The sequence below is a fragment of the Nilaparvata lugens genome, chromosome 4 (genome assembly GCF_014356525.2).
Source record: "Nilaparvata lugens isolate BPH chromosome 4, ASM1435652v1, whole genome shotgun sequence".
Lineage (NCBI taxonomy): Eukaryota > Metazoa > Arthropoda > Insecta > Hemiptera > Delphacidae > Nilaparvata > Nilaparvata lugens.
The window spans coordinates 57,879,247-58,004,091 of record NC_052507.1 but is presented as its reverse complement, the minus strand read 5'-3'; the positions used below and the strand labels follow the sequence as shown (position 1 = coordinate 58,004,091).

The 124,845-nt window shown below is 35.0% G+C and overlaps 3 protein-coding genes across 5 annotated transcripts; 1 reads left to right on the top strand and 2 right to left on the bottom strand.

Annotated features, from left to right (window-relative positions):
* The first annotated feature begins 9,816 nt into the window (after positions 1-9,816).
* LOC111051408 lies at positions 9,817-107,314 on the top strand. 3 transcript variants are annotated; one of them, XM_039425965.1, is made up of 8 exons: positions 9,817-10,283; positions 13,331-13,505; positions 80,072-80,242; positions 88,491-88,589; positions 89,628-89,761; positions 91,330-91,506; positions 100,209-100,295; positions 104,737-107,314. In XM_039425965.1, exons 1-7 carry the CDS (start codon positions 10,281-10,283, stop codon positions 100,293-100,295), a joined length of 846 nt encoding a protein of 281 aa, XP_039281899.1. In that variant the 5' UTR covers positions 9,817-10,280; the 3' UTR covers positions 104,737-107,314. The 3 variants fall into 3 exon arrangements, with proteins under 3 accessions (XP_039281899.1, XP_039281901.1, XP_039281900.1); XM_039425967.1 differs by lacking the exons at positions 9,817-10,283; positions 13,331-13,505 and adding an exon at positions 48,833-49,146; XM_039425966.1 differs by lacking the exons at positions 9,817-10,283; positions 13,331-13,505 and adding an exon at positions 73,101-73,287.
* LOC111051406 lies at positions 81,606-87,828 on the bottom strand. The gene is made up of 4 exons (XM_022337920.2): positions 87,510-87,828; positions 84,195-86,462; positions 82,782-82,829; positions 81,606-81,979 (listed from the first exon to the last, which is right to left on the bottom strand). The coding sequence occupies exons 1-4, from the start codon at positions 87,647-87,649 to the stop codon at positions 81,751-81,753; spliced, it is 2,685 nt and encodes an 894-aa protein (XP_022193612.2). The 5' UTR covers positions 87,650-87,828; the 3' UTR covers positions 81,606-81,750.
* On the bottom strand, positions 100,957-103,726 carry LOC111051407 (serine/threonine-protein kinase PLK1). The gene has a single exon (XM_022337922.2). The coding sequence runs from the start codon at positions 102,919-102,921 to the stop codon at positions 101,281-101,283; it is 1,641 nt and encodes a 546-aa protein (XP_022193614.2). The 5' UTR covers positions 102,922-103,726; the 3' UTR covers positions 100,957-101,280.
* Positions 107,315-124,845: the final 17,531 nt, after the last annotated feature.

Here is a 124,845-nt window from a genome sequence, read left to right as displayed (position 1 = left end):
TAGTTGGCAGATAGCAGAATTAAAATGTTATTTTATGTTTTGGAATTCAACTGTGACTGACACTATTTTTATATTCTACAAAAAGTATCGTTACAAAAAGCCCCCAAAATATGAAAAGTTGTATTTGCAGGTTTTTAAATTTTCCCTAGGAGATACATTTTCGTTATGCCACATTCATGATAATTTCCAAAAATATTATAACATAAAATTCACGAAAAACATTAAACATTATTTTACCATTCAAAATTTATTACAGATATACCTTAATGGCTATCTATAGTTTACAATCATTTTCGTATTTTTTTGTATTATTGCATTTCAATGAATCACAGATATTATTATTGTGTTATTGTATGAGCCTTTATATTCCATTTATTTCTTCCTTTTTTATTTTCTTTTTCTTGTAATTTTCCTTTTTTAATTTGTTTCTTTTTTGTTTTGTTTTTTTTGTAATTTCTTCCTATTTTTTTTTTGCTCAATCTCATCATGACAATATGATTTTTATAATACATTTGCTTGAGTAGAGAATATAAATTAGAATTTCTTTGAATCACATCATACATAACAATATTTCTTTTTCAATATAATCTAATATAATTCCATTATACAATTTATAACACATTCTGATCATATCACATGTATTTATATTTGTTGAATGGTATTACAGAAATTTCTATATATTCTCACATTCATCTATTCGATTCATAATAATATTATTTTAGTGAGACTTTCAATTGATAATATACTAGGCCTCTACAAATTCTATAATAAATCACCTTCATTCAATAATATATAAATCTTATCCAATTTCATCGTAGACTTCAACATAATAATAATAATAATAACAAATTTCCATAGAATATTCTTTTCAGTGAATTTTAACAAAATATTTAACATTTTATAATATATAATTCCTCTTAAATATTTTTTTGAATCTGATTCTCAGCATTATAATAATTCAACATTGATCCATAACATAATAACATTTGGCTTATTGAGTCTTTGAGATTATTTATAATAATCACAGATAACATACACTTAGAACATAATAATTGGGATTTTGGCTGTTTTCAACTTTCACTTAATGGCCCTACTGCATCATGGTTCACAGTTTCCATGGCAGACATGAGAGTCTCATCTGACAAAACTCAATTATTCAATGGAAATAAAGGCAATCTCTTCTTCAATATCATACTTATTTCCATTCTCATCTTGGTCAATTTTCTTTTTGATAATAAAGTGCAATGCTTTTCTTCTTCTTTCATTAATTGTTCTCCAAATCTGGGATGATCTATGAGACATTTATTTCTATAAGGTCAAGTGGAGTGGAATTTTCTCTGTCATGTGAGCCATTGCTTATGCCTTCCTGGCTTGATCACATGAAATTTCTTCACACTCATCCTAATCGGTTGGAGTGGGTAGGTCAATTGAAAATTCTTCAATCTGAATCTGGAATGTCAAAATCATTTAGACTTAGGTGGTGACAGCCCCCATCCAAGTTGACTCCGGTTTGTAGCCTTATTTTTTGCAACCTTGACAGGATGAAGCAGTGTTGAATGATGATTGCCAAGATGGTGATGATTGCCCTTTGCCAAGGTGGGTCACCTCGTCGTTGGTCCACTTGTTTGGTCCCAATCTGGTGGCTGATTCATGTCATACATTGGTGTCATCTTTAAGTTTTTGTCATTGCAGGGATCTTCAAACATGAGTATTGGCTGTGAGAGTGTCAGTGATTGGAATTGGGTTTTCCAGGACTGGCGAAGAGATGGTAATGAAGTATACTGCTGGCCTTTATGATACAAGTTGATTGATTGCTAGTCTGGTAGTTGTGAAGAAAGACAATTGCTGTGTGTAGTACCCTCATTTGATGAAAGAGAGGATAATTCACCTGTTGGTGAAGGAATAACATGAAAGTTGGTGGGATATAGCTGTTTCTCTCCACCCACATCTGGTATAGATATGATGTCATAGGTTATAGCAATTTCCATCTCCTCAACTGATAAGTCCTTGTGGTGGCATGGAAAAGGCAACATCACAATCACATGACCATCTATTATCCCTCTCAGGTGGGCTGACATCTTCCCTCTCTCTGTAGTTGCAGTCAGTTGAGACCTCAACTCCAATTTTTATATATTTGTTGTAAACTAGCCCTCTTATTCTACCTGGCTCAGGTCTGGTCAAATCCAAGGTTGAAGTTCCATGTGGGATGAAGATCTTTGCCTCTGGTCGAAGTCGAGAGTCTGCATAGTCTGAACTAAGTGAGATAGCTGCGGTAGTCGAGATTTCAGTTGAATATGGTAATTCACTTGCGGGTTGTATACGTTGTTCATAATTATGCTGTTGTTGGCAAATGCTGTCCGTTGCTGTTGGATATTGTACCCCAGTTTCGGATAGATGAACAGTCGGTCACTCGGCAATTCGAGCGATCGCTGAGTGCGAGCACTGGTTGCCTAGATTCAGGGTATGCTGCGACTGCGCCCAAATGATTGGTGACGACGTAGCTGGATGGTACTGCGTCGGCGCGTCTTGATCTGATTCTGTCAGGTAGTGATGTTTTGTGACTGACACTATTTTTATATTCTACGAAAATGGATCTTTACACTACCTAGGCTACCTCATGCACGAGAAGGAGGTTACAAAGTTCACTTCTCAAGGATTGGGTGGACCCTCTGTTAGTTTCTCAGGAAGGAGACTCATATCAAGTCATTTTTTGAGAAAATCGTGATAGAAATTCAACAAGATCCATTTTTCTCAAGAATATTACGGAGCTCCTGCAATTTTCCCAGAAATGAGACTTATTCAAGTTGATAGGGTTTATAAATGGCTATCCAGGGTGGAAATTTGAGGAAAAACATAGTTTTTAGTCATTTTCCACCATTTTCTCCGCCATTTTTCGGGAATGGAGTAATCGTGTTCACAGACATAAACACACACACATACACACACACACACACACACACCCAATAATCATGTTTTTGGACTCAGGGGACCTTGAAATGTATAGAAAACTTGAAATTGGGAAAACTTAATTTTTTTGGAAAGTAATACTTTCCTTACCTATGGTATAGGGCAAGGAAAGTACAAAATACAAACAGTGATAATGTCATGAATTAACCACAAGACTGATAGTGGCTAAACTAGTGTTTTAAATAATCTTTTATTGGAACAATATTGTAAAACTTGACTGTTAACCATTGGCGTAACGTTTTCAAACCGGCCCCCCCGCAAAAAAAAATCCGGGCCCCTCTTCTAAAATCGTACCCCCTTTCTCCAGCCCCTTCTCCCTTAATCCCAAGCATTAAACTCTAATGTGAACGTACATCTTTCATGTGTGAATTACATAGCTTAGTTGAAAAAATAAAACTTCTTCTCGATTGAATTCTACAATTTAAGTCAAGAATTATGTTTTAAGCTACAAATATAGAATCCAACCTTTAGAGCTAGAACTAGAGTTAGTAAGTAGTATCTAGTCTTATGATTCATGAACTATTAAAATAATGAAGATAATAGTTTATAAAAATCATTTGATTTGATGTCTCCTACATGCCTCCAAGTTCTGCAACATTCCTAATTTTTCAATAAGCTCGATCACTACCAGCACACAATTATTGAAGCTCTGTCAATGGAACTATAATTCTTATTACGATTACGAGTAGATTTGAACAATTATTGTTTTTCTTTCTTGCCTTATTCATTATTCTCTACTTGTATTCTCTTGATATTAATTTAAAACCAGACTGATAGCATTGTTCTATTGCATATTTCTTCTTACACAATCAATGAAACCATAGCCTCCTCTAATACATTAGAGGAGGCTATGATGAAACCTGTCATTTTCCACAATAAAACTTCTGATTTTTTATCAAAAGTTACTTCGATGATTATTTAATTTTTCTTTTTAAAGTATGCAATATTTAATTATCATATCGGGCCCTTACCCGGGCCCCCTAGACCGGGTAATTTTATTTTTTCAGAAAACCTATATTAGTAGCCTACATATTATCCGGGCCCTAGCCCGGGCCCCCTAGGGACCCGGAACCCCCCCCCCACCCGTGCCACGGGGTCAGCGGGGGTGTACGTTACGCCACTGCTGTTAACCGCTTCAACACTTCACAGGAACAAAGGAAGGAAGAGAGAGCAGACGAAGAAACTGTGAGGAAGAGAAAGTGAGTGAGAGAGTGGAAGAGAGTGATGGTGAGCAAATGGAATAGTTCATCAACCTTTATTATTTAATGGTGTTTTCTGAATATCAGTATGAACTAAGAATAAAATTGAGAATTTCGATTGAGAAAATTGTGAATTGGGAATTCACAATTTTTGGTTAATTGCAAAAGCTCTCGAGATTTTATTATGAACACTTCAAATAATTTATTCAGTGAAACAATACAACACTGCATTCGTTCTTCATTCATTCGAAGAGATAATGGAATAATAATAATACTCAGGCCGGAAGCGCGTTTTTATAAATGACTAAAGTTGCATAATCTTCTTCATGATAGAATCTATTCTGATGGATAGAATAACCGAACATGAATAATTATAATATATGTCACATAATTTTTTGAAAAATATATTTAGAAAAATTAATTCAAACAAATTAATTGAGAAGGAAAACTCAACATCAATAAATTCTCACGTGACATTATTTGTTGAAAATTTATATTTGAGAAATTATTGTATAATATAATATTGTTGATCATAATACAGAATATTATCAATGAAACAAGCAGTACTTACAGAATCCAAAACCAATTAGTTCAACATCAATATGAGAAGAAACTGCTCAATATACCACCATAGTATGACAGAATGTTCTATTCCAAGCGGGAAATCAGCCTTCGAACAATTATTGTCCATTTAGAGAATAAAGAGCAGTGCCATTAACATTGAACTGATGTGTTAGTCATAGACCAGTTAGCTGTAGTAAGATTCACTATATTTTGTCAGTATTTCTCTTAAATAACGTCAATCCTTCCCATTCAATCATTGTTGACAGTTTGAAGTGAATTGTAGTCAACCAGTTACATGATTAACTGGTTATCACACCGATTATCCAGACATTAGATTGATGCTCCTTCTTTGAAAGGCTCTCTCACATCATTCTTTGTAACGCGTGAGAACAAAAATTTTACTCATTTATTTGATCATTCAAAATTACAAATCTCCCAGGAAAGTTATTTCAAGATAATTGATCATCTTAAGATAATTTAGGAAGAAGAAACCCTGAAATAATGTGTGAGGAAGCATGAAGAAGGATAACGCGTTGGATAAAGCAGAGTGAAAAGTAAGAAACTTCGTAGGGTGATTCATGTCAAACAGTCAACATTTTTCATAGAAATTGATTATTAGTAATTGAAGTAAATATGATAAGGAACTAGATAACTATTACAATTTGAACTGAATATCTCTACACAAATTTTCAGATAAGGATGAATGAAGCTTTAAAGGATTTTTGTTCGGAAGGTTTTCATTGATTTCCTCTTGTAACATACATACAAAGAAGTTGGAGCAAAGAAATATGAAGAAGAAGAGGTTGTAGAGAAATCGATATAGCAATGATGAATCAATCCACACGTGCTTCCAGTGAAGTTCATTTTCTCGTGTCCAGTTAAGGAAACTTGTTCCATCTAGTAGTTGACACAAATATTTTCCCATTTCCTTTGACCTACACTAGATATTTTTATCCACTTTTTATGTACTCTATTTTCTAGTTTTTCATCTACTTCATTCAAAATCCTCGCTCACCATTCAACCACTTCTTTCATTTATGCTGTACTACAGAATTTACTGTTCAATGACTTCATTAGTGTATTCACTCCGCACCTCATTGATAAGTTCAAAATTATTCATCGATATTATATTCATCTCATTATTATTATCATGTGAGGTTCATTGAAGCTTTGGAGTTCTGGTTATTAGGCAGCTTCTGGTTATTTACTAGAATTTAATCCACAAAGTAGGCATATACTTTGTAAATAATAGTACATTGCATATAATATAGATTGATCTCATCTTTACTTCTTATACTTTTCCATATTGTTTTTGTATTATTACAATCTTTTCGACTGTATCTTGCTACACCCGTAGCACCGGGTATAGCAAGGGTGATTATTTTTCAATCTCCCGTTGTCTCATGTCTCTCTTATTCATTCTATATTATCTGTTTCTTTTTCTCTCTTTCTGCTAATCCTCTTCTCTCCACTTCGTACACACTGGTTTTATAACACTGAACTTGTAGTATTTTTCATTTTATCTTCTTATTTCTCGTTTTTCTTTCTAATATCAATATTGCCAACACGTGAATTTCTCCTTTTTGTATTATTGACTATTTAGCTTACATTTCCACTCAGTCTATCTCTCTCTGACTCACTCTCTTTTTTCATTCTTCAATTTGTAACCATCACCATTTCAAACTCTCTACCACTCTTTCTGTTTCTCACTTATTCTTTTAATTCCCTTACTTCATTTCTTTATCAGTTTTCTCCCCTCCCTCCCTTTCATACGATTTACTAACTCTCACAGGCTCTCTCTCACTCTCTCTCTCTCTCTCTCTCTCTCTCTCTCTCTCTTAGTCTCTCATAATCATAAATAAGGAAGATTAGCACTGCTTAGTGCTCATCAAGAACTGGATCCATTGCCAAGTTGATCAATTCTCCAATTCATTTGCGTTTGTCTCGTCATGAGCTATGGCTCGAATTTGCTACTGTAACAGTATTCGCATTGATCAATTTTAATTGATTGTGACACATTATTCATTGAGCTTATCATAAGATAACTCTTTATACAAGGAGTTTTCACAATTTCAAATTGCTCAAGATGTAATGCAATCTGTCATTACAAAATACATAGTGGACTACATTAGTGATCTATTTTGGATTATGAGAGGGAGAGAAATGAAGCTAATGGGAGAAAATAGATAATAAATGTGCATATTGAGAGAGAAAGAAGAAGATGGAGAGTACGTAACAGAGGAAGATAGCAACAATGTAAAACCTAAGGGAACAATAAGATTGAAGTTGTGAAGGATAAAAATAAATACAGAGGATATATAGAATAATAATTGTTCAGTGATATATATTCAGGAAGATAGATAAATATATATTGAAGATCAAAAAGAAGAAAAAAATGGATAGAGGAAAATATAGGCACCCTCACTCACCACCCCTACTACACACATTAAAAGTCTTCTAAGAAGATTTTGTATTGTATTATTGCATTCAGCCATATATACAAGTGGACAAATTTTGCACTTTTCCCTTTTCCACTCTTATTCACACTTCATTCCTTATGTTCATCCTGTATCAGCCAATTACAAGGGAAACTCCAGTTGGTAAGGAATGTTTTCCTCGTCCCATTTTACCCTACACACCATGAAGCCTATTTTTTGTTTTTTATTCGAAATTTGTATTTTTATTGTATCGTTTCTATCGTGTATTTTTCATGAATTTTAAAAATTCCAATTGAGTTGCAGAAAATATTATTACTTTCTTCTAATAAATTTGAATTTGAAGATGAATAAGATAGTGAAAATCATGGATTCTGAGGGAGGAGAATGAAGTGAGATAGAGATTTGTTAAATGAACATGATCAAGAGAAATGAAAAAGAGTGAGAAGAGCACATAATAGAGAGTGCACAATGAAGCAACAGTGTAAGTAGAGAATTGAGTAAAGGGAGTAAAACAATCCATAATAAATTGAATAGAGTTGGAATATTGAAGAAGAGGATGATGATAACTATGAAGTGATTATGAGAATGCTAGTGAAATGAAGAATAGAGTGAGTGGAAGGCTTATTAACTGTTCTGGATAAATGATAATAAGAGAAAAGAGTGAAATAGTGAGAGAGAGAGAGAGAGAGAGAGAGAGAGAGAGAGAGAGAGAGAGAGAGAGAGAGAGAGAGAGAGAGAGAGAGAGAGAGAGAGAGAGAGAGAGAGAGAGTGTGTGTGTGTGTGTGTGTGTGTGTGTGTGTGTGTGTGTGTGTGTGTGTGTGTGTGTGTGTGTGTGTGTGTGTGTGTGTGTGTGTGTGTGTGTGTGTGTGTGTGTGTGTGTGTGTGTGTGTGTGTGTGTGTGTGTGTGTGTGTGTGTGTGTGTGTGTGTGTGTGTGTGTGTGTGTGTGTGTGTGTGTGTGTGTGTGTGTGTGTGTGTGTGTGTGTGTGTGTGTGTGTGTGTGTGTGTGTGTGTGTGTGTGTGTGTGTGTGTGTGTGTGTGTGTGTGTGTGTGTGTGTGTGTGTGTGTGTGTGTGTGTGTGTGTGTGTGTGTGTGTGTGTGTGTGTGTGTGTGCCTCTCTCTCTCTCTTAGTCTCTCATAATCATAAATAAGGAAGATTAGCACTGCTTAGTGCTCATCAAGAACTGGATCCATTGCCAAGTTGATCAATTCTCCAATTCATTTGCGTTTGTCTCGTCATGAGCTATCATGGCTCGACTTTGCTACTGTAACAGTATTCGCATTGATCAATTTTAATTGATTGTGACACATCATTCATTGAGCTCATCATAAGACTACTACTCTTATACAAGGAGTTTTCACAATTTCAAATTGCTCAAGATGTAATGCAATCTGTTATTACAAAATAAATAGTGGACTACATTAGTGATCTATTTTGGATTATGAGAGGGAGAGAAATGAAGCTAATGGGAGGAAAATAGATAATGAATGTGGATAATGAGAGAGAAAGAAGAAGATGGAGAGTACGAAACAAAGGAAGATAGCAACAATGTAAAACTTGAGGGAAAAATAAGATTGAAGTTGTGAAGGATAAAAATAAATACTGAGGATATATAGAATAATAATTGTTCAGTGATATATATTCAGGAAGATAGATAAATATATATTGAAGATCAAAAAGAAGAGAAAAATGGATAGAGGAAAATATAGGCACCCTCACTCACCACCCCTACTACACACATTAAAAGTCTTCTAAGAAGATTTTGTATTGTATTATTGCATTCAGCCATATATACAAGTGGACATATTAGAAGTGGACTCTGATACACTTGTATATATGGCATTCAGCCATATATACAAGTGGACATATTAGAAGTGGACTCGCTTACAAATTTTGCACTTTTCCCTTTTCCATTCTTATTCACACTTCATTCCTTATGTTCATCCTGTATCAGCCAATTACAAGGGAAACTCCAGTTGGTAAGAAATGTTTTCCTCGTCCCATTTTACTCTACACACCATGAAGCCTATTTTTTGTTTTTTATTCGAAATTTGTATTTCTATTGTATCGTTTCTATCGTGTATTTTTCATGAATTTTAAAAATTCCAATTGAGTTGCAGAAAATATTATTACTTTTTTCTAATAAATTTGAATTTGAAGATGAATAAGATAGTGAAAATCATGGATTCTGAGGGAGGAGAATGAAGTGAGATTTGTTAAATGAACATGATCAAGAGAAATGAAAAAGAGTGAGAAGAGCACATAATAGAGAGTGCACAATGAAGCAACAGTGTAAGTAGAGAATTGAGTAAAGGGAGTAAAACAATCCATAATAAATTGAATAGAGTTGGAATATTGAAGAAGAGGAGGATGATAACTATGAAGTGATTATGAGAATGCTAGTGAAATGAAGAATAGAGTGAGTGGAAGGCTTATCAACTGTTCTGGATAAATGATAATAAGAGAAAAGAGTGAAATAGTGAGAGAGAGAGAGAGAGAGTGTGTGTGTGTGTAAAACTGAGTCGTAGAAAGAGAGTGAGACAATGAGTACGAGAGGCGGAAAGTGAGGGAGAGAGAAGATAATCAAGAGAGTGAGGAATGATTAAGAGTGAGAGACATTGAGAGAGAATTGATGAAATTAATGAAAGAAGTATGAGTATGTTTGATACAGCTAACAGCTAGATGAGGAACTGAGTATATTATATGGAGCCAACACACATCATTCGCCCACAGAGACAAGTTAGCTCAATGGAAACAAAACTTGTTCTTTGACAATTGCCAACACTTTTAAAAGTTGCAAAGCTCAGTATTCCGTCAAGTTCGCTCAAGTTGGGATCGGTGTCGTGCTGGAAGTGGTGGTCAATTTAAGAGTAGTTGGTGCAATTGAAGTTCTGTTCATTATAATTAGTAACTTATTCGTTTTTAATTAATTTCTTTCAATTTTCATATTATCGGTTTCCTACGAATTCTTTGGGTCGAGCCCAGTTTCATTTTTTATAAAACTTCATATCTGTTTTTATAATTGAGCCGACATTCAACTTTTCATCTTGTCAGTGTTGTTGACATTACCTTTCAAGTTTTGTTTTTGATTGGACATCAACTAGGATTGAACAATGGTAAGTGATTAATTCGAATCACTATTAATTTCAAAAGTTTTGTTGATAATAAATCGCACTGTATTATTTCTATTTCTTTACATTCCAGCCTATATTAGAGCACTTTGAAAGAGGGAGCTGTTCGACTCAGTGGTCCTGCTGATAAGCTATCACTTAGGTAAATAGATTCATGCGCCGGAAATCCTCTGATTCATGAGTGTTGTTGAAACGCTTCCCGGTGGTTCGGAACCCACCTGAAACTATAGGTCCATTCATCTCCCATTATCATCTGCTTCAATACCCCGGCACAAGCCTAGAGCTCATGTGGACTTCACTCTCAGCTAAAAAAATGAATTCCTTATTAGAGTCATCTATTTATAATTGCAATGATAAGTTCCTTCATAACTCCAGATAGGAAAGTTTTCAAAAACAAGCTTATCATTGTTAGTTATTTTGCAATTGTACATTACTCACATCAATTCCCCATTGTGAACTATTTTAAACATGAAATAGCTTTGAAAGAAGTTATTTATCTCTATATAATATAAGAATGAATGTCTGTTTGTGTGTTTGTTTGTTCCCTATAGACTAGAAAACTACTTGACAGAACGGCATGAAACTTTGGGAATATGTTGTGTGAATGTTGGGGGATGCTTTCTGACCAGAAATTTTAAATTTCTACTCTAAACCACCGTTTTAATACCAGTACCAATTGATCGCAGGGTGACGTGTTTATTATACAGCTGGTAACTTCAGATGCTAAATAATAAGTATTAATCCATTTTACCAATACCTACCAATAGTAATTGTAGGTATTGCTACTATAGATAGAGTAAGCCTATCTAAAGTAAGCTATGGTACTGGTATTAAAACGGTGGTTTGGAGTTGAAGTTAGTGTACCGTAGTTGATTGGTACCAGCTGTGGATAATCGTTCCTTAGAAGACATATACAAATAATTATCACTCCCCTATCATTGAGAAACTGGAAAATAATTACTTATCTCATAAAAGAGAGTTGTTGATATTGCAATCATTAATTACTAAAGAATGAAAGACTAAATTGATTTTTTCACTTTCCTTGCCCTATTACCATAGGTAAGGAAAGTATTGCTTTCCAAAAAAATTAAGGTACCCCAATTTCTAAATTTATATACGTTTCGAGGTCCCCTGAGTCCAAATAAGGGTTTTTGGGTATTAGTCTGTATGTGTGTGTGTGTGTGTGTGTGTGTGTGTGTGTGTGTGTGTGTGTGTGTGTGTGTGTGTGTGTGTGTAGGAGTGTATGTGTACACGATATCTCATCTCCCAATTAACGGAATGACTTGAAATTTGTAACTTAAGGTCTTTACAATATAAAGATCCGACACGAACAATTTCGATCAAATGCAATTCAAGATGGCGGCTAAAATGAAGAAAATGTTGTCAAAAACAGGGTTTTTCGCGATTTTCTTAAAAACGGCTCCAACGATTTTGATTAAATTCATACATAGAATAGTCATTGATAAGCTCTATCAATTGACACAAGTCCCATATCTGTAAAAATTTCTAGAGCTCCGCCCCATCTATGCAAAGTTTAATTTTAGATTCCCAATTATCAGGCTTCAGATACAATTTAAACAAGAAAATTCTAGTGGAAAAGATTGAGCATAAAAATCTCTACAATTAATGTTCAGTAACATTATCACCTAAAATTGAAAATAAGCTCGAAATTCGATAAAATGTGATTATCCAATTGCAAACTGTTGGCAACTGTTGATTCTATCAAATGATTCACTATGAAGAGATAGCAGACCTCATGTGTGTCTCCAGCGTTATAGCCCTGTCACCAGCTGGCTCAAATCTTTGAATAGTAGACTTGAGATGCGCGTGAACACTAGCGTCAGATGATCAATTTTCATAACGGCAAGGAAAGTTGTGTGAGTGCGCCACACCAGATTTTTTCAATTCAGCTTAGCTTATATTCATTCTAAAATTGAAGATGGAAAGAATATGTAATTCTGTGTAATCCATCGTACACTGCATATTTCCGGGTCCATCTATTGACAATCAACAACTATGAAAACATTAGATTCATCTTTCAAACACTGATTTAACCTACCTATGTCTATTTTTATTATTCAACACTTTACTGATAGATATTTCTACCAATTGATCGAGAATATGTTGCAATGTCGGAATAATAAATGCTGCATGACTGAGCACATAGGAAGTCCGTATTGAGATGTGAATGAAAATATTGATGAATTACATATAGATACAGATAAATTTCATGATTCACCAAATAATGAAGTCAAGTGTGACATGAGAAACATTGACTTTTTGGCGGTACGAAGTTCGCCGGGTAAGCTAGTAAAGAATAATTGAAATTGTGTACTAACTTCCAAAATCGAATTGTAAAGAGCATCGTTTGATGATATAGATGATTGCTTATAATATGAAATCCCTACAATCACCATACATATTTGAATCGTTTTTATTTATTCCATCGAGAAATCTGGTGAAATATTATATTACCTAATCTGAAATATACAGGATACCTACTTACAAATCGTAATGCCTCTCTTCAATACGCATATATTGATGCCATTCTGAACTACTACGTCACAGCACTTCTACCAATCACGTTCAAGTACATTCCTCCTTTACAAAATTTACACGTTCATAACGCCTTCCTATTGGTTAATGCAAACCCGATAGAAGCCATTCTCTTGAGAAAGTTTTCGACCAATAAGAAGCCGTTAATATGTAACGTTTTGGCTATATTAGTTGATAATACTGAGTTAAACTAGAATTATTATGAACTCCATGGGAATGACAAAGCAATCTATCCATGTTGACTATAAGTAGTCTAACTTCAATAATTCATTCCTATTAAAGACATCATAAAGCTTTATTCCATCAAACTTCACCAATCAATACAGTTTAGATTATACTGTTTCAAACACACGTTAATTTGTTTTAGAATTCTCTTATTTTTATGTGTGCGTTTTGTACGTATCCTTTATTCATTCCGCAATCTTATGAACAGCATCCAATTTCAATTTCATAAAATTCAATTCCTATTCTTACAGATTGAGGTAGACACAACTGAACTGGACTTATTCAACTCACAGGATCAAATGCAAAATGGCATAGTCACTGATAATGGACTTCGTTCAGTGAAAGGCATCAAGTTCAAAGAGGAAATTATCTCCGATGTTGTCAATTATACAACTAAGAGACACTTTGGAGTCCAGCCTTGCTCGAGTAAGTCATAGGAACAATATTCATAATAATTTAACTTAACATTTTATTATTGTTAACACGTCGATTGACGAGGTAATGCAAAGATCTGCAATTCTAAAAACATCTTTTTGAAGCTTCAACTCTAAGCCACATTTTCTAATGGACTACCAAGTTTAGGCCTACGTATGTCACTTATTTTTTCATAGAGATTGAAGATCATGTTCCTCATAACTATATCGTCACATTCAGGTTTTGAGTCAGCATCTGATTGAAATTGCTTTGCAATCATTGACAGTCGTTAGACAAAGCCGATAGCTCTCTCTTTTTCAGATTGCCTTTGCCATATTCATTGATTCATTTATTCGTGGATACAATAATTATAAATCATAGAAATATGATTAGGAAGGAACAACATCATTGGCGCAAAACTATTCCCAAATTTTGATAGATCAATGAAATGTTCAAAAAATAGGTTATGTTTCTACTGTAAAACGTTCAAGTTCAATTTTCGTTCAAAAATATATATATGCTAGAAATTTTGAATTTAGAAAAATTAAAACACCAAACTACATTCAAACGTAACACTTAATTATCACTTCATATTGAATTAATCAAGTTATTTTATAAAATTTTGAACCCAAAAATACACACAACTTCTCTCACTAAGCTATGGTATATTGTTTGTAGACTATGTAGAAGTTTTTATAATCTGATTACAAGAATTAAATCTTAATTATCATTATTTATATTGACGAATAAAACATATATTCCAGATAGAATTGATCATCATCAAAAAGAATCAAAAATTGATATCAGATCAGATTTATCGAGGTAATTTGAATCTCATGTACCGTACAGGTTTCTCCCATAGAAGGCGGTGGAAATGTAAAAGTGACAACAATATGCTTCCTATAATATTGCAATGCATCTCACCGCATTCATACAGTGAAACCCAATAGGCCTATAGACTATAGGTTCATTACTTCGTATTTATTTATCTATACGATCAAACACAACATTGAGGCTTTTCGGTACACTTTTTTTAAATTGGATAATCTTTTCCAATATAATTATTAAGATGAAATTTTTAAGTGGTCTAATAAGCGAGTTATGGGTTGTTGAAAGTGCTAACTCCGTTTTCTTCCCATATCATAAACGGTTTCGACAATATTAACAGAATTTCTATCAAAAATTCAAAAAATCTGGTGTGATGCACTCACACAACTTTCCTTGCCGTTATGAAAATTGATCACCTGACGCTAGTGTTCCCGCGCATACTAGTTTACTATTCAAAGATATGAGCCAGCTGGTGACAGGACAATAACGCTGGATACACACGACTGCTATCTCTTCATAGTGTATGATTAAATAGGATCAACAGTTGTCAACAGTTATCAATTTGAAATAATCACATTTTCTCAAATTTCAAGCTTATTTTAAATTCTACGTGGAAATATTATTGGACAATAATTGAAGAGATTTTCATGCTCAATCTTTTCCACCCGAAATTTTTCATTTAAATTATATCTGAGACCTGATAATTGGAAATCTAAAATCAAACTTTGCATAGATGGGGCGGAGCTCCTGAAATTTTTACAGATATGGGACTTATGGCAGTTGATAAAGCTTATTATTGACTATTTCGTGTATGAATTTGATCAAAATCGTTGGAGCCGTTTTCGAGGAGAATTGCGAAAAACCCTGTTTTTGACAACATTTTCGCCATTTTAGCCGCCATCTTGGATTGCATTTGATCGAAATTGTTTGTGTCGGATCCTTATAGTGTAAGGACATTACGTTCCGAATTTCAACTGGGAGATGATATATCGTGTACACAGACGAAGGACCTCAAGTTCCAAATTTCAAGTCATTCCGTTCATTGGGACATGAGATATCGTGTACACAGACGCACATACACTCATACACACACACACACACACACACACACACACACACACACACACACACACATACAGGCCAATACCCAAAAACCACTTTTTTGGTCTCAGGGGACCTTGAAACGTATAGAAATTTAGAAATTAGGGTACCTTAATTTTTTCGGAAAGCAATACTTTCCTTACCTATGGTAATAGGGCAAGGAAAGTAAACATGTATCTTTCCAAACTGAAACATCTTATTCCCCATATCGTTCATAAATAAAAAAGTCACATTTTTTGTAAATTCGATAACTTGAATATTTTGGCATGAATCGCGAAAAAACGCATATTAGAACAAAGCCAATGATACTGAATGTATTAAAAAAAACTCCAATGGAAAATTCGAAACCGTTTATGATCTGAAAAGAAAACGGAGTTTAGCACTTCCAACAATCCATAACTCGCTTATTAGACCACTTAAAAATTTCATTCAGTTGCCACTTTTTCTCACTCTTATAATGAATGATCTTAACAGTTATATTGAAAAAGATTATCCAATTTAAATAGAAAAAAGTGTACCGAACAGCCTTGAAATAGATAACGATATTGAAAAGAAAATACGCAGGTGCTAGCCCAAAAATTCTTCTCTACCTAAATTTAGTTCAAACTATTTTGTTATACAAGAGCAAAATTAGTTTAAACTAAACAATCTTCCAACTTGGAATTGTTAGTAACTTGTATTAGCCTATAAAGGATAATTTTTCTCCAACAACATCCTATCTCAAAAATGTAATAATATTATTATTATTATCAACTCCAAAATAAGATATCTCACTAACTGTTGATAAAATCACTTTGCCAAACTGAATGGATGTGGGTGGCATAATGTTATAACTCATACGCTGTTCATAGTACAGTATATTATATTATAGTAGCCTCTCTCTATAATTATATTAATCATATAATTTAAATGATAAGAGCATACATACTATATTCGTTTTGCATGAAGGCTCTCAAGTTTCACGATGCAAAATAATAGAGTCAAAACCATAACATAATATGAATCGGAGTTGGGATTTTCATTTTCTAGACATCATTCTCGTTATGGATGAGAATGTAAATAAGGTCATTTTATTTCGTGCTTCAATCAGAACAGCTGAAACAATAGATCCCTTTTTTCTCCGACAAAGTTTGCAAGTAGTTCTATCTCCATCTGCAACGGTGTCCTTTAAAGGCGTTGTGCAACCTTTTTTTCAACTTATTTAGACCGTTTCGACAGTCGTGGGCTAAGCGGAGATCGAAGAGTCTAGGTTAGTAACTCGCACATGCGCATAACTCTGTCAATTTGATTTTTCAATCTGAGTATCACAAGAGAGAAGGAGAGAGAGAAAAATTGAGAATGAGATAGTGTGGGGGAAAGACTCAGAAACAGGTGGGTTTCGAGGCGAGGCCTCTCTCTAATTTGTAACGTACGCATGGGAATTGACCTTGATGAGTTGCGTGAGTATCATGATCTTTATGATAGTCTATAGCAGAAAACTTCAACAAAAAATGGGCTAATTAACAAATATTATTGATATTGGTCAATTGGTTGATTATTGACACTGTTGAGTGGAACCACAATATGAAGTATCCTCTGGGAGTTTCTAGATAACAATGGTTCTTTTATCATTCAAATTTAATCTCAATTCATTAGAAAAGATTCAAGTATTATCAATTTTAAGTTTAGCGTAGCTATTGTAAATAATCGTAGATAAGAATGATGATAAGGTTGATGCTGTGTTACAGTTTTAGTGGAGGACAATTCACTGCAGTAAAATTTGCGTCTTATGTACTAGTAAATTCAAAATTTTGTAAAATGTATTACAAAAAAAGCAATTCACAGTTGTACAGCATCAAGATTATTTTCTTCATAAATTTGATTTTTTTGCAAACTCAGTTGAGTAGGTATTCACAATCTTCAATGAAGAATCTATCCGGATCCATTACTGGGTTCCTCTATTTTCTGATTCCTACTCACTCATAGATGACTTCGACTGATATCCTCTCATAGAAGACTTACCTTCAGTCCATGTTCATTTTTATCAGATGCCTGTCGTTTGTATGCGTGACCGTTACAGGAATAACCGTTATCTGCATTAGGTATCCTAATGTCGATTCAGAACTTCTCAATGATATTTTAAGAATCATATTTATTGATTCATTGATTGAAGAGAAAGTTGCATATCATGATTATATGTTTTAATAAAATGAATTATGGATGACGGCAGATTCAAACTACAAACGAGAATAATAGACTATAATTCTAATATAGACGATTAGAAGAAGAAATGGTTTAGAAGAATGGTAAAGAAACGATGAGAAGAGTCCAAATAACAAAAAGAGGACGATAGACGATAGCCTTAAGCACGATAATATTCACGGTTAATTTAATTATCCAACAAGAATTCGAAGGAGTGGTGATTGAAGTAGTAAATTTGAAAACTTATAATGTCTCACATCTATGAAAAAATTATAATGGATAATAAAGTTGAGCGAACAAAAAGTTTAGCTCAAATTTGCCGCAAGAAACCACGACAAAATAACAGAAACTCAATGATTTTTGTGATGTCTAACAGGCTATTCAGATATAACTGACCTGTCCGATCTGCTGGCTCGCTTCACACTAACATAATTTAACTTAGAATATTGATTAACGATCGAAAAATAATGAACGGGTAAGAAGAACACGGAGAAAAAGGAGGAGAAAAAGAAGAAAAAGAAGAAGAAGAAGAAGAAGAAAAAGAGAAAAAAAAGAAGAAGAAGAAGAAGAAGAAGAAGAAAAAAGAAAAAAAAGAAGAAGAAGAAGATTGTAATGGCGCCGACAAAGTGTTGCTGTGGGTGTGTCAAGGCTACAGGTGATAATCGCATGGTGCAAGGTTCTTGATATTGGAAAAGATGGACCGTTTAAGCAGAATAAAACTAAACTTGAGGAATTTCACTCACTACTGATCATGCGAATTATTAAAAATTCAAACATGTAGTTGAGAACTCATTATTATTGTTATGGAATGCTTGTTAAAGTTAGTTCATTCAGTATCTTTTCTCATTTGGAATTGAAGTATTTTTTGACGAATTTCGGTTGTTGAACCTTCTGTTCACTCTTATTTATCACAATAATTTCTGATTGATAGGATGAATAATAACTATATCTTCCAATCATAATATATCAATAATTCCTGATTGAAATATATCAACACAAAAATTCCTTATTGATAGGATGAATAATAAATATATTTTCTGATCATAATATATGTAGAGACTATCAGTCTCTTGACAATTTATAATCAATAGATGACATTAACTGACTAAAACTATTCAGAGAAACTGGGAAACTGGAACGATTCCTGACGACTGGAAAACTTCCCTTATACACCCACTCCATAAGAAGGGAGATCCGTCTGATATGAATAACTACAGGGGAATTTCCCTCCTTCCTGTGGCCTATAAAATTCTTTCCTCATAACTGTTGAAAGAGTACAGAAACTATTGGATTATCAAATCGAATAAGTCTGCTCCCTGGAAAATGAAGGAGATTGAATTAAAAATGATCTCAGCTTAGCGAGAATTCCTCAAGAAAGTATAACTGACTGGGAAAAGTATCGGAAATTCGTTGAAAATTGGGAGGTCAGGCCAGTGGAAGGTTGTAAAAGGAGCGGGACTAGATGGACTGAATTTAGAAAAAAGGAATTTTCAGAGAGAATAAAGGCATACTGGGAGAATAAAAAACGGAGAGTACCCAGAAATGTATTTCATAGACGTACTTAGCGACTTCCACTATGGGAGCAAGACGCAAATTATAATAATAATATATGACATTCATTATCGCTGGAAAATTCAATCCAGTCCATCAAATCATCAATTCATAGTCACATCCAGTGCACAACAATACATAGATGAAAATTTTTCAGGCCATAAGATCATTTACATAGTAATAAGAATCAAAATTCACAAAAATATATTATATCATAAACCGAGAATTGCTAGGTCATACAACTAAGAGCTAATAAAGATACAGTAATAACATACAATACAGTCATCAACCTAAGGCTCAAAACAATCATGCAAAATGAACTCATAAATACACAGATAAGACAAGTTGACCTTAACCACATTCATGGAGTACAATAGATGAAAGAATACATCTCGATATCAAGAATCTCAATGTTGAATTTTTATAACTGTCAGAGGAACCCTTTATTGGCGCATTCTAGTGTTCAAAACAATGTTGTACATCCTGAGAGGATTTTAAAATACTCAGAAGACTCTAGAACGTGTTAAACACATCAGGAATCAGGTCACAAGTCCTCCCAGCTCGTTGTTTTCTCTTCTACTGTCTTCCAGGTTATTTATCAATCCTGAACAAGAAACAGGAGAAGAAGGAATAAATTAAGAAGAACTCCACAAAAGAGACCGTTAGAAGAGAGGACAAAAGCTAAACACGTTTGCATATCTAATTGATAATTATGTATGCGAAAATGTTAATGCAGTTTCATTACATAGGATGTAACTGTAAGGACGGAATACCAAATACGCAGGAGAATGGTCAGTGCGTGCGAGATGGTGACTAATATGGTCGAAGAACTTTACTTTCAACTTGAAAAATAAGTAGAGCTTAGACAGTTATTGTTGCTTCTAAACGAAGCCGCTTATCTGTAGTGAGACTCACCTCAGGCTGCCTAGGCAGTCCTTATAACATTAATGATTTCCCATTCAACCAATGCTGAACGTTTAGAGTGAAGAATCTCACTCTAGAATCGTTAACACCCATTGCTTGGTAATTTCAAGTGAAGGCGGTATCTTTATGCAAAAAGGGTTTGAATGAGAATACTCACTTGTCCTCAAATCTAAGTTTGTGGTCACAATATATGGATTGTTTTACTACGAAAATGACTATTTTTGGTTCCTCTCTTAGCATTATTACTTCTCTTCTGGTGAGAACCATTTGACTCTCAATCAAGTTCATACAAGTAACATTATTGTTCTCGTCAATTCGATTACTCCTATAGTCTACTGCACTGTAATGTATTCTTTCGAGAGTATAGAATTTAAATGGAAATATAGTATGTTCAGTTTTATTCCATACTGGAAGATTATAGTTCATAAGAATATGGTCACAATGGAAATATAGTATGTTCAGTTTTATTCCATACTGGAAGAATATAGTTCATAAGAATATGGTCACATTTGATAATTCCTGATTCTACTGGCAGACAAGTTCCACTCATATCATTGGTCATTTAATTATAATATCATTAAACGGCTCTAAATCGTTAAGAATATAAATTCATCTATCTATTCGCTCTTTGTGTTTCAAAGATTTGAAATTTAATGTGTGATTTTGTTTAGAAAAATACAGATAATTTCAACAAAGACTACACCAGGTTCAAGCAACAGAGCCAAGCTTTCCCAGAACTGTGCGATTCCAAAACAATTATTACAGTGTCGTGACCAAGGTGTGTACGTTTACAATTATTTTAAGCACAAATATTCCGTGAGTCGAGTAAAGGCTACTTTTATATCTTCTATCAGTAGTAGCCTTAAGCTAACAAATAGTTGGCTACAGATATATATCTCCTATAAATACATGTTGAAGCTGTGATTGGCTACAACAATTTCTGGCCTTGAGCTAGCAAATAGTATAGATAATTATATTTTCAATACATTTCTGATGCATTTTGTTGTAAGTTTTCTGAATGATCATGTTGCAGCTGTAGAAGGTAATGACTTGTAGAGTTGTGAAAAAGGAGATGGAATGTTTTGAAAATGTCTTCAAGATAAGTTAAGAGGGATTACTGGATTAATAGTTGAAGTTATGGAGGAATATACATGACACACCTTTAACAGGCTTTATGTCTTCATTTCATCTCTTTAAATTAAAAGGCACATAAACATTCATCATGAGTTAAATAAATGGACAACTACAAAAAATAATCTATTGATTTAATATTATGTTAGAAATAGGATAGTGTGTATTTTATATAAAGGGTGTTAATAATTGTATTAGAGGTATAAGGAGGTGGTGCACTCTGGTGGAAGATTGTATGTACCACGAGTAAGAGTGTAAGCATCAAGACCAGTTGGCTTTGCAACTCAATGTTGAGAACAAGTGTAATGTTTTGTGTGTGTACAATAAATGTTTGTCGATTTCAAATATTGTTATCACAAGTTATTTAATTATCGAATACCAGTCCATGTACTTATAATACCACTTGCGAACAGAGGGCATGAGAATAGCATTTTATAAATGTTCTTGGATTTCGATTTAATTGTGTTTTATTGAGTAATTGATAAATTGAGAAACTTTACTGCTCAGACAAGTTCTCTATTGCATTGTCAAGGAGTCAAATTCTTGAAGATGGAATTCGATAACTCAAAGAATCAACGAAGATCAAGGAATTAACGTGTTAAGCTGCGTACACATATTCGCGCTTCCAACCAGCACCGAGAACGCTCCTCCCTTGTACCGCCCTCGTACCGCCCTCGTTCCACCATCGAACCACAGTCGCACCGCCCACGCACCCATCATGAACGTTATGGAAGATGTTAGATCTTCTTGCGTTCCCCGGTCGAACCACTGTTGCACCCCGGTCGATCATCAATCGCTCTGCTGGAGTGACGTTCGGTTGCGGAGCAGAGCGAAAGTCTGTACGCACCTTTATAAAGCATATAATATTGCTCCGCACACGGTGCCTTGTTTCGACGAATGATGGCCTTTCATTTTGATTTGTCAACCAACTACCAATCCTATTGCTCCATTCATAGTATATGATCCTGCTGCTTCATGATCAAGTTATCAGATCTGTTGTGGCAAATGGGTCATTGTATATTAACCATGAATTCATGAATTCGATTTCTGAATAACAGTGGAAATAGTAGTTCACTACAAGAAAATAATGAGACATAATTATGTAAATATGATGATCCAATGAAAGTGGAATCCAGTAGTACCAATGAATTCACGACAATCTGATTTTTAGTGAATATTTTTGATGAAATTCAAGAAATGAACTGTTACAGTTTTCAGACATGCCAGTTTTTTAATCATTCCTATAATTTGCTCAATTGGCTAATGAATGTAAATATACTAATAATTCGTACAATTTCAATACAATTATTGCACTATTCATTACTATAGTGAGATTCACATCATACTGTCAGCATTACTCGAATGGGGAGCATTGATGTAATTTTCAAAGGAATTCCGACAGTTTCAAATGAATCGCATCATAGCTAAGAAGCACTTCACTCTTTGAAGAAATTATGCATCAAAAATTCCATCACAAAAACCAGAGCAATAACCATTTAAAGGAAGCTTTGCAGATAACACATTCATCCCACACTTAGCACTCATGTGGGCGCTGAAGTATGTGGAAGCTATATATCCCACACATAATTCGACTACCATAATATTCCACTAAAAGCAAAAATCACATCACATGAAATAATTACTTCAATTACGAGCTTGATATCTATACTTTCTGTGATTTGAATCTGTAATCATTATTGAAATTGAACTGCTTCAGGTGATATAAGTTGGGACATTTCCTTATTAATATCACAACCAGAGCATAATGCTTTCTTAAATTATTATGAATTATTTATTAAATCGGTTAATGTAAGTAGCTGTTGCATATTCTGATACTATAATGATCGTATAAATTTGCACAATCTCAGTTGCCTTATAAGAATGGCGTACTTTATTCTACACTTTCCTCGCTCGGTTTCGAATTGTAATATTGTCAATGCTTATTTTCTTTTATTATTTTTTTTTATATATGAGATCGTATATGAGAGATTTTGACCAACATTAAGTTGGCTCTCCACTAAAATATTTTCGAAATTTCTCAACGCCATCGTTTTGAGCTCGTTTTGAGCTGGTTTGAGCAACTTTTATCTCGTTTTGAGCAACCACCGTTTTCGAGATATGACGTCTCAAAAATTGAAGAGCCAACTTCATGCAAGCTCTCCACTATTCGAAATCGGAATAACAAACAAGCCATCGTTATGAGCTTGTTTTGAGCTGTTTTGAGCAACTTTTATTTCCTTTTGAGCAACCACCGTTTTCGAGAAATTCACACTCATAGAATGCTCCATGTACTATATGAGAAAACAAAAATTAATTATTAGTCCTAAACCAGAGGTGCTCAAAACGAGTAATCCTGCTCGAGAGAAGAGGTCTATGAGGAGCTACTCTCAACAGAAATTGACGTTTTGAGCCATCACAGTTCTCAAGTAATTCCCACTCATAGTATGTCCCATGTACTATACGATGAATCAAAAAATCAATCATAACTCCTAAACTAGAGGTGCTCAAAACGTGGAAACCTGCACAAGAGTAGATGTCTTTGAGAAGCTACTCTCAGCAGGAATTGACGTTTCGAGCCATCATAGTTCTCAAGTAATTCCAACTCATAGTATGTCCCATGTACTATATGATGAATCAAAAATCAATTAGAACTCCTGAACTGGAGGTGCTCAAAACGTGGAAACCTGCACAAGAGTAGAGGTCTATGAGAAGCTACTCTCAGCGAGAGTTGACGATTTGAGCCATCACAGTTCTCAATTAATTCCCACTCATAGTATGTTCCATGTACTATATGATAAATCAAAAATCAATCATAACTCCTGAACTAAAAGTGCTCAAAACGTGGAAACATGCACAAGAGTAGAGGTCTATGAGAAGCTACTCTCAGCAGAAATTGACGTTTTGAGCCATCACAGTTCTCAAGTAATTCCCACTCATATTATGTCCCATGTACATGAGTGGGAATTACTTGAGAACTGTGATGGCTCAAACCGTCAATTTCTGCTGAGTGTAGCTTTTCATAGACCTCTATTCTTGTGCAGGTTTCCACGTTTTGAGCACCTCTTGTTTAGGAGTTATAATTGATTTTTTGATTCACCATATATAGTACATGTAACATACTGAGTGGGAATTACTCGGAAACTGTGATGGCTCAAAACGCCACTACTGCTGAGAGTAGCTTCTCATAGACATCCACTTTCGTGCAGGTTTCCACATTTCGAGCACCTCTAGTTTAGGAGTTACAATTGATTTATCGATTTACCATAGAGTACATTGGACATACTATGAGTGGGAATTACTTGAGAACTGTGATGGCTCAAAACGTCAATTTCTGTTGAGAGTAGCTCCTCATAGACCTCTACTCTCGAGCAGGATTATTCGTTTCGAGCACCTCTGGTTAAGGACTAATAATTAATTTTTGTTTTCTCATATAGTACATGTAGCATTCTATGAGTGTGAATTTCTCGAAAACGGTGGTTGCTAAAAATGAAATAAAAGTTGCTCAAAACAGCTCAAAACAAGCTTAAAACGATGGCGTGTTTGTTATTCCGATTTCGAATAGTGGAGAGCTGGCATTAAGTTGGCTCTCCAATTTTTGAGACGTCATATCTCGAAAACGGTGGGTGCTCAAAACGAAATAAAAGTTGCTCAAATCAGCTTAAAACGAGCTCAAAACGAAGGCGTTGAGAAATTTCAAAAATATTCTAGTGGAGAGCCAACTTAATGTTGGTGAGATTTTGCCCGATAATACTTGAATGGTAATATGCAGTGGTATTTAAATGATAATGGCTGTGTTCATATCATTTGACTCCAAAGTAAAATCTCCAGGAATGTTTGTAAAAACTGAAAAAGGGATTTTGTCTTAGGGACTAAAACTTGGATGGTTATCTAGAATTGGAATCTTTATCGTTATGATCATATTATTTGACTCCGAAGTGAATACTATTCTAATTACCAGTCGAAATCAACTCAATAAATGAATCTCAATCCAAACACGATGCTTCAATCAATTCTACAAGAATACTATAATAACAGTGGATAGTGGAGATTTTGAAGATGATATTATAGAATACTCGTATGTGAGATCAAGATTAAAGTATATCATTTTTTCACGAAATTCATGATGGATGTCTTGATTAGCTTCCAAAATCTATAAATGTTCGTTGTCCAAATAGGCATCACTCTATAGTCTAGAATATTTGAAACTACCTTTTCAATACATGAAATATTATTTCTATTTGAAATAATAAATATTATACTTCTGATCTAGTATTTAATCAATCCTGACGTAATCCTAAGCTTACCCAAAACAACTCTCCATTTGAGTGACACTTGACATCAGAAAACATGAGTACATTTTTGTCATGTCAGAGTACATTTTCCTTTGTTTGAATTATGAAATTTGAGGATTTTTCAAAAGTTGTCAAAAAACAGCTGTTCTACAAATAAAAATTTATTTTTTGATCATATGTTTTGATGTTTACATGAGTTTGTGGATTTGAGTAAAATTTTCAATATTTTTTTGCAATTGTGAAGGAAGAGTTTTGTTTGGATTCGTATTTGGAAATTGATCAATCTAATAAATTCAAAAATTGTAGTAGATACATTTTTTGGACTCAAAATTGTGTACGAATTATCATTTAAGTTACGTAAGTAGCATAACCTTTAGACCGTGTATTCCAAATTAAGGTTTAAAGCAGTTTTGGGCAAATGCCTGTTGTTTTTACCTGAATTGTATTTGCATATGAATAAATAAATAAATAAATAAATAAATAAATAAATAAATAAATAATAAATAAATAAATAAATAAATAAATAAATAAATAATAAATAAATAAATAAATAAATAATAAATAAATAAATAAATAAATAAACATGGATTTTTTCTTAATAAGTGTGTCCAAGTATAATATTGAGTAATACATGTTTGAGACAATAGAACTAGACTATTTTTATTATTTTCAATCCTTGATACTTCAAAAACCAGCTTTCTCAAATCACAATAGTGTGTCGAACAATCGAATTTTAATTCACATGACAAAACAAACTTGAATTTATTTTTTCTGAGATTCTATAAATAACAGTGAAACACGTTTTTTTTAACTAGTTACTGTGACATTTTTTCTGTCAAATGGAACAATATTTGACGTGAATTGTTATCATTGTCAACTTGAGACATAAATCATCAGATTTACCTGATAAGTGACTCACTTCAAACTGTTAACATTCCATATTATGAATAACATGAATACTTTCCATAAAACGAATGCTGACAGTATGAAATGAATATTTGAAAGGTTTACATGATATATTCGTATTCCTTAACCAATGAAATCAATGCTCTCCATGCAAACAATGCTGACAACTTGAAGTGGAGTTACAGTACAGGAATCCTTGAAAAAGTGTGACATTTTTGTAGAAATAGCCCTGATCCCGACAGCCTTCAGTATAAGAAATCATTCTAACTTTCTTAACACTCAAATTAATAGAGTTCAAGATTTATTATGTCATAGATGTTGTTTCTTTTGTTATTGTTTCTAGATCAGTCAGTCAGTTAGTCAGGCATTTCTGTTTCACCTGGAAGGCAGGAATGCAATATAAAATATTGGACTATTGTCGAATGTTTCATTGTAATCAAGAATGGAATGACAAAAGAAATGGAATGAGATTTTATTACTAACATTGGTAGTTGAAATTAAATGTATGAGGCGTAAAAATAACCAATATTTGAATATTCAGATCGTGCTTTTGATTCATGTGAACTAGTGAACTAGTTCATAATATATGGCCAGTTCATGCGTGAACTGGTGAACTAGTAGGCTACCTAACAAAAAGCGGAGAGCTATCTAACAAAAAGCGGATAATAATCTATGCATAGATTATTAAATAATATCATGTTATTCAGATGCTTGGTATCACCATGAATAAAGGATAAGCATATGAATATATATTTCCATATTTCTTGTCTCTGGTATCACTAATTTGCATTCACACGATCATTGTAAATGTGTGTGATTCAACTTCAACTTTGTGATCCAAATTCAAAATTCTAATGAAAGCAGCAAATCTTAAGATGCAAAAAATACGAAATGATAGTACATAATAGAACAATAAATCGTTTTGAAAGGGTAAGGATTTTTATAAATTATGTTAACATAATTTATTGTCTCATTCAGTGGAACAATGAGCATAATTGAAAACAAATTTCTCCCTTCTGATTTCAATTTAATTATCGTACATGGAGAACATAATAATATATTATAGATTTTGAAATTTGGAAATTGTTATAGAAGCTTAAAGTAACCAGATTGGAGGAGATATATAGAAATATAGCACATATAGTGAGCTCGTTTCCCTATACTTAGTATTAGTAGGCCAATATAATTGATTGGCGGAAACAGAGTAAAATCTATGCAAATACTTACAATGGAATGTAGTTGTAAGTATTACCATAGAGTAAGTACCGTTTAACCTAGATGATTATTGTCTCTGGTACAACTAACTTATAATATCTTTAAAAAACACATAGATGAGGAATACCTATTCTGATGTTTATTGTTTTGAGAGTTGTTTACCTGAGCCTGACCAATATTTTGTGTGTTGTTGACAGTTCAAAAATAATCTCCATGGAGTTTGTTGCCGTGGAGCAGTGTCATATAAAGGCATACAGGGCTGCTAAAAAGTTGACCGGGTGGGCGGAGTATGTTTCTCACTCCCTCTCTTCAACTCACTCATTCTCTCTCTGTTAATGTAATTCATACAACAGGTTAACGAATCCTGGCCTTACGGTCGTGACCTTGAACGGAACATTTATGAATGAAACAAAGTTTTCAAATACACACGATAAGTTGTGGGCGTGGTAGAACTGGAGTCTCTCTCGTTTCAACACTGTCCTCTCTCTCAAGCCCTTTATCAAGCATTTTTCTGTAACATTTGCTGCCTACTTCTCGTCAATCACTCACATTTACTCCCTCTCACACACATACACACTCGAACCATCTCTCTTTCCCGTTATCTCTCTTCTTCTTCTATCTTAATTCCTAATCAGTATTCACATAGAGTCTACATTGCTATTATAATATTTTCAATTTCAATTTCTTTTACTTAATATCTCTGTTTTCTTATTATGATAAATCAATAGCGCTATATTATAAAAAATAATTATAACTGGTAAATAATTTTTCTCTACAATCAGAATTCGATATTACTCTTTTTAGCTTAGGCTAAAATTATTATTTTGTAATCTCACTTTTCATTCTATATTGCTTCTGATCTAACCCAAAAATGGTGAAATAAGTAATAGTTTTCTGCTAGACAGCGTAAAATGCAGTCTTGCTACGTATAGCAATAGTTGCATTTGACATAATATACGCTTTCAAAAAAAGTTTTCATTTCTATCAAAAAGAATAAAAAGTTATCAAAACTAAAAATTTATAAATTGATAAGGTAACAAGGGATTCAGTCAATACAATTATCATTTCTATAATCATTTTATTCCCCTTCATAGCCCCCAATGTCTTACTTGTGATTTCTTTATTTCTCTCCAGTATATACAGTATGTACTATATACAGTATTATAAGGTGTATTCTGAGAGATTTTTGGAGACCGTTAAATGTGGGAGTGGCTCATCTAGCCCAATAACAGACATTGCCAAGATTTGTTATTCATTCACCAATCTTGTAGCTTGGCCATTTCCCCATAGCCATACTCATATTCTGCTGTACTTTACTTTAGTTTTACTTTACTTAAGCTCAATATGGTGTAGAACCGAGAAGCTTCAAAATAAATATTATGTAATTTTGACAACTTCCAGTCTTTAAAAATGTACTTGTGATGAATAGGGATACAATACGAAGATAATATGTACAACACATAGCTTATGTTCAAAAAGGTTCATGAAGGACTAATGTTCATGAAGCAATCTAAAGAACTTCATACTCTCCTAGGCCTATCTGAAAAAGAGTGATAGATAGAAAATCAAGATACTGATTTATTGAAGATTAATGAACGAATTAGAGAAAGGAAGGAGGAAGAGATCTGAGATAAGAACAGAATAAAGTAGAAGAGGTACCAATGTGGGTTCCACTACAATTATTTTGTACCACACATTTTGTAGTTCAAGTGGTACATAAATCATTCTATCTCACTGTATCTACCTCTAATACCTACTATTAACTCAGAAGTGATTGAATCTTCATCCCACTGCCGTTCACATGTTCACAAGTAGTTGTAATAAAAGTTAATTGAAATATGATAGTGCTTCTTCAATGGCCAATTTCATTTTAATCGATTATTTATTCAAATTGGCTAATGACAAACAATGATTGAGAATTATGATGCCAAGATACTCGTTCTAACTTCTCAATATGAACAGTCGACTATTCTGTTATCATTAATTTTTCAGTTCAAAATTTTATGAACATTTGCAGCCATCAAGATGTCAAGAACCTATGCATATTTGTTCAAAAAAACTGAAATTGAAGTAGGCTACTATTCGCAAAACTAATCAACAGTTTTTGTGTAATTCACAATGTTCCAAAAATACGCACATTTCATTAGAGCTGTTTTGAACCTTCTTACAAGGTGTTTTCGACCTACGTAATAAAACAAAGGTCGGTTGATTATAATCATTGGAATCCATTCTCCAATACTTCTATAATAATGGATTCGAAATCAAATTTCGATGTATTTTAGATAAATCGAGGAATGAATAATCGAATAAAATTTGATGGACCTTAATATAAGTTCTATAATTTCAAACAAGAGTCGTCTTCTTCTTCTTACAAACAAGGATTAGGCTTCAACCTGTTTCGACTCACATATAGCCAATTAATCAAATAAACATGGAAAATCTTATTATTGCCATCGCTTGCGTGGTCTGCCAAAATCTCTTTTTCCTACTGGCTGATAATTATAGACTTTGAATGGAATCCTTTCAGCTGACATTCTTTGCTCCCTTCATTGATTCCGATTCTCATCGTAGTCATAGGCTTTTCTCGCCTTCAATTACTAATGTACTTGTGGAAGCGTGTCCCTATACAATGGAGGAATGTTGTGGTGCCTTCATACTTTGAGTTTATACAGATGCATACACTTTGCATAGAAAAATGTTCATGCCACTTGAGCTCTGCTCAGATTTGTGGCTTCACGTTACAAATGACAATAATAATAATAATAATGATAATAATAATAATAATAATAATAATAATAATAATAATAATAATAATTCTACGTAACTCTTTCATTCATGCTGCGGTCAAACGAGAGTTTGAAATAAAAGGGTTCAATTACAAACAAGTAGGAGACAGAGAAAAATTCAAATAAACAAGAGTTAATAATAAGTTCACCATACAAATTCAATCAAAAAGAGTTTTGAATGCTTTATAAATACAGACCAATAATCAACTTATTGGAAAATTATATATATATTTTTAAATCGACTCTCAAATATGGAATGAACAGGCTACCCAAAACAAGTCGTGTCCAAAGAAATTAAGAAACAAGTATTTGAATTCTACTATTATTTTTATTGGAAAGATCTTATTCACTGTTGTCCAATGTATTTTCAGCAGTAAGAATGCTTTTTCGAACTTTACCTGCCAAATTCCCCCAGAACAGAAGTAATTGCTCATTATCACTGATTAGGGAGTGAGACCAATGTTCTTCCGTTTTGGACTCATCTTGAATAAAATTTGGATTAGCACTGGAACCTAAAACCAACACAAACCAACGACTAAAAGCTTTCTGAAATTACTACTGTTCACTTCAGTATCGAGTAGATGAAATACATATAAAAACAGGTCAGTATAATTCATTGAACAGAGGACAGTAGTATCACTTGAATCGGACTTCAAACTATAGAGTATTGGTGATCAAGGTGGTATTCTGAAGCTTAGAATTATCGAGGGGACCTGATTACATTGATTTTCTCTTCTATAGACAGTTTTTTAAGGAACCAGACGAAAAAATTGGAATTATGAAGAGATTAAAATTAGCGAGTGTCAAATTAGTGATAGTCGGAACCAGTTTTATATATAATTGATTCCCTTTTCGATAATATCTACATGCTCTTTCCGAGTATCAAAAATATCATCCATAAATAAAATATTGTTAAGATCAGCAATCTCATACATTTCATAATATAACCTTAGGACACTCCTTACAACTCTCAAATTCCCCAACTTGTCTGCTCAGCTTATTAGTATGCACCACATGACATCGAAATATTCTACAAAACAAACAAAATTAGTTAAAACTACAGGTATTAGTTATCGGCTTCCTTCAATCTGTTAATTTGGATTCTAGAGGATGTTCATAACTGTCCAACATGAGCATGGTTTGATAATAATAATTGATCAAAATAAGCTTGTTCGTTATTGGCTAGCTTATTATGAGGAACCAGTTTTTTTCTAAACAGCTGTGTGCTTGTAACAAAGATGAGCTGAACGAGAGATTTTAATTGGTAGATTAATTTTATGTTGTCCTCTTCTGTAGTTTTAAAGCGTTTTTTAACACGGCTCTCGAATACTGGTCAAAGATCATTCACTTAATTTATCAGACACTGGACGAGGAAAAGAGAGGTTGTGGAAATAGAAGAGGAGTGAAGATAGAATAAGCTTAGGGCATAGGAGGAGAGCATTATAATAGTGAAGGAGAAGTGAAGTCAGAATGATCATGAGAAGGAGGATACTTCATTAAGAAAAGAGTAATGGTCAGAGATAATTTTCTTCTGAACATCACACACGGGGGAAGAATAAAAAGGAATGGATATAACAGTATGAAAATGAAGTGGAAATATTCGGAATATAGACGATGATCATAGAGGAAGGAGTAATTAACAGGAAAACCAAGTATTCAACGAGTAATATAGTGTGTGCGCATCGATGCGTGTTTGAACCATATAAATATAGAAAAAAGCTAATTATCAACTAATCATTGTAAGTGACGAATGAAGAAAATTAGTAGAAGACATTCTTTTATGATAGGATAATGAAAGAAGAATGATGAAAGGGAATAAGTAAGAAAAAGTAGTGTACGAAATGTTCAAGAGTAACAAAGTGGAAAGTGATAAGAGAGTATGAGAAAGATCATTGAGAGTTTATATTAGAAGGACTTTAAAAAAGTCAAATATTAGAGAAAGAAAAAAGTAAAGATGAATAATTGTTCCTAATATCAATAATTAATCAAATTGAAAATTGAAGTAGATTTGAGTATCAAGTGAATATGATTCCAGCATTTCTTAAATATTTTTCAAGTGGGACTCAAAACTGAAACCTATATTTATATTTATTTTCAGAAAAATGGATTACCTATATATTAATATGCTATCCAATGGAAAATAATTTTATAGTACCCTTTTATTTCACATTTTTTGAAATTTAAAACACGAAAATTACTCTTTCAAATAGTTTTTTCACTTTCCACTTTGTTACTCGTTATACATTTCGTACACATTTTTCTATAAATAAGTATTTAAAACGAAAGGATAGTATGAATTATTTTTTATTAATAATTGACAAATCGAGTAGCCTTATTAAAATACTCTTTCATGTACACTGTATGACTATCAATTTTTGTGAGGTCCAAACTCCGGTTTTTAACCCTCTTTGATTCACCCTCTCTGTCATGACTCACATCTCCATTTTCTTCTTGTAGTGAGAGACGACGAAAAATGAAAAAAGGGTTAAAAATAAAAAGTGAACACTAGAAACACAAAAAGCATGAGAAAATATTATAGAAAATAGCTTGGATTTGGAAGGCAGAACAACTGCGGGGAAAAAGAGAACGAATAGTTCGAATAAATAGACAAAGAGATGTTAATGGATAAGACGGAAGAGGCAGGCAGCTGTCTCGCATGTCAAAAACATTTGTAACAAAAAGTGTCAATATTTGTGTCAAATTAACATCTCCTTGGCAAATAGGCAAGTATTTTTCAAGGTGTTCTCACACAAAACATAAACATAAGAATGGAATACATTTTTGTTTCTTGTTGTTCTACTTTCGCCTCTTTCTTATTCTTCTTCTTCTTCTTCTTTTTTTTTCTTCTTCTTCCTCTTTCTTCCTCTCTGCCTTCTTCTTCACCTCCTTCTTCTTTCACTCTTTTTTTCTCTTCTACTTCCCTTCGTCTTCTTTTTCTCAAATTTCTTCTCTCTGCTTGCTTTTTCACTTTTGTCACCATCCTTCTTGAAAAAGTTGAATACCTACATAGTTAAGAAATTGAAGCCCATTGGAACTTTCCAAAATTACATGATAATCATAAGTTCAGATATAAGATTTTATTATTCATCCATAGGTGTAGTATAACATAGAACAAAATCACGTTTCTTATAAAGGAAATAATATACCAGCATCCAGTCCCGAGCTATATATTCTTTTGTTAGCGAGTCTTCTTCAGCTATTTGAATAAATTTGAATAGAATAGATCACTCCAACTCGCTGTTCATTTTCTATTTGGAAAAAATATTGGATATAATTATTATTTGTGCCCCCTGATGGGTGGGGGAACAGAGTCGGTCACCGGACTCATGATTTGAACGATGCCTAGAATACACCCACAGTATCCCTGCTTGTCGTAAGAGGCGACTAAAAGGGACTCCTCTTTCCAAAGCCCTTCTTCCCCCTCCCTCCTATCCTTCTTCTTATTCAGCTTTGGAGCTTTTTAATACTAGAATGGTAATATTTATACTGACTTAGCTTTGTGCCATTCTTTCTTCCTTTTCCTTCTGTCGGCCTCCCTTGGCCACATCCTTGTTTTAATTTCCTTTCAAATCTTTTCTCGGGTAGATAAGACTCTTTAGCTGTGGTGAGAGCAACTTGTCTAGGGGAGTAAACCCTATAAAAATCCTGTGAGTCCAGATGCAGTAAGGTGGCGCTCCCACCTTTGGACTTAACCTGCGCAGCGCTCGTAACGTTGCCAGGGGATCAATCAGATCACTGACAAACTCACAAATAGCCTCGGAAATCGGACCGGAATTAAGGATAATAAAAATAGGATTGCTAAACAAAAACGATTTGGAATTATGGATACGTTGAAATTAGCCACGTGGAATGTTAGAGGAGTGTCAAATAAATTCATTGAATTGAATGATTGTCTGGGAAAGCAAAAGGTTGACATAGCAGTTATAACTGAAACGAAGAAGAAGATGCAGGGTACAATGGATTTGAATGATTACTGGGTGGTATATAAAGGAGTTCCGCAGAACCAAAGAGCGAGTGCAGGAGTTGCCATCATGGTCAATAGCAAATGGAAAGACGCCATTCAAGACTACACATATATAAATGAAAGGATACTATCTGTCAGACTCAAAATTGAAAGAGGATATCTAACTGTGGTTGGGATATATGCTCCAGATGAAGGAAAGAGAGAAGAAACGGAGGTGTTCTATGACAATCTTCAAAAAATAGTGCAAAGGATATGCAAAACAGATCTTGTGGCGATTGTTGGAGATTTTAATGCAAGAGTTGGAAATATCCCTATTCCAGGTGTAGTAGGTACTCTAGGAGAAACAGCAGTGAATCACAATGGGCGAGAATTGAGACAATTTGCTTCTTTTAATGGCCTCAAAATTACAAATACATTTTATAGGAAGAAAGATATTCACAAGTATACCTGGAGTGCTAGAGGCTCGAGATCCATCATTGATTACATCATTGTAAATGATAAGATGAAAAGTTTGGTACAAGATGTGAGGGTATATCGAGGTTGTGATATATATACTGACCACTATCTCCTGATTAGTAAAGTGTTGATCCTCAAGAAATGGAGAACTGTCAGGAGCAACCAAATTCAGAAGAGTGAAGTCTTCAAGATTAATCTTTTACAAGATGACAGTATAAAAGACTTGTACCAGAGGAGGTTGCAGGAGAATCTCTTGTTAGTTCCAACTGCACAGGATATAGAGACAGAATGGAGGAATATCAAGTCATGTATCCAAAAGGCAGCAACTGAAGCACTTGGAAAAAGGTTGAAGAAGAGGAGTAAAAGACGACTCAGAGTTTGGAACCAGGATATAAAAACTGCCATAAACGAGAAACAAAAGGCCTACCTTATATTTTTGCAGAAGAAAACGCAAGAAACTAGAGACTATTATATGCAAAAGAGAAACATTGCAAAACAATTGGTGAGAAAGGCTCAACAGGACTCCTGGGAGAGGTTCATTAGTGTCATAGAAAATGATATACATGGTAGACAGCAATGCGCTTACAAAATAATGAGATCTCTCAATAGGAATGAAAAAGATAATGCTGCATTGAACATGATTTCGGATGATGAATGGAGAGGACATTACAAGGAACTCTGGTACTCTGATAAAGAAGGCATGACCATTCCTCAACATCAAGGCAAGAATAATTCTGTAGATTTGATAACAATGGATGAGCTGCAGCTAGCATTGGAAAACATGAAAAACAGGAAGGCTGCAGGCCTAGATGGAATAAATGGAGAGCTTTTCAAGTACGGTGGATTGTTCTTGGAATTAAGATTCTTGCATCTTTTGAATGAATGTTGGATGAAGTGCATAATTCCAAAAGAGTGGAGCACAGCGGAGGTTATATCTCTGTTTAAAAAAGGAAAACGCAATGACTGCAAAAATTATAGAGGTATAAGCCTTTTGAATGCTGGTTATAAAATATACTCGAGAATACTGAATTGTAGAGTTAAAAATATCGCTGAGGCAGTTTTGAATGAAGAACAATGTGGATTCAGAAAAGGTCGCTCATGTTCAGACAACATTTTCTCCGTAAAAAGAGTGATAGAGAAAAGGAGAGAGTTTAATCTTGAAACGCATATGGCTTTCATTGATTTCGAAAAGGCTTTTGATAGAGTGAATAGAAGTATCATGTGGAAGATTTTGATTAAAAGAGGTTATCCTTTCCATCTCGTAAATGCTATAAGATCACTGTACCATGATACACAAATAATAATCAATACAGGTGATAAACGACTGGACGAAATGGTAGTCAACCAAGGAGTGAGACAAGGGTGTAGTTTATCACCCACTTTATTCAATATATATCTTGACCACATTTTCAAAAAATGGAAATGTAGAGTAGGTTTAGGAATAGAACTTGAAAAGAACGTTCACCTGAATGCATTGTTATTTGCTGATGATTTCTGGATAGTGCAGGACAATGAAAATGACCTCCAAAGATCAGTCCATATCCTCAATGAAATAGGTCAGAAATATAATTTAAAAATATCAAATAAGAAAACAAAAATTATGGCATTCAGAGGCAAATATCCGGTCAGATCAAAAATTGTTATTAATAATACAGTTTTGGAACAAGTTTCTCAATATACATATCTAGGAAGTGACATTAGTTACAAAGATGAATTGGATATTGAGAAGAAAATAGGAAAGTTCCAAATGATATGTGGAAATATCAGCAGGACTTTAGGTAAAAAAGCTAGAACAGATACAATTATGAAATTTTATAAGGTAATGGCCGCTCCAGTCCTCCTCTATGGTAGTGAATCATGGGTTACTACAAAGCCACTTGAAAGTAGAGTGCAGGCAGCCGAGATGAGATTTCTCCGAAGAACCAAGGGATGTGACAGAAGAGATCATTTCAGGAATGAAGATATTAGGAAAGAATTGAAAATCTGCAGCATGAATGAAAGAGTTACGGAGAATCGGCATCAATGGAGGGAGCATGTTCAAAGAATGTCAGCTGAAAGAATACCATTAAAAGTCTATAATTATCAGCCAGTAGGCAAAAGAGATGTTGGCAGACCACGCAAGCATTGGCAATAATAGGATTTTTTATGTTTATTTGAATAATTGGCTAGATGTGAGTCGGAACAGGTTAAAGCCTAATCCTTGTTTTGTAAGAAGAAGAAGAAGATTATTATTTGTGCGCTGAAGGTGAAGCTACAGAATGAAACAACGTCATCTCATTCTAGTTTGAATAGCCTTCGATTTTGAAATTATTATGCACTCGAATAATCTTGGAACTAAATGAATTGAATTCGTCGATTCATCTGTTGTAATCAAATAAAACAAGTTGAGTAAAGCAATTGGCCTAAACAATATTTCCATTCATTGCAGAATTAAGAAATCAATTTTAGTTTCAATCGGTAGGCCTACACCATTATCAATATTATATGACCTTAAAACTGTATACTGTACTGGAAATTTTCACTGAAACTTGCTAATCTGCATGTAGCAGACTAATATTAATGGGAAAAAATATTGATGATTTTGAGCTGGTTTATCTAACAAGATTTTAGTGTCATCAGCCTATATGTGTCTAGAGTGTCATTGGCCAAAACAAGAGATTTTTACAGTGGGTGGATGATTCAGACTATATCCTTCCATTTTCTATTATTTATTATTCATACTTTTTATTTTTTTCTACAGATGAATTTCTCAATGAATAAGACGTTTTGACAATAATATTAGATTTGCTCCATTGAATTTGGATATTTACCATTACATCACTTATACTACAACACAAAAGTCCACTTTTGCACTTCTCCACTTTTGGGCCCAGTGCCCACTGTCTGACTGTGTTGTGTGTGCAACTGTTTTGCAATCGTGGCAATGTATTCGAGCAGAGAGGTACAGACAATGCAACTAGTCACTGGCCAGTCTCAATCCAATCTAAAACCATTCGCATTTAACTGTGGGCCCACGATTCCAGTTGCGTTGTAGACTTTGGTTCCATGAGATAAAATAGAGGAACTGGATGCAACTGATTCTCATCCGGCCTCTTACCGGTACACCCGTGAGCGAACTGAAGTTTTGTTTCATTTGAACATTGGTTTCAGTCGCAACTGGTTTGCAACATTGGCAATGTATTTAAATGGGGAAGCGCAAACGTCGTAACTATAGTGTTCACCTCTGTCTAAAACCAGACGTATACAATCGTGTGGCCGCGGTTGCAGTTGCTTTGCAGACAGAGTTGCACAAAATCAAATGAAAAGATATTGATGCAACTGATTGATTCACAGCATTCTTTTTCAATTACATCCTTGTGCGGACTGGAGTTTTGTTTCAGTTGCAAATTGGTTTCGGACGCAACTGGTTTGTAACTGTTGCTGCAAATCAGTTACACCGTGTGCGCTGGAAATCCATTATAAACATCGTGTTTCAATATTTTACTGTTGTCTCAAGTTGTGTTTCATGACTGAGCCTATATACAGTAGTTGAAATACAGTACTCCATTTTTATGCTCGACGTATATTTATTGACCAATGAAAGACTTCGACCTTGATAGGTTAGCCAATCACAAATCTTATAACTCCATTAAATGTATGATATATACATTCTAGCTCCACTTATGAATTTATTTTTGGAGTTCAAGCTTCTAGTGATGAATGATGGTGTGATAGCTGATACTGGTCTCTCAATTAACATAATAAGAAATTGGGATGATTAATTTACAGTAGTATAATATACAGGAACGGCAAACAATTATAATAAAAAAAAACTCCCTTATCAGTTTTCACAAGCAGCTGATTACATGAAGCAAAGGTTATTTGAAAGGTTGTACTTAAATCTGCACTTTGCCTTTGGATCGCAAATGCAAAATTACAGGCTGAGAGGGCCGCACCCTTCCTGGTTGTGTAGTGTAGCCGTGAACTGAACAAGCTAATCCTGCAATTACTCCCGCAAGCATTCAAGAAGAAGTAAGGAGTAGAAGAAGAACAGAGAATATGATTAGGAAGAGGAAGAGGAGGAGAAGAATGAGAAAATGAAGAAGTTCTAGAAGGGATGGAAGAAGAGGGAAGAGAAAAGGAGAAGGAGAAGGAGAAAAGGGAGAAGAAGGAGAAGAAGGAGAGAAGGAGAAGAAGGAGAAGGAGAAGAAGGAGAAGAAGGAGAAGAAGGAGAAGAAGGAGAAGAAGGAGAAGAAGGCGAAGAAGGAGAAGAAGGAGAAGAAGGAGAAGAAGGAGAAGAAGGAGAAGAAGGAGAAGAGGGAGAAGAAGGAGAAGAAGGAGAAGAAGGAGAAGAAGGAGAAGAAGGAGAAGAAGGAGAAGAAGGAGAAGAAGGAGAAGAAGGAGAAGAAGGAGAAGAAGGAGAAGAAGGAGAAGAAGGAGAAGAAAAAGGAGAAGAAGGAGAACGAGAAGAGGGAGAAAAAGGGAAAAAGCATGAGAAGAAGGAGAATAAAAAGAAGAAGAAGATGAACCGTTCAGACAGAGAATGGAGGAGTGTAGATATGGGAAAATGATGAAGTCTACGAGAAACAAAATGCAATATTCAGGAGGAAGAAGGAGAAGGTGGAAGAGTAGGAAAAGTTTATGATACGATCAAGATGATGGGAATGAGAGATATGAGGGATGGATAAGGAAAAAGAGTAAAAATGAGGAAGAGAAGAAGGTGGAGTAGAAAATAGAAAAAGGAGGTGGGATAATAGTGAGAAATGGAAAATAACAAGCAGATATGCTAGAAGGAAGTGGAGAAGTAGAAGCAGGAGGATGGGTTGGGATAGAATCATGAGAATAAAAGTAAAGAAAAGAGTAAAATAACAAGGTGGAGGTGATGAGAAGGTGGCAAAAGAGGAAGGAATAGGAAACTACAGACAATAATACATGAACGAAGAGGAGTCGAAGCAGGAGGAGGGGATAAGAACGCCTACAAGAGGGAAAAGAACAGGAAGAAATAGAAGGAGAGGGAAAATGAATTCTCGGAAGAAAATGCTGAAGAGAAAAATGAGAATATCGAAGATTTTTTTTGGTCTCGGACAAAATTAAGATTATAAGAAAACAATTTCAGAACCTCATTTAGACTATTTTCATCAAACTTAGGGAAAGAAACAGTTTTGGGTTCATCCTGTTGATTCTTTCTCACAAACATTAACTTGATATTGTGATTGTGGAATGTAATGAATAAATAAATATGGTTAGGGAGGATAGAGGAACTGAGGAAGGATATGGATAAAGAAAGAAGAAGGATAAGGGGAAAGAATGATGAGAAGACGCAGTAGGAGGAGGAGGAGAAGAATAAAGAGAAGAAATGAAGAGAGCAGCAAGTCCTTGGCAATTCCCTTTGAATGTAAAGATCAGCTGCCTTGTCTTCATAGAGCAATTGACCATCAAATCCCAGCCTCTACTGTATTTACATATCATTACTTGGCAGTCACAAATCTTGGCGTCTTGGATGCCTCCAATTTACTCATTTTCGCAATTTTCTCGTGACTGCCAGACTCTGAATTTGAAAAATTGGCTGTCAAAACAATAATGAGATGAAAAAAATTAAAATGATAGCTTTGACGAAATGATTGTGATCTCTGTTTCTTGAATAATCTTGTTCGTTGTTTTCTTTATGAATTCCTGTTCAGTAGTTTCTCACAAGAATCATAGAGTCAAGATATTTAAAATTATTCGTGTCTTCAAGTACTGAGGCCACAATACCACTAGACAGATAATTGGAAATATCTCCACTCTAAGACAATACTTAAAAAATTTTAGTTTAGTTATTAGTTTTGAAGTGGAAATCAGACTTTTTGAAGTGAAAAGTGAAATCTTAACCTCATTCTTTTTTGAAACTTTCATTTGTAAAAAATTGGGAGAAGACAGTTTTGGGCTATGCCTGTTGTCTTCTCACAATCATAATATATATTATAATTATGATTTATGATTGTCAATGAAATAAATAAATAAATACTCTGTGGAGAGCAGTGAGGATAGAATGTAATACATTCTATACTCTCTGGTGAAGAGTTCGCAATTCTATTCTCCGCAATAATTGTTTACAATAATTAATGTTCTGGTGGGCTGCACCATAGAGAAACAATAGCGTAAGTAGATATCCCATGGTATAGGGCGTTTGTGTCGCAACTTTTACTGTTATCTCAAGCCGATTATTGTCGATTACTGTTGATTTTTAATGTTTTGGCGGGGTGAAAGTGTATGGACGGCACAATATGAGAGACTACCAGCGTCACACAGTATCATGGGAAAGAACTACGTTGACTATGGGCTTGAGAACAGTAAAAGTTGTGACATAAACACCCTATACCATGGGATATCTACTCACGCTATTGTTTCTCTATGTCTGCACCTTGACGAAAATAATAATTTGGCTTGATAAATTTGGAGAAATTTTCAATTTATCTGCTATCTCACAATTCAATACGCTCTGAAATTGGCGCACAATTACCATTTTATTCATAAACTACATTCAAAGAAACGATATTATTCTTATCTCATTATGAATGATTGAGAAAAGAACACATCTGAGTTATTTTGCGATAGAAACACAATCCACTTTGCACTTGAAATGAATTCAATGGAAAGGTGTGTGATAGGAAAACTGCGGTCGAAGATTCTATGTGGACCTTCCTTGAAACATTATTGTAGATTTTTCGAACATTTATTCTCATATTTGGAACACTTGCTTTAATACCATACTGGAATTATTTTAGAATTGAGCGTTTTCTGTCCCCCAATCATCTCCCAATCAAATTATGAGTGCATGTACCAATGGAAAAATTGATCAATGATACTAATGTTATTTTCTAATTTACAATAATTAGTAATAGAGTTCAAGTAGTTGTGCATTTTCTATCGAATGAGATATTCCAACTATGAAGAATGATTTATCTGAACCTTCGGAATACGAACTTATCAATAAGAGGAACAAAGTAGAAGAACAATCTTCACCCGTTTATTGTCTTTATTTTGAGTGATATATATATTACAACCAATGAAATAGTGTTTAAGTAGTAAATATTTATCACAACCAGTAAAGCATTGGTCAAGTTGAATGAATTTATAACAAGCAATGAGCCAGTGGTCACGTGGATTATTATAATATACAGGAACAACCAACGCAACTACAGCTACAATAATTTCTGTTCAATTTTTATCTCAACTTCTCCCTGGAGTTCACATTTTTTTTGAGACATAAATCTTCCTCAAATAATAAACTTTAATCGGGATTCACATTATTCTGTAGCTCTTTCCATTACTCAATGGAAAAATGTACAATTGGAAAACGATTTTTGAGGTATTATTCAAAAAATTCACAACATGATATCATTTAATCCTTGAAAGCATAGATATCTTGAATATTTTCCTTGGACCGTTTTTAATTCATACTCCTCAAACAGCGGCATACATTTGACTTGCCTGAAGAAAATGAAACTCAATTATTGTTAGATTGAACAATTATTCACAAGGAGTACCAAATTGCAGACTGGATGTCTATTGGTATACCTGTATAGCAATCAGAATAGTTTCTATGAATATCTGAAACTAATTGATGAGTCTGAAAAAATATGTTGAAGAACAGCTTGCAATATGAATATACAAAGAATACACTGTACAAGGATGACCAATAATCAAGTAAGAGAATTTGGTAAGAATGCAGAGGTTAATTAATGTGATCAATCGAAAAGGTTTTAAAAAGTCACACTGATGCAGTAGTAATCAATTGAGGATGATCAAGAATATAATTATCAGCACCACAAAAAAATGGAGTTTAAGAATAAGGGGGTCTTAAAAGAGTATTCATCTATAATGGAATTGGAGAAAGAGAATAAGTAGTTGAGAATAGCAGATGAAGAATCCGATTATTAAAGAATAAACAATTAACATCACAACAATAAATAATTCTTAATGGGAATGAGGTTCAAAAAAGAATATTCGAGAAGAAGTTAGTGAGAAGATAAAGTATAGAATAACAGATTAGTGATGAAAGAAAATCATTTGATGTCAGATGTTAGAGAAGACATGACAAGGATTGTTCGAATTAAATTGGTAGGTCAAAGAACTTGCTTTCCTTTGTCTAAGACCGACTCATCTTGAATTGTTTCTTCTTCATCTTCTCCTTCCATACAAGAATGGACAATTCTTTGAAAATGATTGCATAGCAGGAAAAGAACGAGACTTTGATTCGTCATTTGCGTTTTGCCGTTATTGTTGATAAAACAATATTATTAATCAATTACTTCATAAGTATCATTGCTTGAGAGCAACATAGCTTGATCTTGGAAGGCTTCAATGTTGAATTATTCCATGGTCTGAAAATATAATCAAAGCTTATAATTTCGTTAATACTAACTGGAACTTCTATTATGTAAATTTTCGCAAACACAAAATGAGTTATCATTTTCCAAAAATGGTATAATTATAATACTAAGTAGATGGTATATATAATCTTTCCGGGAATTGTCAACCATAGTTGTCAAATTTGAGCTGAATGCTTTGATTTTAATCACGTTTTACAGTGTTATTATTGATTTTGGAATGAGTTAATAGAATGATATTAAAATCTTCTTATTTCAAATTGAATATTTCAGTAATCCATCAAACTTGATGAGGGACAAAACCTTAAATTTAGATAATTGGAACATAGACCTACACTGCAATTGTTATGATGTTTGATCGCTATATGTGGGGATTGGGAGTGACTTATAGCATAGTTTATATATTATAATTTATATATTTCTTGTCTCTGCTTATAGCTAGACCAATGGCAGACGTTGTCCTTCATTCATCTGCCAATTTAATTCATGTTATTTTTCTATACAGAGTGGGTGAAAAGTCCGAGAACGGCTTAATAAAGGTTATTTGACGGTGGGTGTGATTGGGGATCCTACTCAAAATGAAAATACTACTTTACTATGACTTCAAAGATCTGGTTCACCATCTTGGATCCGCCATATTGGATGCAACTATATTTTTTTTAATAGGAAGGTAATCATGCGATATATGATTTCGTTATGAAATTTCATGAAAAAAAGAATGGCGGAAACCGCATATCGATATCTTAAACAGTTTAGAAGATATTCACATTATTAATCAATACTATTCAAAGCAGAAAGGAGAGAAAAAAGTCCGAGAACGGCTTAATATCTCATACACAAAGGTAATTTAATGGTGGGTATCATATGGTGAGTATGATCGGGGATCCTACTCAAATTGAAAATCCTACTTTACTATGACTTCAAAAATCTGGTCCGCCATCTTGGTTCCGCCATATTGAATGCAACTTTATTTTTTTAAATAGGAAGGTGGTCATGCGATACATGATTTCGATACAGATTTTCAAGGCGAAAACCGCATATCGATATCACAAACCGTTCAGAAGATATCCACCTTATTAATCAAAATAATGCATATTATCAGAAATGAGATACATGAGTGGTATTGATTAATAATGTGAATATCTTCTGATTGGTTAGAGATATCGATGTGCGGCTTCCACCATTCATTTTTTTTTTTGAAATTTCGTATCGAAATCATTCATTGCATGACAACCTTCCCATTTAAAAAAAGTTGCATTCAATATGGCGGATTATTTATTCATAATGGGCTGATGATTATATTTAAGTTTAGTTTTCTAATTATCCATCCATCGATTAATTACAAGGAACATTATGAGAATTTATGAGACAGTATGACAAAAAGTAATAAATACTGTATCAGCTAAGATTGTTATCAATAAATTAAATCCAATAATATTAATCATTTCATATTCCACTTGATTTTGATATTACAACTGTGATTGACAGGTTTTCGATGACAATGGTATTGCGAAAAATGAATAAATAATTTAATAATCACGATGAAGGAACAAATGTAAAGAAGAAAAGGAGAATGATGATGATGATGATGATGATGATGATGATGAGGAGGAGGAGGAGGAGGAGAGGAGGAGGAGGAGGAGCAGCAGGAGAAGAAGAAGAAGAAGAAGAAATAGAAGAAGAAGAGATAGAAGAAGAAGAAGAAGAAGAAGAAGAAGAAGAAGAAGAAGAAGAAGAAGAAGAAGAAGAAGAAATAGAAGAAGAAGAAATAGAAGAAGAAGAAATAGAAGAAGAAGAAATAGAAGAAGAAGAAATAGAAGAAGAAGAAGAAGAAGAAGAAGAAATAGAAGAAGAAGAAATAGAAGAAGATGATGATGATGATGATGAAGATAAAGAAGAAGTTGATTTCATTTAGTGGGGAGGAATAATGAGATATCTTCATCATTTCATTTCGATTTCAATGTCCTTGGAATTGCCAGGAAGATTACTGTCCATTATTATACTTTGTCGTGTAGAATTTTCTTTGATGCCTCACCCACTATGCACTAAGGAGTGGCTACAATTTAGCAGACAATAGATCAATTGACCAGCAATATTCTGTTCTTCTTCCTTTTCTTCTTAATCTTCTTTTTCTTCTTCTTCTTCTTCTTCTTCTTCTTCTTCTTCTTCTTTTACAAGTTTTTCTCCCTCTTCGTCACCCTTGCAATTAATTTATTCAACTCAGACAGCTTTCTCGTTTGGATCGGAAAGAAGATTGAGATTTTTCATTATTTGCGAAATAGTGTTATCATCATCATCATCATCATCATCTTTTGAAAGTCCTTTGAAATCGATCTTTGGTATACTGTGGAAGAAACATGTTGTCGGGAAGAGAAAACTATGTCATTTAGTTATTCATGAATTAATATATTATTATTAAACGAAAATCCAAATTTAATGGTGTAGAAGTTTTTCTTCATGAATGTCATTTTGAAATGAATAATATTTATTTATTTAGAAATTGATACATATGCTACATGCTACAATACCATTCTTAACTATGAATGATTGGGAAAGGAACGACAGACTTAATGCCCAATACTGTTCCCTTCCCAAATTCAGAAATTGTCGATATTTTAGATAGAATAGCATATTATGCAGGATTTTCCCATTCAAACATTTGAAAATACTTATATGATGGAATAGAATGTGTTCTCAGATCGTGAGCGCGACCTAAAGTGGAGCTGAACATCGATCTGACCGTTCTCTTCGTACCCTCAGACTATATAATTTCTGCAAGAATAATATGAAGGGTCGTAGTGACATTGCCACTTATTTTTCAAGAAACTAGTAAATTCGTATGGCTTTCTTGGTGGGGAGTCCTTGCGGTAAGGTCCCACCTCAGCATCATGCCTCAATGAGCCCTAAGATTGTCATACTTCAGCCGGGATTGACAATTCAACGTTCCCATCCGATAATACAGGAGTGCCCTAGTCAAAACCTTTTGGTGATAAGCGGGTTTAAAGCGGGATTTCTAGGATGCTACGCGAAAAAAATCTTGTGTGGCGCACTCACACAACTTTCCTTGCCGTTATGAAAATTGATCACCTGACGCTAGTGTTCTCGCGCATCTCAAGTCTACTATTCAAAGATATGAGACAGCTGGTGATAGATCAATAACGCTGGAGACACACGATATCTGCTATCTCTTCGTAGTGAATGATTTAATAGAACCAACAGTTGCAAACAGTTAGCAATTTGATAATCATATTTTCTCGAATTATTTCAAGCTTATTTTTAATTTCAGGTCGAAATGTTACTGAATTGCAGAGATTTTCATGCTCGATCTTTTCCACTTGAGATTTCTTGTTCAAATTGTATATGAAGGCTGATAATTGAGAATCTAAAATCAAACTTTGCATAGATGGGGCGGAGCTCCTGAAATTTTTACAGATATAGGACTTGTTACAGTTGATAGAGCTTATCAATGACTATTTCAGGTATGAATTTGATCAAAATCGTTGGAGCCGTTTTCGAGAAAATCACAAAAAACCCTGTTTTTGACAACATTTTCGCCATTTTAGCCGCCATCTTGGATTGCATTTGATCGAAATTGTTCGTGTCGGATCCTTATAGTGTAAGGTCCTTATGTTCCAAATTTCAAGTCATTCCGTTTACTGGGAGATGAGATATCGTGTACACAGACGCACATACACTCATACACACACACACACACACACATACAGACCAATACCCAAAAACCACTTTTTCGGACTCAGGGGACCTTGAAACGTATAGAAAACATGGAATTGGGTTACCTTGAAATCTTTTGGAAAGCAATACTTTCCTTACCTATGATAATAGGGCAAGGAAAGTAATAAAACGTACAGAAAACATGAAATTAGTGTACCTTAAATTTTTTTGGAAAGCAACACTTTCCTTACATATGGTAATAGGGCAAGGAAAGTAACACTCTATACACTAGACTACGGATCAAGCCATGAAAAATACTTCAGGAAAGATCATAGTTAATTGAATGCCACTTCTACTAAGTCAATTCACCCATGAAGAATATTATATGGGGACTTTTTGCTTTATGCTAAAACTTAATGATGGAAAAAAGTTAGCAGTGGAATAGAAATGGGTGACTAGTGACAGAAGGAAGTGAGAAAAGAGAATTGGTGAGGAAGAGGGTGGAAGCAGAAATAGAAGAGGATGGAGTGACGAAAGAAGAGATAGAGGACAGAAGGGAATAGGAAGAAAAGTGGTGAAGAAGAAGAGGATGAATTGGGGAAAGTCAAAAGTACCTTTTTGTTGTAACTTAAATACTATGGTCTGATAAACTCTGAAGGAAAAATGCGAAGCGACACCCTTCTGATTCAATATCAGTTGGATTATCGAGGAACTTAGACCTAGATTCGAGAATTGAGGTTAACCATTGAGAACACCACCTCCTTTTAGAGGCAAAAAAGTGCTAACAATCGGAAGTTGCAAGATTGCCGCCAAACTTTACACCCTCCCCACCCTCCATCACCTATACCCTATCCTCCACCTCATCCTCAACATCCTCATCCTTCTGAAGCCACGTGCTTTCAGGTTGTGCAGTGTGCATGAGGAAGGATGAAAGAAAGAAGAAGAAAGAGGAAAGAAGATCAGTGCAGACAGAGAAGGATGAGAAAAGCAAGCAATGGGGAGAGAATTCATAATACATGGTTGAGAAAACGAGGAAGATTGAAAGTGAGCTAAAAATGAGAAAAAAAGGAACAGTAAGAGGAGGAAATGAATGAGATATTGAAGTTATAGGTCAGAGAAATTGAATCGAGAAAAACTAGGGTTGAGGAGACAATATTAAAATCCAAGAAGGGAAAGGGGAAGAAAGAGCCGATGGAAAGCATGAGAGAGAGAGACGACAAGCGGAGGAAATGATAAGGATGAAGAAGGTGAAGGAGAGAAAGAATTAGAAGCAAATAGTAACAGTGAATGGAGAAAACGGATAAGTCTAAAAGAAAAAGAAGTAACACTTTAAAGAAAAAATGAGAACGAAGAAAGAAGGTAAACAGGAAGATGATATAATGAAAGATGAAATAGAAGAATGATGATACACAACTATGAAGAAGATTTATAGGATTAGGATGTTGAAGAATTAATGTGAGTTGAAGGAGAAGAAAAAATAGAGTAAAATAAGTAAAGATCCCAGAGAAGAATATCGAAGAGGAATAGGGAGAAGAGAATGAAGGTGGTGATAGAACAGAGAAAGGGGATTGAATTTAGAAGTAGATTCCATTCTCATTTGATTAGAAAATAGAGTAAAGCACATGATCAAGGTAGAAGGTTAGAGAATCGAGAGGGCGGGAAAGATAGAATAGGGATATTTATCAAGATTTGATCAATCTAATAGCCTTTTTTAACGGGAAAGTCGTTGAAGAAATGGAGGAGAACTGAATAAGTTTGAAGTTTGAAGATAAACAAGTGATAATGTCTTCAATGGTAATAATAATAGTGCGGGAGTAGATATCTAAAGATAATGAGTAAATGATAAAGCAATAGTACATAAGGAAAGAGTGAGAGTGAGCGAGAAAGAACATAGAGAAGGTTCAAAGAGCGCACGCGATCTCTCCCCCACCTCTTTCAACTATGACAGGTGCCGCCGCGGACTGAACTGCTGCTCTGGAGTCGCGGCGCCAGGCTACCACTCAGTGTACGGACGCTAAAGGGAGCGGACCCTATGCGAAACTCAGTCACAATCGCCTCTACCATGTGCTTTCCACGTAATAGTTCCCAACACTGAGGATACGCGCTTCACAATTATCTTTGCAAGTAGTGTTAAGAATATAGAATAAATTAAACGCAAGTTGAAGTTGCAGAATAAGTGGAAAAGGTGCAAACACAAGGAGGAGAATAAGGAGAGGAGACGGAAGAGAAGAGAAGAAGAAGAAGCGATGAACAACAATAACTGTGCTAGCAGTTACTATGTGAAACTAGTGCGAGGTGAGCGACTTCTTATCATTCTTATCACCGGTGTTATTCTCTTATCAGAGTTTTATTGTGATGAGAGATATATTCTCTCTGAGGAATATCCCAGTTCATAGGTATTTCCAAGAGGAGCTATTTGTAGTAAATGTGTTCGAAGTTGATTTGATTCCAATTGGGTAGCAGAGATTCCAATCAATTACATCTGGGCTAGTAGTTTTGATAAACAAGTGATTGATATAATCAGTATTTATCATTGACAAGTTTAAGATAAATTACGTTTAATCAATAGGTATGATGTCTATCCTTGAAAAATTGAAGGATCTTAAAAAATATGTGGCCATAACAGTTTGAATAGTGGTGACAGATAATGCGTTTGTCTCAAATCTGAGGATTTAAAAATAATAAAATTGTATAGAATTTTATTCATCTTGATTCTTCTCTATTCAAATATTCAATGCTGTACTTCCTTTTTAACTCAATTTGTATCAAGAAATGCAAGTTGATCATTTCATTATATTTGAGTGAATAGAACATAGTCAGACTGCTTTGAATTTGAAAATTCTAATGGTTTTGTACCATACTAACTTCATAGTTCAAGCATCGATATTCTCAATGAGCCTCTTTCCATTGAAAAAATGATCATCATTTAAAAATCGAAAAATGAGAGATATGAAAAGTATTGTTTCTTGGTGATATAAAAATTAAACCAGTTGAGTAGCATGTTCAAAAATGATCTCTAAGTGGAATTTTCCCTTCTTCATCATTATTCCCAATAATAATCAATACCGCGATCTGAACTCAAAGTGTGGAACGTGTGATAGAACAGAGTTTTGAAACTTTCAAGCTATTTCATTAATTGCTCATTTCAATATTGATGAATGAAAACTACAATATTAATGGAAAGATACTCGTAATTTCAAAAATACTGCCACACAGGTACTGGGTAACACTCCTCTCAATTATTTGAGTAAATAATTCATGAGCCAATTGTCCAACGATTAGTCGATTACATCATCGCTGGTCACAAGAATACGTGCAAAAATAGCTCAGGTATGCTAATAATAATCTATGAATTATTGGAGAAGATGTTCCTCTATAATTTGCATGGACATAGTTGGGTTGTCATGAGTAATTATTATAAATGTCACTGTAAATAGGAAGATAACAGATATTGAATAGTTATTGTTTGTGTTTAATTGTGTTTGTTGAGAACCGTGGATACATCGAGAGTGAAACTTAAAAGATACATTTAGGGCCAAGCCACATGAAGCGTCTTTTGAGGCGTTTTTTCACTGGCGGCGGACGAGTCAGCAGGGCAGGTTTCGCTGATTGGGTTTGCGTTCAAGAATCAGCTGATAAATCAGCCAATCCGGAAGCTTCCTGTTCTGCCGACTTGTCCGCTCCCAGTGCAAAAACGCTTCATGTGACTTACTTATTAGGAACATTCTTAGTCAGGCATGTACTCTAACTAATAACAGGAGCCAATATAAGACCGATTCTAGAAGCTGGTTTAATGATTCTGATTGGTTTTCAAACATCATTCGAGGTAGGTTCTTGTAAGACATTTAAAAAACTCTTCTATACCTCCGGTGTTATTCCTCGAGTATAAGGCTCAAACTCAATTATGATGATCTGGAATTCATAATGGTAATACAATATAATATTGTGATGTTAAAGTAAACTTTACTATATCAACAATCTTATTTACAGTATTCTTATGTTCAGTACCTATCTTATCCTCCATACTAGTATAATATTATATTTAATTTCTTTTCAAGGGCTAATTCTATTGACATAGAAATTGAAAATCGACATTGATTTTTACATACACACAACATGCTCCGAACTTGTGGTATAGTATGCTGTATCCTATTCTTCTGTATATCGACGAGTCATGTGAGCTACAATCAACATAGACATATTCTCGATTGTCGAGCTTTTGTGACATTTTTGGACAGAAAAGTGAGGATTTGTCTGATGAAATATGATCGCAGGTGTCAATTTGAATTGTCACGAAGAATAATGCATTTATCGTCGCAAGAGACATTTATTTGGATGAACATTTCCAGACTCACTTGAAACAACCAGTGTTGTATGAATGAGGAGGGTTGAGGTTATTTCAAGGGAACGCTGACAGTTTAAAGTCAAACTCTCTGAACTCCCACATATTTTCAGAGCCTGCTGCATTATTTTCCCCTTTGGTTCACCCTTTCCAATAGCAGTGCATTTTTGTGCATTATAATTTCCATTTTTCTATACATTGAAAACCTTTACCTACAAATGGAATCATTTTCGAAGTTTTCCAATAAGAGTTTTTCACCCAGGAATGGGAATGATTTCAAAATGAATGGTGATGGTGTTGATTTTTGATGCCTACTTTCATTCAAGATTCATCGGAGATTACAGGACTCATTTCCCTTCTCTCTCCAGGTTATCTAGGTAGAACTTTAAATTACAATTCACCTCAGAAACTTGAGGATTTTATCAATGAAGAGACAAATTTTTATTCCTGTAATAATTCATCCAAGTTAACATTGGGTGAGCAAAGTAGGAGTAAATACAATTCTAATAATAGTTCCACTCCTGAGAACGTTTAAAGGATTTTTGTGATACATTCCTGTCTCATGTTTAATATAAGTGTTTTGCTCAATATCTTTCCATTTTATTCGAGAATGTCAATAGATTTATTCTTTGCATGACGGAAAAGCCATTTTTGCAAGTTGATAGCATGATCTTTGAAATGATAATTTCATGCTGACAAAGCTCTCAATTATTCATTCAGAATTGAATTAATTTCTGAACTAATTAAATAATGGTAACGATAACGTGCAGTATTCTCATTTAGTCTCAATTTATTGATGTTATTTTCTAATTGTTCATTTTGTAATGTTACTCCAGTAAAGTTCAATGCTTTTTAAAAACTTTTTCTCACTTCTTATCTGAAGCCTTTCATCACTTGTATGGAAGGATATCACTCATAAAGGTTTACGCTCTACTCTAAGGTTAACGCTCTACCCATCGTACACCTTCCCATTAGTATCAAGGAGTAATTGAACTTTATCATTCAAGCTGAACCTCGTATAAATCTCTCATCATTTCTTATCATAGACTAAAAATTTCTCACGTTAATATTCTACATTTAAAACAGTGCGGAAGTTACCTAAGCTTCAATTCCACTAATTTTCGCCATTATATGAACTATTGAAATCTTATCTAGTTTTACTTCAGTTAATCGAAGTGTTGAAGTACAAACCATAGTAAAATCCATGTCCTACTTTCATGATGTTGGATATCTATGAAATCAACGAATAGAATATGGTTATTATTATTTCTCAAGACTTTTTACCAATTCACAAAATCTATTTTTATCAAAATTTCTCATGGTGATTGCATCCAATATACTACTCAAAGAAAGAGATTACAAATTCTACAGGAGCTTTTTGTCATATTATTTCTGTTAGTTCATCATAGTTTTTTGGAACACGAGAGCTGTATTCAACTTGCTATGCTCCATAATCCATGCTCTACTGATAATTGTTATCAAAATCTCTTCAATCATCAATTCCCCAACTCGAAAAATATATAATAGGATGTACTGTATTTTGTTTGATCAAAATATCCTGGGAATATTATTCAATTGAGCTCAGGATTCTAACTAAAAGATAGTCAGCTATTGAAGATCTGAGTTACATTAATGACGAATCTTTCCTAGAACACTACAAAAACCGATTATCATCTCAGCTGAAATTCTTTGAAGTTTATGATTTATCTGATGAGTCCATGCAGTCCACCTTTTTGAATATGAGGAAGTATCAGTTATTGTTTCGGAAGACATCAATCTGGAATTCTCACCAGCTGATTCACTTTCAACTGTCTGCAGCCCTTCAAAATAGCATCGTCGCTCACCATTCAACCAATGCTGACAGTATGGAGTGAATCCCATTCAGCTTATTCATCTCCTTCCAGATGATGAGTCAGCAAAATTCACTTTCTATGAATCATCAGAAGAGTCACGATCATTGAACAGTCGAAAGAGAAACACTGAAATTATTCTCAAATTAACGTAATGCGTTGCATGTTCATATACAGTACAGTTCAGTAGATAATGTTATTTTATATCTTTATTTCATCATATGCGTGTCTATTTTTGTGAGGGATGATTTAGGGATTCATGGATACGACGGATATCAGGAACGGGGAGGATGATTGATGAGTTTTGGGGTGAATTTTCTTGAATCAGACTAAAAATAATAAGGTATGTAGAGATTTTTTGTTCAAATGGTAATTCTCAATTCTCTCACTTGCTACCTCTGTTTCCTTTATCAACTGTTTCTCCCATTATTCCCCTTCCTTCTCTACCTCCTTCAACGAACGTCTCTTCTTCTCTCCTCTCTTTCATCAGTAACTATATTCTTCTTCATCATCATCTTCTTCTGCTTAACCTTCTTCTTTTTCTTCTTCTTCTTCTTCTTTTTTTCCTCTTGAAATTCTCAGTGGAAGGTGCCCCATAACCCCGAAATAACCTCTGTCATTTTCCAGAAGTGACCTTGCTTACAAGTCTCAAGCTTCATTTGAAGATCATAAATTCTGATAGCAGCCAGAAAGGCTCCAACCCTTTGAATATGATAATTCCATCTGTGCATAAGCAGCGAATAATTGCTTTTCGCTTTTAACACTGTCCCGGATTTAACGAAAATGGCACATCTTGGGAAGCTTATGATAATCACAGCAACAGTAGTTTTTTGTCGAGAAAAAGGAAAAGGTCCCATTTTGTCGAAAAAAATGAAAGAATGTTCAAAACTGTCTTAAGACTGCTTGCTTGAATCTTGAATGAAAAGGGAGAAAAAATGTTGACAATAACCATTTAGTTCTATGAGTGTTTCATAGTCATTTAAAACCTGACTACTGAATCCCAATAGATAGATCAGAACGGTTTATGCTTTCAAAATAACAGTCTTATGCAATATACTTGGATAAAAATACAGTATAATATACTCCTCAAACAACAGACTCACGCAATATCATGAATATGTATTTTTTGAATATTATAATTATAGTAGTCAATATCCACACTTGTATTTATAATGAATCGCATGTCCAATTTTCCTCCAAACATACAAGCCTTTGAAAGAAAATTCATGATAATTGTGGATATTTTGTTGAAATGATTATGATAATTAGGGATGACAGGTGCTACACATTATGTGTATTTTCAGATCACTACTTTAGATAAGGATCTCCATTCATTTTTCACTTCTATAATACACAATACAACACAATAGGCATGTAGTAGAGAAGTTTATTCAGTTTTCTAGTGTTTTCATGTAATATGAAATTGAATATCAATAAAACTGATAATAATGAACAGTTTTCGAATATTAGAATTTAAGTAAATAATTTGGAAAATAATACCGTTTTGATAAATAAATAGAATGGCTACTGTATTTTGAATATGGAAAAGTTAAATAGTATTATTTTTCATAGCAACATGAGAAATTCCAGTTAATATTATATTTCATATTTTCTCGTTAGGGTTACTCTATTCTCATAAGAAAAAAAATCCAAGCACCCTTTTTTAAAGTGTTTATTTCCATCATAAATGTCGTAATTAAAAAACAAATAAAAAACGGTACTTAGATTTCTGTTTCTACTTTCTATAATATTTTAATGAATGGTTTTAGATACAAATATCGTAGTTTATTAAATAATATGAGTGATTCATCTGAAATCGGTTTATAAGAAGATAAGGGCTCGCCAATATTTCCACCCTTCGCTATTTTATTGCTGATCACTTGACTTATTCTATTATAAATAGATAAATCAGATATAAGAGAAGTTTATTTTTTGACATTGGAATCTAGTCTAAAAAGACTAATGAGCAATTTTCCTAATATAATGAAGAGTTTAATGGTAGTTCTCACCAGGACTACTTCTAGCAACTAACTTGAGATTGACAAATATTAAATATATAAATATAACTAAATTTATCATGTAAATATAAGAGAAGTGATTCAATATCAGGTTCAGAAACATGAGAACAAATATACGGGTACTAATGACCGTTTCTGATAATGGTTCAGATTGAAAAACTATGCCTCCTTCAACTATGGCTTCAACAGATAAGTTTCATGAACTTATAGACGTAGTAGCATGTAACTGTGCAACTCAGGAATTGAGAATTCACAGAGCTCGAAGCAACATGAGTTCTCTACCATGATGTCCAACGAAACTTGAATACATTATCACATAAAGAGGGCAAACAGTGAGAAAGAGATATAATCTGAAATAAAGAAAGATACAAGAGAAAGAGTAAGTTCGAATTGTCATCGCGTGATGATAGCTTTGCTCACCGAATAGTTTGAGAAGTGAGATTGAGAAGGGACAAAGAGAGGGGGTGAGAGAGAGAAAGGAATAACGGGTGATAGAGTGAGAGAGAAGTTAGAGACAGGTGATCTAATATGCATGGTCAGTTTGCCAGCCTCTAATTATGGGGCCATGAATTTATTGCATTTCCTATTCTGAATCCACTCTCTTCGGCAACTGTGTTGTGACTAGCAGGAAGTTGAGAGTGGGAGGCATAGGAATGGAGGAAGAGAGGGAAAGTGGGAGGAGAACAATTGTGGAAGGAAGGAAAAATGGAACAAAGGAGGAAAGAGAGGAAGAGAAGAATGGATAAAAACTGGGAAGAAGAAAGAAGAGTATGAGAAGGAATTGAAGAGAGGGAAGCAAGTGGCGATGTAGGGAACGAAGAGGCAAAATCACAAGGAGTTAGGAAAAAAGGAAAAAAATCAAGTAGAAGAGAAGAAGAAAGAGAAGGAGAAGGAGAAGAAGAAGAAGAAGAAGAAGAAGAAGAAGAAGGAGGAGGAGGAGAACAAGAAGCAGAACAGTAAATAGAGGTAGCAGAAAATAAAGAGTAGAAAATTAAAGAGGTACAAGGAGGTAAAAGAGGAGAAAATGTTTGATGACGAGTTAGAATTGGAGCAGTGAGTAGGAAAGAAGGAGGGAGATGGAGAAGACAGGAGATAGGAAGGAGATAAAAGAAGGAGGAAGTAAAAAGAAAAAAGTAGGAGCAGGAGAAAAGAGAAAATAATACGATAATACACGTAATATTATTCTCAGTAACAATGATTCTAGGAGGACGATTCGGAAAGAAGTTGTATATATATTTGATAATTAGGAGCAGTAAAGTGGAGGAAAAGAAGAATGTTGAAAGGATGAAGAAGAAGAGCAAGATAAGTGATGGAGAAGTGATGAAGAGGAGCGAAAGAAGGATGAAGTGAAAAATAGTGGGGAGAAGTAGGAAACTTGTCATGATGACCACTCTTGTATTATTCACTTAGATGTACTACACTTCGAGGCAGTTAGAATTGGACGACATTCTGATGGATCTTTGACTCTAGGTCTGAATTGCATGATATGTCATTGAAGCTACTTTTGTGCTGTTTCAGTACTTCTGCACTTAGTGATGTCATTGTAGGTACTCTTGTGCTTCAAAGTAACTTCACTTGAAACGTTACTAAAAATTTGGGATGATAACTTCTAATACAGTAGATGTAAGTAAATGCATGAAATTATATAATAATATAGAATGTATCTATCATAATTCAATATCGGGGGACCGAGCTTCGTTCTGGAGTACAAAAGCATAGAAATTTATTATGAAAGAAGAAATTATAATATATTTTATAGTTCTTACAGAATGGTTCTATGTCTATCCAATCACAGTGGATTGAGATTAATTTTAGAGGAATGTAAAAATTTCTCTCACAAAGGTCCGGTTGCACAAAAGTGGTCAAATTCCAATCCTGATTAATTCCACGTGAACCAAAACAGAGAAGACCATTTCAAAAAGGTGGCTTCTCTGATTGGTTCTACTGGAATTAATCAGGATTGAAATTTACAACAGTTCAACAGCTGAGTCATAATAAATTTTGTCTTAGTACCACACACATGCACTCGCTCACTCAGTTCCATCATCAACAGACCACAAAATTATCAGCTGATTTTCCAATGATAAATTATAATTATCCTTTTCATGTCCTCCAGCGAGTTTTCCCAGGGATGAGACCTAGTGCTATCGAATTGTGTACCAAAATTGTGTAATCGAAATTGTGTACCAAATTTCGTAAAATCATTAGAGCCGTTTTCGAGATCCGTTGGACATACATAACCATATAACTATATACAGAAATTGCTCGCTTAATATAATCCTATTACATTAAGCGAGCAATTTCTGTATATATATTTTTATTTTTATGGTTATCTGGTTATCTGTTTATATGGGTATGTATTTATGTTCAACGGATCTCTAAAACGGCTCTAACGATTTTCACGAAATTTGGAACATAGTAGGTTTATGATTGCACTAGATCTCATCCCTGAGAAAACTCGCTGAAAGACATTGAAAAAATAATCCATCCTTGGAAAAACAGATGATAATTTCGTCGTCTGTCGATAACAGAAGATGCGTGTGCCTGTGTGGGAGATCAGCTGTGTAATCAATCAGCTCACCGTATCTCGCGAGAAATATTATCTAGAAATTTTAATAGAGTCGATCAAAATAATCTGATTTGTTGACATGACACGGTATATTATTCTAGATTAGAGTATTTCATAATATTCAAAGCTAATCATTATTTTACAGTTTCAAGTGAGTGTTATTTTGTTATTCAATTTGGTTTGTAAACAATCTAAATTTGGAATTTTCTGTTTTCAAATATTTTGACTAAAAATTCGACCTGAATTCAAGTGTATGAAACATAACCTACTTTTTGGATCATTTATAGTGTATAAATCAAAATTCGGGGAAGAAACAGTTTTGGGCTGTGCCTGTAAGTCTTTCCCCAATCATTTTGAAGAATTGTGTTCTGTTTATCAATAAATAAATAACGAACGAAGCTTGGTGCCCCGATATTAGGATTTAAACATTCAGATAAATTTATTGTAAAGGTGATTTTGGTTGATTGATTTTTTTAAATCATATATTTTCTCCAATAATTGCATGTTATTACACATGCCATTGAGGCCAGAATAAGAATTCGTTCAGAGACTCTCGTATATTCAGCCCACAAATGAAAAGTCCTGTTGAATTTTAAATTATAATTTGAGGAAATAAGTGAAAAAACAAAAATGTTAAAAATAAGTAGAATGGAAAATAACAAAAAAACAGTAGGCTAGCTTGAAGCAGGATATGAGTTACACCCAACTTCAACACACTAGATTAATTATTGATCGAGTACATAATAAAAAATATACTCTGCAACTGCATTTATCAAGTGGGCGTCTGGGGTCAAGCTTCTTCCTGAATCAATAAGCAACACGTATTTTGTACTCCAGTTTTCCAAGTCATAATGAAAAAATTTTAACACAAATTTTTCTGTGAATGCAAGGAAATGATAATAAATGGAAGACAGACTTCTTAACATCAAATCACTTGTCTTTCACTACTATCTCTCAGCTCTTCCGCCTCTTGCCTCCTCAGCCTTCTGCACACTGACTTTCTCCCTCACACTCACGTACACTCTCTCTCACTCTATTTTTCTTTCCTTTTTCACCCCTCTACACCAATTTACCTGCCAGACCAACCACATTACTAATTTATCAAGTAGACTCTAAATTAAGACCGCTAACTGATGGCTGACTGAATTCAGTGCTATATTTACCGTGATGCCCAATTACACCCACAAGATAGCGCCACGGAGCAGCCTTGACTTATCCACCACAATTACAACTTGACTCGAGCAAGAATAAATCAATTTCCAATTGCTGACTGAAAGAATCGCAACAAGTAGTGTACTTATTTATTCACAATCACAAGAATTCTAGAACAATTTAAACTCCTATACACTGCAAATGAACACGAAAAGTTATGCAAACTCTCAACAATAATAATTTTTCTGAAAAAACAATTATTGAATTGTTTTTAGATGAAGATTTGGAATCAGAAATTATTGAAACAAAACACGAATTATCCTAAACAAAATAATGTTGAGATTACATCAAAAGTTCACAGTCAGTAACAATATCTATATAAATGTTCATTTATCGTCAACTTATGTGAATCATAGATCTCACTATTCAATAATAATGAATTGAATGTAATAAAGAGTGAGAATAATCCTTTAATCATATCCCACTTTGGATCGATGTCCCACATTGGACATTGACATAGAGTAAAGATACCTTTCAATACCTATGTTATTGATTTGTATCTGACATTGATCGAAGGATTATTCTCATTGATCTGACCACATTGTCAGATTATGAACAAAATAAGTCAGGATATTTTGACTTTATCAGGATTGTTTTCAAATTATACAACTTTCAGAAATACCAGTCTTCTCTCAAATCAAATCACGTAACTATTGTTATAATCACATTCGCGTGAATAATGTCTATTGTTTTCAGATTTTTCAATGATACGATTTCTGTTATGAAAATGTGTAGATATTGTATTGAATGAGCGAAATTCAATAACTCATTAATTTGTTATGATGCTATTCATTATTCTATGAGAGGAGTAGTAAACTATTAAAAAACTGCCAAGTTTCTTGACCTTCGAAAACAATTATAACAATACATTGATGAAAAATGTTTTTGATAGAAAAATATGATGGTCTGATGTGAGAATTTGCAATATCGGCAATTTCAAACAGCTAACAGCGCTAGAAAAATCTTAACAGCAAATTTTAATTGAAAATGAAAGCAAGCCCAGAATTGAAATTGAAATTTGGATACAAAAAATACGTTGATTGCAAGAATACTGCAGACTACTCATCCAATCCCAATGTCATTGTCCTCATCAATGCATCATCTCACTTCAAGTTTATCTGAATCATCACCTGAAAAATTCCAATGAATGATCATCTTTCCTAATTGAATTTTAGTGATAATACCGATTAGAGATTGTTGATAAGAGATCAATAATAGATGAATGAATATCGCTTAATATTATCAATCGAAAAAAAACATAAAAAAATTATTTTGTCATAACACGTTTCGGACATGTCATTAAACATGTAGGCGTCCTAACTCCGCCTATAAATAAATATTTTTTTCATATTCATGTGGTGCCAAAATAATTTTAAAGGGTACTGAGATTTATATTCTTATTTCGATTAAAAGTAGCCCTAAAGGTTAAAAAACAATATTATTAATCGACTATGTACGCGTCGAATCTACGATAAATCTATACTATATATACTATGAATTTATGAGTATACTATAATATAGTATGAGTATCTCTGTATACTATGAATCTATGTACGCGTATACAGCCATTAACAAAATTAAAAATTCATCTTCTGTCTCTATTCAAAATTATTCGAGATAGGATTCTGAATCTGTAAGAAACAAAGAAGGAAAGAAATGATAATAATATCGAGATTTGATTCATCGTTTACCGCATTAGCGCTGTTGTTACTGCCAAATTGAATTCGAGAAGCGCTAACAGATATTTATGTTTTTACAAAACTTTCTTCCTCTTGACCAAACACACTTGGCAACGTCTATTGAAAGAATAAGGTTCTGAATTCCATCCGCCAAAATAATTAAATGTGTATTGTTGTAGAATAAACGGATGTAAAATAAGTTGCAGTAGTCTATTATGATGATGATCAGAAAATATATTATTATTTTCTGTTCGATAATGGATAATTATAGAGATATTTTATCAACTTTGTATATGAAATATAATGGCAATAAACACAATTTATAGTTTATTATCAAGTAAAAATAGAAATCTACGTACCCTTTAAAAATTGTTCAGTCACATTTTTCGGCTTTATGATGCCATTGTCAAGTCACATCAAGTGACTGGACACTGGCATCATATAGGCGAAACATGTTGTGATTAAAATATTTTTAAAAGGGTACTTGGATTTCTATTCAGAAGTAACACTGTGCAGTTTTATGACATCAAGGTTAGAACTAGTCACAAGGAACTAGTCACACCTGTGCACAAGGATACAGGGATGATAGTCCACACTTGACATATCTCTGTGTTCTGAGAGTTCTATGTGATGAGGAAATAATGTTTCCATTTACAAATTAGTAAACCGATAGCCTCAGGACATACATTTATTTTACACTTTCAGTATCATTCACAATATTGGTGAATTGTTCTGGAACTTATCCATCTATTTTACTTATCTTTTTTCTTCAGGGAAGACAAAGTCGTATGTGCTTATTCGTATATTTCATACTTATTTTTTCATAAATGGAAACCAAAGTCCAATGCCAAACCTGAGGAAGCTTCTTTCCAAGTATGTCACCTCTACAAATTGTGACCCACTTTGCCGCTGTTTAGTAGTCATCGGGTGATGAATATTTGGCACAACTCGTGATTATTTGGCGCGATATCCCACTCCAGAAGCATAACCAGCTTAGGTAATAAAAGTAGAAGTCCTAGGCTGCCAAGCACGAGTGTAGGCTTAGATAAAGTCATCATGGGCAGGAATTTATCAATGCAATTTACTTTTCCGGTTGCAATTTTTAGAGAGCAGGTGATATCTTGGTATGAATATTCATAATGAAAATACTTAAAGTTGTCCAATGATTTATCGCAATAGTTTAGACAGTATAAAGTCATCATGTACGCATATTATTGTGGTTGAGGTGGTATTGTATGATGAAGATTCATGATGAACAGAACAATATTCGGGGTGTTACAAGCACTTTTTTATTAGGAAAACATATTCACTAAAAATAGTTTTGGCTTTTACACCATTATTAATAATTATTGAACTAATTTTTATCATCTCAAGCATGAAGCAGCAGAATATTATGTAAGCCACTATGTAAGGAGCTAGTATAGAATAGTTTATATGAGATAGTATAATGGAGATTGGTAGTGGTGTGATACTCCAAAGTAAAGGGCTGTAAAGAGACAAGAAACGACTATCCCAGGCATAGCATTCTGATTCTATTCAATGAGCAATGAGATTCTGACCAATGAGAGCTCAATAGAGCAATCAGCTACCAATCGTATGGCTTCATTTACAGTGAGTTCTCTACAACCGAGCTTTAATAGTCAAGATTGAAGCTCAGTAGAGATTGATTATGGTGTCACACAAATACTAGTTTCTCGAATATTATCAGCTAAAGTCATTGTGGAAACTTCAAGTAATTCTATTCATTGTCTATTTTATTTTATGTGTTATGATTGGTATGAAGTATATTATTTTATCACAGCGTTATGATCTCCTACAGTGTTTATCGCGAGGAAGAGAAATAGGAAGGAGAGTGGTCAGCAGAAGAAGAATTTCATGGTTGAAAAATTTGAGAGCCTGGTCCTCCATGAATACCGCGAAATTGTTCGTGCAGCTGTGGATAGAGTGAAGCTAGACATATCACCATGGTAGCCAACGTCTGGAAGCGAACAGGCACATGAAGAAGAAGATAGTTTATCATTACAATTAACTATGTTACAAGATGTAGTCTAGGTACTCATCTGGTCTCTGGTTGTGATTTTTCTATTTATATTTTCTACTGTTCAACCATGTTTATAATAAATCAGTGCACATCTATAAAGTATACAACATGGACGGATGGACTCTTACAAATTGATACGACAGGTATCTACTCAGTTTGCTTATGAGCTATGGGAGCTTATGAGCTCAATTTGCTATAGTTATGGGACCATAACTATATAGATGATCGATAGAGCTTATACAGTCGACTTTTAAAGGCTAATAGGACAGGTCAGATGGATAGTGTTGACAGAATAAAATCGTTAATTGGAATTGAATATAGTAGGGCGCTCCCAGAACATAAATCTTGTCAATTTACTACTTACTAAAAGGATTGGAGAGTTTGATTCTCGAGCGGAGTTTTTGTGGTTTTAATAGGTAGTTTTTTTCCAATCATAACCTGCTTTTTCGGTAAACCTCTGGTAGTGTTTACATTGAGAGAGATGTGTTTTTATCCGTGAAGACAAGCTTGTCATTGATTTAATTTTGTATTTTTTACTAGTTCACTCTCTTCTATTCACGCTCTATTCACAGACCTGGCATGTGATAAATATATAAAAAATCAATCAATCTATTCTACTCTTCTACTCAAACAAAACTCTTCAGATTACTATCCGAGTATTTATTGGTAGAAATCCTATTTTTATATAGATAAATGCATTTTTATAGAGATGTATTTTGTATCAGTGAATGATTGTACACTCGAATCTCTATTCACTTCATTTGAAATACAATGCATAAGAGATTGACTGACGCATCAAATTCAGCCGATATTCTAGCTGACATTGGTAGAAGTATTTTAATTTTCAAGAATAGATTGATTCTTATATCAACCAGGGAGCACGGTCACCTCTGATCATCTAATTTGAAAGATTTGATAGGTTCTAACAAACAGTGAATTCCACTTCCCGACAATCCTTCTCTTAAAACCACTATCAAGGAAATATGGAACGTCTCTCTTTTTCAGCAACTTTTTCCCATGAAGTTGCTGAACTACAACGTAATGTCTGAAAAGTTTCCATCACACTACGAACTCTCAAAGCGTCATCTGTACTATGAGAGAATCTATTTTCAGATTCGTGGTTGGTTTCATGGGAAGTAATGATTAATTTCAATGAAAATTGACGAGACATTGCTTGAATTGAGGAGAATGAATTGAATCAAATAAGAACAAGTTGGATTAGGAAAACCACAAATTAATTGGAACAATTTGAAATATCTGTTTCAATTGTCACACTATTATCAATTTGTAGTTAACTGTGGTTTGGACAATATCAAGTTGTATTGATTTGATATGAATATCTACCACATGATCTTCACAAGAAACCGACATATTATTGTTACATTCTTGATTGATATAATTCCTTCTATTTATTTCGTCATTAGATTAAAACTTATAATGACACCTCAGTTTTATTTCCAAGAATACTTGGACTACGGTATACATTATGAAGTGATTCTCATGGGAGAAACGATTTTAGTTGACACGGTAGAACGTCTCTTAGTCTGTATCCTCAAGTTATAATTTGGGAAATGGAGGCATTCACACATAGATAGCATCAATGGAGCGATGAAAGTCGTTAGTACCTTTAACATCGAGCCTTATATAGTTGAGTCTTATGAAGTTCTTCACAAAGCATCTTACTTCATGTAGCAGAAGAAATCTTACTTAATATAATAATTGATCATTGTGCCATTGAGTTAGTTATTTGGAACCATTTACACGAGTCAACTTATATTCCAGTCGCAAAATTCAATGTCATTGAGTCATGTTATATTGATATTATCACGAGAAAATCCCTCCCCTCCCAGTAGAACAATATAATGTCAAAATTCTAGTTAAAATGATTGAAATTTGTTCAAAATATTTCATCCAGTGACCAAGTTGCAAGGGTACTTCCACTAGAATATTGAATTTTGAGTTATACTTGCAATACTTGCAGTATTGTATTGCAAGTTTGCAAACAAAGTTGCAATTAAGCAGTTGCAAATAAGAATGAATTATAAGCGATAAGTGTATGCTCCATTAGATCTCCATAAGATCATGCCACTTGCGTATGCTTACTTTAAACTCCACACTGTACTGTACTGATTATATTCGCAGTTGCTCAGTAGGTACCAGAACAATATCGATCATAACTAGTAGTTCTGTGAACAGTAGACCTCGCGCTCAGTAAGTTACATTGACCTGTTGTTATGTTTTCTCAAAAATTAATAGATAATTTATCAATTTAAAATGTCTAAAAAAAATCGTAAATAAATATAGAGCGTTCTGTCCTATCGTACCATGACGTGTCGTCCTGGAATGTGAGTGTGAGCGCTGTTATCAGGTCTGGCTGCAACAACTGTCTACAACGTTGATGGAAAGAAACATTTTCAATATGTTCGATGTTTTTGAACGGGTAGTAGTATTATAAATAGTCAACTGTCTATTAACGTTGATGGATAGATACATTTCCAAGATGTTCGATGTTTTTGAACGGGTAGTATTATAGTCCACTAGACAGCTGATTTATGATGAATAATTCTATAGTATGATTTTTACGGTAATATTGGCGTATGAAGGAGGCTCCTTTTTCCTTTTATATTATCCTTGAAATGCAAAATTTTCAAAAACCTTGTATATACGTCGACGCGCAATTTAAAAAAGTAACATACCTGTCAAATTTCATGAAAATCTATTACCGTGTTTCGCCGTAAATGCGCAACATAAAAACATATAAACATTCGACTTGAATCTAGTGCAGGGACACACGATCCGGCGACATCGCCGTCCGGCGTTTTCGCCGTCCGAAGTTTCGCCGTCCGGTTGCAAGAAGTACACAGGAAGGCATGGGGCAGAACACACGACGCCGGCGACGCCGGCGACGGCGAAAACGCCGGCCCGGCGAGAAATTGACCCGGCGATATCGCCGGGTATTCTCTACTTCGCCGTCCGGTTTTGCCGCCGGAAAGCAGTAGCAGGGCATTGTACTATATGGAGATGAACACACGACACGGCGAAAACGCCGGACGGCGCTGTCCCCACCCATGCCACTTCTTTATTTATTAACATTTGTAAAGTTACAAATGGGTAGGGTAGGGTTACAAGGGTAGGTTACAAGGGTAGGGTTGTAAGGGTAGCTGCTACGATATTTTTCTTCTGCAGGGTTTGCAACACTGATTCAACCCTGATTCAACTGGTTGTGTTGCCCTTTTTTCGTTCAGTGTCGAGTATAATATTGTTGTTACTGTCTAGTTTCCAATTTTTTGTTCCTGTATCTGAACAGCGACTGTCCTACAGGAAGGAAATATTCATTAAATTACAATAGTTTTTGGCGTGACTGGAAGAAGAAGCCTTGAGCTCCAGCCACGAGTTCTAAAAATAAGAAATACATTTTTTAACTAATAACAGCAGTACAAATGATACAATTCTGTTGATATATGGTAAATAATCTATGGATGTTGAATTTTATCAATAGTCAAGTACTTTATAAACAAAATATAGATACACAGAAAAATAATATAAAAATTGTCAAGTTCTAATAATTTTTATACAATTAATATTGCCAAAAATTTTGATTTAGCCAACTCAATTCTCAATTTTAAAATAATAGTTCTGTTTTACCCAAGATCTTATTAATCTCAATTTGGTTTTTGTTATTTTATCCTTAATAAAGTCTTCCGGAATTTTATTTATTAGTTTATTACTCTGATATTCAAATTGGTGTTTACTAGATGTTAATGAAGTAAAGTTAATATTGAAAGCATTTACTACAGTTGGCCGTATATTATAAGGGATTGTGCGACGGGTAAATTGATGTGTATTTTTATTAATAAAAATAATTAAATTTGACACATAAGTTTGACGTAACGTTGGTAGATCTATCTCTTCAAATATTAATCTGCTGGGATAGAGTCTGGGTCTTCCAAGCGCAGCTCTAATAATATGCTTTTGTATTATAAAAAGTTTTTTAAAATGAGTGTCATACGCTGCTCCCCATACTTCTATATTATAATGGAAAAGTGAATGAGCATAAGCGTAGTAAATCGTTCTCAAAATATTCAAGTCTTTTAATTGGTTAATTCTGTAAAAAATTGTTATTAAATATTTCAGTTTGAAGCATAGATTCTGAATGTGAACGTCCCATTTAATATGCTGATCCACAGAAACACCTAAATATTTGATTGATTTAACTCTTTCTATTGTTGGAGAAGTGCAGTTAACAGTGATGTTGTTATGACAGTGTATTATCAGCTCAAGCTCATCAGGAGGCTGACCACTTATGTTAGGGGAAAAAGATATGTATTTAGTTTTACTCGCATTTAGAGTTAAAATATGGCTGTTCAACCACGATTTAACTATTTCAAGACCACGATTAGCAGAGTTAAATGTTTCATTCCATGTTAAGCCTGAAAAGATTAGAGCAGTGTCATCGGCAAATGATAGTGTGACACCATTAGGAATATCAATTTTCAATAAGTCATTGACATAAATCAAAAAAAGTAGCGGCGATAGAACAGTTCCTTGTGGAAGTCCAAACTCTTTTATATTTTGAATGTCAGTTTTATCATTTATTGTTAAAATTTGGATTCGATCTGTCAAATAGCTTGCAAATATATCTTTTGTTGTTCCTCTTATTCCACAACACTCTAGCTTATGAAAAAGGATAGAATGTGGTATAGAATCAAAGGCCTTTGCCAAGTCCAAAAATATAGCAAGTGTTTTTCTATTACTATCAAAACTTTTATTTATTAAATTTGTCAAGTGTAAGACAGCATCTTTGGTGGATTTACCTTCTTGAAAACCATACTGGTTACTCGAAATGAAATTGTTTTTTCTAAGAAAGTCCATCAATCTAACTTTTATAATTTTTTCCATAATTTTTGATAAATTGGTTAATAAGCTAATAGGTCTATAGTTTTGAGGATTTGCAAGGTCCTTGGATTTAGGTATTGGTTTAATTAAAGCTATCTTGAATTTCTTTGGAAAATATCCTAATAAAAAACACCTATTAAAAATGATTTCCAGAGGGGAAACAATGAATTTTGAGATTTTTTTTTAAACATATTCCACTAATGTTATCCACACCCGGAGACGAGTTTGGTTTCAGCTCATGTATAAATTTATTTATTTCCGCAGTATCGGTTGGTTTTAGGAAGAAGCTATTCAAATGTCTCCAGGAGGTAGACTCTGGGATTTCAATTCGATTATTCTGTATCAAATTATTAGCATAAGACTGGCCAACTGTTGCAAAGTGCTTATTTAATACATTAGCTTCAATTTTGGGTTGAAAATCCCTATTTTTATTGTTTGTAATCTCCTTTATGCATTCCCATGTCTTCTTCATATTACCCTTATAAAATTGAAATTTTTCGTTGTAGTATTCTATTTTTGCATTTTTTATCACGTTGCTCAGAGTGTTTCTGTACCGTTTATATTCCTCCTTTAATCCATTATTGGATGGTTGCTTATTCAACTCTCTATGCATCTTGTCCCTTTTTCTAATAGAATTAATAATGCCTTGACTAATCCATTGTTTTAAGGGTCTCCTTTTATGTGGTATTTTAAAAGTTTTTGAATTTTTTCTTATGTGGTCCGTCAGAGTATTTACAAAATTATTAACCAAATTATCAATGTTCTCTGAATTATTATCAAGTATATTATCCCATCTTCCATTCTCTAAGCATCGATAAAGATTCTCATAGTCGATTTTCATTCTAGTATTAGTCAATTCATTACTTTCAGGTTTTATTCTGCTATTATTTATATGCATGGTTGTGATAAAGTGGTCGGTAATATTTGATTCGATTATAGTTGCTAATATATTATCAGGATTTATATTATTATTTTTGAGAAAAATATGGTCTATACATGTTTTTGTATTATATTGAACTCTTGTTGGTTTATTAATATAAGATTTGAATCCATTCAGATGAACAGCGCTTAAGTATTCGTTAGTGAGATGACTGTTTTCTAATAGATTCAAGTTCATATCGCCTACAATCAAAAATGTACTTCCATTATTGGTATTTTGCAGAAGCAAGTCAAAACTGTTAATAAAGTGAGTAATGTTTAGAGAAGGTGAGCGGTAAACAGATATCAGAGTATATTTCTTATCTTCAATTGTGAATGCGATTGAGAGAGAGTTGGCATTATCTATTTCCAGTTCTATTCTATCGAAATCTATGTCATTGTGGATGAATATACATATACCATCACTCTTAGTATACTTATTCTTTTTATAAATAGTTCGGTATCCCTCTATTAGAAAATGACACTGACAGTCTTCAGTTATCCATGTTTCGGATAAAACTATTACATTAAATCTTGTTTCACATTGATTCAAATAACATAAAAATTGATCAAAGTTTTTATTAATGCTTCTTATATTCATATGTAATAAGTTGACTAGATTCTCTGAACTATTGTTTAAATAATAATTAGGTTTGAAAGTAGCAATATCGTGTACTACAAATGTATCATAGATGCCAAAATCGATTGTATCTTCAAAGTTAAATGGCATTTTTTTTATGAATAAAAATTAAGAAAAAAGGAAGATAAATAAAGAAAAAAAAACTAGCTGAAAAAGTCGAGTTTGAGCCTGCAAACCCCAGAAAACAACTAAATAAGTTCACTTCTCAATAAGTATTAAATGATGACCAAAACCTCAATTCAAACAATTCTAAATTATTCCAAGTCTAAATTGAACAAACATATTCAAAGAAACATAAACAAAGAAAAATAAAACCACCGTATGAGATCCACTACACCCTGAATCAATAATCTTCAATTGACTATTAAAAAGAAAAAATAAATAAAACTTAGTTTCAGAATAATAGTGTAATATAAAAAGAAAAGTATTACAGATTATATAATGTGACAGTACGCACTCTTGGAATACAAAAAATCTAAGTATAGGTATAAAAGAAAATAGAAAAGACAGAGACAAAATATTTAGATTTCCATCGTAAAGACCGTGATATTTTGATTTTTGCATTACTCAAAAGGTTCGAGATCTTCATCCTTGACTATTCTCTTAGCTGGCGAATCTTGTGTTTGACGCACGAGAATTTTCCCATCCTTGACCCACACAAACTTTAATTTGCCCCCCCTCTTCAGAAATTTTGCCTTTCCTAGCAAGAGCTTATTTGCGGTTGTTAGGTGTTCATTTATATAAATGTTTCCACGAGGTAGGCCAGCGTTCAAGTCCGTGGTTACTAAATTTCTTTTTACTTTAGCTGCCAGCAACCAATTTAATTTGGTTCTCCTTGTCGTGAATTTACAAATAATTGGTTGGATCTTACCTTTCGGAGTAGGAACCCGATGAGCAATAGATATATCATCGTCCTTAAACGGAACGTTGATGACCGCTGCAATGCACTTTATAATCTCGTACACATTTTCACCTTTCGTAGCCAGCTATTTCCAAATTGTCAATTCGAGATCTTTGTTGCAGTTCTCTTATTTCCCTATGACACTCATGGTTTACCAGCTTCAAACGTTCGCATTCTTTTTTTAGATTAATATTATCAGTTTGTAGGCTTTTCATGGATTCCTTGATTTCATTCACAGAGGATGTAAGGGCGGACAGTTTTTCACTAAATACTGCAAACCGTTCATTGATGAATTCTTTCAAGGAGTCAACTAAACATTCTTGATTTTTCTCCTGAACAGTATCACTATTATCACTAATTGAGGTGATACATTGATCACACTTCCACGAATTCTTGAGTTTCACATTCTTGTCAAGCTTACGAAAGTTTTTTAGTGATTTTATACGCGTACACCTTGGATGGTATTTATTTTCACATACGGTACACTCAATACATTCCTTCAAGTCGATTACAGTTTCACATTCGCTGCACTTGTTTGCCATAATTCACTGAATTATACTGAAACTATATAACTGAATTATAATTATTCAACTATACGTAGAATATTAAAAAAAATATATACGGTTTCTAGGTTGGGCTTTGACGACCTTAATTATTGTTGTTAACCGGAGTCTACACGAACGGCTATCGAGCTGAACCGATTATCGGCATTGGAGATAAAGACATCCGTTCACTACGGCTGCTCGAGAAGAACTGGATATACATCATTGCTTGGGGTGAAGATACATTTTTCAACTACCTCAGAATGTCCATCAGAAATTTTGATGAGTTATTTCGAGCTTGTATCACCATTGGGAATACTTGCAGTCACTTTAAATTACGGATCAAATAAATGTAGATAATATTAATAATATTTTTTTTCAGTTTTTTTCGATAAAAAATTTAGAAATGATTGAAGAAATGTATAGGAAAACTCTGAATTCAAATATGACACTATTAATTGAATTCACTCATTATGCTATTCAATTCAATATCAGCTGATTGTCGGGCAGAGGTGTCAGCACATTGGTTATGTTGCGATCGGGATACTGATCAGTACAGCTCTGAAAGCTTCTATTTGTTCCAATAGCGCGTCAGTCGACCGATGAAACGGATGCGCACGAGCTCGACCGATGGTCTTCATACGCTGTATAAAACGCATGGTACTGACCGTGCGCATAAGTGCCGTCAGTCCTGCTCTGAATAGATACGTGGAATATCTATGGAAAAGACAAGCGCGACTGACGTACGCACTGACGGTCGGTCGAGCTCTGTAACCGGCCTTAGACCTCACTCCGCTCGGTCAATAAAAATATTAAGGAATACAAACAGAAAAAGCAAATAAAAAGTCACTAATTTCAGCCTCATGATCTCTTATCTCCTGAGTACTCAATCTCTTTTTTATCACACTAACAGGATAGAGGAGCATCTGTTGTAGTTGCCTATCGTGAGAAAAGTCTACAGAATGTTTCAACTTACAATCATTAGTGTAGGCCTATATTTGGTTACATAGAAAGCATCTATGAATATATCCATATCATCACAAAAAAACTCAGTAGTAGGTAACTTGTGTTCTATACAGTCTGCTCCAATAAAGTAGAAAGTGTTTACAAACACACTTGACATGGTTGATAAGCGTTTAAAAAGACGTCAACAAGCATGAAGACACTATAATGAGATCCACTTCAAACTGTCAGAATTTATTGAATGGGAAGCAATTGATGTTACTTATAAGGAATGCAGACAGCAGTAAGTGAATCTCACTATATGTTTTATGACCTTGATACACTGAGAAAATGAAGAATATAAGTGATAAAGTTCTTCATCTGTTGACAAGTTCTGAATAGAGGTTAGAAGTAGTTTAGTAGTAAGTTGTATGGTATTTGTAGTAAGTAGTCCATGATAGTTGATGAAGATTATGGGGATGCTGTTTTAAATCAATCTATCTTCAAGTGTTTTCTCTAAGAATGTTCAGTACAGAAGCATTGTAATAACACTGATACAAACAAAACACAACAACTACATCAATGGTTGCTTGAGGAAATACTTTTTTAAGTGTATCTGGGAATTCTACAAATTACACTTGAAATAACCCGAAACTCTCATTGTATTGATAGTCTTGAGTAACCATTAATAATCTATAATAACAAATAATCTATCATGAATAACATTAATCAGTGAATATCATGGCAGTCATGAATAATTCATTGAAATAATCATGGTAGTCTTCATTCTCATCATCTCATTCGTAAACATTCGTGTGAACTCTATATATGTATATTTTCAGAAAAACCGAGAAAAAATTTAATTCCATAATATCATATTGCATAGCCTAACAATATAAAATAACATCATGAAACTTGTTACGGTAATCACTGACTTGTCTGCCGTATAATTTCATGACATGTTGGAGCTATAGGGCTTCCTGTATAACATGCAATGTCTAGCAGAATTTATCCAACAATGTACAAACAGAAGATGACAAATGACACTTCATATCATGTAGCATGCAGCCTATATCTGGTTCACTTGATTTATCAAGTCTACATAGATATGGAGGTATTATGAAGGATAATATGTACGAAATCTTACAAGAGAGACTAAGTTCATCAGTTTGTCATTCCAGATATTAGATATTATTTTGTTGTAGTGAATGTGATGTTATGGTTTATTGATATGGATGATAATGGGTTTAGAGCACATTTTAATGGTGCCAGTGAGGGGCCTGTATAGTGGAACTCACGTTTAACTTGCAGTATTTCATACTAGAAACGTCAATGCTTCTCTTTCAACTAACCATTGCTTAGTTGAAAGTTTGTAGTGAATCTCACTACAGTTAGTCACTATTCGATTACCGTACTCATTCATCATTATCCACTCATCATTATCAATAACAATAGTTTTCCACTACAATAACTCGAACTCATCTCACGTAGGCTAAGTGATTCCACATTCTCCTGAAGCATTGATTACTTCCCGTCAACTCCGATCTTGGACAACGTTCTGGTCAAAACCAAAGAGGATAAGAATAGAATTTCTTTTTAAAATTTTTCTATTTTCTTTGCAGAAACATTCAGTCAACTGAATCAACATACTTTCTTCTGTCTTCGAATTCAATAGTGATTTTTGATCGTTTTCTAGGAAATTGAACACTGAAAAATGAGTTTCTCTAATCGTCTTCAGATGTCTGAAGAAGAATCCAGTCGGGTCCAGGAGGAATCCTTCGATCAAAGATGCTCAAACTCGAGTTCTAATATGCAACTGTGTAGGAGATACTCGATCATTACACGGTCTGGATCTCCTGTACCTCCTGCCTTTCTCTGCAATCCTGGTATCAATCTGAATAATTATTTCAACTTGTATCATCATCAGTAGATTTGCACAAAATTATATTAATTACTTACTTACTTCATAGAGTTGAAATCTGTCATTGATTGTGTTGTCTTCCCACAAAATGTTATTAATTCTTGTACTGGATTTACTGTCGTCATGTAGTGCTCATTCATGTTGCTTCCATTGTTATGTTGTAATATATTAATTTGTAGTTGTTAATTGTATTGTTGATTGTTCTGGCACAGAATCGATTTCATTCTCCTGGTAAAATTTGATCTCCTCGTCTGTCTTCTTCTCTTAGCACTAGTAGATAAATATGTGTCCTAATGTCACTTTTGCAATTATATTTGTGTAGGTCTACACATTATGGTTTGTCTTCACGCTGTTCAGCTGTCGAGATTTTTGTTCGATGTGTAAAGGTTTATTTTTATTTATTCCTCCATATATGGTGTTGCTGAGTAGTTTCTATCTCCATCAGAGAGGAAATCTATTGAGCATTTTCTGTTATCTATGTTTTCTCTCCATTTTGCTTTATTCTTAGTTGTATATATATATATATATATATATATATATATATTATATATATATATATATATATATATATGAAGTTCCTATATTTAATCTATATATTAATTGTGTATCCATTCATGCACTAATGTTCTGTTGATTCAGTTGATGTTGTTCAAGGAGGATGTAGATTCGATTTTTCTGTATTGATAATTGATTCTATAGGTATCACATTTTGTATGCGCCATGTCACAGTAGATACGTTTAAAATTCGACTATCCAATTTCTCGAAAAACCAAAAAACGATGTTCTGATTTCGGTACAGTATTTTTATAATGAAGTATCGCTAATTGATAAAACATGACTTGGGTAGAAGAGGTGACTGTATGCAGGCAGTTATGAGCATGAAAACTAATGATTCAATGTCTCAAAACAACCGAAAGCCGTAGGTTCATCATTATAACGATGTAAGCACATATTTTGCTCTTATTGACTGCGCACAAACCTAGAGATTAGAAAGTGCACCATCTCTGATAAAAACATTGTTGTTGAGAATTTTGTTTGATGCTGTATCCTTTTTTGCCAGGCTACATTTATTGTCTCTGAAATTTCAAGAATCCTGTCCCACTTTGAATAGTAATAAGAAATATCTAACAGGTCGCGATTGAATGTTTCTCGACCTTGAAAAACAAGTCTAGGCCTATAAATCTTGTAGCCAGTATCATTATTCAGCATTATGCAGTGAGAACAAGTCTCATAGTACTATTACTGGTTGACATCCAAATTATTAATGTTATTGTTTACACTGGTGAATTTTTAATAGACTTTATCCATTATGACGTATTGACAAATGAGTATCTGGTTGAATGACTCATTTATCATAGGCTAGGAAAAATAAGTAAACGCTTTTATTGTAGAACTCCTTTTGAAAATATAATAGATACCTTGAACAAAAATTTCAAGACCAACATCTCTCAATAACAATATAGACTGTAGTCAGTACGGCAGAAGATTTTTATGAAATTAAAATTAATGATATGAATATAATGAAACTCAATAAGAAATTATAGTGATAGTCAACAATAATTGAATTGATTGAATTGATTTATTGTTTCACAAAAAAAGACTCATAAAACATAAGTAAATGTACTAATTTGAAGAAAATTATATCTATGTTTAAACTATTTCACAAAATAATTGAAACTGTACTCACATGGACCTGTCGGTCTGTTCGTGAGTAAGAGTTCGCATACGTATATTGAAATTTAATTCACACAGATAACTTATCTATGATACAGAGAAGTAATATTACTATTATAGATAGCTACCAATATTTAATAGTATTGAACAATACAATATCAAAACTATTTAAATAAAAGATAAAAATACTTATTTAATTTTAATATTCAAGCTCAACTATCAACATTTGCACGGGAAGGGAAACACACACGCACACACACACACACACACACACACACACACTACGCACACACATGAGTGAATAAATTCCAAGGCGTTACACATACATTGATTTGATCAATCTACCACACTGATAGTCATTCAAAGATGCCAACCATTCATGTAGCACTTTCTAGTATTTTAGTACAGTACAAGAACCTGGATGACTTATATGGGGGGGAGCATTCCGCAGAATCATATTAATTACATAAGAGACATTTCTGTCGCAAACTTCTCTCTAAATTGGAAAAAGTAATAATGTTATTTGGTATCCCACAAACAAATTGACATTTTGAAATATAATATTTACGTTTTTTATTCCACTGAATTAATTAAAATGATTAAGCCTAAAAATGAGAAACCCTTAACAGTTTCAAGGAAAATTTCTGCTGGTAAGGAATTTAATATCCAAAACATGTTGCACGTTTACTACCTCTTCTCAAAAATACTGTATTGTGCTTCAAGCTGTATGAAGCTCTCTAGAAAAGTTATTCCCTCTTGATGAAAAGAAAATTCGCCGTAATCCTTTTGTTGAGAAATGTTCACTTAAAATTCCCAGACTTGTTTTTCGACATTTTCTATACTTTTTCAGGAAAATGCTTCAGCAAAAGAGTGTATTCAACTCTGAACCTAATGAAAACCATCAAATGAAAAATTATAACATATCATATTATACATTTCACATTCAAATATTATAAAATGATATCACATACAACGTTAAGTCCAAAAATAACCATATTATGTCATAGTTCTAAAATAGGAAAGAACTATAGTTCTCAATTATTAACAAAACTACCGACACATAATAGACCAACTTGATCTTCATAGAATAAGTTCAGTAGACAACATTCGTGCCTATTATCTCGAGTCTCATAATATCATTATTGATAACGCGTCACGGAAATGAGTCAACCCAATTGAATTGATAACGACAAAGTTACCAAGGCGTGTTCGCAATATTTATGATGACATAGATTGGCAGAGAGAGAGAGAGAGAGAGAGTGAGAATGGTTGCGAGAGGAAGAGTATTTGAGGGAGAGGTCTTGAGAGAGATGCTGTGTGTGTGAGAGAGAGAGCTTGTGTGCGAGTGAGAGTGTGCTTGTGATAGAAAAGAACAATCTTCTGGGAATTTGTCACTTGTTGAGTCGGTGAATTGGATTATAGTGAGGATTATATGTTTTCAGCATTTGTTAGATAGGAAAGATTGATGTTATTAATATAGGGAGCGCTGACAGATTGCAGTGAATCAATTGGCACTTAATAGGTTCTCGGTTTGACGTCTTCACCATTGAGCAGATAATAGAGAGGCCTGCAGCATCAAGAACAATCTATCTATTAACTGGTAATCATTGCTAAGCGGCTCAGTTGATTAAGTGGGTGTGGTCCAGAAATATCACCTCTGGAGGATGTTGCAGATCTAGAAATAAATTACAATAACTAGGTAGTGCTGACTGCTGGTATGGTGTTGTATATAGTTAAAATCACCATTAGATAGAGATAATTTTAGTGTTTAATTCGAAAAGGTCAAGTTTAACCGGGGACAAAAGTGCCAAGAGTGGCAACGGAATTGAACAAAGAAATAATATATAAAGCTTGACTTTCACTAAAAATGAGATGTGTGTGAATAGGAAGAAATCAGTCACAGGACGCTTTAGCATCTGCCTCATGGAAGATTTACAACTGATTACAATATTATCACTACCATTCAAAACAAAGGTGTGTTTTATAGTTGAGAAGCAATAATATACTGAAGAATTGAGTTAAAAAGTTAGTCCTCCATAAACTAAACTTGGATACTACGGTGAGTCAGGACTAATGTGTGTCGAGTGTGAGACAGCCTTTTTCATAGATTTCTAAACTTCAAAATCCCCATGAAATACTCCAGGATGTTTGCACGATAGCAATCATTCTCAAATAAGTCTAGAAGGAAGAGAAATTATGGTGGATTGGAGCAAATGTGGTATGATAATTACTGCTCATTGTTATCTTACATGAGAGTGTGTTTCCATGGAGAATATTAACCAATGAATTGAAATTATGACTCTGATTGAGGCAATAATGTACGAATGAGTAGTAACACCATTAGTCGAATTATGACTGGTGGTTTAATTAGGAATGGGATATGAAGAGCCAAACAATATTGCTTGGCCTGTAACTCCACTTAGCTCGGTATAATATTTGAATATAAGCCAAATTCTCAACTCAGACGTTCAGTTATCGTTCACGAACTTTCCAGCCTAATTCTCCACGTGATTGTCAGCTGTCCAACAAAGTCTCAACTCAAACAATGCAATCATCCTGGAATTATCCAGGACTATTCCAGAACTTTATACACTAAACTTGCACCATTCCAGAATTCCACTTGCACTTTGTTCAGTATGCACTACTACATTGTTCAGTATACAGCATTCATATGACTACGAAGACAACCCTCCAATCTGAATTTTAATTGTTCACTTTTCTCCACACATGCCGAAGCTACTGAGAGATGTGTTCCATATTCTCATTTCTTTTAGAGATTATAGCATGAATAGTTGATAGAGTACTTGAATTTGATTGGCTCCGTGTGATTATGTTTTACGTATAAATTTTTTAATGATAAGATAGTAAAATTTCAAATCATAATATTATCTATCTATATATATAAAAGCAAAATGGCACTCACTCAATCACTGACTGACAAACTGACTCACTCACTCACTCACTCACTCGCAGAACTAAAAATCTACCGGACCAAAAACGTTCAAATTTGGTAGGTATGTTCAGTTGGTCCTTTAGAGGCGCACTAAGAAATCTTTTGGCAATATTTTAACTCTAAGGGTTGTTTTTAAGGGTTTAAAGTTCGTCTTTTAGCATTTATATTGTTCTTCTCCCAATCTCTTAATTATAATATTGAAATTTCCATAATATCATATGTTACTATAGAACTATAATCTAGATAGAGTACCTCTTCGAAACAGTTGTTAACTGGCAACTAAATTAATAATTTTGTCAGGTTGGCATTAAGTTGAGTTGACTTTGTTAGGTTGGCACCAAGTTGAAGATTTCAATGCATTTATCGCGGAAAAATTTATTGGGCACTGCTACTTCAATCCTGGGAATATTATATTACTAGCCGTCAGGCTCGCTTCGCTCGCCATATCCCTTTAGCCAGACGTTTAGTCTGGACCCCCGACCGTATTGTCCTAGCATATGATAAAAATGCTCAAATGAAAAATGCTGGCGAGCGAAGCGAGCCTGCTGATCTCATTCTTGGACGATCCAGTCGGGGGTCCAGGGGGCGGAGCCTGGCAAGCGAAGCGAGCCTGACGGCTAGTAATGTATATAATGATATTAATGTATGTATGTGTTCATATAGGAAATTCTTATATACTTAGAGTGGTTGGGAAATTTAAACCTACTTTTGTTGTATTTTCATTCGATTTACGAGTAAAGATCACTAAACCAGATAATGAGGAATTCCCTGCTTTCCAATGAATTTGTGCTCTACAGAACAAACCAAAGATTATTACTAATTATTTACTTTTCGAAATGGAGAAAATTTGACTGTCTTATTCATACTATTATTATATTTATGTGTTGCGGAAAAAAGTTATCGATTCTTTGTCCAATGTGAGCATAATTTGAATTCTCAGAATAATAGCTTTACAAGATGGAATTTTTCAATGTCTATAGAAGGTCATCAAAAAATGCTCAATGATGAAAGATAAAAGAAACACCAAATCCAGGTTCAAGGAGTGGCAGAATCAGCTTTGATCCAATGCCAATTATTTTAAAAATTGCGGTGTCTTGTTTTAGTTCAGCCTCGAGCGATATTTTGTTTACAAGCGCATTAATGTGATTAAGAATAATTTCCTATTTGTAACTTTCACACGCAACATGAAGCTTGCAGCTATTTAGCTCTATAATGATTCTGAACGTAATGTTTTCAGTGAAATTGAGTCTTATTTAAATCTGCATTACATATTATTCTCGAAGATTTTAAACAGTACCTTGTCTGTACCGGTATTTAGGTGTGTCACAATAATAAAGCAGGATTTTTAATCGGACTATCATAATATACTACTAGACGCAATCCATACTTTATCATTTCTACAATATATTTAACATATTATCCATTTCTTGGTAATTTGTAGATTGAATAATCTATTACTATTTCTCTTATACCAGAGATGAGAAATCGAAAGAGCCATAGACTTTTTTGTCTCTGCTGATATTCAAAATAAATTTTCCAATTTATTGATTGAACTCATATCAACTAAATTTTTGAACTTCAATAAGATGAACATTCCGAATTTCGAATAAATGAATCAGAATATTACTTTTCTATCTTGAAGATTTGCGCATACCAACGCGAAATGAGACTTTGAAATTGTCGCGCTCTTCCTTCACGCACTCATCTGGCTTTGGTATGCGCAATGCTTTGCTTCAATGATTTGCTTTTTCAGTGTTCATAGAATGACGAAATTCTTTCATCCATTTGTTCTATTGTCGTTCATAATGTAATATCGTTCATTTATACATTTAATATCCAATTAGGTTACTTGAAGTCAACCACTCATTTTCAGGAAGTTTGGTTTTAAAATTCTGTAAATACATCTAATTTTATACTGATATTTCACAGAGAGAATACTGATATTGCACTAATTACTAATATTTTGATTGTAGAAATGTCTGTGAAATTATTTAGTAAATAAAATTTCAATTTCAATTTCGTTGATAATCATTTGAATTCATACATCCGTAAACAACTTATTAACTTTTAACTTTAACTTATTACGATCATTTGCGATAAATGGATTTACTTTGATTGACAGGCAATGAATCAGAGCCGCCGCTCGGACCCCTGGTATTGTTCACCTTCATCGCTCCAACAAGGACAGAGAAAATAGATTCAACTTACAAGGATCTCCACCATGCTTTGAAAGCTGCATTGCAGTCCAATAAGCTCCAAAATGGTCTGCTTTTGGATACCAGGGAGAAAGGAGGTAAACTAACATGATCTACTATGAAATTATAGGTATATAATGGATATTTTCTACGGAGAATATCAATGGAAGAACAAATAATTGGTTTGGTATTCCAAATGTACCGTAGCCTACTATAGAAGAATCATTCATCCAGCAATGCTATTTTTCATTAAAATATTGTGATGTGAAGTGAAAAGTAAATAGTGAATTAACTACCTTCGAACTCATAATCTAAGTTTGGGAGAGGAATGTTAAAGGGTAAGCCTGTTTTTGATCTTCTAATATCATTTTAATAATAGTTTTATGTACTAATGAATAAATAAATAAATAAATATCTTCAGCGAATTCTTGAATAAATCACACCATAATATTATCTTGATTTGCACTTAACTGGAATAGGCTATTGATAAAATGATAGTTGAACGAGCGTTAGCTAGTTCTGACTTTTGACTTACTAGGACTCAAATTTGTCCTTCTGTTTGTATGTTCTACAATAACTTTAAAAGAAAGAATTGATCAATCAGTTTCAAATTCTCAACACGTATTCTTCGAACCTTTTCACACTGGTCAAGTTTGTTGGACAACAAAATTGACTCCTTAGTCCTTTATCGGGATATAAAAATTATATTGAAAGTACATGAGAAAAAAATTGTTGTTATTCAGTCCAGCTGAAGAGTAATTTATTTTTTTAGTTTGTAAATATTATGTTGTAAAGCATAACTGAACTGAACAAACCAGCTGAAATCATGTTTGTGTGATAGCTCCCAAATAGCATCAGCTGATGTTATGAATCAATGAATGAAAAGAAAAACTGTAGTAATATTGTATGCAATGAATTATTCTTCAGCTGGACTGAATTACAACAAATTTTTTCTCATGTACTTTCAATATTATTTTCATATCCCGATCAATAAACTGGTACGGGTTGAGATATCAATGTGCGGTTTTCGCCATTTGTTTTCTCTTGTAACTCTATATTTAAATCATGTATCTCTCATGACAACCTTCTCATTTGAAAAAATGGATTTGGATTAACATCAGGTACACAAAGATGTTACAGCGACAGAGTAATTTTTGAAGAGTAATTTTTCATTTCAAATGGGATCCCCAATGAAATCTACAGTCAAATTATTCCTGTAAGAGAAATAAATATTTAGCTGTTTCCATGATTTTCATCAACTCTGTATAATTTAAAGTTGCGGGTTTCAAAGATTACAATATAACAGATATTGAGCGAGTTCTCCAACCCTGGGGGTCACTAGTGTAGACTATTTTGAATCGCCTGCATAATCATGCCTTATTATAAAGCGTTTGCTGATTCTGATTGGAATTTGAATACTTAAAAAAATAATTTTTTGAAGAAAATTTGATTGAATGAGTGTTACAGAAATACAAGTAGTGTATATTTCAGCTCAGGTGTTACACAATAATATTTTAGATTTTTCTCTGACTTCAAAAATTATGATAAAATCACAAAAATATATTCACAAGCAGGATAACGACACGAAATTTTGCAAATTTTACTTTCAGTTGATACTTTTTGCGAAAATTTGACAACATTTCTCCTTGAAATCATGGATATTATTCCTGATGACTCCCATAAATTCCACCATCACTTTTTGATAGTAGTCGTACTTATCGTGGCAGAATTCAAAGTTCCCATAGAGAAAGACAGAGTAGAGCAGTGCCACAGTGAAGAAAATTAAGAAAATCGAGCCCATGTAGTGATCCTTCTTTCGACTGCAAACTGGGATTCTGAAAATCAATTTTCATTATTATTATAATTTGAGCCGTCAATGAGCCTTACGACTGTCATACTTCAGCCAGGACCGACTGTTTAACGTGCCCATCCGATCACGGGAGTGATCTGGTTAAAAAGCTTTTGGTAATGAGAGGGTTTGAACCCGGGATCTCTATGCTGCTACGCAAGAACTCTATCCATTAGATCACGGATCAATCGGATTATTATCGTAAAAATTTATCCGATTTCTATGTTTCATAGGAAGTCGAAGAACCTGTATAATAGTACATCTAGTAATTTTAATTGAATAAGATCATAAAGTTGAAATTTCTTCCTGTTACAGCAGCATAAACTAACAATGATAGGCTGATTGAGAAATGCAGGAATAGGAGGACATCGAATGCAGACTGCTAGTTCAACAATATAATTAATAAAAGTTAATGATTCTATTTTCACTGTTCCAAATGAAAGTGATTGTGTCTCTTTAGTTTATACATTACGTATACCTAATATCGAGATCAAGCATAAAGTTTGATTAACTTTATGTGATAGAATGCTGAAATTTTGAGTTACCTATTTATTCATATCGTCTTGTGTCTATTATTGACGAAACTTTAAAATATCAACAAAATGATTCTAGAATATTTCATTCGATTATCATAAATGATAATCATGAACAACTATTTTCTCTTTCTGAGGATGATGCCCCCATGTGCTCGAGGCTTGTGCGTGGGTAATGAGAGTGATAATGATAAGTGATGGAGATGGGTGACCTACAGCTATTACTAATAAATAGGAGTAATCATTCATTCCTACCTTTGATTTTCTGATTTCGGTGATTCTTGATCTTCATCTGGTACAATACTGAAACAAGGATGATGGATAAATTGAAAAAAAAAGATGATCTACAAGTCTACATTATGTATTACAGTACAACACATCCTAGTGAATTTTCAATGCAAGCAAGCTATCAATGTACATGATAAGTCACAAGTCTTTTATGTTACGAATATTTTTTCTGCAGTGAATAATTTTTTCTGCAAGTGGAAGTTTGAGTTATTTCTAAGAATTTAATTCAATTCAATTTATTTTATTTTCAAAAAACAAACATAATACACGAATATAAAATACAATATACAACATATTTTGGAATTCCCCTACTAGACTATCCATCTGTGTGTAGGGGAGGAATTGTTTTGATTATACAGTATTATTTGTAGAATGCGCAACATTCATAAGACATTTGTGAGGGTTAAAAAAAGGAGACGGGCCGCGCTACAGTGGGCTATTGTTCCAAAAAGGTTCATCCTCCAACTCTGGACTATCACACTCCATCCGCTTCATTACCCTCATTAGTGGCCTGAGTGGCCCCGTCTGCTTTCTTGAAGGCATTTCTAGCTGGTAGGGACTCATATATTACTTTGCACCTTACATCTGTTTTTTGTATACTGTAAAATTTATTATTGAATCCATAGTGAGGTCCACGTTATAATGGCAGTGTAGTAAGATAGGAGAAAACCGTTGCCAGATCTCAGCCTTGCCACCCAAACAGCTGATACTGGTATATCTGATGAATTTAACTGTTCATTATTGTTAATCATATTTATTATTTGTCAAGAAAATATATTTTTCAAAGATGTAATAATAACTTTTCATGATTGAGATTAAATATGTTGTCAATTAGTTGACGTAATCTTTATAAAAAAAAGTTCTTAGTTTGACTAAATTTGTTCTTATAATCAATAGGAATGTGTGTGATCACTGTAGGCTACCACTGGGTTACAGCTGAAAATGCCTTTAAGTAACCAGGCTGGTCTAACAATTCATTCCTCGGTGTATAATCCTCAACAATAGACCACGAAAATGTCGTTAAATTCATTAACGATAGGCGACCACTGAAGGGTCACTAGAACTTCTACCTGTTCGTTTATTGTTTTGGGCGGCCCCGTTTCCTTTCTTCTGTCCCTTTGTGAAACTTGAAATGAGTAATTAATCATTTTCAAACATTTTTTTTGGAATGATTATGCTATTTGATCTAAAAATGATAGTTGAAAAGATGATCATAGTATAATTTCATCTTTGGACCTTCAGGAAAATTAATTATATCAACTAGGTATGAAAAATAAAGATAAAATCATCCCAAAAGAGCTAATTATTCAAACAAATATTCCCTATTCCAATACTACAGTTTAAAGTTGAGAAAACATAATGTTACTTATCATCCCTTACCTTTCTGAGTCATTTGGTTCATCAACTTCCACACCGCTAATTATTGTTGTAGGCTCAGTGGAAACGGTTGGGTCTGTAATCACTGTTGGTTCTGCATTTTCACTCCTCATGATTAATGTTGAACTTCTATTCGATTCCAAAGGGGAAGATTGTAGAAAACTTGACTCGTTCTTATTTACTTCATCTCCAACCTTTTCTCCCTCCGACAGAACTTCTTGTGACTTTTCAGGTAAGCCACATGAGACAGTCACAATGGCATGGATAGTTTTCCTTCGATTATTGTTACTATTTTTAGAACCAGTTTTTCTAACAGAACACTCATTATCAATCTGTGTATCCAACTCTGTATCATCACTTGTAGCCTCCGAAATCTGTTCTGTAGCATCTGAAAGAGTTCTTATCTGATCATCACTAGAGCTCTCCCCTCTTTGTTCCTCAAAACACGGGTTTGATTTTGAATAAACCTCATCATTATCTTCATCTACCGGTGAGCAGGAAATGGTTTCTGGCAGAGTTACTCTTTCCACAGCTTCAACCATGTCATCATCCTTACTTTTATTTTTTCTTAAAACTGGAATGATATCTAAAACTATTTTTCTACGATTATTACTACTCTTGACACCCAGCTTTCTTGGAGACATCTTTTCTTCTACTTCCAAATTACTACTAGTTCTTGGTCTCAGGAGAGTTGTGGACATATTTGATGCCTTTGATACATTTGATACATTTGATAAATTCTGGGAGGAAGTCGGAGAAGAAACTCTGCCTTTCTTTACATCGCTACTACCAGGCCTACATCTCCCCAACGGTTTATTATTGATGGCAATTCTTTCGGGAGCTCCAATTTTCCTGCGTTCTTCAGCAATCTGCATGCTTTTGTACCGGCCGCTCACTTTTCTCTCCAACAGAGCGAGCTGCGATCGCCTACTCAAACTCCCTGCGCTTTTCTCGAGTTCCTCCACATCTTTTGTGAACCCGAGAGCTATCGCTTTTCTAAACAAATCCTCCTTGAAGGCCCCAAAGTTTCTCCTGCCCGATGTCATGCTTTGCTTCGATGCTGCTGATGTGTTACTCTCACTAGATGCCACCTGTTGAACTCTTGTTGATGTGTGATTACTTTGAAAACTGCTGCCTCTAGAAAGATTCACAGGAATGTTAGTTACAGGCTTTTTACAAGTATTCGATCGATCAAAACTATTTTTCTTGGGCAACGACTGTCCTACAACACTAGTTTTCCCATCGATTTCTTCCAGAACCGTCACACTCAGATCTGATGACAAATTGTGTAACTTTATTAACACTTCATCTTCCTCATTTGTCAACAGCTCCCTTTCAGAGGGCACACAACTTTTGAGAACTGGTTGTGCCTCGTATTGTAGGCAATTTAGTTCTGGGTTTAGTTTTACACAGAGATTTTCTAGTGTACTCTGCAGTGTGCTTTCTTCGTCAGCCGTCAACCCAAACTCCAACAAATCGAATAGCTTGTTGATGTCCTTATAAGCATCTAGTTCAGGTTCACTATTCTCCAGAAACTTACAGAATTTCTCCTTTAAAATTGTCTTAGTATCGCCTTCAAGCTTCCCATTCACTTCGTCGTTTACATTGAATATCTGCAACAATTTTTTCACAACATGACATGCCTTCTTGTTATCCTCATAGACTCTACGTAGACTTTGTACAATATCACAAAGTTTACTGAGTGATTTCGCTTTACTAAGAGATGTGCCTTCAATGTTCATCACATCCTTGTCGAGTAAATACTTGACCATCCTCTCATCACTTGTGAGGCTTCTCGAGTCGTCGTTCAGTGTGAAAATACTGGAACCTCTCCGGTTTGGGTAACCTCGGACTCCATCTTCATGTAGATAATGATTTGGGAGTCCCGATTGTGAATTTGTAGAAGACAGGTCGTCACTCTCACTAACAGTTCCAGTAAAACTTCTGTTGGAACAACATTCAGCTCTATAGAACCTCGAACCTCTAGGAACCCCGAAATCAGCCCCGAAAAGTACTTCAGGTGGTGCATTTTGGACCAAACGGTGACTGGCGTCTCTCCTACCGATTTCTGTGAAGGCATCTTGTTGCCGACTTGAGGTGGCTTCAGACCACTGTCTAATTTTTATAAGTTTCTCTTCCAAATCATCCAAATGTGTGTCAGCGCTCCACTCGACGGGATCAGGAACTATTGACGACGCTCTCTGGTACTCGGGGTACTCGCAGATTCGTGATGTACCAAACATAGCGCGAATTTCTCCGGGGCTTGGCATGCTGGAAAAATTGAGATTTTTTTTAATGTTGGAAGATCTTGTTTTTTCCATTCTTTCATTTTGTAGTTTTGTAGTTTTTGTAATATTATTATATTATGATATAGTATAGCAAACATTTTTATAAAGTCACTGGTACCCTTTATTTTTGGCCGGTTTGGTTTATTTTTTACTTGTGATTCTGTAAGTTTGACAGCAATTTCCTCTCCACCACTCAACCAAGTAACTTACTATGCAATAATGAAAATTATTATGCCACGCTCTTCTAGAATATTTTGTCTAATCCAGCAGTAAAAAGTAAAGTAAAGTCGTATGGCTTTTGTTGGTGGGGAGTCCCTTGCGGGCACCTGAATATATCATTTAAGCCGTCAATGGGCCTTACGACTGTCATACTTCAGCCAAGACCGACAGTTTAACGTGCCCATCCGATAACACGGGAGTGATCTGGTTAAAAAACTTTTGGTAATGAGAAGGCTTGAACCCGGTTTTAATCCAGCAGTTAGTTTTGTCTATAATTATCTGTAGTTTATAGATAAAAATAGGAATCTTAATAATTATTATTTACTTGATAATGGCATCTTATAGCCAAAACATGTTGTGAGTAAACAATTTGAAAAGGGTACTTAGATTTCTATTTTCATTCATATTCAAGAGTAGCCTTTACGAAAAAAGACGATCATTTTTTGTAGTTCTATGATTTGTTTGTGCAATACGAAAATTATAATTATATCTCAACTCCAAGATACAGCTCACGATTTTGATACATTAAATTTCTAACTCAGTCAGTTCAGAAATTCTAGACAATATATCTCTAGAAACAGAGTGAGGTCGAATCAAGATATCAAAAATCATTTGAAAGTTTTTTTGAGCAATTCATAACATTATTTTAGATGTTGATTGATAATGGAAGGAGCTATACCGTAAACATTTCCTTGTTTATGAATTTGTGGTTACTGCTGCCTTAATGATAAGAAATTCCATTATCATCTGCTTATTTCAAGTAAATTCAAAGCATTTTAAATGTTATAAAAAGAAACAAACAAATATTTACCTTGGCTGCATGTGATCACTGCTACCACGTCTTTCCATGACAGGAATGATGAAGGATTGACGGGGAGGCGTGGAGTACCCCTCATCAACGTGATCCCTGCTTGATCTCTGTGACAATACATTATCTCCTGGATGTACCATAATATATATTCAATTTTGTAACTGACAATTTTTAAAAATTCAGTTTTTACCTAACTTCAGGTTTGCGCGAGCATACTGTTTATGAATATGGTGAATTTCTCTATGGTAACTTAAGCTATCAGCTGGGAGTTTTTATTGATAGAGAATGATGTTATAAAGTTTCAATTCACCCATACAAGCAATACAAGGTATTGGAAAAGTTTACAATATATTGAATTTTTTTCGAACTGTCAGCAAAGGTTTGATATAGAGCATTTTGTTGTAACTTCAAAGAATATTGCCAGTATAATGTTAGTGAGTCTTACTGAAGGGCATTATTATTATTATTATTGGAATAAAGGTGGAAAAATATATTCTGATGTAAAAAACTAGTGATCAGACCATCGAAATGAATGTGGATGAATTCAAGGAAATAAGTTATCAGTTCCCCATCATTTTTGTATTTTCCAGAGAACTTGATAAATGTTACCGTAATTATTTAAATGTTGATCTAGAAACTTGGAAAATTCTGGATTGATCTTTTCTAGACAGTTTCGTTTAATCCAATATGTATATTGAAATATCACGATTCTCTCACACTTCATTATAAAATGATAGATACAGTATATCTTAATGGTTTGGTATCATATTAGATCTATTGTACTGTACAACGCTCTCCTGACTTCAAGCGTAAAATTAATAGATTTGCAACTGCCAATAGCAGCACTCAGCACTTGTTGGATATCCAATTCACTCACGAATTTCTCCTGATTGGGTTACAGTTTCTTGATTTTTTTCTTCAGAAATTTATGAGTTATCATATGTGAGTACAGACAATAATATATTTCTATTATTTTTTCAGTACTGTTTCCAGTGGTACATTTTTCCGAAGACAGAGAGTCGTTGAAGACATGTCTTTCAGATGAACACACTTTGGGAGAAGACTTCGTTCTGCATCAAGGTTTCTGCTGATAGTTTTCAACTTATCATTCATCCTATTGCGTAATAATTAGTTTATATATGACCGCTTACGGATTCCAAGAGTATATATAGACCTATTCGCTTACGGATTCCAAGAACAGAATGACCTGAAAAAAATGAATTTATTCACGACTGAGATCGTTGATCCATTTCCGTTTTGTTGTTGGGAAATCAAGATTATAACATTGCTCAGAGAGTTCAAGTTGCTGAAGTGAGCTAAAATACTTCAATATCAATATAAGTTCAAACATATTTGTGAATGTTTGTTTTAATGTAAATGATCATAAATCTCAAATTATACAGTTGTTGAAAAGGATGCATTGCCTTGAGAATCCCTTCAGTGGGGAATCTTCTATCAACTTTAATTACAAATGTATACCGTTCACCAATAAAAGCTTTAAATTCAAAAGAAAAATGTCTAAAATATCACAAAACAACCATCCAGCAAGAGAATTAATGTCTTCTTAGATAATTAGTTCATTGGTGATTCAAGGCTTCCGATTCTCTGCGTTACCAATTGCCTTCTTAAGAGAAAATTCCGGTTTTTCTGATGTATCAAATTATTGATAATGATCAAATAAGTTTTATTCGTCTAGAAAATATATTTTCTCATGAACTGATAAACAATTTTGAGATAGCATGTTTTGATAGTTCATTTTTTTCTTCATAGCAAAAAAGTATTCGGCAACAGTGCAGAAGTAGAAAAGGGTAGAGCTATCTGATTTGTCTAATGACAGACAAAACGGTTGCAATTTTAGCTTATTGTTGGAGTGAGGTAGGTACCTACTGACTAACGTGAATCTGGCCTTAGGAAAAAATATAGAAAGGTATTATTACGAAAGACATTCCAACTCACTATTCTTTGTTTTATGAAGCTGTGAATGCTAACATTAAGAATTTCCAACATGGGAGTAGGTGTGGATGTTTGATTTTATTTATCTAATTGCTGGAAAAAAACTTGAGATTGCTATTATTTTATATTTTCCGAATAAATGATAATTATGAGTGATATTTGCAGGTGTCTATAGAGAAGTGAGAAGCATCAAACCAGAGGGATGCCAAATACAAAATGGAGGATCACATGTCATTCCTTCGGCACACATTGGCTACATATTACTTGGCTTCAAAAGCCTAGATAAAAATTTCGATCAGGTATTCTAGAAAAACTACTAATTCATCCATCTTCCTACCTATACTCATCTTTTTCAGGTATTTCTGGTTAGGTAGTACTGGACTCATCATAGTCTTCATCATACCATTTTCATCAGCTAATTAGTTCTTACTTGAAATGATGATTACATGAACTTTCTTCATTATTTTCAATTACTTAATAATATAAGCATCTCAGTTTTAACTCAATGAATAGACTGAATTACCTGAGAAATTTTCAAAATAAGTGGAATCTCACTTGGAAACTTGTACCGCAAAAGTTTTTTTTCCTATAATTGCTTTTCAATAAAGGAATGCAGATGATATATTGTCAGAGCACGATAGTTATTGGAGATCGGGGGAATTGCAATAATAATAAAATTATCCCTGTGCTATCGGATAGAGTCATGATACATGATAAGTATTAATATAATTGTGCATCATTGAATAAATGAATATATCAATGTATTTTTATAATAAGTAATCAATATTGAATAGGATGAATCAGCCTGTATGATAATAAATTCAACATTAATGGAAATGGAATTATTCGGATTGAAATAAATATTCATCATTACCAATTTCAATAATTGAAGTAACTTATCAATTAAATAATCGAGTAATTGAACAATCGAGCTTTGAATAATGAACTACTATTCAAATGTCTCAGTACAAATAATTGCATATTGAGATAAACAGCGTACAAGATACGCGCCACGCGAACTCCACTGCTTATATGTCCGCTCGAAATCCGCTTGCTAAAAGCAAACTCCGCTTACAGACAGTCTTGAGCTTAGAAACATCTTTCTAGTGGTTTGGAGCCCACCTGTAATTGACTGTTCAACCTAATTAACCAATCAATTGAAGTGTATACTGTTACTACTCTATCTATATCTCCTATCACTTTTCCTTTCATAGCTATCTATGATCTTGACCTATGATCAAGTCTGCACAGAGCTTATGTGAGCATATTCCTCAACGAAACAATTAACAAATTTTATTCATCATTATATAAAGCTTCATAAAATTTAAAGATTTAGAGAAAATTCATATTTTTTAGAAAGGCCATAGCTGACAATTTGGAGCGAACACACACAGCAGCAGACAGACGAAGTAAAAATCCCTTCTCAGGTGCTTGAATGCTGAATGTAACAGACGTTCGTCTGTTTCCATTCATATCTTCTCATGCACGTCTGCATGCAGGCGTTTGATTTTTCTCCGTCTGGTTGCTGCTGTGGATTCGCTCCCAGACTTCCTACTTTATTCAGACTGTAATAGATTATAGTCATGATACGTAATTTAAATTTATTACTATGTGACAAATAATGGGTAAGGAGTGAGCTTCAATATTTCAGTCTGCATTGTCACAAATATGGCGTTTTGCTTTGAATAATGTAAATACTCAAATGAATTGATATCACAATTAATTCAAATTTAAATATTTCTTTCCATAATCAAATGAATTGGTGTCTCACCCAGATGTCTTCGAAACTTTTAGCAGGATAAAAGTTTTGTAGGATAAAATGATATCTTCTCAATCTCAACTGTTGAATGTATTTCTGCAATTTCAGGTAATGGTGGATAGCTGGAAAGACTGGACGGGAGCCCGCCATATCTACATGTACCTGCCGGATGAGTTGGGGTTGGCCAGAATCAGTTTCTACCACAGAGAGGCGCCAGACAGTCTCAACATGTTCATGTACCTTGTACTAGTCGAGTGCCATAATATCACCAATAGGGAACGACAGGTTTGTACAGCATTTTGATCATTGAGAGAGGTGATAATTATTGAAGGGTGGAAATATTATAAAGTATTTGAAGTTCTCGAGTATGGAGTATTAGAAAAAAGAGGCTTGGTTGTCAATAATTATTTATGAATATATTCAATCATCAATAATCATTCTCTTAATGGTAACTTCAAGGTTGACAAAAGATACCGAACGACCGTAATATATTGATACAAGAAAGCAGTGTCAACAAAAAATAATTTATTGGATTAGTGGGTGAGTTGACCTCTTACTTTATATTTAAAATGATTTCATTGAGAATATTGAAAGCATACCACTACAATAACCCAATCCTAATTTATCCCTATTTGGAGTTCTGGACGTACTCTAATATTGTTCAGGTGATAACTCAAGGGTGGACATATTATAAAGGCCGGTTCAATGTTTTAGAGTTTTGAGTATTGAGTAATAGAAGTTTAGTTCTCAATAATTATCCAATTATCAATGATTATTGATAATTATAATAATTATTATTGATAAAAGGCTCTTGAGTATTATTGTAAGGATAGTTCTGCAAGTGTTAAGAGTAGGTTCTGAAGAATTCAAACTGGAAGAAGTTCTCGTGTTCAAAGACACACTACTCATCGTGGATCATTATTCACTCTGTATAGTGATAAACAGGAGTGCCCCCCCCCCCAAGCCCACTAAGTCCAATAACCTTCCCAAGTATCTCAAATATTAGTAACAGCCCTTACTGAGTTGGTTTATATGAGAGAATACATTTATAATATTGGTTTACATTAATAAAATCAAATACAGTAGGCCTATATGAGTAGGTCATTTGGAACAGTCATAGCTAGAAGTTACTTTATATAGTTCCACATCATTCATTTGTAATAATATGATACCTCCCTCGCGTTCGCTACCTTTCAGCCTGCCGCTCCGCTCTGCTCCCCACGCCATGCATCAACCAAATGAGTGGTTGACCCACCCGCCACCAGGGTGCGCCTCAGTCGCCGCCACCCGTTCCTGCGTTTCTATTGGCCGAGCACCGCCGGCCAATAGCAGCGCAGGTGAACTCGGGGACTGTGAATAAAAGGGGGCTACTCAGCTACCCTCGATAGCACTTGCTCACTAGCAGCCTTCCACTGAAGAGCCAGAAGAGACCACCAGCCGAGACCACTACCAGAGACCACTACCAGCCGAGACCACTACCGAGACCAGGAGCAGAGCAGCGAGCAGGCCAATGAGGGAACCACGGCGAGACTAACCGCAACCTGAGGTGTCTTCCTTGTCTACTACCCAGCCGATGCCTAGGAGGAACCAAGCAGGCCGCCGAATCCAGAAGAGGAGGGCCCTACGTCGGGTTCGCCAGGTGGAGGACAGGCTGAGGCTGTACACCGCCGCGCCAGCTGCGCCCCAAGACTTAGCGCCCCAGCCTAACAACTGGCGCGCGGTTCTGGATGCGTGGGTTGGGTGCCGAACTGACATCAGAGTGTGTGCAGCGGAAGCCTACGACCCTGCCTGCCCGGGGTTTGGCCGAAGGCCCCTTCTAAACGAGGAAGTGGTCGAGGAGGTCCTCCCGGCGGAGATTCGGCACGACCTCTGGCTAGTAGATCACCCGGTCAGCTCTCTCCGTAGCCCGGGTAAACCAGAGTGGAGACTGCGAACCATTGATTTGAGCCCCTGCCGGCCTGCTCTCACACCAGACGGACCTGCCCGGGACCCTTGCGCGGCGTGGTATCGCGCCAGTTGACGACTACTAAACATCTAGCCTGCCTTGGTCCCTTTTAGGGCCACCAGCAACAATCTTGGTCCCTTTTCAGGGCCACCAGCAACAAACTTGGCCCTTTTCAGGGCCACCAATAGCCATTTTTTTCAGACAGTGGTAACAAACCCCTCGCTCGACACGACTGACTAGCCCAATTGATGAACGAGCCACACCTTCCGCCATATCAATTATTGGCGCCTGCTAACGTGGGGCCACTCACTGTATGGAGATACAGTAACCCGTTACCACTGTCAAAACTTTTTTTTCAAACAAAATGTCAACCTAAATTTTCAACTAAATGTATGTCTTGAATTTTTCATCTAAATGTATGTCTTGAATTTTTCACACAAAAAATTCAAACTTATTTTCTTTCAACAAAATGTGTCTCTGAATCTTTCAATTCAGAATACCTGTCTGGAAACAGGCAATTTCCCAGTGGCGCCCATAACACCTGAACATGGTAACGACTAGAACCGGAGCCGGAGACAGTGGAGATACGACCACCGAAGATTCGATGCAGTCAACCAGCCAGCACACCGAGTCTACATTCGCCGGCTGGCCTGCACAGACCACCGGTCAAACCGACAGCAGCACGACGCAGCCGCCCGCTTCCACCAGCAAAACCGGGGCAACGCAGCCACCCGCCTTCACCAGCGAGCCTGCTCGACCAACCACCCTGCAACCCAGCACGCTGACCGTCAACCTGCCTGCTCCACCATCAACCTCTAGTCACGCCGCTACCGCAACCAGCAACATGGCCAACTTACCGGCTCCAGCCATCAGCTACACCGGCAACCTCAGCCAGCTGACCAGCATAGCGACCCTGCTACCGTTCTTCCGCGGCAAGCTCCATGAAGACCCCATCACCTTCATGCGACAGTGCACCGAGCTGCTACAGGGTCACCACATTCCCAGCTATACCTGGGTCATGCTTCTAAAAGCGCAACTACAAGACGACGCCGCCGCCTGGTGGAGAGACTACGGAGAATTCGTCACCACCTGGGAACAGTTCTGTGACGACATCAGGCCCGTTTCTCGGGAGCCCATAAAATCGCAGCCGCTCACCGGAATTTTATGGCACCACCCACAAACCGAACCAGCCAGTGGAGCGATTCATCTGTCAGAAGCTCCAACTACAGCAGCGCTTAGGAACCAACCTGGCTGAAGACAAGGTGATCGCCCTGCTCATCAGTCAGCTGAGTTCCAAGCTTCGCACCCTAGTTCGAGCTGCTCGTCCCACGAACTACGAAGAGCTGATCATGATCGCCAACGACCTGGAAACCGACCTCAACAGTCGACCAAAATATAAGCCGCCTCAACCCACGGCACCCACAGGGCCACCCCATCGAGAGCCGCCGCCGAGGTTCAACTACAACAAGCTTCCTCAGTGTCATTACTGCCCGGCCAAGCATTTTCATCGCGTCTGCCCAGAACTCGCAAAGAAACGGCAGGGAAACGGCGATACTGGAGAGACTCGGACTCCACCCCTCCAGCACGGAAAGTAGGAGTCCACTACACTAACGATGAGGTGCAAGACCCGCAGCGCCAGCCTCGCAGGTCACCACCCCAACTACAAGCGATAACCGTCACCGAACCGGCCAGCCAGTCATTCCTTGGTCACGCCACCATGGATCCTGCCAGTGTCACCAAGCCTCCTTCCAACGTCACTGAAGACCCCTCGCTCTTCTCGGCTGACGGAGACTCTCCACGGTACCTAGCAGCCGCATCTCCACGGGCTATCAAGAATGACCCAGTACCAGTCGTCACCTGGGTCACCGTCTCACAACAGCAACCGCGTCCGGCACACCCTTGCACGTGAACCACCCAGCCATCACTCATGACCGTCTTACTCACAACGGATCGATTGCCTACCCGTCACGCCACCGTAGACCCTGCTAGCGTCGCTAAGTCTCCTTCCAATGTCACCGAAGACCCCTTGCTCTTCCCGGCTGACAGAGACTCTCCACAGCACCCAGCAGGCGCGGCACTACTGGCCCGCGAGAGGACAGCATCATCAACCGACGATTAGCGCGTCATCGACCACCAGCCTGGTGAGGAACATGCAACTGTGACCCACACACACACGCCACCTACCGGGATCGCTGTCATGGACGGAGTCACCAACACTGCCCTTGCCGCAGTCGACGACCAGGTCACCAACACGGCCCCAGCCGCAGTCAGCCACCAGGTCACCAACACTGACCCAGCCGCAGTCAACCAGCCAGTCACCAACACTGCCCCAGCCGCAGTCAGCCACCAGGTCACCAACACTGCCCTGGCCGCAGTCACCAACAAGGTCACCAACACTGCCGCCCCAGTAGTCAACAACCACATCACCAGCCCTCCGCCCAGCCAAGCACCGAACCTAGCCGTGATCCAGATAGACGGACAGACTCTACCCCAGATCCCTGTCATCCTCGCGGGTAAACAACTACACACTCTACTCGATTCAGCCGCCACGCACAACTTCGTGAGAGCTGCCCACCTCGACCACGGTACACAGATCCAACCGCTGAAGCTACCTGTACTGCTGGCCAACCGTCCCACTAGCTGCGAAACGGCCATACAAGGACATCTGGAACTCCAGATCCAACAGCACATTCAAAATATTCCCTTCCTAGGTCTACCTGACCTACGCGAAGACATCATCTTGGGACAACCATGGTTTCGGGAGAATAAGGCAGTGCTTGACTTTGAGCAAGACAGGCTAATCTACGGCAATACGCAGCGAGATACGATCTTCTGGATAGCGCAACCACCAGTCTCAGTAGAGATGGACACTCACCTGGTTGACAAGTTACTAGAAGACAAGCCCAGCGACCAGCACCGACGGTTAACAGTATTACTGCAACAACACGCAAAATTGTTCATGGAGCAGATGCCACCCTCCATCACCACGGCCGCCACCATGACAATTCAACTCAACAGCTCAGAAATACACAGCCAGCGGCCTTACCGATACTCATGGGAGAAACTGCAAATTATCGAGTCTGAAGTTGCCGCCCTCAAGGAACGCAACCTGGTACAAGCCAGTGATTTGCCTTACAACTCTCCAATCGTCGTTGTCCCCAAGAAGGACGGCACATCACGGTTCTGCATTGATTACCGATGGCTGAATTCCATCACCGTTCCAGCCACGGCACCGCAGATGACCCTACAGGACGTCATTCGAAGCCTGGGAACTTCAAAAATATTCAGCTCACTCGACCTACGGATGGGATACTGGCAGGTACCACTCGCACCCCAGTCTCGATCTTACACGGCCTTCACCACTCCCTACTGTGAAAAGCTACAATTTAAGGTCATGCCTTTCGGCCTACGAAATGCACCCAGCTGCTTCCAATCCATGATGAACAAGGTACTGAGTGGATACGTCGACAAGTTCTGCTACGCTTATCTCGATGACATCATTGTGTACTCGGTTACCTGGGAAGAACACTTACTCTACTTAGCCAAAGTGTTTGAACGGTTAAATCTATACAATCTCTCTGTCTCAGCAGCAAAATGCCAGATCGGCCGCAAGCAACTTGAATACCTCGGTCACATAATCACCTCCGAGGGCAACCAAGCAAAACCGCAGGCTATCCTAGCTGTGACTTCTGCCCAACCACCCACCACCAGAAAGAAACTGCGAGAATTTCTCGGAGTAGTCGGCTGGCTACGAGAATTTTTACCCAACGCCGCTGACGTTTGTGCGCCTCTGTCTGAGCTACTTAGCACGAAGACGCGATGGAAATGGTCACCAACAGAAGAGACAGCTTTCCGCCGCCTACAAGCATTGACCGCCAACATCCAACCACTCTGTTGACCAGATTTCTCCCAGACCTTCATCCTACAGACAGACGCCAGCAAGGTCGGTATCGGGGCTGTCTTATACCAAGAAATCAACAATGATCGTAAGGTGATTGCATACGCCAGTGCCAAGCTGAACCACACGGAACAACAGTATCACAGTAATGAACAAGAGTGCCTTGCGGTTGTCTGGGCCATGAAGCGATATCGCCCTTACCTGGAAGGCAGGCCATTCATACTCCGTACCGACAATAAGGTGATAACCTGGTTACAAACTGCAAAGGACAGCCGCGCCAAACTCACTCGATGGGCCCTGCTCCTACAAGAATTTGACTTCACCCTAGAACACTGCCCGGGTAAAGAGAATCAGTTCGCCAATGCACTGTCACGGCAACCCGACAACGAAAAAGTTGAGGAGACCAGTCAACAACTAGAACGAACCATGCCTCCCAACATCCTGCCAGTCACCAGTGAACCCGCTACGCTAGCAAGCATCGCAACTGAAACTGAACTGTTAGAAGAGATTCGGAAAGCACAGGCCACAGACGACCAGATCAACGGGCAGGTGCAACGATGGATGGAGATCGAACCCCGACCGTTGGAGGATCAACCGGAACTGATCAAGTATTCCTCACCATTACCGCCTACACAACCGACTCTGGGAGAAGAAGACACGTGACGGTTGGCAAATAGTCATACCGCCCAACTTTCGCACCCGGCTACTGTTCCGCTATCACGACAATGATCTAATGGGACATCCAGGCTACGCCGAAACCTACCAAACATCACTACATACTACACTTGGCCCTGTATGAAGGCGCAGATAACCGCATAGGTACAAAATTGCCTGCTGTGTAGCTGCTCAAAAGCGTACAACCGGAATCACGAACCTACGCAACGACCGCGACGGTCTACTAGACCATGGGAAACCGTATGTCTCGATCTGATGGGCCCCTACCCACTCTCCAAGCGAAGAAATCGATTCATATTGGTCATCACTGATTCTTTCTCCAGGTGGATAGAAGCCTACCAGCTGCCTCACGGCGACGCCAACACGATTGGCCGCACGATGGATACGCACCTGTTTCCCAGATGGGGATACCCAAATATCCTACTCTCCGACAATGGCACTCAGTTTACGGGGGAACTATGGAACGAACTCTGCCTCAAATGGGGAGTCTTACACTACACCACGCCAATTTATCACCCCCGAGCCAACCCTACCGAGAGAAGGAACCAGGAACTCAAGAAGGGACTACGGATCCGCCTACAAGAACAACACCAAGAATGGGAGAACCAACTACCATCCGTGCTATTCACCCTGCGAAATCGACAGAACACGGCAACAAGATACAGCCCCAGTCAAATCCTGTTTGGCCAAACCCTTCCACGGCCAGGGGAATGGAGCCACTGGCCCAAAATCAACTCGAACCGCACAAAGACCATATTAACCAGCGTCTACACACGCTAACCGCAATCCAACGCGAAGCCGTGTTGAACCAAGAAAATTATCTCAATAGGAAGGGAGACCCGATAGCCGAGACACAGCCTCGTTACCAGATCGGCGACCAGGTGCTCACACGGAATCATCAACTCTCAAACAAGGCTCAGAAATTCCATGCGGGCCTAGCACCCAGATGGAAGGGACCATATACGGTCGCCCAGAACCAAGGAGCTGTCCACTGGATCACCCGTGACAACGAGACCATCAAGGTGTTTGAGACTCAACTACGCCCGGCTCCAACCACCGACCAGCAACATCTCTTGGAATAACAACCCACCTGTTGGGGGAGACCCTTCTGGTCTTATTTCTGTAATTATTGACCACAACCCACCTGTTGGGGGAGACCCTTCTGGTCTCACTTCTGTAAAATTATCGCCCAATGGCACTTTTGTATATTTTGTAAACATTGTATCTTGTTTTTTGCAATCAATAAATTCTCGCTGTGGCTACCTCAAACGGGGGGGGGGAATTGATATCTCCCTCGCGTTCGCTACCTTTCAGCCTGCCGCTCTGCTCTGCTCCCCACGCCACGTATCAACCAAATGAGTGGTTGACCCACCCGCCACCAGGGTGTGCCTCAGTCGCCGCCACCCGTTCCTGCGTTTCTATTGGCCGAGCACCGCCGGCCAATAGCAGCGCAGGTGAACTCGGGGACTGTGAATAAAAGGGGGCTACTCAGCTACCCTCGATAGCACTTGCTCACTAGCAGCCTTCCACTGAAGAGCAAGAAGAGACCACCAGCCGAGACCACTACCAGAGACCACTACCAGCCGAGACCACTACCGAGACCAGGAGCAGAGCAGCGAGCAGGCCAATGAGGGAACCACGGCGAGACTAACTGCAACCTGAGGTGTCTTCCTTGTCTACTACCCAGCCGATGCCTAGGAGGAACCGAGCCGGCCGCCGAATCCAGAAGAGGAGGGCCCTACGTCGGCTTCGCTAGGTGGAGGAGAGGCTGAGGCTGTACACCGCCGCGCCAGCTGCGCCCCAAGACTTAGCGCCCCAGCCTAACAACTGGTGCGCGGTTCTGGATGCGCGGGTTGGGTGCCGAACCGACATCGGAGTGTGTGCAGCGGAAGCCTACGACCCTGCCTGCCTGGGGTTTGACCGAAGGCCCCTTCTAAATGAGGAAGTGGTCGAGGAGGTCCTCCCGGTGGAGATTCGGCACGACCTCTGGCTAGTAGATCACCCGGTCAGCCCTCTCCGTAGCCCGGGTAAACCAGAGTGGAGACTGCGAACCATTGATTTGAGCCCCTGCCGGCCTGCTCTCGCACCAGACGGACCTGCCCGGGACCCTCGTGCGGCGTGGTATCGCGCCAGTTGACGACTTACTAAACATCTAGCCTGCCTTGGTCCCTTTTAGGGCATTTGGAACAGTCATAGCTAGAAGTTACTTTATATAGTTCCACATCATTCATTTGTAATAATGTAATTTATTGTGTAAGGGATATCTTTATAATGAATACAGTTTCTATACAATATCTTTGATTAATGAAATTGATAAACCCCAATTCGATATCTATATATAGATTGGTATTCTCAAATATTCACTTCTATCTTATTATTTCAAAAAATATGTATAATTCTCTTTTGATTGCTATTGACTATATTGATCTAATGAATGAATATTCTCCTACAATATAACTGTTTTTTCAGATTCGTCTATTGGATTTCGCCCAGAGAATGCGGGTTGAGAGGATGTCTGGGTATATCTCAGTGTATGGACAAACTTCAAATGATTAGGTATGATATCTATAGGCCTATTTGAAATCTGACCAATCAGAATCATTAGAGATTATGAGTAAACTCGTGATACTCATTCTTGACCCAAAAAAATAATAAGGATCCTTATATTGATACGGTAATATTATTATTATTGTCTTAGGTATTTTTGGAACTCTGTTCAATTGTAGCAATTTATATTTTCTTATTCATTCTACACAGATGACTGTCATTTATATAGAACATGATAATATTATATTGATTATAAATTTCTCATTGTGCTTGTGAGAGAGTTAAATATTTCAGAATTCAAATATCATAGGCCAAATGGGCAATCGCCGTCTAAGAACGAGAAAACTATTACAGTGATCTAAGTATAATACTATATTATTATTGGGACAAAGTGAGATGAAAATTAAAATAATTTAATAAAAGTGATTCGTAGATTAATGGATGGGGGAGTGGAGACGGAAAACTAATGACAGCCATCAGTGCTTTACATTATCCTCAATTTCCACCAATTTACATTCACCAATAATCTGACTAAATAAAAGTTATTGGCAGAGTAAAAGAGTATTGACAAAGTTATTACATAATGACAAGCACTGGCTGCCAGTATAACTAAGCATGAACTAGTTGAATCTAAATGTAGGTCTAAGAAATGAAAAACTCTGATAAAATACAATGAAATAGGTTTAATCTTTTGAAACTCCATGGTAAATGTTAAAATATCAGTTATAATAAAATTATTGGTACTGATGTACTCCAATGACAATGACAAAATATTGATGTCTCAACATAACATATTTGACTTATTTCTTCATAAAATAAAAGACTAATCAACTATAGAATAACGCTTCTAAACAAATCTTGAAAAAATTGAAGATAAAACAATTCTTTTATGCACTTAAATGACGGCTCAACGTTCAATCCGTTTCAAACACATTTAAAAACTATTTGAAAACAAAAAAGTATGAATTATCATTGGATGAGTTTACCTAAAGTTCTAGCTCTGTAACATTTTATCTATAATCGGTAAAATTTCCTTCAATTTTTTGTGCAGCATACGACTGCATCCATACGTTTTCAAAATATCCAAATGAAGCGTTTTCAGTTGATCAGTGTGATTGTTGAGAACAGTAACTGCATCCATAACTGGGCAAATTATCAATTTTATGTGATCGTATAGGAAGTTCACTTGAAATGTTGCGTTTGAGAGGTACATAACTACCAAATCTTGCGACGTGAAATATTTATGTAGAACAGGCACCATGGAAAACGGCTCTTGTTCCTCAGCGTTCTTATTATCATAAGCGTTTTTAAGATTTTCAAACATAAATTTTCTCAAAGAGTTCATTATTGTCAGTTTTTTGTTGAGTTCATTGGGTATCTTATCCACGTTGAAGTAGTACTCTGTTTCGTTCGCTTCGGGAATGTAGTACCCGTTCTTACCGCTAGGTAGCATGACCATCGTGGAATTGTCGTTGAATAGCATACCTACCGTGTTATCGTTGTACTTGAAACTGAAACCATACACATGTGTGAAATCCGTCCATGAATTTACCCAAATAAAAGGTCTCAATCGAGGATCTTCTGCATCTTCGTCACAACCTATTTCTGTCTCACTCTTCAACACAATCAATTTCAGACAGTTTTTGATTTTCACCAACATTTCGCTCAGTTCCTGCTCGGTGAACTTCATTCTCCTTGTAGACAAATCCGATTGATCAGCATCTTTCAGCGGGTGTACCTTTCTGTCTCCTGCATTTACCAATGCTTGCGTTCTGGGGGGCATTATGATACAAGTTGACGGTAGGTAGTCAGGGATGAATCCCATGGTGAGAAAATGGTTTGCTGAGAGTTCTTCGATGTTGGGACGTTGTTGAGGATCAACTTTCAAGGTGATCGATATAAAATTCGCAGCGCATTTGGGGACGATTGCCGGGATAGTGTATTTACATTTCAAAATTTTATCGTAGGTTTCTTGTTTGGATTGAGTTTGGAAGGGCGGCGTGCCCACAAGAAGTGAGTACAGTATACAACCCGTAGCCCAAACATCGACTTCAAAGCTGTGTCCTTTTTGAGATAGAACTTCGGGAGCAATGTAGTTTGGAGTGCCACACATTGAAAATCTTCTAGTTTTCCCTAAACAAACTGCAGCCAATCCAAAATCGGCAATTTTTACCGTCATCGTACTGCTGATCAACAAATTCCCCAGCTTTAAATCTCTGTGGATTATGTTTTTCTGGTGTAGAAACTTGATTCCGCAAACAATTTGTTTCATGTAATACTTTGACTCAAAAGCTGTAATGCATTTTCTGCGTTTGATCAGCTCAGACATTGACCGATTTGCGCATAGCTCAAGCAACAAATAAATGTAATTGCTGTCTTCAGTGTAACCGAAAAACTTGACAACATTCCGGTGATCTAGTTTTTTATGGATGTTGATTTCTTGCATGATTTTGTGTTCAACTTTGAAATCACTAATCACTTTTTTGGACAAGCACTTGCCAGCAACACTCTCGTTGCTCCCCACCCTAGTTAAGGCATAGCATTTCCCAAAAGTACCTTTCCCCATATACTGGCCCCTATAAAATTGATATCCTTGAGTAGTAATTTTATCTGGAACAATTTCTTTTAACGCCATGTTTTTATTTCTCCAGCGTACTTTTTCAAATGTCCCAAATAGTAGAATCAGGTAACAATAGAAAGTGATTGAATTAGATATTTTACCATTCGTGAATTACAAACATTTGTTGTTGTAGCTCACATGATTATAGCCTTTGCAAACAGTAGAAAAAAAACTTCCTCCTATCAAATTGAAATTCTTAAATTCTCTTGAACTCGAAGCTGTCTCAAATTACAAGAGAAGAAATTCAATAACAAGTTTCGTGTCTTCTTCACAGTTTGAATGTATTATATTATTCGAGAATTTAGTAACGAAAAAAAACTTCATTCACCTTGATTGCTTCAACTGTCCCAAAAACATGAATTGAATGTAGGCTAACATAATAAGTGACTCAATCACAATCACAAAAAAGCCTATCATTTATTTTTCAAAGCTTGAATGGTACTGTACAAATATAGTTTACAATTGGAAAATAATCATTCAATAAAGAATCTTGTTCAAAATCAAATATTTCTCTTTAGCAAATAATACTGGATTTTACTAACCAACAACTTTCTATCTCCAGCATTTTCCATCACAGTGAATATAATTATTCAATAGTTTTGAATAAACCCATTCATTTTCTTTGTAATTATTTAAAAATAGATATTGACTTTTCAATGCTTGATCTGAATTATACCAGATTTTGTAAATATTCTACGTGAATTAAAAATAAACAAAGTTAAATTCGTGTTTTGTAATAAAAAACTAACATTTTCTGGATAATGTTTATGACTATCAGATGATGTGAATCTAATATGTCAGGATCAGGCTTTTGTATTTTCTGACTGAAATTCATCAAGCTGCATCAACATCAGCTGACTGTTGCTGTTACTGGGTCAATACTCTGCATGTTATGAGCCCAGTTGCACAAAAGCCGGTTAAATTTTAACAGTGATTAATCTCATGAGAACTAATCAAAGGAGGCTTTTTTGGATAAACTGCTTTTTTGAAAAACGGCTTCTCTGATTGTTTCTGTATGTTATTCTTCTCTGTTGTTAATGTATTTCTCTTTACACACACACCGATTTTTGGACGTAATTTTTTCTCGTCCTTATAAGTTTTATTATATTAAGCATAACTTGACAAACAGGTGAAGTGTTCATGTGTTTGCCAAATTCCGTTCAATCTGATAGATTATTATAGGTTCTGATGATGTACCGGTACTGCTTTATTCAGGAATATTCTGTATTTTTGGGTTATACTGAGCTCCAGTGTATATTCTGAGTTCAACTATCTATTCTATGAGATCACTCTTGCACTAGAATACTATCATGAAGACATGAACTTCAGATATTCTGATACCATACTGAGTTTGAGAGATAGATATATTTTCTTCATACTAGTTTTCAAAAAAGATTGGTAATTAAATTGTGTATTCCACATTTTGTATACTTTATAATGTTGAGACTTCCTATTTATAATTTTTCAACTTTGTTTCAATCAACTTTATTCTTATACAAGATTCACTCTGGAATGGAAATGTATTTCATACGCTCTTGTCATTTTTATTTTATTTGGAAAGCATTGAGTGATTTACATTTTTGTTCAATACCTTATAGGGAGCAATTTCTACTTTTATTGAAAATGATGTTAAGAATTAAAATAGGCCTGAATTGTTTAAGAATATTGAGTTGGTAACTCTTATTTGAATAGCATCTCACTTTATTAAGCTTTTTGATCCAAGGAAAAAAACCCCAACTATATAGCCTATAATGATTTGTTGTTTATGTTCATGTATATGCTCTGTACATTTGGAATACTATAATAAGATTGTGTTTTTGATTATTTCAGATTTCAACAGAGGAGGATAATTCAAAGTCCATTTCTTTTTCATTATCAACAAAACAGAGTGTATAATTTTAATCATCCGAATAATAGAGAAGAGTACTTTTAAAGAAAAGCTGTGTAATATGAACAGAAAATTCAAATGTCTAAATATCTTCTAAAATAATATAATATAGAAAAAAAGCTTCATGTGAAGTTGGTGCTGCTTGCCTTTTCTGTAAGTGTGTGTGTGATGTGGTGTGCTGCTGATTTTATAATCATTTTTAAAAAATTATAATTTTTATAATCAACCTAAAATAAGGCTTGAAGTACTTTATTGTTCAAGTTTGATAACAATTCAATTTTTCAGAGAAGCTTAATGGAGATTAGGATACTCTAAGTCTAAAGTCGTCCAAGAGCAGAGCTTATAGTTCCTCTTCTAGTGCCTCTCATAGAGAATAATGAATGGCTTTTGCTCTTTAGAATATCAAATAAAATTCTCATCTCAATTCTAAATTCATATCTAGATTAGAACTTAATTCTATTCATATAATTTTATTTATATAATTCTATTCTTGATCTTTTTTATTCGATATTCTCCAATATTCTTATGCAGTGGGACGTTTAAACTTACTACTATAAGAATTAGAGTACCGTAATAATTATTATCAGTCATTGAAGAGAGTACGGTATTGTAAAATTGATGTATGCTTGATAACTATCCAGGTGATAATATGAAACAATATTAGAATAACACTTGAGTTACAATATCAATGTATCAATTTTGAAACCGATAGGTACATATTTCAGGTTGAAAAATTGTTATTTTTCAGTCATCTTTGAATAATGTTTAATATTATATTATTTTGATGATATGATATAAATTTATATTCAATTATTTTGAATAATTATTTTTATATTCCACTATAGCCTATTTATATTCTATAATTGAGCATTCAAATAGCCCTATTGGATTACGTTATTGATAGATATTATATTTATTTTAAGATTTTTGAATGATCACTTCCTTGTTTCTGGAACATTCCAGTTCAATGATTATTGAGAAAATTCAATTCATTACTTTATATAATTATCTATTGTATGAATAAGTGATATAATAATGAGTTCTTCTTATCCTTCCTTGTAAATAACTGTAATTATAAGTACAGGCTTGTATGATGATTTTATAATAATTATGATTTTTTTTTCATAAAATAGAATCATAGTACACTTTAAAATCAATAAAATAAAACAACAATACAAATTGTATTCTATAAATACTGTACAATAATATAATTATATTTTATAAATACAAGAAAGTAGTCCTGAATTCATAGATTTTGAATGATATAATTATTTTATCTGTGTTGGAATAATTACTATCGCAAAAATGGGGTTTTGATAGTTTCAAAGGATTACAGATTTACTCATTTTTGTTCGTCTGTATTGATTTAGGCTATTCAAGATTATAAAACAGTCTTCTTGTATGACATATTTATAGAAATTGACATTCCAATAGATGAAAGTTGATATTACATAATGAATCGATGAAATCGATGAATCGAGAGAAATTCATTCCATATAATATTATAAGACATACTAGACTTAAAGATTTATAGAATAGCCAAATTAATAAAAACATTATAAAACTTTTAGTACCTACCTTTTTATTAAAATATTTTTAAGTTCTAAAAAACATTATAAACGTTTCAAAAATGTTTTAATAAAAGGTTACTACAAGTTTCATTTTGTTTTTATTGATTTGAATAGAGAAACCTGTATAAGTGAAGTGATTTTATAGAATAGTCAATATAGTAGCTAACTTATATTTATATAGCTATTCTCTGGTCCATAGTAATGTTGCACTGTTGACAGAATTCAAAACTTATGATAATATGGGAAATTACATTTCTTAAGTTTCAATGCAGGTTTTAGCAACATAGGAAAGGGTTATTATGTTTTTTATTGTATTTTTAGTTGATACACATCAAATTAAACTGAATAATATATTAATTAAAAACAATGATTATAAGATTGATTTTATTGAACGATGATTGACTAGTAAATTAATTATTAATATTTATCTCCATATTTATCTGATACATTTCAAAATAGTGTTGATCTTTCTGGTTCAAAACCTATAGAAAATTATGTTTATGACTCATAATATCGCATTATTATTTGACATTATATAAGAAATTTCAATAGGCATACTATTCTCGGAATGTTTATTTCGTTTCAATCTAACAATAGAATAAGAGACCCCAAATCTAATATAATAATAATTTTCATCTAATAACTAATATCTCCAAGTGGATTGAACAAAGTGTTATCGAATAATTCTTGTTGACCGAATCTAAGAGATTATGCTAGCTCTCAGTATTTCAAGATCAAAATAAAAAGAGTGTTATTAATTTTAGACAAATTATTATATTTTGTATTCATTGGATTTTAATAGGGATACTTTTGAGACTAATGATCTCTTGGCTACATAGAAATGGTTAGATGTATATTGTATAATATTGCAAACTATTTTCTATTGTTCGTTTGTTGATAATAATAGTTGTGATATTTTATAATAATAATGTATGATGCTATTTCAAAACTTTTTATTTTTCTGAATATCAATACACCTGAACAAACCAAGATCATATAAGCTATTCTCAAGAACGTCTTGATTGACATAAATTATATTTTGGCAATAGGTATCCTTGATAACGTTCTCAGCCAAGCATACTCTGGTTGCATGATTACTGGCATAAATTATTGAATTGACTAGACTTGTGCTTAGGTGATGTGAAGTATGATGACTTAGGTCCGGTTGCACAAAAGCCGGTTAAATTTTAATCGTGATTAATTTCTCGAGAACCAAACGGGGAAGCCTACTTTTCAAAAAAACCTTCTCCGATTGGTTCTCGTTAAATTAATCACGATAGATTGGGATTGAGGGCATGAGGATTCTCAGCTGCCCAAATATGTTAGTTGTGGACGTTAACGATAGCTGTTCTTGTAAAGTGTGCCTCATCGGTAAATAAAACGGTTGTTAAAAAGTTTGGGTAAACAAGTTTTACTAAAAACCATCGGCAAATACCAGCACGGTGAATACAGTCTCGTGGCAATAGAGTATGAACTTTCTGGAGGTGGTATGGATGTAATTGTTGCTCTTTTAGTATCCTCCAAATGATAGATTGATTGACATTAAACTGCATGACAATTCTTGTGTTCTTCTCGGGATGTTCTAAATTTCATTAAGAACTTGTTCTTCTAACTCAACAGTCTTAGTAGATCGGGGTCTGCCTGCATAAATGTGCTCTTTGGATATCAAAGAATCTGTCTCAAGTTAAGGAACTGGAATAACCAACCGGCTTTTTAAAAAGAATTATTTATTTCAACATACTAATACATCTAATACATGGTTATAAGCGATGTACGCTCTACGAGCTCTGGCAACAGACTGACTCGAAAAAGCAACTAAACTAATGGCTAGTAAATAACAATGCATAGCTACATCAGCATTATAAAGGGGGTTACCAAATGTAACTCCTCCCCCCCAAGTGTGAAGCTGCCCTCAGCTTCAAAAATAAAATAGTATTAAGTCCAAGTACAAAAATTAAGTATTAGTTACATGGCAATCTTGGATACATTTGTTGGGAATCGGTATTAACAATATCGTTATCCACGCCAGAATTACAATTATTTGAGTTAGAAATGGACAGTTTTTGCCAAATTATTTTAATAAAAATGAATATCAATAAAATTACAACCAAAATAAATAATATAGTAATTACAACAATATAGATGATTCTATTGTCTTGTAGAGGTAATTCATCAATAATATCAAGTTGTTGAAATTTTATGTTTGCAGTATGTACTTCATCAAAACTAAAATTAGAAATCTTCTTATTTTCTATAAGTTTAGTTGGCACAATAACTTCATTTTCCCAAAATATGTTTGGTCTGTAATATCCAATTAAAGTCTCTGAGTTATCAATTTTTAACAATTTAGTTTTTCTGTTTGGAAAGAGAGTAACATTTTTCTTCTTGGCAGAACTGTAAATTATACATGAACTTACATTAAATAATATAAAACTATCAATTATGTTAATATATTTCACTAAAGAAGATCCATCTTTTAAAACTAATTTATTACATCCATTTAAATCTCTATCATCTAACAATTGTTCAATACATAAATTTTCAATACGACTTATATTACTACAATAATAATTATCATTGATAAGTTCGCAAGTTCCAAAAAATAATTTATCATTACGGAGTACAAAAGAAGGATGTACAATTGTTGTTACAATTTCATTTTCTTGAATGACAGGATATGACAACAGGAAAAATGTTTCATAAATTGCCGACTGTAGCGGTACTTCAATGAAATAAGAAATGTGGTCTTTAAACATTGCACAATGGACTTTGCTGAGTTTCCATATTACACTGACATCGTTTGAAATGAAGCTAAAATTCGAATTTCGGTGCATGAGAAAAAGTTCATCGTGAGAAATAATAGTCGAGTGGAGTACATTCAATTTACAAAATTCTAAGCTTGTTACAATATCAGAAATTTTATTATTTAAAAGCAAGAGAGAGTCAAATAACAATGAGGATTGCTGATTAAGTTCGATTCTGTTTGATTCATTATACAATGAATTAAAGTAATTACTGATTTTCATATTATTTGATCGTATTGTTTTCATTTCATTGTTGAATTCCTCCATTAATTTATGATTAACAGCAAATTGTTTTTCTACATTATTACTAAGATGGTATTCGTTTGATTGCACAGTTTGTAAAATTTTATCATATCGTTCCTTATCGTTAGCGTCCATATTACCAGTGAGCCAAGAAAGTGCAGATCCTACACTATTAAAAGGCCTCGTTTTTGTCTATAATTAATTGATTGGATTTGATTTAATTTACTCTTCGTATACTTTAAATTTAATTTCATGATGCTTAGGCGACTCTTATCAATATCCTTATTAGCTAAAAAATCAATAAATGTTTCTATATTACTTAATTCTAATCTTAAATAGCTAGTACTTATTTTATGAACATATGTGTATGTCGTGTTAACAATAAAGGAGTTCTGAATTTTAATGGGAGCAACACCGGAGGATTTGCTCAGATCAATCATTTCATAAGGTGCTGCTGGGGCCAGCAACAGGAGAAGTAGGATTGGTATCATCGTGTCCTGTAACACATAAGTTCTTTCGTTTCACCAGTTTTTTGGGGCGTTTCATTCTATTGGGGTGTACTTTAAATGGGCGTTTCTGAATTGCTCGAGGGTTCGTAGCTAGTTTATCGTCTTTACTGTAGTTTACTTTGAAGAATTTCGGTTTAGTTTTTTTGTTAAAAGTTGTTTTAATGTAAGGTTCTTTTTCAATTTCTACATCCTTTTCACGATTGACATTCAGTTGTTCAGTGCGTGTTTGTTTTTCGGATTCAATTTTATTCTTTATCAACTTGTGAACTAAGTTCATTCTTTCTAAATATTGGTGAGACTGTTGTTCTGTCACCAATCTTTCCGTAACTCTGTTAACAAAAGGATTGTTTGATATGCCATAAGTTATTTCCATGGGAGTCATTTTCAGAGTTGAGTTGAGCGTATTATTAAATGCTATAACTGCTAGTTTCATGTTTGTTTCTGTTGAATTGTTTTTATTCTCCAATTGAATTGCATTTAGGATTTCGATAAGCGTAGAATGAGCTCTTTCAATTAAGCCCTGAGAGTCTGGGTGTCCAGGAGTGACATAGTATGCTTCAACACCGTACAATCTCAAAAAGTCGCGTAAACCTGCATTGTCAAACTCACGGCCGTTGTCCATTTGTATAATTTTGGGTAGGGGAAAAGATGAAAAATAATCATTCAGGCGTTCTTGAATATCGATTTGGTTCAAACTTTTTAGGGGATGGACTGTTAATCGTTTGGAAAAACAATCAATCATTGTCAAAAACTTTATTTTATCGTATTGGAAACAGTCAATTGTAGTTTTTCAAATGGTTTATCTGGAGTAGGAGTGACTTTATATGTGACTCTAACAGGTTGTCTATCATACTTTACTTTCAGGCATACAGCACACTTGTTAATGTAATCTGTTACGTCTCGTAGCATTGATGGCCAGTAATATCTTCTTCTTACCTGATTATACGTTTCATTGATACCTCTGTGGTACGTCTTTCCTTCATGGTGATTTGAAATTATCTGTTTTTGTTCATCAGTATCCACTATATCTAAATTCATTTTCTTATACCTTTTCAGTTTTATCGAATCGAACGTTTCTAATAACACATTTTTAAAATTGTTGAAAATTTTCTCGTACTCATCATACAAAACACCTTCTCGCGAACAGAAAACTCCATATACTGTTTTTGGTTTCAAAAACTCAATACATTTATTTTTCATGTCATCATAATCGTTAGCGTTCCTAAAATAAATGGTCAATCGTCTTTTACCAAAAATTTTTCTTAATTGAGGGGCTTGGTCACCTCTTTCAAGAATAAGTTGGTTATGCTCAATATTAAGCAACTTATCATCATCAGCTATAACTACCTGTTCATTTGAGCTTTCTTGCGAGTGTATCGTAGCTAAGCTGCGATTATCGTTCTCGGCTTCTTGTTCGTCATCATTATTATCATTACTCACGATATTCTCACGATCAATGTCATCATAAGCATTATTATTTACAAAGTTTCCTTGATTAGCATTATTTACTAAGTTATCATTACCAGTATTATCATTCCGCTCGCCTAATGTACCTATTCGTTGAAAAAAATCTTCGTAGGTACTACTATCTATCGAGGGTACGTCAGTGTTAGTATTGAACCTTATCAAATCGTCTATACTTATATCATCATATTCGTGGGGGTCATCACTAGTATTCTCCAAACCTTGAAAATCATTCACAAAACCTCGAAAACCATCCTCGAAACCTCGAAAACCATTCTCTTCATTTTCCATCATAGTGACGTCATAAGGACGGGACAAAGCATCCGCTACAAAGTTGGTTTTCCCTTTTATGTAGGTAATGTCAAAATCGAATTCTTCTAACAAAAGTTTCCATCTTATCAATTTGGAATTTGGCTCTTTAATACTATGAAGCCATTGGAGAGGTTTGTGATCAGTCTGAATTAAAAACTTACGTCCATATAAGTAGGGCCTAAAATATTTACAACACCACACAATAGCCAATAGTTCTTTTTCTATGGTTGAAAGATTGATCTCATTTTTGTTCAATGTCCTTGAAGCATAGGCAACAGGTAGATCTTTACCATTGAAAATCTGTGAAAGCACTCCTCCAATAGCAAAATTGCTAGCGTCAGTAGTAACTATGAATTGTTTAGAAAAATCGGGTAACTGCAATATTGGACTGTTTTGTAGCATTGTTTTCAGTTTTTCAAATGCATTAACGTACTCCTTATTAGAAATGTCAACCTTGACATCTTTTTTCAAAGCTTGAGTCAGAGGCTTAGCGATTTTTGCATAGTTTTTGATCATTTTTCTGTAGTAACCAGTTAATCCTAAAAATTGTTTTATTTGTTTTTCGGTTTTGGGAATCGGGAAGTCTTTGATTGCTTTCAATTTGGCGGGATTTGGTTGAATTCCTTCTTCTGAGATTACATGTCCTAGGTACAACAATTCTCTTTTGAAAAATTCAGTTTTATCGAGCTGTATTTTAAGATTGTGTTCTTTCAATTTTTTGAAAACGGATCTCAAATGTTTCAAATGCTCCTCTAAATTGTCAGAGAATACAATTATGTCGTCCATATACACTAAAACATTCGGCATTCTAGCAAATAGTATGTTCATATTACGCTGAAAAAATGGGGGTGCATTTTTCAATCCAAAGGGAAGCCTTAGAAATTCGAAGTGGCCGTCTTCTGTTGAAAAAGCTGTTTTTGGGACAGACTCTGGGTCCATTTCAATCTGATGGAAACCAGAATATAAATCTATCGTCGAGAAATACGTAGCTCGTCCTATTTTTCCAAATAGATCTTCAATATTTGGTAGAGGATATTTGTCAGCTATAGTTTTTTCATTGAGTTTTCTGTAATCGATTACCATTCTAATTTTCTTTTGACCAGAAGCATCCATTTTCTTGGGAACTACCCATATTGGAGAGTTGTATGGGGAGTTTGAGGGTTGAATTATTTTGTTCTTTAGCAACTTTTCTATCTCAATTTGAACGTCTTTCTTGAAAATTTGAGGGTACCTATAATTTCTTGTGTATACAGGATTGTCATCAACTGTGTTGATTTTGTGTTTGAGTAAGTTCGTCGACCCTAGAGGGATATTTTCAAGTTTGATTATTTCGGGAAATTTAATTACTAAATCAAATATCTCCCTTTTCTCTTCATCATTCATATGATCTGTACGCAAAGTTTCAAAAATCAAATTCTTCACTAATGCAAAATGTTCGGGACTCTCGGTCACTGATTCATTAGTTGGCTCATAAATAGTTTCTATCTCATCTATTTCCATGGGTTCAGGACTGATGGTCATGAGTTCATGAGAAAACGCTAGACATGTACATTCATCATTAACTATATCTACTATACCTTCTTCAATACTAAATTTATCATTTGTTACAGGTTTAAGCAATCCTCGTCCTACATTGGGAATAGACCTAACTGGGACAGTTATCACATTAAAACCTGGTTTCAATTCAATTTCGTTACTACTAGAATTCATTACAAATAATAATTTTTTCGATCCATTATCATAATCTAACGTCTTATCCTTGAAATTAACATTGGCATTGAGTACACTTAGAGTTTCATGTCCTAATAAAATGTCATACTTCTTAGAAAATTCAAATAAATACATCTTAATTCTAGCACACATTGGAAACACTTGTGACGAGTTCATAAAAATATACTCATCTCCTTTTCTTTCACCAGCAGGTGTCTTCACGATAAATTCTTCCTTAAATCTAGTCACATCAGGTGGTACAATAGCGGGATTTATATAGTTCTTCACTGATCCAGTGTCAACAAGCCATTTTAGATTAGAATCATCGACAAAGTACGGGAGGGATTTGTTGATAATCTTCAACTCGAACTGATTGGCGGGTCCCCCGAAGGAGCTGGGCCTAATCCTAAAAAACGGTCTGCCAATTCGTTTACAGCTGAAGTGAGAGAATCGATTTGAGTTTGCATAGATTGAACGAAACTAGTTTCATCAAGTGGAGTGACATTTACGTTAGATTCGTCAATGCAATTTCCTTCCATATAATGAACATCGTGGAACGAATTGTTCCGTGCAGAGTTGTTACTACGATTGGTTGAAACAGTACGCATTGAGACAGTATTTTGAGAATTCCAATTTGGAGACTGTCGAACGTTTTGTGCACCGCCTTGGAAATTACGAAAGTTACTGTTGAAGGATTTTGGTTGGACAGTTGAAATTGAGACTGCTGAAATCTTGCGTTAAATGGTACTAGATTCTGTTGAGGCTGTTGAGATTGGATTTGTGAGGTTGTTGGAATTGGTTGTGTTGAAACCTATATTGGTTAAAAGGAGCAAAAGTTTGCTTGAAGGGTTGTGGAAACTTCGAGGTGAATACTGCCTGAATTGGGGAAACACTGATCGCGGTTGAAAGAAGTTACGCTGCCGAAATGAGGATTGATAACTGCATTATCAGACACAGATTCCGTAAGTTCAATTGATTTAGCACAATACTGCAATCACTGCGAAGGGGTCGCGGGCTTCGTCCAAGTTCTTAAGCTTGTAGACTTGGAGATGAGCTCCGAGTGTTGGATGAACACCGTGAATAAGTGTCCTTACAAGTGTCATGTCAAGTTGTTCAAGAAGGTTTTTGAGTAAGTCGCCGGATACACCGTCTAATTTGTAGCGAGTAACTACCCTGGTTCGTTTTTCGTTTAGTCTGTCAAGAAAGTCAAGGGGATGTTCATGTTGAAAAGTTTTCATGATAGCAATCTCTGCTATGAGGTCTGGAACAGTACGTTTATCGGAAAAGTGTTTCTTTATGATTGAATAAGTTCGATTACATTGGAGCACTCACTATTTTGAACTACGCTATCAGCTGTGCCTTCTAAGTTGTGAAGTGCAGCGGTATACAAAAGCCAGTGGTTCTGGTCACGTTGAGTTTTTTCGATAGCATCATTACAGTAAAGTCTGAAAAGTTCTTCAATGGATCTGAGAAATTTGGGAATTTTATCAGGTGTCCCATCGAACAGATAAAGTCCAACAGATGTTTGGGGATAGTTGCCATAGTGGAAGAGTCTAATTTGGAGGGCTTGATGAGTTGATTTGAAGCAGAAGAAAGTGAAGCTGAGGTAGAAGAATTCATTCGTTACTTACAGTAGCAGCAATGGTAAGAACTGGATTTACTTCCGGTTGTTGGATGAAAGCGTTCCGGAAGGAGTCTGCCAGTGTGGTTGCCAAGATGAAAGGAGTCCGGTGGCGTGGTTATCCCGTGTAGAAGTTCCGTTGAAGTTTAAGGTTCACCTCACTTAGTCCTCCGATAGGTTCCTTTTCAAAGTCGAAATAAGCGATCGCGACACGAATCGGAAAACTAATATTGTCAAACGAACAACATCGGAAAACTGCGCGAGGGTGGTTCGGGCGCCAGTTAAGGAACTGGAATACCAAACGGCTTTTTAAAAAGAATTATTTATTTCAACATACTAATACATCTAATACATGGTTATAAGCGATGTACGCTCTACGAGCTGGCAACAGACTGACTCGAAAAAGCAACTAAACTAATGGCTAGTAAATAACAATGCATAGCTACATCAGCATTATAAAGGGGGTTACCAAATGTAACTTCAGACAGACGTTGATGAATAGTGGCAAAAAACCTTGAACTTGACATCTACTCGGTGAGGAAAGTCTCTTGATTACAAAACGTCTTGCTTCGGTACTATTACAGTAGTGTCTCATTCCATACATTAAATGCATGTCAGCTAATTCGGAGTATGAATAATGTCTAAAATTACCTGCCATTTTTTAAAAAGTTAACACTAACCAAAAGCAAAGTGAAATGGTTACAAATAACTGGTTAATAGTTAAACAAAAAACACAGCGCGGCTACAGTAGTCCTAACTTACAGTTTGTTTTTTGTTCAACAGTGAGCTTAAATATTTTTCAGCTGATAATTTCTTTTAAATATTTTTTTATTAAAAACAAAATAAATCAGCTGTTTTGGAACAGCTGTTCTTAAAATCAATGTTCTATTTGCAATCAGCTACAACCTATGAGTTATAGTTCTCTCCTCATAAACAGCAAATTTTGTGGGTAATGTACTACATGAGAATACATTTTATCCAACTTTTATTTAAATTTAGTTTTTTTCAGAATTAAATTCTCTACAATTTTTATTGCAAAAAATTATTTGTTTACTGGTCATTAAAGAGAGTTATTGGGCATCAAATGTGGAAGTCTGTGTTTTTCTACTTGGATTTTTTGCATATTTCAACTTTTTTCTCAAAAACTACTCACACTACAGATTCCAGACTAGTTTTATTCAATTTTTCAGATATTTTTCCTTATGAATCCAGCATAAGTTTTTTAAAAACTAGTCCCCAAACAATTCAGCATCGCTGTATTTCACCAGAGGAACTGAATTCTGAGCGAAATCTTTCACCCTGTATAGCTCGCTAATGAAGCGTTTATGGATACATGTTTATGAGAACTTTTTTTCTTATTTTCACCTCTACTATCACGTATTAAATTATTTCACCATAATTATAAATCACTCTTTATAGTATAATTGAAATTTGAATCGAATAATAATAATCTTTATTAGAATGAGATTATTCTCAGAATAAATTTATTGAATGAGACTTAAAGTACCTATAGGGCTGACCACCATTAAAAAAATATCATGATCAATTATCTGGAAATACGGAAGAAATAATGGGCCAGTTAATAACTTGGGGTTGATGAATGCTATAGTGATATTCACTTTAAACTGTCAGGACGTATTCAATTAGAACTGATATGACCTAGTGGCTGGAACATGACAATGATAGTATGACCATAAGCTTATGACCAGTCATAAATTGACAGTAGTGTGTTTAGAGCAGTACCCTGACATTTTTAGTAGTATATTGAGAGGCTGATAAGGAACCCACTTCTTCCATTTCAAATTTATGGCTATTGACAGTGTAAAAATAGCAGCTAGGTTCACTGTTCTTCTTCTTCTTCTCGTTTTTCTCTCCTTGAAACTCCTTCCCCCATATCTTTTTCTCCCTCTTCTTTCCACCTTCTTCCACTTATTTTCCTTTCTCACTAATACATATTTCGTTATTGTCTCCTTTCAATTTTTCCTGTTCCTCTCTTTCACCGGCCTCCTTTTTCCTCATTCCACTTGTTATATTCGTATTCTGTAGGCCTATACATACACATCTCTGATGCAGATAAACATCGGAGATAAATCTTCCCTCCTTTTTTTCCTCCTGCCACCTTTCCTTTTTTCTCCTCCTTTCTTCTCTCCACCACCATTTCTTTAATCTCTTCTTCTCTAGTCCTTCCTTTATCATCCTTCTCCTTTCATTCAGTTGCTCTTTTCTCTTCTCTCTTCTCTTCTTCTCCGTACAACAGATGTGATTGTAGATTGAGTTTCTTAGCTGGCGGTCAGATCAAACTGGATTGTCCTAGTTTGAGACGATTCTACTTGCTGTGCTCTGCAAGGATAATACTACAAGGATGTACTATTTTTCAAGGCTCAAGAATGTGGAAAAATTAGGAAATGGCTAGAAAAGAATGAAGTGACGAACAGATGATACCTCCCCTATGGATGAACTTCCAATAAAATACCTTCTACATCTCTTCCATTGTGAACATAATCTATGGAATATAAAATATTATGAATTTAGTTTTCAAATGAACATCATGTTTAGGAAAATCGTGATTGATCAACTTCCTAATTCATGTATTTGCTAAAAATTATTGTTACCTCATTGCGTTGAATCCTCAGTTAAAATTAAAAGTTGAGTGCAATTACAAAGAAAAACTTCCAACTAAAAGGTTTCAAATTAAAAACTTTCAATTGAAGATTCAAAAATCTTCAAATAACAAATTAACGAAAATACTTACAAGTCTATTTATAGCTTTTTGTTCATTAATTTTAATAATAGCAACAGGTTTATCAATTCGATTAACAAGTTCTCTGAAGAGTTTAAAAAACCTGCTAATAAATTTAATTTTTTGTATAAACAAATTTCTAAGAAAACATCAATTATACATAGAAAATAATATTTTAATTGTTATCATACTCGACTTATCAATTCATTTTTCCATATTATGTAAATGACTCATCTGAGGGTGGAATGAATAATATAGGACGCTGAAAAGGGAAGGCACAGAACAGTTTTAAAAAGTAAAAATGTGAACAGATTTTGAGGCTGAAGAGGAAATGGATGGTGGAAGGGTAATGGGTGATGAGCGAAGGGGAAGAAGGTGGACATACCTTATCTGTCAACGTTATCAGGTTCGCCGATCGGGGTTGACCTAGATCTGTGTTTGAGTGGCCCACAAGCCACAAGATAGCAGCTTGTTGATTCAAGCTGCAGCATCACGACTAGAATGGGTTGTAAGCTAGAAGAGGAAAGAAGCAGCATGGAATGAGAGGAAATTCTACAAAGAAAAGGATGAAACATTGACGAGGGAAAAGGGGATTGAACGTGCTAGTAGTAATGAATATTTTTGCATTTTGATGAGTAATTGTCAAATTAATTCGCAACAGTATTCTCTCCAAATATTTCAAATTCAACAAAGATATCTCCCATTCCACTTTCACTCAAGTACCACCCCAAGACAATCAGTCAAACTCAGCCAGATAAAAAGTATCTATTCGTAGATATAAGTTACAGAAGTCAATTGATAAAGCTGCGTTTACACCAAAGTTATTAACAAAATGTTAATAACTTAATCTTTATGGATTCTATTAGATTAGACGGAACTTGGCAAACACATAATATATCCATCATATGTATGATAAGTTATGTTCAATCTAATAGAATCTATAAAGATTAAGTTATATTGACATCTCCTGAAATAACTTTGGTGTAAACGCAGCTATAGAGTTGTATTTCCTTTGTAATCAAATATTTAGTCATATCACATACCCCCATGTGGCATTGGCATTATTTGTGCTTCACCTGTAAATTTTAAGAAAATATTTTACTCCTGTTACACGGTGCTCTATATGGGGTAGCCTATATTATTTGTTTAACTTACTCCATTACTTGACTTTCGCAATTCCAAAGTGATCATTGAACTAAATCGAATAATTATTCTCTCTTAATGGAATATCAGTTTTTTATCGACTGAGAAACACATTAGGCTTCCTAACAGGATGATTTATCATTACAATGTAATCATAAATAATGATGACATGAAGTTTGTAATTTTGACCATAATTAGTATATTATGATGAGAATTATCAATTATTAAGGCTCGAGAGTTGAAAAATCGTGTTCAGCGACCGAAAATACATAAGATAGCGTTCCTGAAATACATATTTGAATGCATAGACTAGTAGGAGCGATGCGATGGGCAGGCCATTACGCGCATTAATCATGGGGGAGGACCGCGCCGCAGCGTAACAGTGCTACTTATCCCTCCCACCGACCGCCGCATCTATGATCGTAACCCCCAAACTATATATATCATTGGATTCAGCAAGAAACGGCCTACAACGTTTATTGGGAGCCTTTTCCTCTAAGTCGGCTAATTACTTGAATACTCGAGAAATAACAAAAGTCCATAATAAAAAAAAATTTTTTCGAGATATTTTATTTTTTTACGGAAAAACTATGTGGTTTATCGCAAAAATGTATAGGACCACATTGAAAGCCAGTTATGTGTACATAATAGAAGAAATTAAAAGCTGTACTATGAATAGTAACTGCAGGACAGGCGATTTTATAAACGCGCGTTTTTTACAACTTACCCCCCTCCCCCCCCAAGCTGTCGACCACCCTGGGACGTGACGACATCGAGTTTCATATACACTAAAGACCCCCTAACAATAATCCGAAGTCAAATTCTCTGCCTCTCTCATGTATGCTCAATGTAAGCCAGCGCCTGGACTATACCCATAGGCTGGTGAACGGTGAAGGAGTGTGACAAGTAATTGAAACTATTACAAATAATTATAGCAATTATTCGGAACAGCATCACCTCTGATTGATCCAATAATAGTAAATAATTATTAAGAGGAACAAACCTCACGTTCAGTGAGAATGCAAGTAAATGAGATCGAATAAAATGAGCCTGGAATAAGCCAACATTTTTGTAATTCATTCTCCAAAGGATAAGAATATTTTTAACCATTGCATCCTGTTGTATTGTAAACATTGTCAGGATTCCTAACGTTTCATGCCTCACGTTGTGTCGGCATGTGTCAAGTTTCACTATTATGGGTAGCCTACATAAATATATGCCCCTCTATGTGATGTTAGAGCTGAGAATTTATTTACCGCCTATTTCTGAATTCGGACGAATTTTGTCTATGGGATTGGGGTTATGTCTGTCTGACTCAATATTACCTGATTCGGATTGTAAATGGATATTATGGAACCCTGAAGAGGATAACCTTATAAAATATTCAGAGAAAATTATGTGTAAGCTGTAATAATTACTGAGGTTACTAAGATAAATTTTGTGCGTGTCACGTACAAGGTGACAAATAAAAAGCTTTTTTATTTGGTCAGAGTCAACGGCAGTATACTGATAGGCACACCTTGATCTCTTATATGGACCGAGAAATTTGTAGGTTATCCCAGATTTGGGGATGGAATATTTCAATTGCAATGAGCTTAAATAAAGCAATCTTAAAACTATTACCTGTTTGTTGTTCTGATAAAGAGCCAATGCAACCTGAACAAAGATATAGATCACAAATACATGTATGATTATGTCTCTCACCGCTATCAGAATCAATAATGAGTAATTTATTAAATAAATATAATTTCTGAAAAGAGGTTCGAGTACAGAATCTAATCTTATCCGTGTTGGGCTACATTGACCTATATCCTGCAAAATGCCGCATACACTGCTTTAATTAGTCTGGAAATTATGAGCAAGGCTATCGACAGCAACCAATGTAAGAGCAAATGTAAGTTAAATTATATTGATTAATTTCGCAGTGATCAACTGATACATCAGCAACCATCTACAACCTTCCACTCAATTAATTTCCCGACTTGTTTCACTGACCATACGAGGTCTACCAAAATACCAATGGTAACGTGTCAAAGACGATATTAAGGTTTTTAGAAAGGAAACAAACTGGACGATATGCTCAGTTATTTCAATACCTATATTATATAATTATCAGATTTGCGACATTACAAGATATGCAGATAATAATTTAAAATTTTCAAGTGAATAGTGGTGATCGGTATAATGTGTTCTGGTTTAACAATACCAGACATGTACATTTGATAATTTAATAATTATTCATGAATTGAAGGAGAATAATATAATAAAATTATAGTTAGGTACAGGGTTGTGAGTTCTGCTTTGAAATAGCTTTATCGATAAACATATTATACATTAGTTTAATTTAATAATGATTATTATAATGTAGATTAAAATCGAATTTTCCCTGATTCCAATCTGGTCATGACGATTAATTTTCTCAAGAATTTATGTCGCTCATGAATCGTAGATGGAGCTCCAATTTAGTTACAAGAAGAATAACTCACGCAACTGGTTTCCTTTTTTCCTGGTTCGCAAATAATTCTTCTGCCATGTGCTGGATTTTCTGGCCTCCAAGTAGAAAGTTGTCACGTTATTCTTTATATTTAAATAACGATTAGCCTCCTGCTTGGCATCAGTCCGGAAGCAGAGATTTGATATAATTAGGTCTGGTTGTTTCTAATAGTATTTCAGTCTTAAAAATCTTGATAGCCTAGATATGGGCTTCTCCTATAACTCTTGTAATTCAATAAATAATAAATATATATAAATATGATACTTATACTATAGTGTTGAGGAATAAAGAATAAATTGCACACCATGAACGCATACATATATAAACAAATAATGCAAAATAAAGCGAGGCAAAAAATATATAAAGAGCGAAAGAAAATAAAATATAAAAAATAGAACAATAATGAAATCAGTAAAATATCACAGGCTAAACTTTATATTCTAGATTTATGCACGAATCATTACCATGTGCCTTTATCTTAAAATCATATGCATCTTTTTGCATGTAGCTGCGATATGCACTTGCTAATACTTGTCGACTTGGACAATTCAATTAAAAATGTGTGCTTTAAGATCAGCTTGATAATTAGCCACTAATAATCCAAATATATATATATTAAAATCTCTAGTACTTAGTAGATTTATTTGTATCGAATATATATTTTTATCTCAGGGTGCAAGATTCGGCACCTGACGGAATAGGTAGAGCCATTCATCTAGTGAATTAGAACTATAATAAATTATCGCAAATTGTATTGCAAAAAATTAAATATTATATGCATATGTTTTAATAGCCTAGATTTTGTACTCTTTGATTTAATAGAAATTTCTGAAATATTGATCTATATTTTTCTTTCAAATAAATACCTTTAATACTAATTTTACTTGCGCAAGTATTACTCTTATTAATTTCTCAATTATAATAAAACCCTTTCGGCGAGCTAGCTTTGATCATCAGATTAATTCGAGCACTAGGGCGCCCATCACTAATTCAAATTTAATCACTCACGTGTCGAAATCTTCTTGTAAGCCGCCGATGTCGATCCAACTCCATGTGGTCCGGGAATATGGTAGCCGGAATCGTCTCCTCCAGGGGTTATAAGTTTAATTCAAAATGAAAATGACTTCTGCTTCACAATAGCATCACGAAGTCTTTAAGAAATTTAATATTTACTTTAACTTTAATTTTACAAATCATTAGTAAGGTACTTCGCTCTAAAATATTTGGGGTCCTCTTATGGTGGCATTTGGCTGGCGAGTGCTGGTTCTTCCTTCTCATTTTTACAGATCCTCTTTCCGACTTTCAAATTAGCATAAAATTTAAATTCTTAGTCCTCCGCCATTTAGGTTCAAATAGATCTTACAAAAAATCCAAAATATTGCTTAGATTATATGATTAATAATTTCTTTGCATTCGAGCCATATCGATAACATAGATTACACAAATTTTAACACAAAATCTAGTACATTTATATAAATATATAGAAATATTTTTGAACTGGCCTACAGTTGCCGCCTATACTGCCGTTTTACTATTGGTGCATGCAAATTTTATTCGGTATTCATGCGCCTGGTAACTCTTATTTCCTGAATACATTAAATTATTTTTATTTGGTTTTATTTATGCTCTTTGCATGCTAGTTAATATTCTATACATTAATATTAATTCCATGCTACCTAATAATTAGCCACGTGGACGGGTGTTTTTTCATATTGCACACCATCTGATTGCAATAAGCTCTGCCAAGGGGTTTTGGTCAGATTCTACGTTCCTCGTTTGATCGATCTCTAGGTCACCGATCCGTGAATACATGTAATAACCTCAATCTTCAAATATTTTATATAATAATCTATTTATGAGCAATAAACTTCCTTCAAATCCTTTTTAGGTTCTTGTACCATTTAGCCAGAATAAGCTGATGCTATCTAATCTTAGTTATTATCTATTTGGCGATATTAGCCAGTTACTTTATTTCAGACCTATTACTGTTTCTGTTAGGGCTTTTTGTCTACCCAGATTTATATGTTACACCGCCCCTGGGTTTGAATCAAAATATTTGAGAATCACAATGTTTTTTAATGAAAACCCACCCTTCAATACATCGATATACCTATACTTTATTTATAAATTATACTCTCATACTTCTATCACAGTTCGCAGACATATTTGCTGCTCTCCTTTATACCTTTATCAAATACAATAACAAATTCTCCTCCTCAATACACATAAAATATCATAAATATAAACTTCTAAACGTACTCCTCCTGACAACACTTAAAACAGAGTAATTTTTAAATTCGCCGCTTGCAGGGCCGCCAACCTAACTACACACATTCATAATTCTCACAATGATTCCTTTTCTTTAGACAATATTTCGATTCACAAACTTCTGGGCTTATATCTTATTATTTCTTAGTTCTTAATATAAATAATTTTCTATACATCAGGTACAATACTTTTCTTTTGCTAATGGCTCTTTGGTTTTGGTAGCTGGTATTCACTTTAAGTCTTTTCAGGTAACAAACGTGGCATAATTAAAAGTAATAATATAAAACATATAAATAAATATAGCGACATTAATAAATATAATAAATAACAATAATAAATAACTTTTTGGGTACAGTATTTCTTTTTATAAACATATGTTCAACAGACTCACATATTGATTTAGGTGGCTTTGCTCAGCTGGTCGCTGTTCTACATTTCATAGTGCTACATGTTACATCAGAATTTGCTGTCGACTTTCATAACTAACCTAACTGCTCAATTTTTTCTCTTAAAAAGGTAATTAACAAATTTTAAATTTTATTATCCCCGCTTGTGTCCTTTTTTATCTGATTATATAATTTAATTACATATTAAAAATTGTTCTTTTCCTTATTGCAGCTTCTAACGGCTGGAAGAATTCCATTGATTGTTGCCACGAGGTCCTATCCATATTAATTTATTAAGGAAGGTTAGTAATCGGTTTGATAATAATGTTTTCATTGATTTCTTATCATATTTATTTCAAATTCTGTGATATGGCTTAATATTGGCTACATTTTCCCACCAAACAATGTGCTGTTCTCACTCTCTTGTAACTGAACTGTGTTATGCTGCGATATGGCCTACTAAGTGAATGGCCCTGAATAAATTAAAAAGAATTTGCGAGTTACTTTCTCCAAAGCATTTGATAACCTGTGGCTCTTTACTAAACTTCATCTCCATGTTATATGAAAATATTTTTATGCTCGGTCGTGGAATCTCTTTCTGCTATCTGCCTTCTGCTCTAGCTTTAACCTTACCAGATGATGGATATTAGGGTTTGTAACTTATTCACTTCTGAGCTTGGAAAATCAATTAATTTTTTCGATAAATGTATTATTCCTTTTACCGAATATGATTTCGTAAGGCGTACGACCGGTGCTTTCATTTAGGCTATTATTATAGCATTCTTC

Excerpts from the sequence above, each read along its gene's own strand:
- LOC111051406 (XM_022337920.2), bottom strand. The coding sequence starts at position 87,649 with ATGGTACATCCAGGAGATAATGTATTGTCACAGAGATCAAGCAGGGAT. Across the intron at positions 86,463-87,509 it reads AGTGATCACATGCAGCCAAG|CATGCCAAGCCCCGGAGAAA; the intron begins GTAAATATTTGT and ends CAATTTTTCCAG. Across the intron at positions 82,830-84,194 it reads GAACCAAATGACTCAGAAAG|TATTGTACCAGATGAAGATC; the intron begins GTAAGGGATGAT and ends TCCTTGTTTCAG.
- LOC111051408 (XM_039425965.1), top strand. Across the intron at positions 88,590-89,627 it reads AGACTTCGTTCTGCATCAAG|GTGTCTATAGAGAAGTGAGA; the intron begins GTTTCTGCTGAT and ends TGATATTTGCAG. Across the intron at positions 89,762-91,329 it reads TAGATAAAAATTTCGATCAG|GTAATGGTGGATAGCTGGAA; the intron begins GTATTCTAGAAA and ends CTGCAATTTCAG.
- LOC111051407 (XM_022337922.2), bottom strand. The coding sequence starts at position 102,921 with ATGGCGTTAAAAGAAATTGTTCCAGATAAAATTACTACTCAAGGATAT.